General features: G+C 46.9%; 2 protein-coding genes across 9 annotated transcripts; one reads left to right on the plus strand and one right to left on the minus strand.

The window, feature by feature from the left end:
* The first annotated feature begins 43832 nt into the window (after window positions 1–43832).
* Window positions 43833–102222, plus strand: LOC123145867 (uncharacterized). The gene is made up of 11 exons (XM_044565379.1): window positions 43833–44062; window positions 45099–45273; window positions 64048–64303; window positions 64397–64628; window positions 74557–74707; window positions 74815–75021; window positions 85450–85667; window positions 85765–85867; window positions 86228–86307; window positions 101308–101804; window positions 101926–102222. Exons 2-11 carry the CDS (start codon window positions 45121–45123, stop codon window positions 102033–102035), a joined length of 2007 nt encoding a protein of 668 aa, XP_044421314.1. The 5' UTR covers window positions 43833–44062; window positions 45099–45120; the 3' UTR covers window positions 102036–102222.
* Window positions 93471–98773, minus strand: LOC123145872 (uncharacterized). 8 transcript variants are annotated; one of them, XR_006472525.1, is made up of 7 exons: window positions 98122–98773; window positions 97921–98007; window positions 95957–96176; window positions 95725–95872; window positions 94897–94964; window positions 94569–94647; window positions 93471–93933 (listed from the first exon to the last, which is right to left on the minus strand). XR_006472525.1 is itself a non-coding variant. In XM_044565385.1 (4 exons), the coding sequence occupies exons 1-3, from the start codon at window positions 98251–98253 to the stop codon at window positions 96029–96031; spliced, it is 357 nt and encodes a 118-aa protein (XP_044421320.1). In that variant the 5' UTR covers window positions 98254–98773; the 3' UTR covers window positions 93471–94964; window positions 95725–96028. The 8 variants fall into 8 exon arrangements, 1 of the variants encoding a protein (XP_044421320.1); XR_006472515.1 differs by having other exon boundaries at window positions 93471–94647; XR_006472521.1 differs by having other exon boundaries at window positions 94569–94964.
* Window positions 102223–144179: the final 41957 nt, after the last annotated feature.

The raw sequence follows: 144179 nt of genomic DNA on the forward strand, positions 1-144179 counted from the left end.
CATTACATACTAAACAACAACATAGCAAGCACCCCGGGCACATCAGCAGCCAGGAACAGCGTCCGCAAACCATGGCGCAACAAATATAAGCGTCCCAAGTTAAAGAATGACGCCCAGGACACGGCAGTCAACACAGGAGCTCGTAGTCCTCAACCCGTTCAGCGGGAGAAGAGAACTCAAAATCATAATTCAGGCCCCTCCAGCCTGAACCGCATACTTGACCGCCCATGTCAAATTCATGGTACCCCAGGAGCGGCAGCCAATCATACCAATAGAGAATTATGGGTCTTTAAACAGATCGGCAGGCCGACGTCGGAAACTGCATGAAGGGGTCCCAGGGCAAGAAGCCCAGATCATCAAGCAACACAGGGCAAAAGAAATTTCTTCCGTCAACCAAAACAGTGAACACGACAAGCACCATCCACATGGGAGCGGACGTACACTCTTCGGGACGTCAACACAACAAATCAAGTTTCCCCGTCGTACAAAAACACGACAGATCATCTTCAATCGACTCGACTGTTTGGCCAATATCAACCAGAGGTATTCCCCTACTGGCGGAGACAACAGTCCAAACTTGCTGCACCAGGTCGCGGCGCGCCGGATAGAGATTGATCACTCGAAGATGAGACCCACTAAAAAACTCATTTTAGAGTGTCATAACCAGGCGCAAAGGCCATTTAGGCCCCGCCACTCTGGAGATAGTCTTCGGATCGCTAAAAAGTTGCCATACCGAAGAACTAAACTTCGACATTACACCTCTGGGCAGTAGCTATTCAGCACCGCCAGGATAAACTGTGACTCAACGCATCATCACACAAGACCAACGTGATATAGTCACAAATGCGGGAAAGACCGAGCTTCGCCTCGACGCCGAAGAGTATTCGGCCACTTTATTAACAGAAGCAGTGAGTCACGGCTTTTTCAATCGAACCTTGATTCGACAGCCGAACTCCCGGACACCGATAAAGGAGTCTGAACTACTTCACGATATCCCAGCCTGATCATGGCTCAAACAGATCCTCCGGCATAAGCTGGACGGGCCAAATCCCACGGCTCAGCCGCTGCTCACACACGCCTTTAGCATTATTTGCAGGTTCGCCTTTGCGCATAACTGGACCAGTGTTGGGGATATTACTACTGGGCGTAAACCGGCCTATCTGGGCCGGGTTAACTTCATCAGTAGTTCAACGGTGTAAAAGCCCAAGAGGCATGAAAGTAAGGGCCCAAGGCCTGTAGTCGGTTTAGAACTTGTAGCCGTAAACCGGCCTGATATGTAAACTTGTATTGTAAGTTAGAAATAGAGAGAGACCAGCCCGGATACGAGTATGAACTGGAGATTGGGACTCTCTGAACTGACGGGCGTCACCCGTGTATATAAGGAGACGACCCGGGGCAGTTCAAGGACAGATAACAACAACTCCAGGCCTAGGCAAAGCTTATTTGCTCCCTAGTCATCGAGACCGCATCGAAGGGGCCGAACTAGTATAACTCTTGTGTCCTTGCGTCCGCTTTAACCCCTTCAAGCTAACCCGTAGCGATGGCTCCATGACTAAGTCCTTTCATGAGGACATCTGCCGTGACAAAACCACGACAGTTGGCACCCACCGTGGGGCTATCGCACGATGGTTTGATGATCTTGGAGGGCAAGTTTGAAGGACTCGAAGGCTACGCTGTGGGCCGGATGACCAAGAGTCGTCGCGGCAAGCTTTTCATCGACGATGCAGGCTGGGGCCCCGAGGCCGGCTCGATTGAGTATGGGTACCGGGTCCCCTTTGGTGGCATACACGTTTTCGTCGGCAAGATCGGTGAGCCAGGGCCTGAGCCGGACATCTGCACCGACCTCGTTGAGACGGCTCAGCATACGAGATCTGCGCAGGTTAAACCGGCCGTGAAGCGTGCCTTTGTGGGAGTCATCCATGGAGGAAGTTATGAGGACGGATCAGAGTCTGGTGGCGAGACCGTCGTCTACTCCGACGACGAGTCGTCGACCGGAGGAACTGAATCTCTCTATCAGCTACAAGATGGCCGGATTGGGGGATGTTCCGACGGTGACAGTATTCTGGACCCCTCTGATCTGCCCAACCGGGTTGGAATATTCATGGCCGGTACACAAGCAATGCTTCACTCTTCGACCGCTGCAGCAATGGTTGCCGGTTCAACAACGGCGACGGCTACAGGGGCAGGAGGCCCTGCGCGCCCGCCGGCTCAAGTTTTATCAGACCTATTCGATGCGTTGGCTGTGCTCATGGCAGAGATCAACCCGGCGGATCAGGAAGCTCATAACGCGGAGATTGCGAAGGTGAAGGAACAGATCACTTAGGCTAAAGCGGATCTAGCAGCTGCAGACGCCAGGATGACGGCAGAGCGGGCCGCTTTAGATGCGCAGGCTTATAGGCTCATGTTGGATCAGAACGCGTCACATGAAGTCATGAAGAGGAAATACAGATCCCGGTTGCCTTCAGCTTTCGAAGGACGAGACCTCTTCAACACCCCCAGAGCGGGAACCAGTAAGCCGCCGGTAGTAAACCGGGTGGAAGCACCTGGGACGGGCGCGCCGGTCCAGCCCCGCTTGATAGATCTACCTCGCCATAACGCCGGTGCGCCTCAGGCTGTGCAAACACCTCCGGGTCGCTACTCCAATCCGATGGATAACCTTGTTGCAGCTGCGGCACGGCTGGAGGCTATTCCAATTGAAGGTGATTCACCATAGGCAGTAGAGACGCGCCGGGTCAAGGAGCTCCTTAGGACAGCTTTGGTCCAACAGGAAGCGTATTCGTACAGCCGCGACCGGATCCACTCTACCCCCCGCCCAAGCAGGAGCTATAGCAGGCACGTGGATGAACCGGCCGTGTCAAGTAATGCACGGCGTGGTGCGCCCCGTGGCAACAACCCGGCAGGTGGCGTCGATAACGCCCAGAAGGTGGTGGACCGGGCCCGAGCGCGCAGGGAGGCCGAGTTAGCAGCACAGCATCAGGCTTATCCGCTTACGCCGGTTCGTCCGACCATCTCGGTCGAGCTTGGGGTTACCTCTAGCTCTTTGGGGGTGCCTTGCCTCGTCCCCGCTTTACGCAATGTGCGCTTGCCCAAGGATTTCAAGGGTCCGCGCAAGGTGCCAAATTACACCGCCGATTTGGCTCCAGAAGAATGGATAGAAAGTTATGAGATGGCCATGGAGATGCTGGATGTGGATGAGGCCGCGTGTGCAAAGTACTTCACCATGATGCTCGAAGGCACGGCCCGTACTTGGTTGAAGAGCTTGCCACCCAATTCTATCAATTCATGGGCCCAGTTGCGAACCCGGTTTATCCAGAATTTCAAAGATACCTGTAAGCAGCCCATGTCCGTGGTGGACTTGGCGGCTTGTGTCCAGGGTGAAGGGGAGTCAACAACTCATTGGGTACGCCGCGTTTCGAAAATCTTGCACTCGTCAGACCGGATCAACGCTGACTCTGCGATCTTAACCCTGGAGGGCAACTGCCGATTTAAGCCTTTGAAGTTGAAGTTGGGGCGCATGAAGCGGTTTTGTAATGACATGGGCACTCTCATGGGCACTTTAGTGAAGTATGCTGATTCTGATAGTACCAAGGATCCCGAGTCTAATGATGACGAGACAGGGAAGGGAAGGAAGAACAGCAACTCCAAGGGCCAGCAACATCACTCGGCAGATAATGGTGGGGGCAAGCGCAAAGCGAACGGCAACATGGACTTCGTAGCTAACACCAACGCGCAGGACAAGGGCCAGCAGCGCAAAGGCAAACAGCCAAATCGAAGTGGAGCGCCTAATCCCAATCCGGACCGCTTGAACTATCTGTTGAATCAACCCTGTCCGAAGCATCGGATGAAGGAGACTCCAGCAAACCACCTCTGGAAGGATTGCTACATTATGCAGGAGTTCAAGAGTTCTAATGCTTTCCGGTATGATCAAGGTTCTGGCGGCGGTTCAGGATCCGGGCCGGGTTACGGTGGAGGAAATTCCGGTTCAGGATTTAATGGTAATCCGGGCGGACATAACAATCAGAATAACCAAGGTGGTTACAACCAGCAGCAGCAACAGTCGGGTTATCAGAGCAACCCAAAGCAGTTGAATAGTGGGCAGTACCATGTCTTCACCACCAGCTTAGACAAGCGAGACCGGAAGCTTCAGAAGCGGGCAGTCAACGCTGTTGAACCGGCCGTGCCTCATTACCTACGCTGGTCAGAGCAGCCCATTGTATGGAGTAGAGAGGATCATCCTCCCCGGGTTGACAATCCGGGTCAGCTAGCCCTGGTGGTGGCACCTCAGGTGGGAGGTTATAAGTTCACCAAGGTGCTCATGGATGGAGGGAGCAGCATTAACATCCTGTACTATGAGACCTTCCGTCGTATGGGGTTAACAGATAAACATCTCAAACCGTCCAATACAGTGTTTCATGGTGTGGTGCCTGGCAAGTCAGCATATCCGGTTGGTAAAATAGCTCTGGAAGTGGCCTTTGGAGATGAATATGACTCCAGGTCGAAAACATTGACGTTTGAAGTGGTGAAAATCCAAAGTCCATATCACGCCCTGTTTGGGCGGCCGGCTTATGCCAAGTTCATGGCACGGCCTTGTTATATCTATTTGCATCTCAAGATGCCGGGTCACAAGGGGACAATAACGGTTCATGGGAGCCGCAAGATCGCTTTGGAATGTGAGGAAGGTGATGCGGCTTACGCAGAGTCGGTTTGTGCCACCGAGGAGCTGAAGTATTATAAGGACAATGTTGATCCGGCGGACATGACTCCATTGAAGAAGCCAACTACAGAGCATGATCCGGCCCTGAAATTCAAATCGGCAGCTGAGACTAAGCTTGTTGACTTCGTGCCTGGCAATTCGTCCAAGCAGTTCAGCATCAGTGCCAACTTGGATCCGAAATAGGAAAGCGCGCTCATCGAGTTCATCCATGAGAATCGGGACATTTTTGCATGGAAGCCTTCTGACATGCCAGGTGTACCGAGGCAACTCACTGAGCACACTCTTAATGTTTATCCCAAGTACAAACCGGTGAAGCAGTTTCTCCGTCGGTTTAACGAAGAAAGGCGTAAGGCCATTGGAGAGGAGGTGGCCAGGCTCTTAGCAGCTGGTTTTATCGTTGAAGTTTTCCATCCAGAGTGGCTTGCTAATCCGGTGCTGGTTCTTAAGAAAAACGGCACTTGGCGCATGTGTGTGGATTACACAGATCTTAACAAGGCTTGCCCAGCAGATACTTTTGCCCTCCCCCGCATTGACCAGATTATTGATGCCACTGCGGGTTGTGAGCGTCTGAGCTTTTTGGATGTGTATTCTGGGTATCATCAGATCAAGATGGCAGTTAAGGACCAGGAGGAGACGGTGTTTATCACTCCCTTTGGAGCCTTCTGCTATGTGTCTATGCCTTTTGGGCTCAAGAGCGCCCAAGCAACTTATCAACGCTGTGTACAGAATTGCCTGCATAAACAGATCGGCTGTAATGTGCACGCCTATGTTGATAATATTGGGGTTAAATCCAGGGAGAAGGAGACACTGATTGACGATTTGCAGGAAACCTTTGACAACCTGCGCGTCTACAATATGATGCTCAACCCGGCCAAATGTGTCTTTGGTGTTCCGGCAGGCAAATTATTGGGTTTTCTCGTGTCTAACAGGGGAATTGAAGCTAATCCGGAGAAGATTACGGCTATTACCTCCCTGGCTAAACCGAAGTGTATTAATGATGTCCAGCGTTTGGCAGGCCGGATTGCCGCGCTGAGCCGGTTTATCAGCCACCTCGGAGAGAAGGCCATCCCTTTGTATCAGATGCTGAAAAAGACAGATCAGTTTGTCTGGAGTGTAGCCGCCGATGAGGCATTAGAGGACTTAAAGCGGCAATTGGCCAACCCGCCTGTGCTCGCCGCTCCCATTGACAAGGAGCCGCTTTTACTATATGTTGCTGCTAATGCCAGGGCGGTCAGCGTGGCCATTGTGGTGGAGTGGAAGGAGGCAGGGAAGGAGCATCCGGTTCAACGTCGCCGCTCCCATTGACAAGGAGCCGCTTTTACTATATGTTGCTGCTAATGCCAGGGCGGTCAGCGTGGCCATTGTGGTGGAGTGGAAGGAGGCAGGGAAGGAGCATCCGGTTCAACGTCCGGTTTACTATATCAACGAGGTACTTATTGAATCTAAGCAAAGGTATCCGCATTGGCAGAAGCTGGTATATGGAGTTTTTATGGCAAGCCGGAAGCTGAAGCAGTATTTCCAAGGGCACCCCATCACGGTGGTCAATTCTGCTCCCTTAGGTGATATCATACAGAACCGGGAAGCGACTGGCCGGATTGCTAAGTGGGCTATAGAGCTTGGGCCGCACGGTCTGAAGTACGTGCCTCGGACGGCGGTGAAGTCTCAAGCACTTGTGGATTTCATTAATGATTGGACAGAGTTGCAAGCGCCTGAAGAAAAGCCGGATCACACATATTGGACCATCCATTTTGACGGATCCAGGCAATTGGAGGGCTCGGGGGCTGGAGTCGTGTTAACTTCCCCACGATGTGACAAGTTCTGTTGTCACAGCCCTAGAGCTTGCTTGTAACTAGTGGCAATGCATCCATGCATCATGTTTAATTTTCATGAAATTTGAAATGGGGATGACAAACCCTAGCACTAAATGAAATGCATTTAGGATCAAAATAAAAATATTCTCAATGAACCCAGAATGCCCTTCACAAAAGTTCATCATTTTTGAATTAGTCTAGAACCTCTCCCAAAAAAATGGTGCACATTTTCCTAGGCCACCCTGGATTTTTGAATTAAATCATATCATATTTGAATTTGGGCTTTTAAACACTATAAATAATTTAAATGCTCAAATAATGCTGAATTTAAATGTGGGCCACTGGAATAATCCATAGAGCGTCTACAAATTATTGCAGCATTTTACAAAATGCTTTAGTATTTTTACTAAAGCCAAAACAGTAGCAGAAAAATAGAAAACAGAAGAAAAATAGAAAAGGGACCTCACCTAGCCTCACCTATCGCAGCCCAGCCGGCCAGCCCACCTGGCCGGCCCAGCCCAGCGCCGCTGCCAGTCGTCCCCTACCTCTGCCAGTAGGCAGAGGCAGGACAGCGAGAGCACGCGCCGAGCGGCCACCTCCTGCTTTGCGCTGTCAACGCCTCCTGCGTCCTCGTCTTGCGTCGTGGAAACGCCTGGACGCCCTGGACTTTCTCCCTCTTCCTCTGCTCACTTTTTCCCCTCTCTCCCGCAAGAACACGAGCTCGACCGAGCGAGCTCGCCGACGCCGATCGCCGTACCCGCGGCCACAGCCACCCCCTCGCCCCCTCTATGCATCCCTGAGCTCCGCCCTGACCCCGTGGAGCTACCCACCCGATGCACGCGACCAGAGGAGGCCCCAATCGACCGGAGTGTCGTCGTCCCCATCTCCGGTGCCTGGAGATCGCCGTCGTCAATTCGCCGTCGCAGAAGCTTCCCCGAGCCACCGAGATCCTCTCCCGACCCCTTGTGACCTCCGCCTTCTTCTCCCCTGTTCCCCGTGCCCGTACGCACCCTCTAGCCGCCCTAATCACCGGAGCCGATTGCTCCTTGCCGCCGGCCATGGCGTAGCCGTGGCCACAACCGCGCAAGCTCGCTTCCGAGCACACCACCGCCCTCACCGCACTCGCAGGAGCGCAAAATGCCACCCCACGCGCCTCGCCGTGCTCCCTAGCGCCGTGTTCGACCTCGGCCAAACTCCGGCGGCCGCCTAGGTCGTCGCCGGCGGCGATTCCGGCTGCCCCGAGCCCAACCAATGCCACCAAGAGTTGCGGGATGCTCCCTTCTACACTTAGACGCCCTCCACGGCTCATTTGGTCGCCGGAGCGGCCAAACCCACTCTCACCGCCGCGTTCGGCCTCGCCGGCGGCTAAACGCCGGCGAGTTGACCCCGCTAACCCCTCGTTTGACCATGGGTGGGCCCTGGTTGACTCTGTTGAGTCTATGACAGGTGGGGCCCAGCCCTGCTAACTATTTAGGATTAGTTTTAATTAGTTTTTAGTTAAACTAATTACACTGACACTGGGCCCACACGTCAGGTTGACTTTGCTCACGTGGTCATTGACCGGACCCACCTGTCATTGACCCTGGGCAGCACCGTGTCACTGACCAGTGGTCCCCACTGGTCAGGTTGGACCTGGCGACGCTTGTTGACCTGCTGAGGTCAGCATGATGCAATGCTGACGCAGTAATTGATTTTCTGGATTTATTATAATTCAGGAAATTTCAAAAATACCCCAAACTTCTAAAATTCATAGAAATTCAACCGTAACTCCAATGGAAATAAGTTATATATGAAAAATGATCAGAAAAATATGAAGAATCTGTTTATGCCATGATCATGCATGTTTGAACAAGTTAACCTCACTGAATAGGATGAATCATAATTAGGGTAATTTATGAACTAGCATTTGGAGTTGGAGTTTAACCTTGTTTGAATTCCACTTCAATTAACTTGGCTTACTGCTGCATTAGGTCAATTCAGTTCCTTAACATGACATGTCATTCATTTGAATGTGCATTGCATTGATTGTGTTCTTCCTTGTTTGCCGGTGATTGTCCCCTCTCGATAGACGTGGTTCCGATGATTGTTCGATGACACTGATGAAGAACTATATTATCTTCAGAAGTGCCAGGTAAGCAAAACCCCCTTGTTCATTCCGATATAATCCCACTCTCTCACTCCTGCTCTATTTTACTGCATTAGGACAACAACGACTCATGTGTTACTTGCTGCGGTAGCTGAACCCCTTTATCCTCTGCATGACCTGTCATTCCACAGTAATTAGATGAAACCCACTAGCATGAGTAGGAGTTGCTTGAGCCATGTTGTGCCTACTCATTCATGCTTGTTTGTCATGCCTGCTACTGCTTAGAGTTGAGTCAGGTCTGATTCATCGGGGATGAATCGGAGGTGTGTGAACATGTCCTACTGTGTGTGAGCTAAGTGTGTGAACACGATTCGGTAAAGGTAGCGGTGAGAGGCCATGTAGGAGTACATGGTGGGTTGTCTCATTGCAGCCGTCCTCAGGAACTGAGTTCTGTGTTTGTGATCCATGAAACAGTTACTACCACGCATTGGGCCCGAAACCAATGGACCCTCTCAGCTTCTTAACCACCCTTGTTCTCTGTCCAGGAGTTGCAACTAGTTTCTGGTGTTTGTAGGATATGTGTTGGAGGCCGTGCGTAGCGCTGACCCTAGGGGTGGGCTATGATGCGGTAGATACACCGTGGCCCGGTGTACCGAGTGCCCATTTGGTATCTCGGGAACCCTGCACACATCGTTCGGGGTTGTATGGGAAACCTCGATCGGACTCCCTGCGGATGGAACCTGAATAGGCGATAAACCTAGACTAGGGACTCGAGTGTTTAGGTAGGCTGTGGCCGACACCCACGTTGGGCTTCCACTTGAAGGTTGCCGAGTACATGTCGTGTAAACGGCGGTAAGTGGTGAGAGCGTGTGTGAAGAAGTACACCCCTGCAGGGTTAATATGATCTATTCGAATAGCCGTGTCCACGGAGAAGGACTTCTGGGTTGCCTATAACAGTTCATAGACAAGTGAAAGTGGATACTCTAAAATGCGCAAGATAAGCGTGAGTGCTATGGATGGCATTCTCGTAGGGAGACGGGAGCGGTTCCATAGTGGTGTATTGATATGGTGAATATGTGGACTCGTGTGCGCCACCTCAAAAGAGTTACTTGCAGTCGTAGTTCAGGATAGCCACCGAATCAAAGCTGGCTTGCTGCAGTCAAACTCCACCACCCCCTTTGTTGATAATGATGCATATGTAGATAGTTCTGATGTAAGTCTTGCTGAGTACGTTTGTACTCAGGTTTGCTTATTTTATGTTTTGCAGAGAGACGTCAGTCTCGCTAGTAGTTCCACGTGGACTTCGACGTTTAGCATGTTACCTCAGCTACGATCTTGTGCCCTCGGCAGGATCTGGTAGATAGTCAGGCTTTCCAGCCTTTTCCACTTGTAGATGTCTGTACTCAGACATGTTTAGCTTCCGCTTGTGCTTTGACTTGTATGCTCTGATTGTTGGGTCATGAGACCCATGTTTGTAATATCTTGCTCCTCGGAGCCTAATGAATAAATATTTGAGTCGTAGAGTTATGTTGTGATGCCATGTTGTATTTACACATATTGAGCATATTGTGTGTATGTTTGAAATGCTTGGTATGTGTGGGATCCGACAATCTAGTTGTTTATCCTTGGCAGCCTCTCATATGGGGAAATGTAGTCTCGTGCTTCTGAGCGATAGTAGTCCGCTACAGCCTGGTTCACCGGAGTCCTGCTAGCCCAACACTACTGCTTGGACACTTGACTGGCCGGCATGTGTTTCACTTCGTTCCTATGTCTGTCCCTTCGGGGAAATGTCACGCGGTGATATTCGGAGTCCTGCCTAGCCTGCTACAGCCCGGGATACCAGAGTCCTGTTAGCCCAGTGCTACAGCCCGAATTCATACGTTGATGACCGACATGCTCGATGTGATTCATGTATGCCTGTCCCCATGGGTTAGTGCCGCTTTGGGTTCACGACTAGCCATGTCGGCCCGGGTTCTCTGTCATATGGATGCTAGCGACACTATCATATACGTGAGCCAAAAGGCGCAAACGGTCCCGGGCCATGGTAAGGCGACACCCGTGGGAATACCGTGCGTGAGGTCGCAAAGTGATATGAGGTGTTACCGGCTAGGTCGATGTGACGTGGAATCGGGGTCCTGACAGCGTTGAGCCTGACTGCCTGTAGGATTACCAAGCCAAACTGGTCGAAGTTGTGTCTAGAAATGCTTTAGTTATGTAAGGGAATTGATTGTGGGAGGGAACGTAAGGCTCTTTTTACTCCTTATATCTCATGGCCTTCTGATCTGAGTCATCCTCTTCTCTTCTACGGGGTTTAAGAACTAGGCTTCTCATCTATCTATCAGGATGACGTGTTACTAATCCATAGACCTTTAAGATTGTTGGTTTTAAGCCCTAGTTCAGTTCCTACTATTTCTGTATGATAATTGTTGATCTCGGAACCTTGATATGGTGATGTTGAGTGCTTATGCCACCATTTTTGCAGGATGTCTCAAATCATTTTGAGCATTTACAGCCGTTATGCTGTCCGAGTCATCCCAGGTCTCTACATAGTCTGATGCATTTGCAAATCCTTTCCTTCCATTTCCGATGTCCCTTTTGGTCAGAATAAGCACACTAATCGGTAAGTTGAGGTACTTTGTTGCCTCGGCGTAGATGTTGGAGCTATTATTATGACCCTAGGTGTTTAGGAAGTCACCTAGCAATTTAGCAATGCTTTTGTATCCCCAGTGTGATGATTCTGGCCATTATTCTTGAAAGCATCCCGTGATGTTATTAGTTAGTAGGCATTCTATTCCTGGTTCCTGGCCCAAGATTCACCCTACTTATTTCATGTTGATAGTGTTTGCTAGTCCCTTTAGGATATTAGTTACCTTGCAATAGTCCTCGAGGTCCGTGGTATTTCCTTCTTCCAAATACCATCAACTGCTTATGGCAGAAGTTCTTTTGAGCCAAAAGATCACAACCAGGGTGCTTTTGAGGAGTTATCCATTCATAATTGTGACTCTGCCAGTTCTACCTTCTCTGCATGGGTTATCCGGAAGAAATGTTGGGCTTTGCTCGACATACTAATCTATGCATCCACAACTCAGAAAATTATATGTTCCTTTGAGTTGCTCTCTTTAGTTGTATCCCGACCATCCTCTATCAGTTGATAACCAAGAGTATGTGTGCATCCGTTTATCGATGTCTATTATCCTTGTGGTCCGTCAAGCCATTCTATTTCGGAATGACTAGGAGAAACAAACTCCAGTACCTCATCCATTTCTAGGATTGTGTCAAAGTAGTTGTATCCCGCAGATCAAAATGCCAATTCGGCTTTTGATTCTGTTCTACCCTGAAGTATTGCCATCTTATGTCAAGAATGTCATGGGAATTTCAAAACCTCTTAGGAATTCTTGATGTAGTGATACTTCTCGCCATCATCGTTCATTCCTCGGTCCCGTGTTGTTGCAACCGGAATACCGACAAATGAATTGTGATGTGTGAAATCAATACTCCTAGCAACCTCGTTGCTTGGTAGTTAAAGGACAATAATTTCATTCTTAGCGTATTGGTTCTTGAATCATCCTTCTAAGACTGATCGTGCTACCTAGTCCTTATTTCGGTGCACCCTTCGATTGATGAGTTAGGATCTTGTCAAGTCCTCACTCATTTGACCATATCGTCTTGCCCTCAAGCAAGATTGTTCTCGAGCTTAGAGACATATCGGTGGTTCGTGACTTTCCAAATATCTTCTTGGAAGTGTTACAGGGTTGTTTCCTGGCTGTTATGTTGAGCTCGTGATCAAGTTGGTTTCTTGTAAATCACCCCTTCTCCAAGAATCCGTGTTGGATACCCCTGAGCTAGTTGGTTAAGCTGAACAACAACTTGGAGAGTTGGAAGATGAAAGCTTGCCTGACCTAGTTCATCACTAAGGGATATCTTTGTGTGTGTAGTGTGTGTTGAAGAAAGATGATATCTTCATCGATTGGTCCCTGTGATCAGTTGCTGGACCTATTGTCTTAACAATCCTTTGATTTGAGTATGGGCTATCATCAAGTCAAATCAAAACCAACGATATTCGTGATGTTGTCTTACTCGTGGTTGATCCTCGAGCATACACCATTACATCTTTGGTCTGACCAATGCTATCACTGTGTTCACATGATGGTGGAAGTCCAGTGATATGGAAACTCCGATGAGTTGCTGTTGAGCCCATCAGTAGCATTTTGTCTCCCCCGTGATTCATCTTGAACATCAACCTAGTGTTGAAAACTTTGTAAGCAATGCCTTTGTGTCCTGTTCATGAAGCCTATGCTTGGATGGAAGAAGTGAATTCCTCGAATTCATGTGCTTTAGGTGTAAGTTGCCGCCATGAATTTGAGAAAGGTTTGTTTCATTTCCTCTGGAATCGTCCCAAGTTAGTCATGCACGTGCGAAGTGCCCTATGGTTTGATAGGTTGGCCGCCTCCACTCCATATGTGTTTCCTAGCACACCAAGCCACTGATTGATTTGTTCAAGGAGAAGAAGTTCCTTCTTAAGACCGCGGCTTATACAAGGACTTCGTTATCCTCGATGATGGTTCCCCACCTGAACTTGGTAGTGTTTAATATAAGACTACTACGTGACCATGCTTGTCTGGGACAACGTGTTCACCCGTTTGTAGCAGAACCCGCTCATGTTTTGGAGCTTTCTACCATAGTCCATCTCCCGAGAATCTCGCAACATCGTCTCGTCGATTTGTGTTGCAACCTTTCCTTTTCAGATATGCTGAGTCTGAAGTATCCTATCACCAATCGGATCTGAATCTCAGGCAGATATGATGATTGGAACCTTCCCAACATTTGCATATTGTTCCCAGCTTGCACCTCATTGTGCCAATTTTTCCATAGGATGTCTCTCTCAGTAATTGATGTCTAGGATCATTTTCAAAAGTGGACTTACCATGGGTCCCATCCATTTCTGGTGATAAGCAAAAATCATCCATTGTGTTGTCTTCAACAAGGTAGTCCACATCATCCATTCTAGTCTGGGTATGCCATTCCTTTGCACTCCACCAAACGATCGTTTGTGATTGCCTTAGGCTGGTATAAAGAGTTTCAATGATCTCTGAATCAAAAGTAATTCTTTTTGCCACTTAAGGGAGTAGTTCTTCGAGTCACCTTTCCTAAGGTGTTCCGTTATGAAATCATGGCAATCATCTCCTTGTTACTTTGAAACCATGCACCATTTTACTTAAAGCGTGGAATGGTTGCCTACCAATTTGAACCTTCATCATCCATTTCCTTACCATCGTTCCTAATGTGTGTTTGGTGTCTCAACTCAAGAGATGTTCATACGTCTCACTCCATGAACTGATCTTGAGTTGCTCGATCTTCAAAAAGATTAAATCCTATAGGGTTTCCCCCTCTTTCTGTTGTCGTGTCGAGTGAAGATCTCGAAAGCAAAGACGTCAAGAGCAAGATGATGGAATGAATCAACATCCTCGAGAAAGACATCTGGATCGTGAAGTTTGGGCTAGCTTGTGTCCCCTCTGCCTTCTTACCTCACGTCTTGAATCTCGGGACGAGATTCTTGTTTAGTGGGGGTGAGTTGTCATAGCCCTAGAGCTTGCTTGTAACTAGTGGCAATGCATCCATGCATCATGTTTAATTTTCATGAAATTTGAAATGGGGATGACAAACCCTAGCACTAAATGAAATGCATTTAGGATCAAAATAAAAATATTCTCAATGAACCCAGAATGCCCTTCACAAAAGTTCATCATTTTTGAATTGGTCTAGAACCGCTCCCAAAAAAAATGGTGCACATTTTCCTAGGCCACCCTGGATTTTTGAATTAAATCATATCATATTTGAATTTGGGCTTTTAAACACTATAAATAATTTAAATGCTCAAATAATGCTGAATTTAAATGTGGGCCACTGGAATAATCCATAGAGCGTCCACAAATTATTGCAGCATTTTACAAAATGCTTTAGTATTTTTACTAAAGCCAAAACAGTAGCAGAAAAATAGAAAACAGAAGAAAAATAGAAAAGGGACCTCACCTAGCCTCACCTGTCGCAGCCCAGCCGGCCAGCCCACCTGGCCGGCCCAGCCCAGCGCCGCTGCCAGTCGTCCCCTACCTCTGCCAGTAGGCAGAGGCAGGATAGCGAGCGCACGCGCCGAGCGGCCACCTCCTGCTTCGCGCTGTCAACGCCTCCTGCATCCTCGTCTTGCGTCGTGGAAATGCCTGGACGCCCTGGACTTTCTCCCTCTTCCTCTGCTCACTTTTTCCCCTCTCTCCCGCAAGAACACGAGCTCGACCGAGCGAGCTCGCCGACGCCAATCGCCGTACCCGCGGCCACAGCCACCCCCTTGCCCCCTCTATGCATCCCTGAGCTCCGCCCTGACCCCGTGGAGCTACCCACCCGACGCATGCGACCAGAGGAGGCCCCAATCGACCGGAGCATCGTCGTCCCCATCTCCGGTGCCCGGAGATCGCCGTCGTCAATTCGCCGTCGCAGAAGCTTCCCCGAGCCACCGAGATCCTCTCCCGACCCCTTGTGAGCTCCGCCTTCTTCTCCCCTGTTCCCCGTGCCCGTACGCACCCTCTAGCCGCCCTACTCACCGGAGCCGATTGCTCCTCGCCGCCGGCCATGGTGTAGCCGTGGCCACAACCGTGCAAGCTCGCTTCCGAGCACACCACCGCCCTCACCGCACTCGCAGGAGCGCAAAACGCCACCCCACGCGCCTCGCCGTGCTCCCTAGCGCCGTGTTCGACCTCGGCCGAACTCCAGCGGCCGCCTAGGTCGTCGCCGGCGCCGATTCCGGCCGCCCCGAGCCCAACCAATGCCACCAAGAGCTGCGGGATGCTCCCTGCTACACTTAGACGCCCTCCGCGGCTCATTTGGTCGCCGGAGCGGCCAAACACACTCTCACCGCCGCGTTCGGCCTCGCCGGCGGCTAAACGCCGGCGAGTTGACCCCGCTAACCCCTCGTTTGACCACGGGTGGGCCCTGGTTGACTCTGTTGAGTCTATGACAGGTGGGGCCCAGCCCTGCTAACTATTTAGGATTAGTTTTAATTAGTTTTTAGTTAAACTAAGTACACTGATACTGGGCCCACATGTCAGGTTGACTTTGCTCACGTGGTCATTGACCGGACCCACCTGTCATTGACCCTGGGCAGCACCGTGTCACTGACCAGTGGTCCCCACTGGTCAGGTTTGACCTGGACGGTGCCTGTTGACCTGCTGAGGTCAGCATGATGCAATGCTGACGCAGTAATTGATTTTCTGGATTTATTATAATTCAGGAAATTTTAAAAATACCCCAAACTTCTAAAATTCATAGAAATTCAACCGTAACTCCAATGGAAATAAGTTATATATGAAAAATGATCAGAAAAATATGAAGAATCTGTTTATGCCATGATCATGCATGTTTGAACAAGTTAATCTCACTGAATAGGATGAATCATAATTAGGGTAATTTATGAACTAGGATTTGGAGTTGGAGTTTAACCTTGTTTGAATTCCACTTCAATTAACTTGGCTTACTGCTGCATTAGGTCAATTCAGTTCCTTAACATGACATGTCATTCATTTGAATGTGCATTGCATTGATTGTGTTCTTCCTTGTTTGCCGGTGATTGTCCCCTCTTGATAGACGTGGTTCCGACGATTGTTCAATGACACCGATGAAGAACTATATTATCTTCAGAAGTGCCAGGCAAGCAAAACCCCCTTGTTCATTCCGATATAATCCCACTCTCTCACTCCTGCTCTATTTTACTGCATTAGGACAACAACGACTCATGTGTTACTTGCTGCGGTAGCTGAACCCCTTTATCCTCTGCATGACCTGTCATTCCACAGTAATTAGATGAAACCCACTAGCATGAGTAGGAGTTGCTTGAGCCATGTTGTGCCTACTCATTCATGCTTGTTTGTCATGCCTGCTACTGCTTAGAGTTGAGTCAGGTCTGATTCATCGGGGATGAATCGGATGTGTGTGAACATGTCCTACTGTGTGTGAGCTAAGTGTGTGAACACGATTCGGTAAAGGTAGCGGTGAGAGGCCATGTAGGAGTACAAGGTGGGTTGTCTCATTGCAGCCGTCCTTAGGAACTGAGTTCTGTGTTTGTGATCCATGAAACAGTTACTACCATGCATTGGGCCCGAAACCAATGGACCCTCTCGGCTTCTTAACCATCGTTGTTCTCTGTCCAGGAGTTGCAACTAGTTTCTGGTGTTTGTAGGATATGTGTTGGAGGCCGTGCGTAGCGCTGACCCTAGGGGTGGGCTATGATCCGGTAGATACACCGTGGCCCGGTGTACCGAGTGCCCGTTTGGTATCTCGGGAACCCTGCACACATCGTTCGGGGCTGTATGGGAAACCTCGGCCAGACTCCCTGCGGATGGAACCTGAATAGGCGATAAACCTGGACTAGGGACTCGAGTGTTTAGGTAGGCTATGGCCGACACCCACGTTGGGCTTCCGCTTGAAGGTTGCCGAGTACATGTCGTGTAAACGGCGGTAAGTGGTGAGAGCTGTGTGAAGAAGTACACCCCTGCAGGGTTAATATGATCTATTCGAATAGCCGTGTCCACGGAGAAGGACTTCTGGGTTGCCTATAACAGTTCATAGACAAGTGAAAGTGGATACTCTAAAATGCGCAAGATAAGCGTGAGTGCTATGGATTGCGTTCTCGTAGGGAGACGGGAGCGGGTCCATAGTGGTGTATTGATATGGTGAATATGTGGACTCGTGTGCGCCACCTCAAAAGAGTTACTTGCAGTCGTAGTTCAGGATAGCCACCGAGTCAAGGCTGGCTTGCTGCAGTCAAACTCCACCACCCCCTTTGTTTATAATGATGCATATGTAGATAGTTCTGATGTAAGTCTTGCTGAGTACGTTTGTACTCAAGTTTGCTTATTTTATGTTTTGTAGAGAGACGTCAGTCTCGCTAGTAGTTCGTGGTGGACTTCGACGTTTAGCTTGTTACCTCAGCTACAATCTTGTGCCCTCGGCAGGATCTGGTAGATAGTCAGGCTTTCCAGCCTTTTCCATTTGTAGATGTCTGTACTCAGACATGTTTAGCTTCCGCTTGTGCTTTGACTTGTATGCTCTGATTGTTGGGTCATGAGACCCATGTTTGTAATATCTCGCTCCTCGGAGCCTAATGAATAAATATTTGAGTCGTAGAGTTATGTTGTGATGCCATGTTGTATTTACACATATTGAGCATATTGTGTGTATGTTTGAAATGCTTGGTATGTGTGGGATCCGACAATCTAGTTGTTTATCCTTGGCAGCCTCTCATATGGGGAAATGTAGTCTCGTGCTTCTGAGCGATAGTAGTCTGCTACAGCCCAGTTCACCGGAGTCCTGCTAGCCTAGCACTACTGCTTGGACACTTGACTGGCCGGCATGTGTTTCACTTCGTTCCTATGTCTGTCCCTTCGGGGAAATGTCACGCGGTGATATTCGGAGTCCTGCCTAGCCTGCTACAGCCCGGGATACCGGAGTCCTGTTAGCCCAGTGCTACAGCCCGAATTCATACGTTGATGACCGACATGCTCGATGTGATTCATGTATGCCTGTCCCCATGGGTTAGTGCCGCTTTGGGTTCACGACTAGCCATGTCGGCCCGGGTTCTCTGTCATATGGATGCTAGCGACACTATCATATACGTGAGCCAAAAGGCGCAAACGGTCCCGGGCCATGGTAAGGCGACACCCGTGGGAATACCGTGCGTGAGGTCGCAAAGTGATATGAGGTGTTACCGGCTAGGTCGATGTGACGTGGAATCGGGGTCCTGACATCTGTTACGTTCTCCGCTTAATGCTCCCTTGTACTAACAATGCAGCTGAGTATGAAGCCTTGCTCCATGGTCTCCGGATGGCTAAGGAGATGAATCTAAGCCGGGTTAAGTGCTTCGGTGACTCGGACCTGGTGGCTCAGCAGGTGTCTGGCACTTGGGATTCAAAGGACCCACTCATGGCTGCATATCGTCGTGAGGTGGACATTGTCGCAGGTCACTTCAAGGCCTATCAGGTGGACCACGTGGATCGTCGGAAGAATGAGGCGGCGGACGCTTTAAGCCGGTTGGGCTCCCAACGCAAACCGGTCCCGCCCAATGTTTTTCTGGACGTGCTACACAACCCGTCGGTGTAGCTCCCTGGTGAAGCGGATTTGGCTATTCCTGATCCGGAGGCTCAATTGGTGGCGGCTCTTCACGTCACTCCGGATTGGACGCTTCCTTATCTTGCGTACATGAACCGGGGCGAGTTACCAGAAGATGAGACGTTGGCCCGGCAGATAGTCTGGCGATCTAAGTCTATGACCATTGTTAATGGCGAATTGCATCATTGCAGCGTGTCAGGGGCGTTTCAACGTTGTGTGTCCCCGGAGGAAGGCTGTGAAATATTGCGTGAGATCCACGAAGGAGATTGTGGTCACCACGCCGGTTCAAAATCCTTGGTGGCTAAAGCGTTCCGCCACGGTTTCTATTGGTTGACTGCCCATGCTGATGCGGAAGATCTGGTCAGACGATGTGATGGTTGCCAAAAGTTTTCCAGACGTGCTCATGTACCGGCCCAAGAATTGAGGAAGATTCCAATTTCTTGGCCGTTTGCAACTTGGGGGCTGGATATGGTTGGACCTTTTAAGAGGTCCAAGGACAAAAAGACCCACCTCCTGGTGGCGGTTGACAAATTTACAAAGTGGGTGGAGGCAGAACCTGTTAGCAAGTGTGACGCAGCTACGGCGGTTCAGTTCATCAAAAAGGTGATTTTTCGGTTTGGCTTTCCACACAGTATCATCACAGATAATGGTACCAATTTGTCCAAAGGTGCCATGAAAGAGTTCTGCAAACGTGAGCACATCCGGCTTGACGTTTCTTCAGTAGCCCACCCACAGTCCAATGGTCAAGAGGAAAGGGCTAATCAAGAGATCTTGAGAGGCATGAAGCCCCGGCTTATGGTCCCTTTGCAGAGGACACTGGGTTGCTGGGTAGAAGAGCTACTGTCTGTGTTATGGAGTATCAACACTACGCCTAACAGATCCACGGGATACACACCGTTCTTTATGGTCTATGGAGCGGAGGTGGTTCTCCCCAGTGACAACCGTCATGACTCACCTCGTGTGGCAGCTTATGTTGAAGCGGACAACGAGAAGGCACGGCAGGACGCTTTGGATTGGTTGGATGAAGAGCGTGATATAGCAGCTGCCCGCTCGGCGATTTACCAACAGGATCTTCGTCGTTACCATAGTCGCCGGGTCAGAACCAGAACTTTTCAAGAAGGAGATTTGGTGCTTCAGCTCATCTAAGACTAGACTGATATGCACAAGCTATCCCCACCTTGGGAGGGACCTTTCGTGGTCAGCAAGAATCTGCACAACGGGTCGTACTATCTGATCGATATTCGAGAGCATAAAGACTCATGCACGTCAGAGGAGGAGACCAACAGGCCGTGGAACATAGCTCATCTTTGGCCTTATTATACCTAAGCCATCGACTCTACTTCTGTACATATTATGACAGTGTATATATTATGAATAAAGTAATAAACCGGAGCCTCAGCTAAAGCATGGTATCTGTTCTGTTACATCATGTGTGGTTACATGGAGTTGTTCTGTCTTAAAGCGGCCTCTGGTTTACCCCCTGAGTTTGCTTTTCAAAAGCTTTGTGATATCACTTGGGGGCTTGGTCATGTCCGAACCAATGCAACACCTTTTGAGAGGCGAAAGCCACCAGATCACTTGGGGACATGGTCAAGTCTGAACCAGTCACGCCTCTTGATCGGCCTAAGGCCATAGAGTCCCTTGGGGGCTTGGTCGAACCCGAACCATTGCCACGCCACTTGATCGGCATAATGCCACGGTTTCCGTTGGGGACCTGGCTGACTTGAACCATGGCTACACCTTATAGGGAGCTTGGTCGTGTCCGACCATGGTAACACCATCTGATCGGCTCAGTAAGGCCTTCTTTTTTGCAAACGGTTTATCATTGCCTTTGCTTCCATGTTTTTTTCATAACTATTATTTGATTTTTGTTGCGTTTCTTAAACCGACAACATTTTTAGACCGGTTCAAGCTGTCAATTGATGGAATTCGGTCCATTTTTTAATCTGGAGAGAATTTCACCGGTTTGACTTTTTCTGTTAACATCCCATTATGGAGTAACAGGGGGCTTGTCATGACCCGACACGGTTTACATGGTAAACCGGCATTGTAAATACAGGAGTTGTTTTCTCCTTTGATGGTAAGGGTTTATACAACCTCCGCTTCAAGATTGGCTAAGCCAACTTTATGCCCAGCGATGGCAGGTATTTTGTATCACAAATTTTGATTATATACCTCAATATTTCATTTCATATTTATATGAACGTCACAATCTGGCTGGTGGCACAAACCGCCGTGGCGGTTTAAGATTTTGTGACTGCACGCGATATAGATTGAAAGTTTCGATCATTCAAGCAAAAGTATCAGCACCTATGCACGAAGGCTTATTCAAAGCAAGAGTGTTGGCTATCCTATTACAAGTCAACATGGTGCCAAAATAAAGATCATTGTTTTTGGCGGAATATAATGAAGCAGCTATTCAAATCGGCTTCCGGTTCATAATTGCTTGCCGCCCCGGTCTGATGGTTGTGGGTCGCCCTGCGCCGCTTCAGCCTCTTCATCTCTACCCAGCAGCTGGAAATCAATAGTGGTCCAGTCAATTCCAATTAAAGCTTGAAAGACAGCCTCCTCATGGATCAGGGAAGATGGTTCAATATCAGGAGCGTAAGTATGCTTACGGATCGGAGGGATCAGGTTCTCCGCTTCAGGAATAGGTGCAGCTACTCGCTTGTTCTGATCGTCATATTGAGCTTGGTAATGCGACAAGTTTGCCTCTTCGGCCAATTGGCAAGCCAGAGGGCGCACCGCCCGGTTTATCACTCTCAGGTCATCTTCGTTGAACTCTGAACCGTCTTCCTTCAAACTGGGATAGCCTTGAGCTGCTTCAACAGGATCGAAATCTGGCACCCATGCTTTGGCCCGGATTAAGGCGTTAATGGCGCCGGTTCGAGCAGCAGATTTCTTCAGCTCTTCAATCCGGGCGGGAAGCATTGACAACCTCCTAAGAGTACCTTGAATTAAGGAGGGTGCTGGATTGTTATGTGATGCAGTGGAGATGATCCACTGTGCTCCAGTGTACAGATGCTCTATTAAAGTGTAGGTAGCTTTCAATTTCTTCCGAACATCTGACTTATCATAAGAAGGCCAAGATTATCACAGAAGCCAAAGGAAGCTTACCAAAGATGGCAGCAGTCATGGAATGCACTTGCCGCTTCACGTTGGTCAGCTCATCTACCACCGATTTAAGGGCAGCTTAAGCATTTTCAACCTTTTTGGTTAAAGCGGCCTTTTCAGTATCCCAGTCGGCCCGCTCAGACTTGAACCACTCCTTGAGCTGCTCCATGGTAGTCTAGGCGGTTTTCAGCTCATCCTTGGCCTTGGAGGTTTCTGCTTGTTGAGACTTCAGATTTTCTTGAAGATCATTGATTTGTGAGGCTTGTTGGCGTATCTCATTCTGCAACAAAAAGGGAGCATGTTAATATCTTCATTACAAGTCCCAAATGCATAACCAGTCATACACATGGCACTTGGGGGATAATGTATATTTGATCTTTGTCTATCAATAAAATCACAAAGTCCCAAGCTCAATACAGGTATTCAACTTGGCACTTGGGGGCTAATGGCTATTTGCTCAAACATGTTCTGATGCGGCGATATCAATTACAGTCCCGGTTTAACTATACTAAGTTGAACCGGCCCTTGGGGGCTACATCAGTGGATTCTGAAGCATTAAGTTTATGTTAAGTCCCGGTTTAACTATACTAAGTTGAACCGGCCCTTGGGGGCTAGGAGAGTTAACAAAAATCGAAATATCCAAGCGGGAAAAGAACATGGAGGTTACCTCGAATTTTTATTTCATCAGCTTCACCAGACTAGCTTCATAATCGCGGCTAGTATACAGCCGGTTCAAGTAGCCAGAATGAAGGTCTTGGGGGTTCAGAGCGACATAAGTTTCCAGATCAACATCCCACTTGCCCTTGCTCATAGTGGCAAACTCTTCTTTGGCAGAATGTTTGGATAAAGCGACCGGATTACCCGGTTCGCTGTGGCCAAAGCCAGTAATCACAACGTCATCATCCTTGGTATCACCGGTTTGACCAGGGGCAGTCAGTTTGACAGCAGGCCGGATTGGACTGGTGGATTTTTCAATCCGGGTTGGGCTTCTGGGCTGGTCAGCAGGAAGGGAGGTGTCGACAGGCCTTTCTTCAGCAACCAAATCGTCATCTTGAAGTGGCGGATCATTGGGAGTATCTTCACAGATAGCCGCTTCAAGATTTGGGGCGCTGTCCGGTTCAGGGGCAGTCTCTTCGTCGGCCGGTTTATCCAGACGAGCCTTTTTGCTCGGCCTAGGCTTGGCCCTGAAAAGGCACAATAACAGTCAAATACGGCATATACTACATAATGATGCAGCAGAAAGAATATGAAAGGTATAACTTACCCAAGCACCATTTTAAGTGGTCGCAGCTGAGTGGCTGATGACTCTCCAGATGAGGAATGGGAAGTGACCTGATAATCGGAGTCATACGGATTAAGGGGTTGACGAAAACAGCCTGCTTTAGGATAAGCACTGACAAGCAAATTAGAGACCTCTGAACGACGTTTCCGAATCGGACTGTTCGGTAAACCGGTGGAGGTAACTACCTGGCCGCTGTGCCGAGTTGTGCGGCGAGCTTCATGTTGTTGAGTCTTCATAAGAAATTTGGGATCCAAGTAAGCAAGGGGATGAGAAAATTTAATTTTCCGGTTTGCCTGACGGATTTTTAGTGAAGGCAAAGGATTTGAGTCAGAGGAGAGAATAGTTACCTCTACAACATCAGCATTACTGGTTTCAGCATCATCCTGACAAACATCATCATTAATTAGGCATGTGCAAAGTAAGCCAAGTGAATCAAGTTCTACCTCAAGGTCCGGATTACCCACATCATCATCCACAGCCGGATCAGAAGATGCAGTGGTTTTCCTCTTATGAGCAGTCTTCTTGACAGCTTTGGTTTTTTGCCGGATTGGTTTTTCCGGTTTGTCTGGCTTCTCTGGTTTCTCTTGTGGACGTTTCTTGCTCTAGAATGGATCATCACCCTAATTAAGCAGCAGTTGATGTTAAAAATGATGTCAGAAATAGCAGTAATATATTCAGTAAAAAATAGTCAGAAGTCTTACAGATGGTGGTTTGTTGGTAGCATAGAAGGGGAGCAGACCGGTTCGGGCACAGAGGTGTTCCGGTTCATTTAACATTTTCTTCACAGCCTCGGTGACCTCATCATCGGTGAGCTGGATATTAACGTGTCGGAGGGGGTCGTCGACACTACCAGTGTACTCACACATTAAACCGGAGCGCTGGGAGAGGGGCAGTATGCTCCATGATATCCAACAGCGTGCAAGGTCAATTCCGGTTAAACCATTGGCCATGAAGGCTCTGAGCTTGGAGAGCTGAGGAGCATATTTACTTCTCTCATTGGCGGTCAATCTTTGCGGAAAGGGATGTGTGTTACTGAGTCGCTTCGGACGAAAACCGGGCAAAGGATTCTCATTGGCAGGTGAAGTGTCTCTGCAATAAAACCATGTTTGATTCCATTCCTTGGGGTGGTTGTGCAGTTTGACATGAGGATAAGTGACCTCCTTTCTTTTTTGAATTGCCACACCACCCAATTCTATGTTGGGCCCGTCAGTAAATTCTGTGCGGCGGTTTAGATGGAAGCAATCCCTAAACAGTTCAACTATGGGTTCTTCTTGAAAGTATGCCTCACAGAGCACTTGGAAGTGACAAATATTGGTAACAGAATTGGGGCCTGTATCTTGTGGACGGAGTTGAAAATTGGCTAACACATCCCGGTAAAATTTTGAGTCGGGCGGGTTGAAACCCCGGGCTAGGTGATCTGCGAAAACTACAACCTCTCCTTCTTGAGGTGTGGGTGGACATTCTTTGCCAGGAACCCTCCAATGGATAGTATTTTTACTGCCTAAAGCGCCAGTCAGGACCAGATTGTTTAATTGAGTTTCGGTGACACGGGAAGGAGCCCAGTTGCACTCATATACTTGTTTGGCCATCTACAAAAAATATAAATCTGGTTTAAGAAATATGTTGGGACAAAGAGAGAACCGGTGTATAATGCTAAATCGGAGACAAATACATCTAAACCGGAGTTCTATGAAGTGACAGTGTCTGGTTAAGGAGTTCTGGCGGTTCAACAAGGGGACTAATGGTGTATACCGGTCTATTTAATTTTTTTCTATGTTAAGTTAAACCGCCTGGTTTAAATATTGAAAACAATTGAGGTTGCGAACGGCTAAGTGTGCAGAAACAGGTTTCGCAAGATTTCTCTACAACGAAGGATCTGAAGCCAGATCAGAAAAGAAGAAAAATATCTAAAAAAGAATAAAGCAGAGCAGTATTGATGCCATGAGCAGGAGATAATGTGCGAGATCTATGAACGTGAGCACAAGACTACAGGCGGATGCTAAAAGCTACTACTAGTCAGAGCAAAGGTGTCACAGATCTATCTAGGAGTCTGGTATGAGCATGAAAAGTTCATGGAGCATTGCAAGAACAAGAAACCCTAGAACGGATCTAGGTCGAGGGGAACCAAGGACCTACCTGAGTTGAGGAGATGTGGAAGAACGCTGCGTTTCTCTGGTGCGTTCAGGTTGATGCAGCGGCTCAAGACGGTGCAGAGGTCGACGGCGGCGGTGGAGCTCTGAGGCTAGTGACGCGAGGAAGACGAAGAGAAAGGGGACGGAGAAGAGAAACGGAATGACCCTTCGGTCCTATTTATAAGGCAAGATACCTGTGTCAGGCGCGTGAATCAAGGAACCACAAATCTAGGAAGCAGAGTTGTCGCCTCGATTATTGCGGATCTGTTAAACAAAGAAGATATCATGAATGCTATCTTTATGGGGACGTCATGCCGGTTTACAGCAACCGGAGAAGGTGACATCATGGCGGTTCAACGATTTCAAGAAGGTATTGAAGATGAAGGTTTTTATCAAGGATTGACATGAACCTGTTCAAATCAATCTGGGGCCTAATGTTGGGGATATTACTACTGGGCGTAAACCGGCCTGTCTGGGCCAGGTTAACTTCATCAGTAGTTCAATGGTGTAAAAGCCCAAGAGGCATGAAAGTAAGGGCCCAAGGCCTGTAGTCGGTTTAGAACTTGTAGCCGTAAACCGGCCTGATATGTAAACTTGTATTGTAAGTTAGAAATAGAGAGAGACCAACCCGGATACGAGTATGAAGTGGAGATTGGGACTCTCTGAACTGACGGGCGTCACCCGTGTATATAAGGGAATGACCCGGGGCGGTTCAAGGACAGACAACAACAACTCGAGGCCTAGGCAAAGTGTCGGTGTCAAAACCGGCGGATCTCGGGTAGGGGGTCCCGAACTGTGCGTCTAGGAGGATGGTAACAGGAGACGAGGGACACGATGTTTTACCCAGGTTCGGGCCCTCTTGATGGAGGTAAAACCCTACGTCCTACTAGATTAATATTGATGATGTGTGTTACAAGAGTGGATCTACCGCGAGATCAAAGAGGCTAAACCCTAGAAGCTAGCTTATGGTATGATTGTTGTTCGTCCTACGGACTAAAACCCTCCGGTTTATATAGACACCGGATAGGGTTAGGGTTACATAGAGTCGGTTACAATGGTAGGAGATCTACATATCCGTATCGCCAAGCTTGCCTTCCACGCCAAGGAAAGTCCCATCCGGACACGGGACGAAGTCTTCAATCTTGTATCTTCATAGTCTTGGAGTCCGGCCAATGATGATAGTTCGGCTATACGGACACCCCCTAGTCCGGAACTCCCTCAGTAGCCCCTGAACCAGGCTTCAATGACGATGAGTCCGGCGCGCATGTTGTCTTCGGCATTGCAAGGCGGGTTCTTCTTCCGAATAATTCATAGAACATTGTGAACACCAGGATAGTGTCCGGCTCTGCAAAAATAAATTCCACATACCACCGTAGAGAGAATAATATTACACCAGATCAATCTGCTGACGTATTTTGTGGCGTGACATCGCACCACTACCAAGCCTTTATTCAAATTGTTTTTACTGTTCCACCTTAGCGCGTATAGCGAAGCGGTTTCCTTGGCACGTCTTGTCGAGGCAGAGATCGTGTTCCCCTTATTCCGGGATTCCCATCAATACGGACGTGAGTAACCCAACCGCGCCATTGATTGTGGCGCTTGGGAGATAAGCGAGTTTTACCAGGCCGATGGGGACACATGTTTTTGTCCGCCCATATAAGGGGATAAGGATCCAACCCTTTTACCTGCGCCTTCTTCCTCCTTGGCTTCTCCATCTCCGCGAACTCGAGCTCCAGCGCCAAAGTCCGCACTTCTCACCTCAACCTTCTCCAACTATGACCGGAGCGGGAGGCAAGTGGATAGCCTCCTCCATCACGGAGGGGCACATCACAAGACTATGGGAGGCCGGATACTTGTCCGGCGATATCGCGCACAGGCTGCCCGACGCGGGGCAGCTTATGCCAACCCCCAGTCCCCATGAGAGGGTGGTATGTCTCCCCCACTTCCTCCGCGGACTAGGTTTTCCACTTCACCCATTTGTCCGGGGGCTCATGTTCTACTACGGCCTGGACTTCCACGACCTGGCCCCGAATTTCATCCTCAACATCTCGGTGTTTATCGTCGTGTGCACGGCCTTCCTCTGCATGCAGCCCCACTTCGGCTTGTGGCTCAAGACCTTCAGTGTCAAGCCGAAGGTTGTGAAGGGCAGCCAAGCGGAGTGCGGAGGTGCCATGGTCGGCAAGATGGCCAAAGTCCTATGGCTCGAGGGCTCCTTTGTGGAGACAATAAAGGGGTGGCAATCGGGGTGGTTCTACATCACCGAGCCACGCGACCCTGAATGGGTGGCGGCCCCCGAATTCAGATCTGGATTCCCCACACGGCTCTCGTCATGGAAAGAGATGGGCCTGAAGTGGGGGATTCGGACGAGCTACCCGGACTCCAAACACGTGTCCGGAACCTGGTGGACAAGAATCGCAGGCTTGTCGACGTAATCCAGGTGATGCTCATCCGCTGGATTCTCCCATGCCAACAATGGGACTTCAATTTGTGGGAGTTTGATCCGGCACAGCACCGAACCTTGAGCCGGCTCTTCGATACCACGTACGAAGATGCCTGGAAGGTGCTGTTCAAGGGCGCCGAAGCCCCCGCATCCGCTAACAAAGATCGCGGATACAGCTCATGGCGTCAAGCCAGCTAGGTAAGTTATTTTACCCTTTATGGGACTCCTTTTCCATAGATTGACTCTACGTGGGATCTGAAAACTCCCTATTCTTCGACAGGTCTGGCTGAAGATGTCCGGACAGATTAACTATCCGGCTCCTTTGCCAGAAGACCCAGCGGACGCCCGATTGACGGGGCTGCTGGCTCCGGCATCCCATGTGGTGCCGGAGAACAAGGCCAAGAAGGAGGCCACGGGAACTCGAAGGAGCACCCGAAGTCAGGTGCTGTCGGATTCTGAAGCAGAATCTTCTCCTGAAGACGAGGAGGAAGAAGAAGAAGCTTCTCCCCCAGCGGGGGAGGAGAGGAAAAGGAAGGCCGCCCAAACTGGGGAGGCCGGAGGGTCCAAGAAGGGAAGAACCCTTCCTCCGGACTTCTCCACCAACGTCGACGATGATGAGGGGGATCGGCCTACGAGGGCCAAGCCCCTGGCGAGATCGTAAGTGTCCAGATACCTGTGGCTTTTTATTATCGCAAAGTGTTCTCTAATGTCGAACAATCATGCAGCCCGCCCAAAGGCGAGTTTGTCGATTCATCGAGCGGGTCCCTGGGCTCGTTGGAAATGGAGAGTACTTCGCTTCCGACCGCCTCCTCGCCTCATGCTGCGGACAACGCCGCGGCGGGGCTCCAAAGGGGGCTTTGTCACAAGGAGGTGGCGCAGGAGGTGCCACAAGGCAACCTCCCGGACTCCAGGCGCGTGGGGGGCAAGACCCCCGGGGGCTCTAAGCCCGACCCTTGTCCGGGCTTCATGCCGGAACCTTCAGTGGTTCCGGAGTCCGGTAAGCGATCCCTTCGCAAGAAGGGTAAGACGCCGGTGTCCTTCATCCAACCGCAGGCACCGGATAGCTTACTGGAGGCGCTCAACGGTGCCTCCATCGAGGAGGAGCACCGCACTGTTATGAGTGCGGTGATCCGGACAGTTCAGTCCGCCAAGAGCGGGCTGACCGAAGCCTGTACCAGTCTTCTATCAGGCTTTGAGGTAAGAAATTTCAATATATGTAAAATGGTACCGCATAGACAGTAGCCCCTGATGCTCGGTTCGGTGTTCGGAAAGAAAAGCCGGACTGAGGATCTTTAGAAAGATAAACACAGGAGTCATAAAAATATGTCAATATGGGATTGCAGGCTGTGCTGATGACCTCCGCCGTACTGACTGCGGAGGTCAATACTTTGAAGGAAAACCTCGAGCGGTCCGAGAACGAGCTCGGCCATGCCAAGAAGCAGCTCGAGGAAAAAGAAGGTGAGTAATACCTTATGAAAATTGTACCTTATAGAAAAGGATTAGGTTGCAAGAAAAATGACAAGAATAACGTGGGTATTGTAGGGGCCGCTAACGAGGTGGCGACCTTGAAGGAGGCGGTGTCCGCGGCCGAACGTAATGCGGCCGCGGAACACACCGAGCGAGAGAAGCAGGAGGCGCGGGTGGCGGAGGTACAGCAAGAGCTCCAGGATCTCGTGAAAAAACATGAGAACTTGGACCGTGACTCGAAGACTCGAGAGTCTGAGCTTGCAACGGCTCTTGAGAGTGCCAAAACCGCTAAGGCCGAAGCCTACAAGGCCCTCCAGGAGATTGAGGCGGTTAAGAAAATAGTAGCAGGTAAGGCATTTTTCATGCAGAGTAAGCATGTGAGTGTTAATTACATGTTGCTTACCCGAATTTGGAGCTCTCCAGGGGCGTTCACAGATCTTCCTCGCAGCGTGTCCGATGCTGCCGCATTCTACCGGGCCGAGGAGGGGAGCTCAACGGAGAAGGTCTTCTGGTCTCAGTATGCTGAGGCCGGACATCCGGTGCCCCTTAGCGACCAGCTAAAGCAGCTGGTCGAGCTCCACAAGGCGGCCGAACAGGCCGTGAAGGGCCTCATAGTTCGGCTATGGCCTAAGGAGGCCATGCCTGGGAGCTACTTCGGCCTGGTGCGGCGGCTGGTGGATGCGTGCCCGTGGGTTGAAGTTATCAAGCATTTCGCTTGTATCGAGGGTTCCCGTCGGGCCCTTGCCCGCGCAAAGGTGCACTGGGACAAGATGGATGCCCAGAAGCTCGTGACGGACCCGCCACCAGAGGGCAAGGAGCATCGCACGCCCGAGATGTATTATAAGAGTGTGCTGAAGGGCGCCCGCATTATTGCGGGTGAGTGCTCCAAAGATGTAATATTTTAGTAGACTCGCATTTTGTTATCTTGTGCGCTGAAGACTTAGTTCATATGCGCTAAGCAACGCTTGTTAATTTAAAATATTACCTTCTGTGCGGCTGTTTATCAAATCTGAGAGATGGCAAGTCGTCGGCTTCAGCCCCCATGCCACGAGTGCTGGGGTGTTCGGGATAAACTTGAGCGCTCTTGTTCCCATTTTTGGGTCCATCTAGGGAGGCGCTCAACACAGCGAACAAGGCAACCAGACTTATAATGCTTGAACACTCTCACTTAGCCATAGAATTCTATAATTTTAAATTTCGGCGAAGCCCCTAGTCTTCGGAAGGTCGAATTTGGGGCGCTATCCACGCCTTGGCCGGACAGTATCCGGCTCCTCGCTCTAAGCGGCATAAGTCTTTAAGGACTCACAGAAAACCTCTCAGACAGCGACCGGTCTCTCGCCTCATCATGACGGTCAGTTTTAGCTTTCTCCACTGAGGCGTTAACCCAGCTGAATTGGGGCGGAATCACAGTGGTTCTCCCGGTGCTACCTTAGCCGATATAACGGAACGTAAGGTACCAAAACATGGGAGCCGGGAAAACCCAACTATTGACCCAAGACATGATTCGGAGCCGATGCATATAGTGCTATAAGTTCGGGGTGCCGCACTTGTGAAAGTGTTCGGACTCATCACACCATAACACGGGAAACATAAGCCCCTGGTGTATATTAGCCGTACCAAAGTGTACGGATGCAACATGTCGTGAATGAACATATGTATGAAAAAGAAATGCAATTATAAGCAAAAAGGTGCTGCATTGTTTTATTCAATAAGTGCTGCTACGAATGCAGAACGATACAAATAGTGCGATAAGCAAGGTAGGAGACTGTTAAACATGTTCCCCTCCAGGGGTAGGCTGCAGATTGGTGTATGAAAATGCTCGTAATGGAGACCACCTGTATATTCGTTGTAGCCTTTATCCTTCCCTGGCTGTTGCATCGTGAGTTCGGCAGGTCTGCTGCCGGACAGGGCTTCTGACAAAGGGAGTCATGTGGTTAAAAAGTAAAAGGTAAAAAGAAAACAAAAAGGAACGACACACTTGAGAGCCCCTTGTGTGGTTGAGCCGCAGTCTGGGTGTATTGTGGTCGTGCCCCCCTCCCCATGCCCATGGTATCTTCAGAGCGTAATGGTGTACGCGAAGGACCTGCTTTGACGTTTCGCAGGAGCTGGGGTTGGGGCCGCACTGCTACACATGCTCGGAACGTGCCAGGTGGTCTTGTTGTAAGTTACTCCGGGCGCGCTTGGCTGTGTCCGGCCGCTTAACGGCCGGACTCAATAATTGCCTTAAGAGGCTGCATTGCACTTCTGCCGCGAGAGCCGCTATATGTTCCTCCGTGCGGAGAGAACGTTCAGTGTTTCCGTTGACCGTAATGACTCCTCGAGGGCCTGGCATCTTGAGCTTGAGGTATGCGTAGTGCGGCACCGCGTTGAACTTTGCAAACGTGGTACGTTCGAGCAAGGCATGATAGCCGCTGCGGAACGGGACTATGTCGAAGATTAACTCCTCGCTTCGGAAGTTATCCGGGGATCCGAAGACCACTTCCAGTGTAATTGAGCCTGTACAATTGGCTTCTACACCTGGTATGACGCCTTTAAAGGTTGTTTTGGTAGGTTTAATCCTTAAGGGGTCTATGCCCATTTTGCACACTGTATCCTGGTAAAGCAGGTTCAGGCTGCTGCCGCCGTCCATCAGGACTCTGGTTAGGTGAAATCCATCGACGATTGGGTCTAAGACCAGTGCGGCGAATCCGCCGTGGCGGATGCTGGTGGGGTGGTCCCTTCAGTCAAAAGTGATCGGGCAGGAGGACCATGGATTGAACTTCGGGGCAACTGGCTCCATCGCGTAGACATCCCTGAGTGCACGCTTCCGCTCCCTTTTGGGTATGTGCGTTGCGTATATCATGTTCACCGTCCGCAGCTGTGGGGGGAAACCCTTCTGTCCTCTGTTGTTCGGCGGTTGGGTCTCGTCCTCGTCATCGCTATGCAGCCCCTTGTCATTGTTTTCTGCAATTAACTTGCCTGCCTGCTTGAATACCCAACAGTCCCTGTTGGTGTGGTTAGCTGGCTTTTCGGGGGTGCCGTGTATCTGGCACAAGCGGTCGAGTATTCGGTCCAAATTGGACGGACCCGGAGTAGTTCGTTTGAATGGCTTTTTCCGCTGACCGGGTTTAGAGCCTTTGAATCTGGCATTGACTGCCATATCCTCAATATTGTCGCCGTTAATGCGGCGTTTGTTTTTGTTACGACGCGGCCTGCCATTTTGGTCCTTGAAGTCCGGACTGCCAGAATTTTTGCTGAGGTTGTTGTTGCGGGCTAGCCAGCTGTCCTCACCCGCGCAGAAGCGGGTCATGAGTGATGTGAGGGCTGCCGTGGATTTCGGCTTTTCCTGTCCTAGGTGCCGAGCAAGCCACTCATCGCGGATGTTATGCTTGAAGGCTGCAAGGGCCTCCGCATCCGGACAGTCAACGATTTGGTTTTTCTTGGTTAAGAACCGTGTCCAGAATTGTCTGGCCGATTCGTCTGGCTGCTGAATTATGTGGCTTAGGTCATCAGCGTCTGGTGGTCGCACATAAGTGCCCTGGAAGTTATCGAGGAATGCGGATTCCAGGTCCTCCCATCTCCCAATTGACTCTGCTGGCAAGCTGTTGAGCCAATGCCGGGCTGGTCCTTTAAGCTTGAGGGGGAGGTATTTGATGGCGTGAAGATCGTCACCGCGGGCCATGTGGATGTGAAGGAGATAGTCTTCGATCCAAACCGCGGGGTCTGTTGTGCCATCATAGGATTCAATATTGACGGGTTTAAACCCTTCGGGGATTTGATGATCCATTACTTTGTCTGTGAAGCATAGTGGGTGTGCGGCGCCTCTGTACTGGGCGATATCACGACGGAGCTCAAAAGAGCTTGGTCTGTTTTGTTCGGCCCGGCCGGACTTACAGTGTCCGGCGCGATGGTTATCGTCACGTACCGTGGGGCGCCCACACGATCCATAGATCGATCTTGATTGTCTTGCCTTGTCCTCCAATATATCTCGCAAGTCCGGAGCGTTCCCCTTTGGCCGTGTGCTTTTTGAGCGATGCCGGGGTACGGTTCTAGTAAAGGGCCTAGAGGCCTCTCTGTCGCGACCACGGGGTGGTTGGTCAGCCGTATTGTCTCCTGGTGATGCGGGTTCGTAAGCCTCCTCCTCTAATTGGGGGAGCAGCTTGCATTTAGGGTAGCTTTTGGAGGGGCGTTCGAGCTCATGCTCTTCGGACGCGAGGACTTCGGTCCATCTGTCGGCTAGCAGATCCTGATCAGCTCTAAGCTGTTGCTACTTTTTCTATAGGCTGTTCGCCGTGGCCATAAGCCTGCGTCTAAAACACTCTTGTTCGACGGGATTCTCATGCACGACGAATTCATTGTCGTCGAGGCTTGCTTCGTCTTCGGAGGGAGGCATATAATCCTCTACCTCTTCTGCTACCGCTCTCTCTTGAGGGCTGGCGTCTCCATCCTCCTGCGCTAGATCTTGCTGAAGTGGATTGTCTTCGGCGCTGTCCGGTGTATTGTTATCTCCGGTGCCGGAATCTTCATTCTTGCTGCAGCGGGATTTAGAGCAGCGCCGCTGACGCCGGCGCTTGGGCTGCTTCTTGGAGGGGTCATCCTCCGTTGTTCCATCGCCGTTCCCATCTTTTGGGATGTCCACCATGTATATGTCGTATGACAAGGTGGCCTTCCAGTGCCCTGTAGGCGCTGGGTCTTGGTCGTCTCCGGCATCGTCGTCCATACCGTCGATATCTTCGGAGTCGTAGTCTAGCATGTCGGTTAGATCGTCGACAGCGGCTACCAAGTGGGTGGTGGGTGGGCGTTGAATTTCTTCGTCGACCGCATCCCAACCTTCCTGAGCGTAGTCCGGCCAGGGCTCTCCTGATAAAGAGAGAGACTTTAGTGAATTCAGGATGTCACCAAAAGGCGAGTGCTGAAAGATGTCCGCGGCCGTGAACTCCATAACGGGCGCCCAATCGGATTCGATCGGCAAGGGCGCGGAGGGTTCGGAGTCCGGATAGGAGTCCGCCGCCCTGGAGTCGGAGTCTTCGCAAAGGACAGGGATGGAGTTCGGCTCGATCGCCGTAGAGATTGTAGCCCCCAAGGCGGTGTCCAACCACTCGTCCTCGGTCGGGGAATCCAGCTCCGGATTAAGGGTCGGAGCGGATACTGGTGCGGCCTCCAGGGCACTGTTCGGCTGCAGAGCTAGATCATGCCCATCGAGACAGTGCGGCACGCTGGGCTGCGGCTCGAATCCGTCGAAGATCAAGTCTTCACGGATATCGGCCATATAGTTTAAACTTCCAAATCTGACTTGATGGCCAGGGGCGTAGCTTTCGATCTGCTCCAGATGGCCAAGCGAATTGGCCCGTAGTGCAAAGCCGCCGAACACAAAGATCTGTCCGGGGAGAAAAGTCTCACCCTGGACCGTGTCGTTGTTGATGATCGGAGGAGCCATCGGGCCTATCGGTGACGACACAGAGGAACTCTCAATGAAAGCACCAATGTTGGTGTCAAAACCGGCGGATCTCGGGTAGGGGGTCCCGAACTGTGCGTCTAGGCGGATGGTAACAGGAGACGAGGGACACGATGTTTTACCCAGGTTCGGGCCCTCTTGATGGAGGTAAAACCCTACGTCCTGCTAGATTAATATTGATGATGTGTGTTACAAGAGTGGATCTATCGCGAGATCAAAGAGGCTAAACCCTAGAAGCTAGCCTATGGTATGATTGTTGTTCGTCCTACGGACTAAAACCCTCCGGTTTATATAGACACCGGATAGGGTTAGGGTTACACAGAGTCGGTTACAATGGTAGGAGATCTACATATCCGTATCGCCAAGCTTGCCTTCCACGCCAAGGAAAGTCCCATCCGGACACGGGACGAAGTCTTCAATCTTGTATCTTCATAGTCTTGAAGTCCGGCCGATGATGATAGTTCGTCTATCCGGACACCCCCTAGTCCGGAACTCCCTCACAAATCTTATTTGCTCCCTAGTCATCGAGACCGCATCAATCCCTTCACAACTAGACGTAGGCTTTTACCTTCATCGAAGGGGCCGAACTAGTATAACTCTTGTGTCCTTGCGTCCTCTTTAACCCCTTCAAGTTAACCCGTAGCGATGGCTCCACGACTAAGTCCTTTCATGAGGACATCTTCCGTGACAAAACCACGACAACCGGCGACATAGAATCAGCTCGGGCACACAAAGGGGGAATCTTCACCCCACCCGAATACAATTCAGATATTACTTCGGATCCGTGCATAGCTCCCCACCGCCCGGTCCCAACAGGTTCTGCCATCATGCCTCTCTTTTATAACATGCAATGTACTCATACACATAGTCGTATTACTTGAATACAACATGTAGAGTCATTTGACGCCTATCTGCTATTATTTCTCAACGACATTTTGTCATAACGGCATCCGAATATCGTGTTATGCCTTAAAACGCCAGAGGCTTCATTGCGCCCGCACTATGGCAACAAAGTCCGACCACCTTCTCGGTCGTTCGGCACCCCGAACTTATAGCATTATATGCATCAGCTCCGAATCATGTCTTGGGTCATTAGTTGGGTTTGCCCGACTCCCATGGTTTGGTACCTCACGTTCCGCAATATCGGCTAAGGTAGCGCTGGGAGAACTACTGCGATTGTGTCATGGTTCTTCCGGACGAACACCTCAGTAGAGAAAGCCGAAAACTGACTGTCATGATAAGGCAAGAGCTGGTCAGCTGTTCGAGAGGTTGTAAAATCTTTAAGGATTTATTCCGCATAATGCCATAATAAAATGCAGAGTGCGAAGGACCGGTCCACCGATCAGGCTCTATTAGAGCCCCTCGTGCGGTCTTCCGAACACCAGGGGCTGCGCCTCCCATACTCGAATTCCTATGGCTAAGTGAGAGTAATAAAGCCCTATAGTCTGATTGCCTGATTCGATGTGCTGAACACCTCCTTTATGGACCCAAGAATGGGGTAAAGAGTGCTCAGGTGTATCTCGAACACCCCCGTACTTCCTACGTGGGGGCAGAAGCCAACGACTGGCCAACTCTCAATACAAATACATAAAAGTGAGTTTGTTCCGCCTTACAAAGGACGGCATGACTGCCTTTAGGGAAAAATAATGTCTTTCGCACATTGCTCTGCCACAAGGCAGGCCCCTTTCAGGACTCCATCATAATACAATTCGGGCTTGCGGTGCTCCTTCCCCTCTGGCGGCCCCTCGGTCATCAGCTTCTCAGCATCTAGCTTCCCCCAGTGCACTTTCGCATGGGCAAATGCCATTCGCGCACCTTCTATACAAACCGACCTCTTAACGATGTCAAGCCGAGGGCAGGCACTCACAATTTGCTTCACGAGCCCAAAGAAACTGCTCGGAATGGGCTCGGCGGGCCATAGCCGGATAACCAAATCCTTCATGGCTAGTTCGGCCGCCTGGTGTAGTTCGACCAGCTGCTTCAGCTGGTCGACAAACGGCATCGGATAATTCGGCGCCAAATACTGCGACCAGAAGAGCTTCTCCGCAGTCTCCTTCTCCTCGGCTCGGTAGAATTGGGCAGCATCAGATATGCTCCGTGACAGATCCGCGAATGCCCCTGGAGAAATCAGGATTCAATGGGTCACCCTAAATCTTTCCTGCTACCGCATATAAATCGCTTTGAATAAGAAAAAGCCTTACCAGCCGCAATCTTCCGCGCCTCCTGAATATCCTTCAGAGCGGCCTGGGCTTCCTCTCGAGCGTCATTTGCAGCTTGGAGAGCTTGGATGAGTTCGGATTCTTTCAATGATAGACTCTGCTCCAAAGTCTCGCTTTTCTTCATGGCCTCCTGAAGCTCTCGTTCAGCTTCAATGACCCTGGCCTCGTGCTTCCCGCGGAGAGCCTGCTCCGCGGCTGCCTTCTTTTCGGCCAAGGCAACAACCTTCTTGAGCGCCTCAATTTCGGCATTCACCCCTAGAGTGCGCGATATAAATGCTCTAATTAGACACAACTACTTACTTGTGCTAAAAACTTACTAACATATTCAACATACCTTGTTTATCCTCCAGCTGCTTCTTTACTCGGCCGAGTTCCTCTTCGGCCCGCTCCGGACTCTGCTTGAGTCCGGACACCTCCGCAGTATGAGAGGAGGCAGTCACTGCAGACACCTGATTAGAGAAATAGATATATGTCATTAGCTGAGTCTCCTGTGGACGGAAATTTGATCCCCTGTCCGGTTCCTGTCCTCACCAAACAGTGTATCAGGGGCTACTATCTATACTATGACAGTCTTCTAAAAACTCCTAAAACATACCTCCAAGCCTTTTATAAGGCTGATGCAGGATTCATTCAGTCCGCTCTCGGTGGCTTGAATCTTTTCTATCACCACGTCCATAAGGGCGTGATGTTCATCAATGATGGAAGCGCTCTCCAGCGCTGTCGATAGGCCACCCGGCACCTTTGTTTGGACAGAGGTCGCAGGTGGAGCAGGATCGCCCCCTCCAGTCAAGATGGGCTGCCTGCCTGATCCCGGAGCCTCAAGGGTCTCCGGGACTGTGTCCGGCTGTGGGCCGAATCCAAGATCGCCCCCGTCGTTGACGTTCATGGGAACCACCGCTCCCGCGTGTCCGGCCCTCGAGGTACTCCCCCCCTGGTTCAAGTCCTTTTGGGACGACACCTTGGTGTCACAACCAGGCTTTGGGGAAGGGGTCCTTGGAGGTGTCTCGCTCTCCAAGGCATCGGAACTCAGTGAATCCTCCGATGAGGACTATTTGGCAGGAGACTTCGCCGGACTGTAAGAAGTACGGTGCAAATCGAAATATTACACTTTAGTAATCTCGGATGCATGGACATGTTCGGATTTTATGCACTTACGAGTTTACGAGGGGCTGGGCCCTGGGATCCCACTCCGGGCTGCTGTCGGTAGCCGTGATGGACGCCTCCGGGATGAGTGTTCTTCCCCTCTTAGGCGAATCTGCCTCTAAGGAGGAGGAGGTTGTCCTTTTCTTCCCTCCCCCCGTAGGGGACTCGTCCTCTTCCTCCTCCTCGTCCTCTTCCTCCTCCTCGTCCTCTTCGGAGGAGGATGGTCACTGAAGTCTTCGGACTTCGTGTATGAGGCACTGCGACGACTGAGGCCGCTCCTGGTCTCCTTGGCCTTTTTGTTGGCCTCTTTCTTGGGTGCCTCGTAAGGCGTCGGGACCAGCATCTTCGTTAGAAGGGGTCCCGCCGGTTCTTCCGGCAGCGGGGCCGGACAATGAATCCACTCCGCCTTCTTCGTCCATCTCTGAGGTAATCATGGAAAGCACGTTAAAAAACATCTCCCTCGGGACATACCAATGAAACATATGGATGGCCAAGACATAATGACGACTTACCGGACTTGCGGGGTGGGACAGTTGATACCCTCGGTCCGCGGCGGAATCCGGCCACGGTTTGCCGGACTTAAAGAGCACCTTCCAGATGTCCTTGTGCGAGGAGCCGAAAATCTCCCGCATGGTCTGGTGCTCGGCCGGGTCGTACTCCCACAAATTGCAGCTTCTGTGCTGACAGGGAAGGATCAGGCGTACCAGCATCACCTGGACTACGTCAACAAGTTTGATGGCCCTGTCTTCCATACCTTTGACGCACGCCTGGATTACCGATAGTTTGTCGGACGACGACCAGCTCAAACCCTTCTTGGGCCAGGATGTAAGCCGCAAAGGGGCTCCAGCTCGGAACTCAGGAGCAGCGGCCCATTTTTTGCCACGCGGCTCGGTGATGTAGAACCACTGCTGCTACCACTCCTTGATGGAGTCATTGAAAGTACCCGTCGGCCATGTGACCTTGGGCATTCTGCTCACCATGGCGCCTCCTCACTCGGCGTGCTCACCGTTCACCACCTTGGGCTTCACATTGAATATCTTGAGCCACAGTTCGAAGTGTGGTGAGATACGGAGGAAGGCCTCACACACGACGATAAACATCGAGATGTTGAGGAAAGAATTGGGGGATAGATCGTGAAAGTCGATCCCGTAGTAATACATGATACCACGAACAAAAGGGTGAAGGGGAAACCCAAGCCCGCAGACGAAATGGGGGAGGAAAACAACCCTATCATGGGGCTCCGGAGTAGGGACAATCTGTCCCGCCATCGGAAGACGGTGGCCGATTTTGTTGGCCAGATACCCGGCCACCCGAAGTTTTTTAACATCCTTCTGCTGGACGGAGGAGGCCATCCACTTGCCTCCTGCTCTGGATACGGACATTTTTGGAGAACCTTTGTTGGTGGGGAAGATGAACGCTTGGGCGCTAGGGCTCGGGCGAAAGGAAAGGGACAAGCAGAAGGAGAAGAAGGCGTGGGTAGAAAGGAAGAGGCCTTTCCCCTTTATAGAGGCGATGAAACTTTGTGCCTCCCCGCTTGCCTGATGGAAACTGCTCGTTCCCCACTCACCATGATTGGTGGTACGGTTGGGTTACCCATGCCCGTATTGAAGAGAATCCTGCGTTAAGGGGGCACGATCTATGCTTTGATAAGACGTGCCAAGGAAACCGCCTTGCAATATGAGCGGGAGCTGGTTGTGAAAAACGGTTCGCAGAATGACCGGACCATGGCGTGCTGTCATGCTATAAAGAGTTGTCAGCGGATTGGATTTGTGAAATATTGTTCTCTCTACGGTGGTATGTGAAATTTATCTTGCAGAGCCGGACACGACTTAGGTGTTCGAAAATTCCTTTGGAATATTCGGAGATGGAACCAGCCTTGCAATGCCGAAGACAATCTGCGCGCCGGACTCATCGTCATTGAAGCCTGGTTCAGGGGCTACTGAGGGAGTCCTAGATAAGGGCGTATCTGGACAACCGGACTATACACTTTGGCCGGACTGTTGGACTATGAAGATACAAGATTGAAGACTTCGACCCGTGTCCGGATGGGACTCTCCTTTGCGTGGAAGGCAAGCTTGGCGATCCGGATGATAGATCTCCTTCTCTGTAACCAACTCTGTGTAACCCTAGCCTCCTCCGGTATCTATATAAACCGGAGGATTTTAGTCTGTAGGACAACACAATGATAATCATAGGCTAGCTTCTAGGGTTTAGCCTCTACGATCTCGTGGTAGATCAACTCTTGTAATACTCATATCATCAAGATCAATCAAGCAGGAAGTAGGGTATTACTCCATCGAGAGGGCCCGAACCTGGGTAAACATCATGTCCTCAGTCTCCTGTTACCATTAGCCTTAGACGCACAGTTCGGGACCCCCTACCCGAGATCCGCCGGTTTTGACACCGACAGGTGCCATGGGAGGCTTGTCTTCGAGTGAATCCTTCCTCCCTTCGCCGTCATCCTCTTTGGGGGTGTCCACCATGTACACGTCATATGTGGAAGTAGCTGTCCAGCGTCCGATAAGCAGCGGTTCTGGCTTTGCTCTTCTTCGGCATCGCCATCCATGCCGTCAACGGAAGCATAATCAAGCATGTCAGTTAAGTCCTCGACAGTGGCTATGAAGTGGGTGGTGGGTGGGATGTAAAATTCCCCGCTCTCAGCCCCTAGTGCAGGCTGGGCATAGTTCGGCAGCGACCCTTCTATAGTGGCGAGAGATTGCATTAAGTCCAGAGCCTCGTTTAAGGGTGAGGTTTGGACAGGGAAACGAGAATCCGTGGAGCAGGGCGGGACAGGAGTTCCTTGGCCGATCTCGTATAACACAGACCCCGAGAGTTGGTAGCTGGTGTACGGAGGTGAGTCCGGCTCGATGAGGATAGAGGGAGCCTGGAGTGAGTCTGGGCCGGGCGGTGAAACGATCCCCTCCATATCTTCGGTGTTGAGCTCTATGGCTGTGGAGAGTCCGGCAGGCTCTAAACTCCCGTCTTCGGACTTGGGGAGGAGTTCCAGATCTGTGGCCGGAGTTGCGGTTGAGGCCGTGAACCCTTGGAAGACCAAGTCTCCTCGGATATCAGTGACGTAGTTTAGGTTTCCGAAACTGATCTGATGACCAGGGGTGTAGCTGTCAATCCGCTCCAGATGGCCAATCGAATTGGCACGCAATACGAAGCCGCCGAATACGAAGATTTGGCCGGGAAAAAGTCTCCTTCATGGCGGTATTATTGTAGATGATCGATGTAGCCATCGAGACTTCTAGCGACGACACAATGGAACTCTCAATGAAAGCACCAATGTCGGCGTCAAAACCGGCAGATCTCGGGTAGGGGGTCTCGAACTGTGCATCTAAGGATCGAAGGTATCAAGGAGGCAGGGGACACGATGTTTACCCAGGTTCGGGCCCTCTTAATGGAGGTAATACCCTGCTTCCTACTTGATTGACTTTGATGAGTATAGGGGTTACAAGAGTTGATCTACCTCGAGATCGTAATGGCTAAACCCTAGATGTCTAGCCTGTATGATTGTGATCGCCTCTATGGACTAAACCCAATGGTTTATATAAACACCGGAGGGGTCTAGGGTTGTACAGAGTGGGTTACAAAGAAAGGAAGATACGTGATCCGAACGCCAAGCTTGCCATCCACACAAAGGAGAGTCCCATCCGGACACGGGGGAGGTCCTTCTATCTCGTATCTTCACGGCTCATCAGTCCGACCCATGTCACATAGGTCAGCTTCCCGAGGAACCCATAGTACAGGACTCCCTCAACGATCAAAGACATTTTTTCGCATCCGAAAGCAGCGACAAAAATTGTCAGCGGATGGGGCATAGGGGGTAAATTAGCTAGTCATCCATTAGCGTCAATGGCCGCGTGCCCTGTTGTGATTGAGTTAGCAGCAACCCTTGATCGATCCATTGAAATTGAGAACATGCTCTTCCGTGTGCTTCGTGTCTGCAAGGACCGCCTGCATCGTCGCCGTCGTCGTCGTCTCGTTCGTGTAGTCCTCGTCGAACGAGCCAGTGGATGACTCAATATAGTGCTCATATATGTACTCATATCCGAATCCATTGCTTTAAAAAAGAAGCGACAACAAAATTTAGCACGGGCATTACACTGAACACTTGCGTAGCATTGTGAGTACCGTGGGGGCGGATGGTACCTGTGCGACGGGCGGAGGAGAGGCATGGATCGGCAACGGGGGAGAAGCGCGTGCATCCTGGGTGCAGTGTTAGAGGTGACAGAGTCGTCGAGTTCTGGTAAGGGTGTGGCGGGGCGGCTAGGGTGACGGAGCGACTATGAAGGCAAGAGATAAAAACGGAAGGAGAGAAAGGTGGAAGGATGGATGCACGGGATTCGGGAGGGGTTTTGGTAGGATGGCAGTGTCGGAGTCCTATATGGATGGTGTTTGGTCCCCTGCAAAACCCCCTAATTTGTCTCGTGTTTTCGGAACAAAATGCGTTCGAACCGATCGGCGAACAATTACATACCCGCATTGCGCATTGGATGACTATAAACATGTTTAAACTGTGTAGTCCGGAAGTTAGCGATTCGAGGTTCCGCTTTGAAGATGCCCTTACTAATTCACCCGACCTGAGTTCTCATCCATTGGAAGCACTTTTGTATTTCCCAAATGATAGCGCCCACACATGTGGCAGTTTTGCAACTCGCCACATGCTTGGATCACCGTCTAGTCGAGTTTGCATGAATCTTGACACATTGAGGTAGAATTTGCGTGCCACGTAGGACGGGGCTGGTGTGTGGGCGTTGGAGAGTTTGCCCATACGCCCCGCAGCATGCGGTTTGCCAGCTGCACTGTGTGGGCGAACTAGTTTCTGCCCACACAGCCACCACCTAGTCAACATGCGTGTGGGCGAACTGCTTTTCGCCCACACGACACTCGTACATTGTTGGATGGCAACTGCAGTTACGCGTACGTAGCAACTAGGTAAACACACATGGCTACTGTGATTCGTTGTTAGACGGCAACTATCATTGCGCGTACGTGGCAACCAGATAAACACACATGGCAACTGCGTTTAACCAACATGGCAACTATGGTTGGACCATGCGTGGCAACTAGGTAAACACACATGGCAACTATTGTTTGACCATATGTGGCAAGTAGTTAATCACACGCGGGAACTATGGTTTGATTAAACGCGGCAACTACCATAAATTAGACATGGCAACTATAGTTAATCAAAACAGATAGAGTTGCCATGCCTTTACAACTACATTTGCCATCCCGGATAACTGCATCTGCCATCCCGGATGGCAATTAAATTGTCATTCCGCGGGTATCTAACGTAGCTACGCCAGGACGTATGGGCATTTTTGCTTGTGCCACACGCGCAGGATGAATATGTGCAGTATTTGTTAGGCGTGTGGCATGAAGTAGCTGCAGCCACACGCGTGGGCAATTTTAATGTTCGCCCACACACAGCCCGTGCGGGCTACCTCATGCTCACACCGCACCCTGTGTGTGAACGGATGACTAGTATGCCACACATGTGGGCAGGACCTTTTTATTTTTCTTAGATTCGATCGGGAGCAAGCAAAAATAAAAATTAGGTGGGATGTAAACGTCTGATCAGGAGCACGATAAATAAACGGTGAGACGTATACTAGCCACACGAGAAAAACTGAGACTATTCGCAAAAAAAACTACCTATGGACAGGGGTTAGTGTCTTAGTGAGGGGACCGCTAAAAGTCTTCGGTTAGCCATCTAAGCTTGTCGTTTATAGTTCCCTTAAAAAAAGTTTGTCGTTTAATTAATCTTCTCGCCTCTTTTTTTTTTCTGGAGAAATCTTCTTGCTTCTTGACCGTCAAAAAATAATAATATTGTCGCGTATTGCGGTATCTTAATCTCTGATCTGGCCCTGATGCTTCTCCCATCGATAAAGAGCCAAGCTACTCATTCTTGCTTCTCTCTCAAAAAAGGTTACTCACTCTTCCGTCTGGTTCCCGGTAGTTTCTTCATCTACACAAACCGTACAGCGGTGCTGCTGGTGGCCTTGGTGTTCTCTTTGTTGTCCAGGGCGGTGTCCTTTTTACTACTGCTCTGTTTCCAGGTGCGATTTACCAGCTTCTTGCATACGTTTCAGCGTTTCTTTTAATTAGCACAAATCTTCATCAGCGGCTATGAGCAAAATTCTTATGTATGATGAAATATCTAATATCAACTCACCAGGATGTTAATTCTATGTAATTAAGTACTTGATCTAGTATCAGAGAGGCGAAAAGGGAGCGGCCGGCTCGATCCCCAAATCCCGCCGGTGAGGGCGCGGATCCCTGCCTCCTCCGCTCGCTTCGGCGGCGGGAGGAGGCGGGGATCCCGTTTCCCTGCCTCCGGCGTGTAGATAGGGTAGGTGTAGTCCCCGGCGGCGTCGAGTTGGTGGTTGGTTCGCCGTCGCTTGCGTTGAATAAATCCGCCGTCTTCCCTCCCCCTCCCCCTTGCCGGCGCTGGACGTGTCGGCATGTAGGCGGCGTGCTTTTCTCGCCGTTCTGCGGATCGGCTGGTGGCTGGGATCCCTCCTTCGTTGGTGGCATCAACGGATCGGAGGGATATTTTGTTCCTCGTGGGTCTCCGGGCCGCACGAGTTCTTGCCTCCTCGGGCTGGACGGCGATGCGACGTTGCCGTCTTCGCCATGTGAGTACTCTCCTACCCCTCCTCTTCGTCGACGCGCCGGCGTCTTCCCCATCGACGGCGCGGGGGTGGGGTGCTGCTGTGCTTGTAGGGGTGGATCTCAGGTTTATGGAGTGGATTCGACAGCGATGGCTGATCTCCCGGGGTGCTGGTCCTTTGCGGCCGAAGATTGGAGACTTCCCGTTCGTCACGGTCGTCTTAAAAAGGGTGCTTGCTCCGGCGATGGAGCGGCGAGGACGACGGCGCGCCACCAACTCGTGGACTTCAGTTCTCGTTGTGTGGTCTGAGGACCTGTTTGTAATTTTATTTGCTTTCGGGGTCCTTTGTACTGCTCCAGATTTTGCAATATAAGCCTGTGATCTTTTTCGCAAAAAAAAAAGAAGTATTTGATCTAAACGCTTTTATATTTTTTATGGAGGGGGTACCTTGTATATGACGATAACTTGTTTTGTGCGTGTAGTTGCAAAAGCTCGACAGGACGAATGGCAGAGATCAGGAGCGGTAGCATGGTGAACAAGAGAGACCTCGAAAGTGATCAGCCCTGCAAGCTGTCGCACCAATTTATAAGACATATTACAAAGGATTTCGACGAAACACTGGTAATTGGAAGTGGTGCATTCGGGACAGTTTACAAGGTATGACTATGAACACAACATTTTTGCCTTAAATGCGGAAACAATAATAGTACGGAAACACTAACGCCTACACGTGTGGGCGTTCTCTAACTCGCCCACACACTTAGATCGTCGTTCATTGTCTTTTGTACGAATCTTGACATGAAAAGGTAGATTTCGTGTGCCACGTAGAACAGGGCTGGTGTGTGGCGTTGGAGAGTTTGCCTACACGCTCGCACCATTGTGTTTGCCAGCTGCGCTGTGTGGGTGAACTAGTTTCTACCCACACAGACAGCCACCTACTTCGTGCGCGTGTGGGCAAACTGCTTTTCGCCCACACGACACTCCTATGATGTGGATGGCAACTGCAGTTAGGCGAACGTGGCAACTAGGTAAACACGCATGACAACTGTGATATTTTGTTAGATGACTACTGCAGTTACGCGTACGTGGCAACCAGATAAACACACATGGCAACTGTGATTAACAATACATGACAATTATGATTGAACCACACGTGGCAACTAGGTAAACACACATGGCAACTACTGTTTGACCATATGTGGCAAGTAGTTAATCCAAATGACAACTACAGTTTGATTACACGCGGCAACTACCATAAATTAGACATGTCAACTATAATTAACCAAAACAGATAGAGTTGCCATACTTTTACAACTACACTTGCCATCCCGCATAACTACATCTGCCAACCAGATTGACAACTAAATCGTCATCCCGCGGTGTTCCTAACGTAGCCGCGTCAGGAAATGTGGGCATTTTTGCTTCGTGCCACACAAACGGGGTGAAGATGAGTAGTATTTATTGGTGTGTGGCACGAAGCAGCCGCGCCCACACGTGTGGACAATTCTAATGTTCGCCCACACACAACCCGTGTGGGCTGCCTCCTACTCACACCACACATGATGTGTGGACACATGTCGAATATACCACACGTGTGGCAGTTATCGGCGTCCTAATAGTATACGTTGTGTAGTTATTAAGTGTGGACCGTGAGACAAATTTTGGATGAGCACCAGAGAATATTAGGGAGGTTATTAGGCGAAGAAACAAACCAGAACGAAGCGGATCCGACGCCGAGAAAGACGCTGGCCGCCGCTTAATGAAGCCCAGCAACGCACTGGTCTTGCCGGAGCCTCCTCCCCACGAGACGACACCTCAAAACGCCATAAAGAACGCAGGCAAACTACAAACTACAGCTATGAAGAAGAAAGGGATGGGTCCCTCGCTCTACTCGCCGCCGGCCGAGCCGGATAGGAGAGGGGAGGGGCCAGGGGAGAGAGATCGGCGGAGGGCTGGAAGGGGAGGAAACGAGGAGAGCAGGAAGAAGATCGTACCGATGAAGACGGATGGCTTTTTTTCAACACACTACAAGACGGATGGCTGATTCGTCACTGCCTGCTATGCGTTCTATCGGGAGTTCTCAAATCGGCTGATTGTTGTGTCGTAGTTCTTTTTCTTTTAGTATATAAAAATCCCTGCTACGTCTGGTTTTGCTCTCCGGTTGATTCCCCACAAAATCTTCTCCGGAGAGCGTTTTTGTGCTTCATCTCCATCCACGGTTCTGTCCAAGCGGGTGGGTGTAGATGGAATACGTGTTTCATCTACCACGCAGCAGTCCCCGTGATGCTCCCCGCGAGTGTCCCAGGCGCACCCCAAATCAACGCCGCCGGCCACCTACTACCCCTCGCCGCCGCCGGAGGGCGCCTCCGGCAAAGCCCGCGCGGCAATGGCAGTGGCGGGGCCCTCCTCCCTCTCGCAAGGCGCGCGTGCGGCGCGGGGGCGCTAGGCGGGAGGTGCAGCGGATGACTGGAGCCTGGAGGTGGCCATGGGCACGCGGGCGGGGGCGTGCTAAGGGGTTCGGCGCGGATCTGGCGCTCCGGTAGGTGCGATGGCAGGGGGTTGGCTGCTGCTCGGGCGGCAGCCCGAGGTGGCCCGGTGGAGCCGCTTCGTTGTGAAGGAGCAGGGGCGCGCCTGAGGCTGCTGGATCTTCTGCATTCTCTAGCGGGCGTGGTGCGCGTGCGAGCTTGGTCGCGGCCAGGAACCGAGGTGGTTCATGGCCTCGGGCAGCATATCTCTTGTCCCGTCGGCGTGCTGCTCGGCATGGACAGGAGATTCGTGTTGCGTCCGGTGACTCAGCTTTCGGTCAATGGTTGGCGGTTCAACGATGGGCTTCTTCGACTATGAGCTGGCTCGGTGGTAGTGCAAGGTGGGTGCCGTTGTGAGATGATATGCAGATGAGGTGGTGTCGGGAGCTTGGGTGAAAACCATGTCTTGGTTGTGGCCGTGACCTTCTTGGAGGCATCGCTCTACTACTGTCGCACCCCCCCAGGGCGGATCACTGCAGCTCCGGGGAAACCCTTTGATCTTGTTTGATCAGACGATGGCATCGCCTTGGTGTCGTTCTCTCTCCTGGGGGCTTTGTCTTTGGAGTTGGATGTTGGCGAGCGGGACCAGTGGAAGACGGTGGTGTTGGCGTCGAGACTTCTGTGGCAACGATGATGGGGCGAGTAGTGTCGGAGATGTGGTTATGGTTGAGGTAGTCGGCTCTTCTCCGACATGTCCGCAGGATTGCCTCGGCTAGTTTGTTACTGTGAAGTTCAAGCTGCAGTGGCGGGGCCCGTTGGTATACGATGACAAGCAGCAGGTGGTTCGTTCAATGATCTTCTGCGGCGCCAGCCGTGCCTAGTTCTCCTTCGTGGTCGGAGCTGCGATGTAGGGTCGCAGGTGGTTGGGTTTGGCGCGGATCTTCATGCGTCTTCACATGGCCTCTTCAGTGTGGGTTGGGTCGATGATCGCCTACGCTGAAGTCGAAGTCGTTTGCTCAGGGTTTAGGGATAGCGATGATGCCTTTAGGGGAAGAATGATGACGATGACATCTGTGTGCTGACTCGTGAGACCCTCTCTAGAGTGGTGTGTGGGGAACCTTGTGTGCCGCTTTACGGTTGTGATTGTTTTGCCCGGTTCCAGTGGCGAAGCCAGCTCGACCGGTTGAGCCGGGGCAAAGTCCAGGACGCTCCTGCTTGCCGGTTGTTTGCCCCTGCAAAATGATGCTTGGCTCTCCATTAACTAGCAAAATGATGCTTGGCTCTCCATTAACTACTAGTGGTCAAAGGAGAATGCATGGCACAGCCCGGTTCTCCATAATCAACTGAACAATCTGGTTTTCACTCGGTTTTTTCTAAATAACCGGCAACTCCTTTTTTTAATGAATGCAGGATAACTGCCATTTTGAAAATAAAAGGAATACATGTTTCTCCTGCTACCTTTGGTATTCCTTCATCTTCTCGGTGATGTTTTTCCTTTCAATTGCTTGCACGCCGGAGACTTGGCTGCTTGCCCCTTTCAACCTGGAGGCCTGCCCAACGGTCTATGGGGACACCGTTCTCTTAGGCCTAATTTGGTTGCAATGGGGAGGTAACCCAGGGCCCTAATCTCCCACGGGGGCATTTCCATGGACGCCGGGGATCCTCTCCTCCCACCACGGAGATATCAGCACGTCAGTTTGGACGGCAGGGGAGAGGGGAGAAGATCACGTCCCCAAAAAATGCTAGAAAAGTTTCAGGTTGAGGGAGTTGGTTGGATGATGACCTGGTCTGTCGCCTTCGCCGCCGCCGCCGGTGCCGGAGGAGCTGCGCGTGGAGGCGGTTGTTGAGCGAGGCCGTGGGGGTGTCGCTTTCCAATCATCGGACGAGGAAGCACGGAGGCTGGAGGCGGACGCCATTGGCTCTCGGTCCCTCGGTTGCGAGGAGAGAGTCGCAAGCGAAGGAGACAAGGGTTTTCTCCCTGACTTGTCGACGCTGGGAGATCAGACCCGGGGACGGGTCGTGGTAAGGCCAGGGATCTTCTCCCCTCGCATCCTACCAAATGGGTCTGTTTACTTACCCGGGCCCAACTTACCCTGTGGTTTGCCCACCCGTGGAAAAGGCTGGGATCCCCTCGGGATCCTTTTGAACCAAATGGGGCCTTAGAGCATCTCCAACAGGCGCCCAATGCGCGGCGCGCTAAAATCTGGTTTGCGACGCGCGCAACGCCGGGTTTGGTGCGTCGCGCAACGCTTGCTCCTGCAGTAGCGCTAAAATGCAGCGCGCGCGAGCAGCCGACGCACATATTTGTTCTTACTTTGGGAACAAATTTCACACTTCAACACAAAACACATGACATATATTGAATCACAAACATCATTCCAACCAAGTTCGTGCCCAAAAGTTCATGCACACAAGTTCAAATTCATGCCCACAACATAATAATTAAACCAAGTTCAACATGCAAACCAAGTTTATGATGACACAAACGAAAGACACAAGAATCAAGCCTCTCCTCGTCTTCATCTTCATCTCTTCCTCCGAAGACGATTCTTCCTCCTCCTCTTCATTGTTGCACGTCGTATCATCATCACGTGAAGCTCAGAAGGTGTTGTCAAGATCTTGAATGGCATCTTCATGCGAAGGTGGCAAACCGGCGTCCGGAGGGGCACCCATGCCCCCAATGAGAGACGCAAAACTCATGCCACCCATGCCACCCATGCTTTCCAAGCCGCCCGGAGGTGCTCCAAAGCCACCCATGCCTCTCATTGTCTCCATGGTAGCTCCAAAGCCACCCATGAAACCCATGCCGCCCAAGATAGCTCCAAAGCCACCCACGGAACCCATGCCGCCAAAGCCATCGGCATCCATGCCGCCACCGCCACCAATACCGCCAAGGCCACCGCCACCCATGCGCCAATCATGGTTCTTTTTTGGATCAAGACTTCTTCACGGGCAAGGTTGACATACTTCTTTTGCGCATCATTGCACAAAGATGTGTCCAAGAAGAACAAGTGCTTCTCTCATTCCAACAACTTAGCTCGCTCCTCCATCGCCATCTTCCTCTCCTCCAATGCCACTTTCCTCTCCTCGGCCGCCAACCTCCTCTCCTCGGCCGCGGCATCTTGGTTCCTTGTCATTTTCCTCACCTTGTTGGCTTCTCTTCTTGCGTTGACAATTGCTTCTATAGCATTTTTTTATCTCATCATCTCCTTTCCTCTTCTTCTTTTCTTTGTCCTTCTTCGTGCCATCCGGTCGTTTTGGCTTCGAGTATGAAACCGAGTTTGGGGTGGGGCTTCTCTTGCCATCTTCACTTGATGCATCATCCTCATCATCATCTTCCAAATTAATTGTTTGCTTGTGTTTTTTTGCTCAAATCCAAATCATCAATATCCTCACGCTTCTTCCATTTCTCATCATCCTTCAATACTTCATAGCAATGAGGCAAGGAAAATGGCCTTCCTTTCTTGATCTTCCCCTTCTTGGTCCTCTTCTCCTCTCCTTTGAACAAGTTTTTTGCAATGTTTAACTACATGAAAACAAAACAAGTTAGCACAAGAAACACCAACAACAAGCATGATGTGAACATGAGGAATGATAAAACCACACTTACCCTATCATCATCATTGGTGCCACTTGGGTTCAACTTGTCAACCGCTTTTTGTGCGGCCAACCATTGTTGACAATCCCTATTGATGGTCGACCAAGGTGATTGTGCGGAGCGGTCAATTCCACTCATGTTGCAAAGATCAAAGTGTTCTTTCATCCGGAGCCAATAAGCATCTCTACTTTGATCACCTCCAATGGATGGATCCCTCGACACTTGCAACCAAGTATTGCATAGTAAGATGTCTTCGGCATTGGTGTTTGCCCGCTCTTCCTTTCAGTGCGTCGACAATGCCCTCACCATCCTCGTCCACCTCGAATTCATGGTCTTCAAAATGCATGTCATTGGTTTGAGACCAATGCGAATTGTTCGAGCCAACACCCATAGTTGACATGTATGCATCATCGTTCACACTACAAAGTATATAGAACAATGCAATAAGCTATCTATATGTATGCATTCAAAAAATAAAGAAGGAAAAGGAGTTCGGGATTTTTTTACCTTTGGGGCATATCGTCGAACACATGGTGCGCGTCGGTCGCCGGCTCAACAAGTGCGATCGCCAGCGCTTCGGTAGCCGCCGCGCTCGTCACACGCCCTGCAAGCTTCTTCCTCGGCGCCTTCGAGGTGCCGGAGCCGTCCGTCGTCTTCTTCTTCTTCGCGGATGTCTTGCCCTTCTTCGGCCGCGGCGCATTTGGGAACTTCGAGGTGCCGGAGTCGTCCGTCGCCTTGTTCTTCATCACGGCGGGCGCCGGCACGACGCCACCAGCCGCCGAGGTCATTCGCAGCGGCATGAAGAGGGGGCGCGCGAGGCCGATGCTCGAAGGAGCTCCTGCGAAGGTGTGGCCGACGCTCCCAGCGCTAGGGTTTGCGGCGGCGGTGGCGGCGGCGCTGGAGGGTTCGCGGCTGTAGGATGGGGTGAGGGGAGTGCCGGCGCGTGGGTCCATTGGGTCAGCTCGCCGGCGCCGGTGTGTGCGGCGTGAAGGTGGCGCGGGGGAGAGAGTGCGGCGCGAGCGCTTTTGTGTGCCGCGCGCGGAAGCCAGCTCCCCAAATACGCAGCGCACGATAGCGATTCGGACCGCGCGCCCAACTCTATATGCCGCGCGCGCGATTATTGCACGCCCGCTAGAGACACACTAGCGATTACGCGCGCGCTAAAATGGATTGCGATGCGATGCTTGTTTTGCGCGCCTGTTGGAGATGCTCTTAGTGAGGCTGGTGCCGTTGCTTGGACAACTTCTGGTGACATCAGCTCCGATCAGAGACATCATTCCGCTGCCGGATATAAGGCTGCTCTGTGTATTATGGATTCGCTGAAGCGGTTCCTGGTTCCTTAACGTCGTCGAAGCATGTACTCCTTCTGTTCCTTAATATAAGTCGTTTTAGACATTTCAAATGGACTACAACATACGGATGTATATAGACATATTTTAGAGTGTAGATTCATCTATTTTGCTTCTTATATAGTCATTTGTTGAAATCTCTAAAAAACTTATATTTAGGAACGGAGGGAGTACATCAGCATTATCCATGCCATCGGCGATATTTCTTCTCCAGTCTCGATGGCGGTAGCGGTGCTGGATCAGTAGGCAGCCTCTTAGTCTCTTTCTTCGGCTTCAACCTTGCCGAGGCCGTTGTTACATAGGACGCGAGCCGGGAGAGACTGTTAGGGACTTCGCAAATCCGGTCTCCCACCTACCCACGAAACGCGACCGGACGCGTCCGTGGACACTAATCAAGCAGACCTCATATTTAATGTTATGCATTTGAGTATCTCATATTTCATCTTTTATTAAATCTATACTCTTTTTGAAAAGAGGGGACATCCCTCGGCCTCTGCATCGAGTGATACACACAATCATTTATTTATCATATGAAAGTTCATCATCCGACCATAACAAAGTTCAACCAATAAATTGTCCCACATGACTGCCCCAAGGGCAAATTGAAAAATAAAGAATCATAGGAAAATGAGCTTCATGCATCACAAATCCTACTAGTAGGCCGCCAACCAAATTGGTTGAACAAACCCCAAAAGACCATCTTCTATTGGTTGCACCCAAAGACCGTGGGCGCCCGATCCTCCTTGCGTAGTAATGACCATGTATCATGTAAATCATGTAAAAGAAATTCATATGTACTATGCATCACGCTAGCCTACATACGTTTCATCATCGAAGATGTCCACGACATCATTGCTGGGCGCCGGGTAGATGGGCGTGTAGGAGGGCTCCGGCTCCTCATCCATATACGCGAGCATCTCGTCGACGTCCGCGGCATGCTCCTCCTCCGCCTCCTGTAGACGACGACGCTTGGCCTCCGCCGCCGATTTTGACCGGAGAAAAACAAGGATCGCCTGCTGCTCCGCCTGTAGATGCGCGTCCCCAGCGTCCCACATGACCTCCTCGTCCTCCTGCCGCTCTGCGTCCTCATGATCCTCCTCCACCTCCACCACCTCCTCCTCCTTCAAGTCCTCTGGATCCACCGTGTCTGGAGGTAGCCCCGCGGCAATCTGGGCTTCGTGCCTTGCTCGGATCTGCTCAAGGAGTTGCAGCCGGTGCTCCGACGTTAGATATGGGTAGCTCTTTACCGGCGGCGTGGGGGTATGGCTATTAGTGGTGGTGGACGACGAGTGGAAAGTGGCAGCGGCGGCGGCGGCCGGAAGGAGGGAAATGTGGATGGGTAGGGTTTTGGTGCCGGCGGCCGGCTTAAATAGCCAGGCTAGGGCACTATGCGACACGCCGAAGCGGCGCTGCGCGGTGACGAAAGAGACAGGCTTCGGACCGTCGGGTTTTGGAGTGTGCTCCTGAGGGACCCGGCCATCAGTCTGACGTGGCTCTCTTCATATATGCCTTATATTTGGGCTGGATATGAGAGGGTGCCGGTCAGTCCGGGCATTTGAATATGTTTGAAGCACCCGTCTGGGTCGGTTTTTTAACCGGTTAATGATCAGTCGTCCGCCCCAACATATAAGGATGGTTTAGGGTGCCCCTGCTCTCAGTGTGCGCTGCAAGTCATTGGTGGCAGCCGAAGCGGCATATTGTCTTCGATAAGTCTTCTCATGTCATCTATGCCCACATGGAAGCCGTTCTAGCTACATAATTCATCACACAACACACCGGAGTTCATCGACGACAACGACATTCGTAGTGTAGTTATGGTTGAGCTAGCCGTGCGAAGTATGTCGTGGTCGATGTCGAGTCGGGGTAGACGGTGTTGAGGAAGTCACCATGGAGCCGTGGGCGCAAGGAGGCGTCGAGTTGGTCATGGGCACAATGGTGTCGAAGTAGTGAAGGGAATCATCGTAGCAATTTCCAAAGGTGGAAGTGATAAGTATGGAGTGTCAAACCCACAAGGAGCTAAAGGTAAGATCAATATTCGCTCAAGCCCTATCTGCCACTGATACGACTCTACGTACACCGAACGTTTGCTTCCAACTAGAAACGAGAAATAAAACTACATTGTGGGTATGAAGAGGATAACTTTGCATGATATCGGACAGCTAAAATATAAAAGTAGATGTTGTTATCATAAAGTTGGAATATATTATTAAATATTATAAATAGCGAGTGTGCAATAATAATGGATGAGTGTGCGATATTATCCTAGGCAATTGTTAATAAGACCGGTAGTCGTCATTGCAATTTCATATGAGGAGAGGCATAAGCTAACCTACTTTCTCTTCTTGGATCATATGCACTTACGATTGAAACTCTAGCAAGCATCTGCAACTACTAAAGATCATTAAGGTAAAACCCAACCATAACATTAAAGCATCAAGTCCCCTTTGTTCTATACGCAACAACCTCCTTACTCGGGTTTATGCTTCTGTCACTCAAGCAACAGACTATAAGCGAATTATAAACTTATTGCAACATCCTACAGCGGGAATCCCTCACGCTTGCGCGACACGGAGGGCACAATAAAATAGCACCAAAATAAAACATACAACTCATACCAATCTATATCTTCAATCAACCCAAAGACAAAGGATATCTACTCAAAATATCAAAGGATGGCAACACATCATTGGATCATAATATATGGCATAAAGCACCATGTTCAAGTAGGGATTACAGCGAGGTGCGGGATAGTGAACCGCGTAAAAAAGATGAGGGTGGTGATGATAATGGTGATGTTGATGAAGACAATCACCGCGGCGATGATTACCCTCCCGATGGCACTCCGATGCCATCGAGGGAGAGAAGGAGAGGTTCCCTCTCTGGTCCTTGGCCTTCATGGTGATGATGGCCCCTTCGAGATCCTCTCCCATGGCCTCCGGTGATGATGGCCCCCTCTGGCAGGGTGCCAGAGAGGGCCTAGATTGATTTCTCGTGGCTATAGAGGCTTACGGCGGCGGAACTCCCGGTCTAGGTTTCTTTTGGGGGGTTTCTATATTTATAAGAATTTTTAACGTCGGTTTCACGTCAGGGGGGTCTCCGAGTCGTCAACGAGATAGGGGGGAGCGCCCAGGGGGTAGGGTGCACCCTCCACCCTCGTGGATGGCTCGGGACTCTTCTGGTCCATCTCCGATGCTCCGTGGGCTTATTCTGGTTCATAAAAGATCGTCAAAAATTGGCACGTCAGTTGGACTCCGTTTGGTATTTCTTTTCTGTAAAACTCAAAACAAGGAAAAAACCCGAAATTGGCACTGGCCTCTAGGTTAATAGGTTAGTCCCAAAAATCATATAAAATAGTATATAAATGCATATAAAACATCTAAGATGGATAATATAATAGCATGTATACTTCATAAATTATAGATACGTTGGAGACGTATCAGCATCCCCAAACTTAATTCCTGCTCGTCCTCGAGTAGTTAAATGATAAAAGAAATAATTTATGAAGTGTGAATGCTAGCAGGTGCACAAGTTTGATCAATGATAATTTCAATCAAATTTTCTAGCATCATTATATAACATAGCAGTAGCTCAACTCATAAAACTTCTCATGATCAAGTAACAAGCTATTCACACATTAAAGTATAGATCATAAACATTCTTGAAACTAACAAACCATACTCTTAGTCAAACAACTGCAATTCATCTTATTTTCGGGAAGGGTCTATGTAAGAGCTTTGATTCAGCAAACTCCACGTATATTTAGTCATTCACAATTGCTAATATTCATGTGATATTTAGGGTTTAAAGTTTTAATCGGACATAGAGAAAAATAGGGGCTTATAGTTTCGCCTCCCAGCCTTTTACCTCAAGGGTAATGTCAACCACAATAATTTATGAAAACCTATATCCAAGTGGGTATATATATTCGGATCGCTCCAACACAAAATGTTTGCCAAAAGAAAAAGTGTAAAAAAAGGAAAGGTGATGATCATCATGACTCTTGTATAAGGGTAGAAGATAAAAGTAAATGATAGGCACTTCGTAGAGGGAAGCAGGGGTTGTCATGCGCTTTTATGGTTGGACACACAAAATCTTAATGCAAAAGAACGTCACTTCATATTGCCGCTTGTGATAAATACCTTTATTATGCAGTCCGTCACTTTTATTTCTTCTCTATCACAAGTTTATATAAAGCTTATTTTCTTCTTCGCACTAATAGATCATACATATTTAAGAAGCAAGTTTTATTGCATGCACGATGACAACTTACTTGAAGATCTTACTCAATTCATAGGTCGGTATGGTGGACTCTCATGGCAAAACTGGTTTAAGAGATTTTGAAAGCACAAGTAGTATGTCTATTTGGTGCAAAGAATTTGGCTAGCATGAGAGGGAAAGGCAAGCTCAACATGTTGAATCCAAGACAATATAACGTTTAGGATATAGGAAAACATAATCCATTAAGTTGCCTTCCTTGTACAACATTAACCCTTTAGCATGTCATATTTTAATGAGTGCTCGCAATTACAAAAAATGTTCAAGATAGTATATTTATATGTGAAATCTCTCTTCCTTTAATATTTTTTCATGAATTGTTCAAGTGATCAATGTTGTGTTTGCTAAGTTTCAATAAGTTTACTACCTATATTTATTATGTGTGAAGTCATTACTCCTCATGTTATAAGCATATGAAACATATATAAATTTAGATTTATGATATTCAATTCATTCAACCATTTACTCATAGGATATACGTAAAACACATGATTAAATGACAAACTACTCTAAAAAAAATATAAGTGAAGAATACTGAGCAGCCAAATAATTAACTAGCCATGTGAGAATTCTTTTTCATTCAAGATTTCAGATTCAATGGTTTTATTCAAACAACAAGTAAAATTAAAAATACGCTCCATGCAAAACATATATCATGTGACGAATAAAAATATAGCTCCGAGTAAAGTATACCGATAGTTTTAAAGACGGAAGAGGGGATGTCTTCCAGGGCATCCCCGAGCTTAGGTGCTTGATTATTCCTTAAATATTACTTTGAGGTGCCTTGGACATCCCCAAGCTTAGCATCTTTCCACTCCTTATTTTCCTCATATCGATATCTCAGCCAAAGCTTGAAAACTTCAATCACACAAAACTTAACGGAACTTCGTGAGATAGGTTAGTATGATAAAGAGTAAACCATTCACTTTAGTACTGTCAAAGACAAGGTTCATAATTGTTCTCACACAATGCCTACTGTATCATATCATTTCTACAATTTATATTGATAAACATAAGCCATAGAAATTATAAAATAAGCAAACTATGCAATGAAAACAGAATCTGTCAGAAACAGAATAGTCTATATTGATCTGAACAACAACCATACTTCTGTTACTCCAAAAATTATGAAATAAATTGATGGACGTGAGGAATTTGTCTATTAATCTTCTGCAAAAATAATCAACTAAAAATCATTCTTCTGTAAAAAAATGACAGCTAATCTCGTGAGTGCAAAGTTTCTGGTTTTACAGAAAGATCACATTAACTTTCACCCAAGTCTTCCCAAAGGTCTTACTTGGCACTTTATTGAAACAAAAACTATAAAACATGATTACTACAGTAGCTTAATCATGTAAACACACAAAAACAGTAAAGGCAAATATTGGATTGTCTCCCGACAAGCGCTTTTCTTTAATGCCTTTTAGCTAGGCATGATGATTTCAATGATGCTCACATAAAAGATAAGAATTGAAACATAAAGAGAGCATCATGAAAAATATGACTAGCACATTTAAATCTAACCCACTTCCTATGCCTAGGGATTTTATGAGCACACAATTTATAAGAACAAGAATCAACTAGCATAGAAAGGTAAAACAAGTATAACTTCAAAACTTCAAGCAAATAGAGAGAAAACTTGATATTATTGCAACTCCTACAAGCATGTATTCCTCCCTCATAATAATTTTCAGTAGCATCATGAATGAGTTCAACAATATAACCATCACATAAAGCATTTTTTTCATGATCTACAAGCATAGAAATTTTACTACTCTCCATATAAGCAAAATTCTTCTCATTCAGAATAGTGGGGGCACTAATTCCTAAAGTTGACACTCTTCCAAACCCACTTTAGATGATAGTATTATTCATACTCCAAAAGATATAAGTGAAGTTCATGGAGCATTCTACAATTAATATAGACTAACCAATATCCAAGCTCAAAATATATAAGTGAAGCACATGAAGTATTCTATAAAACCATACTCAAAAGATTTAAGTGAAGCACAAAGAGTAATTTTATAAGATCATACATAAAAGATATAAGTAAAGCACATGGAGTATTCTATAAATCAATGAAGGGATATCTCATACTAGCATGGTTCTTAAAGAAAAAAACACAAAGAACACAAATCATGTGAACAAAACAAAAACCGAGGTATACTGATATTTGTTGAAGAAGAAAGATGGGATGCCAACCGGGGCATCCACAAGCTTAGATGCTTGAGTATCCTTTGTATGCTTTGAAATATTTACTTGGGGTGCCTTAGGCATACCCAAAATTGAACTCTTGCCTCTCTTTATTCTTCTCACATCGGTAACTCCTCATTCTTCGAACACTTCATCCACACAAAACTTAACAAAAACTTTGTCAGACCCGTTAGTATAATAAAGCAAATCACTATCTTTAGGTACTGTTGCAAACTTATTATAATTTAATATTAGCACTTTATCTACTGTATTCCAACTTCACCATGGTTCATACCCCCCGATACTACCATGGATATCAAAATAAGCAAACAACACGCGAAAAACAGAATCTGTCAAAAACAGGACAGTCTGTAGTAATCTAGAAGTTTAGTAAACTTCTGTAAATCCAAAAATTATGAAATAAATATGAAAATTTGAAAATTTTATACATAAGTAATGTGCAAAAAGTTTCAGACCCATTTGACCTTCCAGTAAAAAATGTAAAATCACGCACTACAACCAAATTTTTTGTTTGTTTTCTGCACATAGTAAACAAGTAATCTAATCATCCTAAAACCAAAGCTTGGCACATTATTTTTATAATACAATGGATATATACAAGAGGATAATTTTTTACAGAGAAACTTCCATGAAAAATTCTATATTGTTTCCATGAGTATGAACACAAGTGCTCAAGGTCGATCCTCACTTCTTCAATGCATAACTTTCCAATCACTTCTCTTTTTGAAAAACTTTTTAGGCATGAGAGGCAAGTAAATTTTTTGTATTTTCATTATTTTAAAAAAATTGTATGTTTCACCCACAACTAAACAGAAACAAAAAGTAAAAACAAAATCTACTTAGTGAAGAAAGCAAACAAGCACACACGAGAATATCAACCCCACACTATTGCTCCCTGGCAACGACGCCAGACAAGAGCTTGATAATCCCCAAGTACAGGGAATCATCGTAGCAATTTCCAAAGGTGGAAGTGATAAATATGGAGTGTCGAACCCACAAGGAGATAAAGGTAAGATCAATATTCACTCAAGCCCTATCTGCCACTTATACGACTCTACGCTCAAGCCCTATTCGCTCAAGAAATAAAACTACTTGTGGGTATGAAGAGGATAACTTTGCATGATATCGAAGAGCTAAAATATAAAAGTAGGTGTTGTTATCATAAAGTTAGAATATATTACTAAATATTATAAATAGCGAGTGTGGAATAATGATGGATCGGTGTGCGGAATTATCCTAGGCAATTGTTAACAAGACCGGTAGTCGTCATTGCAATTTCATATGAGGGAGAGGCATAAGCTAACATAATTTCTCTTCTTGGATCATATGCACTTATGATTGAAACTCTAGCAAGCATCCGCAACTACTAAAGATCATTAAGGTAAAATCCAACCATAGCATTAAAGCATCAAGTCCCCTTTATACCATACGCAACAACCCCCTTACTCGGGTTTATGCTTCTGTCACTCAAGCAACCCACTATAAGCGAATCATAAACGTATTGCAACACCATACAGCGGGAATCCCTCACGCTTGCGCGACACGGATGGCACAATATGACAACACCAAAATAAAACATACAACTCGTACCAATCTATATCATCAATCAACCCAAAGACAAATGATATCTACTCAAAACATCAAAGGATGGCGACACATCATTGGATCATAATATGTGGCATAAAGCGCCATGTTCAAGTAGGGATTACAGCGGGGTGCGGGAGAGTGGACCACGTAAAAGAGATGAGGGTGATGATGATGATGGTGATGTTGATGAAGACGATCACTGCGGCGATGATTCCCCTCTCGATGGCACTCCGACGCCACTGAGAGAGAGGAGAGGTTCTCCCCCTTGTGCTTCCTCCTCCATGGCCTCGTTCCCCCTCTGGTCCTTGGCCTTCATGGCGATGATGGCCCTTCCGAGATCCTCCCCCATGGCCTCCGGTGATGATGGGCCCCTCCGGCAGGGTGCCAGAGAGGGCATAAATTGATTTCTCGTGGCTACAGAGGCTTGCGGCGGCGGAACTCCCGATCTAGGTTTCTTTCTGGGGGTTTTTGTATTTATAGGAATTTTTGGCGCCGGTTTCACGTCAGGGGGGTCTCCGAGTTGTCCACGAGATAGGGGGCGCGCCTAGGGGGGTATGGCGCGCCCTCCACCCTCGTGGACGGCTCGGGACTCTTCTGGCCCATCTCCGATGCTCCGCGGGCTTCTTCTGGTCCATAAACAATCGTCAAAAATTGGCACGTCAATTGGACTCCGTTTGGTATTCCTTTTCTGTAAAACTCAAAAACAAGGAAAAAAACAGAAACTAAAACTGGGCTATAGGTTAATAGGTTAGTCCCAAAAATCATATAAAATAGCATATAAATGCATGTAGAACATCTAAGATGGATAATATAATAGCATGAATACTTCATAAATTATGGATACGTTGGAGACGTATCATGGTGCGTCAGCAAGAAGACGATGCTGACGAAGCGTCGCATCGGGTTTGCCAAACCCGGGGACAATTCATCGACGAAGGAACACATCGATGTTGCCAACACCGTACATGCGTAGACGAAGGAAGAAGAAGTTGACGAAGCGTCGCACCAGGCTTGCCAGGCCCGGGGACACATCGTGGACAAAGGCACACATCGGTGTTGCTAGCACGAGCATGCGTAAATGGGGACCTGCATGCGTTGTATGCCATGTCGAGGAGTCGGAAGGGCCAGCAGAGAAGGACTCAATGACGGTTGCGGCGCCAATCGACATGGGGTCGATGTCGCCAACGGTGGTTGGAGTAGATGAAGTGGTCGGGGAAGATGTCAACGACGTTGGCGATGAGCTGGTGCTGGACAAAGAACAAGGGGGATGGACGGGCGGCGCGGCTCGGGTGAGTAAGCGGCAACAACTCCAAAGAAGAGCGGCGGTGGCAGTGGCTGGGTTAGGAGTGCGGCGGCGATGCTCGAAGGAGGCGGGGAAGAATCCGACAACATGACGAAGACCTGCGCGGACGGTGGTGTTCCCGTGCCGAGGGAGGCGGCGCGGCGCATACCACGGGAAGTCAACGTGCAGGGACGGCGGAGTGGACTATGGGCTGCGGCGCTACGGCCCAAAAGGGCGACACAGCGGCAGCGGGCAAGTTAGGGCGACGGTGGAAAAACCTCAGGGCGGCAGCATGGACCAAGAGCCGCAGCGCTATGGCCCGAAGGGGCGATGCAGCGGTGGAGCGGGTCAGTGCAACCGCAGGGACGGCCTCGGGGCGGCGACGTGGACCGTGTGGCACGACACTATGGCCTGAAGGGGCGACACAGCGGCAATGCGTGAGTCGCTGCCGCCGCAGGGAGAACCACGGGGCGACGGCGCTGCGGCCCGATGGGGCGATGCAGCGGCAGCCCATTGCTTGATCGGTGGAGGGGCGTGCTGTACTCGGGGACATCCTTCACGGGATCTGCAGAGGCGTGTGCAACCGACTGATAAGGTCAGTCTCAGGGCGCGGATGGAGCGGATCGCGGTGGGCGGGTGATCAATCCGACCGCACACGAGGTCAGGGGCGTTACTCGGTGAGGGTGCCGATGAGCCCGAGGCAGCCGGCGAGCCGTCCAGTCGGCAGCCGACGGCAGAGATGGTGGGTGATGCAGGGATCCTGTTCGGAGCGGGGCGGCAACAGCCAGCGTAGGACGACAGCCAGGCAGACGTGAAGACAACGGCTGTGACGGGTTGTCGCGTCACGCGAAATCTCCTTGTCAAAGAAGAGGCCGGGTGGTCACGCGATGTCGGAGTAGAGATGTGGGGTCGATGATGGCGGCGGGCAACGCAACCCGATCTTAGATCAGAAAACCAAAAAGTAAACGCCGATCAAAGCGATCGATGAGAGAGAGAAAAATCTAGATCAAGAGATCGGAAAGAAGACTCTCGACAGCTGGTCAACACAACCGGTAGACGAACCCTAGATACGGGCGGCGTGGCCCCCGATGGCGGCCTTGGAGGCCGACCACCCCGTGTAGGGTGAATGCGACGAGGGGCGGCTAGAGTTTAGATCGGTTAGGCGGATACCATGTTAGAAGAGAATAGAGAGGAAGATTGATGGAATATGATGGATATATTATTGAGCCTCGAGGGCGAGTATATTTTGAATACAAGAATTAAAGGGCAAGACGCCTTTCCTAGAGATAAGATAGAAGACGAATTACAAATCCTAAACTATCAAACACATGTAACCCAAATATATCTCCAACAAACATGAAGGGATAGTTAACATGGTGCGATTGTTTTAGGAATCTGATGGAACTCCAACGTTAGGTACGAGTACATGGCAAATCGAACATTTTTGGCCGCAAGTTTAATAGTGTGAGGATGACAACTTTAGTCGGTAAGCATGGCAAATTCATACTTTTGTTTATTTTTTGACAACAAATCCTGAATTGTCATAAAAAACATTCAATTTGTTGCATGCTCATATCTGACGTGAGGTACTTATCATCTCTATTGTTTTACTTTTCAACAACGTGATGGTATTAATTACACGCGTGCAGCCTCCTAGAAAGCGAGTCTGTGGCCAATGAAACGTGGGGAAGCATTCTAAATTTCTAATGACGCTGAAAGCCTGAAAAATACACGCATGTATGAGCATGGCTTCGACATTCAGGCCAGTTGGTTCTGAGCGTTAGGTAGATATCTCTTTTTCAGAGTCTTCAACTTTTACACTGTCCCAGATATTTCTGATGGAAGTAGAACGTACGTTAATCGAGCTCTTTTTTTAAGAGAAATCGGTAAAAGCATTGTCTTTTCATTTTAGATGAAAAAAGCTTTATGTAGAGGAGCCAAGTTTTCTGGCAAAATCTATCTATAAAGGACCAACCGAAATGGTACCACGTGACCAATACCGGGCGTAGTCAGAATTATCAACCATTGGGTTCAGCTATAGTAAACAGTGGATTCAGTTCTTTGCTCTAGTATAAATCTATAAGAGACATGCCAAATTTCATTGGGTTCACTTGAACCCAATGCTAATGAGCTGTGGCTCCGCCCACCGGCCACAACTTGGAACCGGCCAAAAGGCAGGTCCCTTTGCTTGATGTCTTCGAAGGCCAGAGCCGCCACCTCCGGGTGGGTGAGGCGAGTCCTATTGAAAATGCGATGGTTGTGCTTCATCCAGATATTTTTTCAATTAGAAAGAAGCGATGAACATGTCGTACCAATCCGAGATTCCCATGGGAGGTGGGAGTGATGGCGTGGTCCCGGGTGCCTCACCTGTCCAGAATCTGAACGTGGGACCAGACGGCCACGCCAAAAAGGCTGTCCTTGCTAAGGTGAGCCGCCGTATCAGCAAAGCAAAACGCATTGCCAAAACTTACACGCGTGGGTTCCAAGTAAATCATTGAGAAGGCCCAAAATTAGGAGAAATTGCCTACCTTAGCAAGTTTAAGTTGTATCTAGATAAATCTAAGATAAGTAATTTGGAACGGAAGGAGTATACAATATCACCATTACTCACAAAAGAACAATAATAAAACCGAGTATATATTAATGAAAGATGTTGAACAGGGTGTTTGTGAAAGCGGAGAAGAGATGGCTGTGAAGAAACTACATAACATGTCATTTGATAGCAAGGAATTTCAAAAGGAGTTTGAAAACCTTAGGAGGCTCAAGCATCAAAATGTCGTTCTGCTAAAGGGTTTCTGCAACGAATCAGAGGAAGTAGTTGTTGAATATCAAATGAGGCAAGTTCTTGCTGAAAAGAGGCATACGGCACTCTGCTTCGAGTTTGTACGCAATGGTAGCCTTTCCAAGCATATTTCTGGTAATTAAGTTTATGCACTTGCATTTTTCATATTTTCCATATGCAATTCGACATGCTTCTTTTTTTTTTTGATTTTTTTTTGTTTCATCACAGCTGATGGATACTCTGGACTTAATTGGCATACACAATACAAAATAATTAAAGGCATCTGTGATGGGTTACAATATCTTCGACATGGATTGGAGTTTTCAGTATGGCACTTGGATTTAAAACCTGGTAATATATTGCTAGATGAAAATATGATTCCCAAAATTGCTGATTTTGGTTTATCAAGAATCTTAGGTGATGAGAACACAAAAAGGACAATAAATAAGAATGGTACATGGTAAGCTACCTCACCCCAAAATATTATATCCGTATTACTTTGAGATATTGCAGAAGTGAGCAAGACTTTGATTAAAATAAAATTAAACATTAAACTCATTACGTTGACATTTGTAAATATAGTACTGTACTTCTTAGCTGTACATGTAGTTGTTGCCTGAGGTAGAAAAAATACACCAAAAATATGAAGCTACCACTACAAGATATCTATTAGTCTGTATATAGGTCTTTATTTGGAGTGCCGCATTCTGTAGACCAGGCTCCAGGGAGCATCGTATTTCAGATTTCGAAAAATGTTATTTGTAAGTTTTATCTTTTTGTTTGCATGGATATATATAGGTGTTCTTCACATCTATATCTATACCAATATAAAAAGACCCAAAGGGGCAGATCCAAACCATCTCGGCCGTCAAATCATGATATCTAGCGGTTTAAATCGCTCCAATGTTAGGCACCAAACACGTTTAACGCTCTAATTACCCATCACTGCCATTGGTTATAAACACATTTTGACTCAAGGTTATCCCATAAAATCTGTTATGTAATTAATATCCTACCCTTTCCGCGACAAAAATAAATGATATCTTACCAAATAGCAACGTGCAACAAATATATCCTACCTAATATAAACATGCATTGCACGTACATTATTACCAGTGTCTATAAAGTCTCAATGAATAATAAGTTGATTTGTAGCTTACGCCAAAAAAGACAAAATCCTGGTCCAACAACAACATAAAGGCCCATTTAATATACATATATACATTTCTTCTGTACATCATACATGAAAATATATTTTCATGAAACTTCATACGTACGAACTATACGTGTATATGTATAAGCACACTTTTTCGGATGTGGAGTTTCTACACCCAGGAGCAAATGCTACTGGTGTGAACAGTAGAATAATTTTTTTTTAATGTCAAAAAATTCTGAATTTTTTTTGTGGCATACTTATACAAATGTTTGTTGTGCACGTAAAATTTCGTCGTGAAATCACATTGGTGGAAGGTGTGGTAAAAAAACAAAATCGATGCTCTGAAAATGTTACTTACAAAAGCATTTTGCATCTCTGATTTTGTTTTTTCGGCACCACTTCTACGAATGTGATTTCGTGATGAAAATTTTCATGCACAAGAAACACTTGTGAAAGTATGTCACCAAAAAATTTCAGAATTTTTTGAAATTTTTTTCTATTTTTTTGATTTTACTGTTCACACCAGGAGCATTTGCTCCTGGGTGTAGAATGGTACTTTCGCACTGTTTCAGATTTCTTTGTGAAGTAGAAATATAGTTTTCAGAAAATGAAAATAAAATAACGGGCTCCTTGGAGGCCGGCCTCCAGAGCACATTATCGAGGTCGAACATGCATGATTGAAGGATCAGCGCTTGTAGTTGGTTTTTAAATCAATAAATTGGTCGTGAGCAGAAAAGTGCATGGTACACTACTAGGGAAAACCTTAGGAGTAGCGCGCGTTTTACCGTTATCAGTAGCGCGGGTTGTCGCGCTACTAATAAGGCGCTACAATTAACAGATAGTAATAGCGCTCTATGTACATGCGCTACTAGTATTGACTATATCAGTAGCGGTTTTCCAGCAAGCACTGCTAATAAGTAGCTGTAGCGCTTTTCTTTGCCCGCGCTACTGCTGTATCTTTCAACATTTTTTCCCTGCTTCCTATTGATCTAAAACAGTACCCCGTTTCAATAAACTGCAATTTCACATATATCACATAACAATATCATTAACCACAATACCATATAGTCATACAGTAGTCATACAATATCATTAAACATTATAGGTACTCATATATAGTCAATATGCATCCTCACACACATATATAGTTCATACAGGAACATACTCCCTCCGTTCCAGAATATAAGGTGTATTGGTTTCCGTGCAAGTCAACCATTTGAATGTTTGACCAAGATCATAGGATAAAATAACAACATTTAGAATACCTAGTAGATAAAATATAAAACTACTTTTCATGATGGATCAAATGGTATAAATTTTGAATTGTGAATGTTGATATATTTTTCTAAAAACTCGGTCAAACTTGCACTCGTTTGACTTTTCAAAAAACAAATACACCTTATATAAAGGACCGTAGGGAGTATATGATAAGCAGTATTAGGTAGTCATACAATGGCGTAGACCCGCGTCGTCCTCCCCCTAGGGCGACTCGGGCGGCCAGAAACCTAGCCGCCGCCGCCAACTCCCTCCTCCTCTCCCTCCGCCGCCGTCGGAAGACGCCGCTGGGCTAAGCACGGGGGCCGACGGCGGTGGCCGGGGATCTCCTCTCTCGCGCGTCTCCGGGGTGGGGCGGACCCCAAGGCGTGTGGTGGCGCGACCGATCTGGGATCTGCGCGTGGCGGATGGTTGTAGGCGGCGGGAGGCTGGCCCGTCCTCGGACTGCGACGGCTTGGCGCGGCGGAAGCCAGGGGTTCGGGCGCTGCGGATGGCCCTTCGGGCGGTGGCGGCGGCTGCGGGCGGCGACGGCCGGCTTGGCTGCTGTGGCGTGCATGCTGCCTTCAGATCGGCGATGGCGGCGTGGAGGGCCTGGTGGTTTCGTCGGCGGCACCTCCGTTCAGATTTGTTCTGACCGATGCAGCCGGCGGTGGTGGTCATCTCTTCCGTCAGAGGTGGTCGGCCTGAGGCTGGGTGTTCGGATCTCGGGATCCGTCATCTGGCACCAGCTGCGAGTCGGGAAGACGTAGTTACTGGTGAAAACCGAGCCGACGGCGGGCGATAGCGGCGTTCCACGTCGTTACCTTGATGAAGGCATCATCATGTGACTACCGTCAACACACTCGTATTGCTCCGAGGGAAACCCTAGGATCCGTGTTCCTGACCGGACAATGGCGGCACTGCGGTGTCGTTTCTCTCTTGAGAGCATCGTTTTGTGGAGCAGCGCTGGAAGTCAAAGGCAGGAGGTGGAGCGGCTTCGTCTTGCACGAAGCTTCGATGGAGATGTCAAGTCATGCCTGACCGACAGGTGCTACGCTTGGTCATGCCTGGTCGGCAGGTGCTACGCACGACAGATCCTCCAAGGGCTTCAAGCTGTGTCGGCTGGTGGTACTTGGCAGCATGGCGCTGAGGTGTATCAGTGGCGACCGCGATGTGTTCAGCTGTTTGCGCGCAGGGAGGAGGTGCCGTTGGGCGCCATGGTGGCGTCAACGACAGCTGGACCGAGCAAGGTTGATGCATCAGTACAGTTCTGAAGATGGAGCGGTGGCAGTTGGCGGCGGCGGCCTCTGAGAGCACGTCGGACCAGTGTGTGCCCCTGACCCGGCAAGTGGCTAGGTTGGGGTCTCAGGTCTTAGATGTTAGGCTTGGTTGTGATGTCTGTTTGGTATTAGGCCCAGGCTATCTGCGCTCCTTCATCAACTAGATAGGTGTAGCGACAGTTTGTTGCTTAAATGGCGGCTTTAGTCTTACTGTTGTATGACTTTGTAAGGTCTTGTGAGAATAATTAATAAAATGGCCGTATGCATCGTCCAGATGCAGAGGCCGGGGTCATCCTCCTTTTCTAAAAAAAGGTAGTCATACAACATATAGCAGTCTACTAGGGGTAGTCATACAACCACATACATATATAGTTCTAGATGATATCGACAATGACCATCATCCTCAAGCCATGGCGGTGGGTGTTTTTGATAGTAATTAGGATGGCCTGTCCAACACGAAGATTCTTGCCAACGAGGAAGTTCTTCCACCCAACCGAGCTAAAGTATGTGCAACCGTTCGTGTCCATGCTGTACGCACAGGTTGGTGACGGAGCCCCTTGTGGTAAGGCGTATTCCAGCAGAGCCTTCTTCATCAGGCTCGATACCACAACTCATAGATAGGCTCTTTGGCAACTTCTGAATAAAAAACCATATCAATTAATAAGTAGCCTCGCACATACTCTTGCAAATATATTTCTACTAAGTATAGGTTTCTACACTATCAAAAACAATACTACATTTCTACTAAGCTTGAATTCTACTAAGTAAGCATGTAATTGGATTGTACACTAAGTATAAGATACCATAACATGCCGATCAACCATGGTAGTTGTCAGGCGGGTCACCAATGGCACCCCGAAAAAGTCAGCACGTGGCGGAATTATGTCCCATAGGTTGCACACCTCGTCCTCGCTCAGCATTATTCTTCGAGTATAGATGGCTTCATCAAATGGGTCCTCATCATCTTCATCCGTGTTGAGATAAATGACGGCCAGCTTGGGCCTTTCTGCTCTGAAGGAGAAGTTGATCAACTCACCACCAGTGATACCCATGTGAAAGATGAAACAGTTCCATCCATATCCTCCAATCTGTGACATGTTTCGTCCTTTCTTGACCTCCATAGTGTAGGGGCCCCCAGGAACCTCAAAGGTCACAGTGTCTCCAGTCAGCTTGTTGAATTCCAACCTCACATTGCATGGGACGATCTGTGTATACACAATGATATATACACAGTGCGTTAATGCCAATAACACTAAAAACAAAATAATTGTTACAAGTTTTATATATTTTATTAGCGCTGCATATAGAACACTCGGCTGGAAGTAGATGCCGAACAACGTGCGAGTTGCAAGACTGCTGGCGCATCTTGACTTGGACAGTCAACATGGTGGTGCTGCTGGTTGGTGGTGTCGCCATTTTCCTAAAGCAATATTAGAAAATAATTAATGGTCCGCTTTAGAGGAAAAATCCGGCATGACCTTTGCTAAAAAAGAACATATCGAGCGCCTGAAATTTGCCGGAACGGAAAATAGTCAACACTCCAGCAAAACATAGGCCACTCGAAGCTGTTACTTGCAAACATGGTCACTTGGGCAAACACATATCCTATTTGAGCAACACTAGATATACATGTTCATATCTACATCATATGAGCAATTCTTGAGCAACACTATATAAACTAGTTGTACTAAAAAAATCTACATCATCATCTATTCAAAATATTCTATACCTAAAACATCTACATCATCATCATCCATTATTACTATTTCTTTTACTAAACCCTAAAAATATGCCCTAAGTTCACAATATAACAAGTACATAATATTTTTTTCAAATTCTACCAACTAAAAATTTCCATTACTAAAATTTCTAATCAAAAGACCTAAAATTTCCTATTCTATTCAAAACACCTAAAATAGGCTAAAAAATTACTACTGTGAGGAACACAAAAACCCTAGAAACTATCCTATATCAAAGTGTTATATATGACCAAAGGCTTATATCAACTAAACACTATCAACTATGTCCAAATTTTTACTAATCAGTTAATCATATCAACTAAAAACTATCATCTCTCTCTCTCTCTCTCTAATTGTTGCATATCAACTGGCCTACTAAATCAACTAAATCAAAATATTCTAAATCAACTAAATCAACTAGCCTACTAAATCAACCCTACTAAATCAACTAAATGTTCTAAATGTAGCAGGGAGGAGGGGTTGTGGATGGAGGACGGAGGAGGAAGGCGGAGCGAGGAGGGGCCGGCCGGCGGCGAATGGAGGAGTGGAGGGAGGACGAATCTAGGAGGAGGGGCGGGGAGGAGGGCCGCCGACAAAGGATTACTGAGTCCAGAGAGGAGGAGGTGACGGCAGCGCAAAGGGAGGAGGGATAGGCGACGACGGCCGGCGGGGGCGAGGGTGGGCACGGGGTGATTGAGGGGGGAGATCCAGTGAGTGTGACTGTGAGTGGAGAGAGGAGAGTGAGGGACGGCCGTTTGGTGAAGATAAAATGGCTTAGCAGTAGCGGGTTTACCTAATAGTAGCGTGTTTAGGCCAAAAAGCACTACTGCTATGTGTAAACATGTAAAAATATACGTCAAAAATATATTGACCATCAATGATCTTTTGTGTACAATCTGAATTGTAAATATGAGTCCTCACCGGTTCCTTACCGGTTTAGAAACCAGAGAAGACTCATATTGTGGCCACAAATTCTACACATAAAGTTCAATGAACACCAAGTAAATGTGATAGTTTGTGAAGTAACATATTTAAGATGGTAAAAACCCTGTTCACGGAGCGAGGTGGGACTAAATTTTTATAGTAAACTTAGTAGTAGCGGGTATTGAGAGAAGGCGCTACTGCTATGATCTGTGTCAGTAGCGCTCTTTGTATTAACGCGTCGCTGCTATAACTAGTTTGGTGGCAGGGTCATGAAAATTATAGCAGTAGCGCGTCTTATTGGGGCAGTGCTACTACTAAATTTGTTTCAACGGCGCGTCTTGTTGGGGCGCGCTACTGCTAAGTAGCAGCAGCGCCTTTTTTATAGCGCGCTGCTGGTAAGATTCTGTATATAGGCTTTTCCCTAGTAGTGGTAAATAGCGTGTTTTATGCATGTAAATTGAAATGAATACATGGAATCATTAACAGCCGGTAAGTGTATACCACTATGTGGTGTAGGAATAACTTCAAATAGCAACCTTTGGATGAACCTGATCCAATGGTGGACGGCTGGCAAATCCAGACGTTGCTGACTGTTGTATCTCCTCTCTTACTACACCAGATTCCGGCATGTGTAATAGCTAGAAGATTCTCTTGTTGGGCTTAAGACTCAAAACACACTTCGATTTTATTCTAAACAATTCCTTATTTATTCATACTTAGACTCTCCCAACTTCTCTTACTAATAGAACTATTTGTGTTCAAGGATATAGATGTACCTTCATAAACCAAACTTATCTTTGACGCGGCACTACTATTATTGTTATTTTCTACCTATTAAAAATCGCACTAGGAGATACTTAACATCTCGTGGGACAAAAAATGTTTGATTTTGTTTTTACCGAATTTAGCATCTTATCCTTCATGCATGTGTCTCAAAATTTTCATTTACCTATTATGAAATACTGTAAGAGTATGCGGGTTTTTGGTTATAGTTTGATTATCCAAGCTCTCACATGCAATGCACATATAATTTACCACTTCTGCTTCGGTACACTCCCCCTAAACACAAAAACGGCTCAGATTAGCCCATACCTCTTCATAAGTAAGGGCATGATAGTCATATTTTATAAACTCTTTGTCTACCATATACGTACGCGCGCTGGGCTGGCCTATTCAGCCCATTCATCCCCTTTTTTTTGGAAACCGCAAAAAAAGTTGCTTGCTACACAATTCGAACCCAGGTCCCTCACGTATTATCACAGCCGCACTGTCCAACTGGACAATCAGACCTCAGGTGTTAAGAACGTTTTGTTAGACTTAAAATAGAACACTGGAAAAGCGCAATATTTTCTGTTAGCTTTTCCTTTTCTTTTTTGTTTCCTTTTTCTTTCTTAAATGCGTGAACTTTTTAACTTTCATGATTTATTTTTTCAAAAAGATGACAAAATTTAAATTTGAATTTTTTCCAAATTGGTGAACTCCTTTTTTTCAAAATTGTTCCTGTTTTCACAAATTTGTGAATTATTTCAAAAATAGGCGATTTTTTGAAAATTAAATTTATATAAATGATGAACTTTGTTTCTAAGTCAATGAACTTTTTTCAAATCTGTGAACCTTTTTTCCAAATCAATGAGCTTTTCTTCTAAATCGATGAACTCTTTTAAATTTTTTGATGAGCTTTTTTCAAAATCAATAGAAGAAACAGAAACAGAAACAAGAAAACAAAAGCAAAAACAAAATTATAGAAAAACCCACGTAAAAACCAAAGAAAAAACCAGCCCGATTGAAAAGGAAAACCAGAGTCTTTCTTTTTAGCGTTATATCTGACGCACTACAAAAGATGGAAAAAGAAAAACTTAGACCATGATCAATTTGAAAAATCTAGAAAATGCAGAAATTGTTGAAAACCAAATCAATTTGGCATGGTGTCTGGAATTGGTCATCAAAGGCCATGGAAAAAATTGAGACCATTTCAAGGATGTTGAAAAACAATATGCCCTCAAACGAACCTTCTCACCTTACTCGAACAATCTTTGTTGAACATGAATTTTTGTGGACATCCTTGAAATGACCCAAACTTTTGCATGCAGATGGGCATGCCCATGCTAGGTATTCATGCTAAGCTTGAGCCATTGTCTACAGTGTATGTAAGTTGTCACACGTTCGACCATTTATCGCCCTATTTTGAGGGATTTCAAGAAACAACATGCTCTCAAACTGAACTTTTTCGCCTACCAGACATCGTACATTGAACATGATATTTTTGGACATTCTTGAAATGATTCCAACTTTTGCTAGCCAGTGGGCATTGCCCATCATAGACATCCATGGTATGTTTGAAGGAAAAAAGTATTTAAAATAATAATTTGAATAGGTACTTAAAATTGTTATTTTGAATTGTAAACATAAAATAAATACAAAGGGATAAACTGAAAACAGTATGTTCTCGGATTTGGGAATCTCCGCTTCCCAGCCATTTTTTTCCTGGCTTTGGGAACCTTCTCAGAGGTCGTGAACCACGTTATTTCTGTTTCTTCTTTTCTATTTCGTTTTCTTTGACTTTTCATTTTTGTTTATTATTTCTATTTCTTATAAATTCAAATTTTCCAGAATTCAAATTTTGTTCGTGTTTTCTGATTTTTTTAATTCCAAATTTGTTACTGTTTTTTTAATACGTGTTTCAAAATTTTGTTCGCTCATTTTAAAAAATGTGTGTTTTTTGAAATTCTGAGCAAGTTTGAAAGACATGAATATTTTTTCAAAATTTCTGTGCAATTTTATAAAATTCGAATATTTGTATTTTATGAACAAAAAAGAAAACTAAAAAACCGTGAAGAAAATAAATAAAACAAAGTAAAACCAAAGAGTTGGTGCATATTTTCCTTAGCGTTATCTGTCTCGGACAAGAAGTTTAAAACAAGGTTAAGTAGCACATCACATTATCTATCCCAGCTGGTTAGCGCACTCACGCATGGTGCATGAGGTCTGCAGTTTGAATCGCACGTATGATATCTAATTTTTTGAAGCTTAAAACCAAAAAAAGCTAAACGCGCTGAGCCCATGAGGGAGTGTTGTGCGACGGGAATTGTACGAACCATACACCGTGTGTTGTGCGACGGGAATTGTACGAACCATACACCGTATACGTTCTACTAGTACATATGAAAATGCGTACAATTTATGAAAGGTCCATATTACCCTTTATACGTTTTGTAGGGGGTGTACCGAAGCGCTTCTCATAATTTACTAGTATAATTAGTAGGTCGTGACTAAAGCAATGATTATGAAAAGTCAAATCTTGGTGCACAAACATTGGATGGAAAGTTATGCAATCAAATATATGATATTGGACAGCGCGACCTGAAACTATCCTATCTAACTCATGTTTTTTTACATCCGTATAGATGTCAAAGATGTTATGTTTGTGATAGACTTTTTTGTGTGCTGCCATAGTTCATTAACTATAATAAAGACTCTAATCAATTGTACTATTTATTTGTTTGTTGTGTTAAACTTGCCTGAATTTTCGTATTTTGAGCCTTCACTTCCTAGGGTGTCTCGAGCCCGCTTGTTAGGCACATATTGTAACATCGATGCCGCAAAAATGTTAACAGATTTCTTTTCTTGGAAACAATCGTATCAATTCATTTTAACTTTGAACTGAGTGATACTTCCTAGAAAATCTATAAAAGTATGATGCAATTGCAAGCATGACAATCCGTACATATAGCTAACATGCCTCACAGGGCCCACCTCCTTAGCTTTGTCATTCATATGAATACATCTCTAATTATATCTACTCCCTCCGTTCCTAAATAATTGTCTTTCTAGAGATTTCAACAAGTGACTACATACGGAGCAAAATGAATGAATCTATACTTTAAAACATGTCTACATACATCCGTATGTTGTAGTCCATTTGAGATGGCTAAAAAGACAAATATTTGGGAACGGAGGGAGTATATCATTGTATGCCGAACATATTATGTTTCTTTAATCAACGGAATAAGAACTTTTATGTATGATGAAATGCAGTGGTTACATGCCACCAGAGTATATAGAGCATGGGTTAGTTACAAAGGAGTTTGACATATTTAGCTTGGGAGTCATAATTGTGAAGTTAATGGCTGGACGTGAAGGCTACTCCAAAATTGATGAAATGACCGAGAACAGATTTGTTAAAATGGTAAGAATAAAAAATTATCTGCATATCAGTATCCACCGTCACGTTTGAGAAGAACATAATGGTTGGCCTTTGTGTTATGCAATTATAATGTCATGTCCCAATGTTAGGTACATGCCAATTGGAGGAAAAGGTTACGTGAAATATTGGGGCCTAGACCTCTTGAAGTATATTGCGAACAAGTCAAGATGTGCATTCAGATAGCTCTAAAATGCATGAAGCGCAACCGCCAAGAAAGGCCGACTATACAGTTCATTGTCTCCAATTTGATAGACACAGAAATATTGATAGGGAAACTAGGGCTACAGACGGAACTGGTAAAATCACTCCTGACACAATTCACACTTACTTTTGTCATAATTTATATATTTAGCACTACTATATTTGATATCACTTTCAAGCTACATACCCTCACTTCAATGCTTACACACATGAGACAATGTTCATAGTAATTCTTTTTCCAAATATGCATATAGACAGGTGAAGCAATCTTGTTATTCCCTCCGTCCTCAAATAAGTGAATGTTTAGCATTCAAATAATTATCCACAAAAGAGTATATTCTATCTTTCAGATGCATTTTAAAGTAGAAAAATGCTTCTCTCTTATCACATGGGAATCAAGACCAACAACATTCAACACATGGTCTCCTCACTTTCTACATGCACTTGGCTCATTGGAGGTGGGGTAATTAGAAAGGAGAGAGATTATGGCTTGCATCTTCCCAAAGAATTTTCTGCCCGCTCTATTAAAATTAATATTAAAAAAATTGTCTTAAAATTTCTATATGGACACTTATTTGAGGACGGATGAAGTACCTTTTTTTTCGGGAATACGCATTGTTGCATATCATTGCATTGATAGGGTAGAAGAGTAACAAGTGGGTACAATAGAGAAGGGTGGGGAGCAACTCATCGTGGCGTACACAGGCTGGCGGCTCGAAGAGTGCGAGATGAGCATGCTAGATGGTGCTCAGCCTCGCCTACTAAGATCAGGTTACAGGGATAAAATTCTGTAGACCTTTGGCACCAGCACGAGCCCAAAGCTTCGCCTCGTCCTTGATCACCCGCATCAGCTCCGCATTAGGCGGCCGCTGCCCATCGAAGACGGCGACGTCGTGGTATTTCCAGGTTTCTCAGGCGACGAGCGCAACGAGGAAGTTGAAACCTTTCCGCGAGCTGGCCGGTCAAGTGCCGGCTGTGGCCTCCCACCATTGGAAGAATCGTGCGGTGTCACTGGGTAGGGAGATTGGCAGCCGTCCAACAACAGTCGAGGGCCTCGAGCCATAGAAAAAACTTGGCGTTCGTGGGCGCCCAAGTTTTCCAGACAAGGCGCCAGAAGAAGGAGAAGAGGGCGTTGTGGGCCGAGGTAGCCGTGTAGGATCCACTGGTCGTCCTTTTCCAGGCGATCGTGTCAGGGCCCTCCGAAAGCTGGATGCGCTGCCACAGGCGAAAGTAGTAGATTGTGGCCGCTGGTCCGAGGAAGCCGTGGATGTTGCAGATCGAGGATTGCTGATGGGGCCTGTCGCAGACCAGGAGTTGGGGCCGCCTACGCCAAGGAACAACAGCAATGATAGCCGGTGCAATCTCAGCTATGGATATTGACCATCCAGCCAGTGGTCGCACCAAAAGCGGCACGTGTTGCCGTCCCCAATGCGCCAGGCCGTGGAGGCCCAAAATCATCGCCAAGGTGTTGTGTGTTCGTCTTGCCTCATTCATGAATAACCTGGTCTCCAACGCGCAAAGTGCTTTCATAAAAAAGAAGCATCCATGACAACTTTATGTACGTCAAAAACCTTGCACGATGACTGCACCGAAACAAGACACCATTCTTGCTTTTCAAGTTGGACATTTGGAAGGCCTTCGATTCGGTGCGATGGGAATATATCTTGGACCTGCTTTGTCGCTTGGGCTTTTCGGACCGCTTTCGGGATTGGATTGCTTCCCTTTTCTGCACCTCATCGTCACGCGTCTTCTCAACGGTATTGCCGGTCCCCCGATCCTCCATGGTTGTGGACTTAGGCAAGGAGACCCTCTCTCTCCCCTGCTTTTCGTCATCACAATCGACTCGCTGCAGCAGATCCTCGATGTCGCGACGAACCACAACCTCCTACACAAGCTTCGAGGGAGGGGATCACATGTTTGTACCTCCCTCTATGCTGATGATGCAGCGATTTTCATCTCGCCGACGCGGGAGGACGTCCATAACCTTGCTGCCCTCCCTAGATCTTTCGGCGAGGTCAACGGGTTGTCAACCAATTTTCAAAAGAGCTCTGTAGTTGCTATTCAGTGCGGTCACATGAACCTGGATGACATTCTGGGCAGCCTTCCTGCTATGCGGATGTCCTTTTCGATGAAGTACCTGGGCCTTCCACTTTCGATCTGGCAGCTCAAAAGGGTTGACTTTCAACACATTGAGGATAAGGTTGCGGCAAGGTTGCCCCCCTGGCAGGAGTGGAACATTACCACGATCGGGCGGGCGGCCTTGGTGAAATCAGTCCTCACCTCACAAGTTATGTACCACATCCCCCCTGGTGTGCTGCAAAGTATCAACAAGATTGAGCGGGCATATCTGTGGTCAGCTAGCGACACAACTACAGGAGCAAAATGCAAGGTCAAGTAGGAGACAGTCTGTCGCCCCACACAGCTCGGTGGGCTTGGCATACTCAACTTGGGGAAATTTGTGAGAGTTCTGAGGCTGAGATGGCCCTGGGTGGCATGGAAGGACCCGTCTAAGTTGTGGGTTGGTCTGGGCAACCCATGCTCCGAGGTGGATATGAATCTTTTCTACGCATCCACAGTCATCACCTTGGGTAACAAAGGGAAGCCACCTTTCAGGGAAGCGCCCTGGTTAGGAGGGAAAAGGCCAAAGGATATTGCCCCACTCATTTTTGCAGCGAGAGTAATTCGTTTGCATCTTAGTATCATCATGCCGCGAGAGTAATTCGTTTGCATCTTATGTTGATGGGCTATGTTGTAAAGCCGGTTTTTATGTACTCAAAACTCTCCTTCTAAATTAATGAATGAGACAAGTGTTTTGCCTATGTTTCAAAAAAGAAGAAGAATTGGTTCACTTCCTCGTCATTGGGAAGGTGCAGTTGGTTCCAGGATCGGTCCGGGTCCGTCGTTTGCGGCCAAAGCCAGCGCACGTGAAGAGCGATACCCCGTACGGTGCAGGTTGCGGATGGCGAGCCCATCTAGCTCCAGGGGTCGACATTTCTTCGACTAACTCACAAGGCAACAGCCCGCCTTGGCGTCTTTGCGGCCGTGGCAGAGGAATTACTTAAGTATGGTAACCTATGAGTCCCAAATAAATAAAAACAACTATCTTCTTTATAGAAAAGTATGAACCAAAACAACTTGCAACTATAAAGCTTCACGAACATTTTATTTATCCTCCTTACTTCATTTTACCATTGCTTACTGTAGCAAGATTAACCCGCAAGTGCCACTCTATTGTTAAACTAACTAGATGATGCCCCGCACGTTGCCGTGGGAACTATGTTAAAACAAATGCATAAAAATAGGTACTTAAGAACAACTAAAACCAATAGTAAAACAAATGTAAGAGTATGATCTATTTTTATTTGAAAAATAATAAAACATATGAAGTATGTCACAAAATGATGTATAGAAAGAGAAAAAACATTTGAATTGAACTTAACATGATGCCATCTATAGGGCCGGATATCGACCAAAGGGGGGATAGGAGATTCTACCATCTCTTCGAAACAACGAGTACTTCCAAGAAAAATAAGTTCTAAACAATGTCTTTGCAATAATCACAAAGGAGGTAGACAGGGGAAATGCTTCACAATATATGATGATAATTACAAACAATGAATTTTCACCCAATTCAATGGCACAACTCTACATCTAGTTTGATGTGATGCGATTTAACTCAGAAGACAATGCTCGTCATCACCCTATTCACACCCAATCACTCGTGTTAGATCACAGAGGCGATCTCCATACCTTCACCGACATGTGCTTCGCTAGTCCACAATTACTCTTGGATGATCTAGAACAGACACCTAAATATCTAGACGATGCACGGTCCTCAAGAGTAAAAAGGTTAAGTTTAGCTTCGATAAAGTTCTTCAGTGATGCTCGACAACTTAGTAATTTTAAGGATCTGAGTTTTTTCTCACTTAGAATTCTCTCAATCTCATCACGATGATGGGTTTCTTTGAAAAACTCTTGTCAAAAACAAACCGATGCCGCCACTAGGCCCGTCCCTATTGACGGCAAAGCAACTTGAAAAACCTAAAGAAGTTTTTCTCTTCCACTCGCTTGATTTTGGTTTCCATTACAAACAGAAAGACGGGACCTTCTTGCTTCACTACTTTGCGAAGCTCTCAAATTGACCAAGGGTTCGCCAAGCCCTCGGCAGTTCCAATTTAGCGTACATTCACTCGGGTAGGGCTGACTCGTAGCCAATGCTAAGAGTAGTCACAATGAAGAGTAACATACACTAGTAACATATACATATCCCTAGACTATGTTACTATCTTCATAGTGGGTAGTAACATACGTGTGGTGTCATGCAAAGCTTCATTTATTAGGTTATAGACTCATATTGCATTGGGACGTGTGATGTTACAGTAACTAGCTAAATTACTCAAACTATCTCTTTCCTCATTAACTCATTGCCACATAAGCAAATTTGCTAAGTTGGACTTGATGTTACTGCTGAAGTTACTCCCATTGTGGCTAGTCTAAAGATTCAGAAGTGGATGGGGTAGGTTTCTTCTTCTTGGGATCTCTTTCCGTGTGTACATCAGTGGGATCATCAACCTTGCCACCGGCCGAGAAGACCATCCCCTCCATATTTTCTGTTTACCATCCTCCCCCGACCCTGTATTGCCAAAGGAGCAATATGGGCCACTGGTTTCTAGACCTGATTCTGCCGTGGTCATCCCTTTCTCTTATTCGAGACATTGTTCTTTCTCGGAAAGATTACTTCAGTCCCCTTTCTCTATTGCGTGCTCGACGAACAAGATTCCATGCTGCTCTTTTGTGCTTCCTGTTTCTCCTTCGTCATGCTGTCACCAGAACTTTGCTTTCTTCCGATCCTCCGACGCCCTAAAAGTAGGCTTGAGCGGTAGGTCACCGTCCTCGTCTCTCATTCCCAGTGTAGGGCGGAAGAGGTCAGAGTGCCCTAGCCGGCCGCAAGAGAAGCAAAAGTGTGGAACCTATTCATACCCAATCGTTGTACCAATCCACCTTCTTCCTCTTCGCTGAATCAATCACGACCCATCTACACAGGGGTTTCTTCACCTCAATTGTCACTCTGGCACACAGGAGTAAATAGCATAAAACTACTACTTTACAGGTTAAGGTTTCAAAAAACTACTGAATTTATTTTTTTCGCTGATAACTACCAAGTCAGGGGTTGGCTGTTTCAAGAAACCCCAAATCCTCTTTGTTATAAAAATTATACATGTTTATGACAGGTCAGGCCCGCCACTAAACACACCGTTTGGTTACCGTTTGTTTGACCGTTAACTGACTTGTGGGGACCATATGTCAGCGCCTCATCCACAGATTTTTTACAGATTAGCCACTACAAATATTTAAAAAAAGCAATCGGTCCCTGGAATCTTTGACGACGATGCTGCGGACGCGCCCGGCACGACCAGCTCCAACCTGACGCTGCTGTACATCGTCATGGCTGTCCTCGTCGGCGTCGTGCTGTACCCGGCCGTCCGCATCTTGTTGAAAACACAAAAATGGTATAATCGCGCGCCGTTGGTGCTAGTGACGGCGACCTGGACATGATCCTCTCCTTCGGTTCGCTCCGGTGACACGCCGCACCGACGCAACTGCGGCAGCGGCGTCGACAGGGCCGCATCGTCCGACCGCGCGCTCCCCGGCTCCGCGCAGCACACCGGGCAAGACGAGTGCGCGCGCAGCCAGGTGTCGATGCAGCTGCTGTGGAAGAAGTGCCTGCACGCCGGCAGCACGCGCACCACGTCGCCGTCCTCCAGGTCCTGCAGGCACACCACGCACGCGACCGACGTCGCCCTCCCCTTGCTGCCGCTCCTCCTCTTACCGCCTCCGCTCGTGCAGCCGCCCCAGCTGCCCTGGGGCGACGGCGCCGGCGTCGCTCGCGCTCTGTAGGTGAAGGTGGGGAGCGCGGCGATGTCCTCCAAGCTCAGCCCGGGGTGGAATGCGGAGGAGCGGCCGGGGTTGATCTCCGGTGATCACCGGTGGCGGGCGGCGGGCGGCTCGCCGGCCAGAGGAGGCGACATCGCGAGCTCCGGGCAGACCTGCGTCAATGGCTGCCGTGATGTGGCAGGGACCCGATTGCTTTTTTTACAAACTTACAGGGACCTGATTGCTTTTTTAAGTTTGTGTGTAGGCTCACCCCTAACAGTCAAACAAACGGTCAAAGTAACGTTTGGTTTAGGTGTGGGTCCGACCTGTCATAATCACGGCCAATAGATAAGCACTCGGCGATGTGGGTTTTTTGAAACAGCCGACCACCTATTTGGTAGTTATTTGAAAAAAATTAAAAACTGATAGTTTTTTGAAACCCTAGCCTGTAAAGTAATAGTTTTATGCTATTTACTCGGCACACAGGAACCCCCCACCGGGTCAATCTGAACAACTGATGCATCTTTGCCAATCTGTTAAGAAATAGCAAGGCCCCATGTACCGTTCCTCAAATTATAGGGCAAATTCACTAATCTTGCCCACATCCACCGTTGAGATAAACCCGGACTATCTCGCTCGGACACTCGCTTGAACATAGATGAAAAAAAAGGGACACAAATATTTCCGACGCACAAACGCCCCGCCATACGAGCGGCGCCTCGGCCGCATGAACAACCTTATTTTATTGGGCACATACCCTGCTATACCCCTGCTCGGCTCGTACCATCACCGAGACTCGGCAACACACCGAAGCAATACATTAATACACATCGGGTTTTTTTATACCCAGATGCACACACACACACAGCCACCCCACCGGCCACTAACTCCACGCACTAAGCTAGCTAAGAGCATCTCCAGCCGTTGGCTCTCCAGGAGGGGCTAAAAATCGCCCCCTGGGGCCGCACCGGCGCTAACCCGCGCGCTGGGGGCGTGATGCCCCCCAGTCGCGGCGCCCATTTTATTTTGAAAATTTTAAACACGGCACAAACACGGCGCAAATTCATTGTAAACTTCGGCGAGTTCGTTCAAACTTAAACATATTTTATAAAAAAAAGAAAGAAAAAAACTACTAGGGGCCGCCACTCGCCGTCTCCATCGCCGCTCCTCGCCGTCTGCCTCGCTGCTCCCCGCCACCCGCCCTCGCAGTTCTACATGCCGAGGAGGCTGTAGAATCGCGTGTAGTCGCCGTCGTCGTCGTCGTCGTCGCCGCCTCCGCCACCGCCGTCCCTGCTACATCCCTCTCCCGGTTGGCGCGCCGGGTTGGACGGTCCGGGGGCGTCCTCCTCATCGTCGCTGTCGAGGATGACGACGCCGTGCTCGTCCTCGCGCCCGCGCTTGCGGGCTTCGATATCCTCCAGGGCCCGGCGCTGCCGGACCATCTCGTCGCGTAGGTAGTCGTCCCGCGCCCACTACAGGGCGTCCTCGTCGGAGAAGCCGCGCCGGGCTATCTCCTCGTACTCCGCGGGGAGGCTGGGCTCCGGCTTGGGCTCGACGAGGACGAAGCGGCCGGATGGGGGGGGTGGAGTCGCCGATGCGGACGCCAGAGGAGCTGCGGGTGCGCCGCTGACCGGCGTGTCCTGGGGCTCCGGCTTGACAGGGCGAAGGCAGGGAGAGCCCGACGAGCGGCCGGACGAGGAGGAGGACGCGCCGGGCCGCTCCATACGCCTCGGCGTCCAGGAGCTCCCACGGCGGCGTGAGAAGGTCGGGGAAGCGGGGTACTCGAGGCGCGGCGTGTTGCCACCCTCGATGTACTCGAGGACGGCCTCCAACGTGCGGCCGGGTACGCCCCACCATCGGCGCCGGCCCTCGGAGTTGAGCCTGCCGGAGGGCACGACGCCGTTCGTCGCCTCGAGCTGCTCGGTGTGTCGGCGACGGAAATAGGGCTCCCAGAGCGGGTTGTCGGGGGTGTACCGCGGGCCTTCCCTCGCCGCCTGTGACAGGGACGCGCGGATGCGTGCGATCTCCGCACGGCGCACCGCCCCGGTGGGTGGTGGTGGCACCGGCACGCCGCCGGCGCTGATCCTCCATGACCCGGTCACCCGCATGTCCGGCGGGGGTACTCGGCCTCGTAGAGAAGGCGAGCCTCGTCCTCGTGAAGGTGGCGGCGCCCGAAACCATTCGCCGCCGCGCCGTCGCATGGGAAGCGCTCGGCCATCCTTCTGAGATGGAGACGGCGAGAGGAGGAAGAGGGAGAAGTGGGCGCATCGGCGGTGTAGTGTGTGTGCGTATCTCCGGCGCGCTGGTTCTCGGCTTATATAGGCCGAGGCGCCGCGCGGTAGGCTTGGCCGGCACGTTACGCGTGGCGGGCGAGGGGACGCGCGTCGCCCGGACTTCACTGCGCTGCCCGTGAGGCATCAATGGAGGCTGACCGGCGCGGCAGCGCGCGCAGCTTTGCATTGATTCGCCGCAGGAAACGAGGCGATGAGGACGACGAAGCGGCGAGAAGCGAGTCGAGTCACTGACGCGGCTGGCCCACGGTGCTTTCGCGCCAAAAAATATTCGCCCGACGCTCCCGAGCGCCCCCCAGCGCGCCGGGTTCAGGTTGGGTTCATCGGCGCCAATTTTGGCCCGAGCCGGCGAAAAATGGGCCCTTTGGACGCGACTGGACTTTTTTTGGCGCCGGTGACCGGAAAGTCGCCCGGGGCCTTATTGAGGGCGCGGCTGGAGATGCTCTAACTAACCTCATCTAGCTGACAACTCATGCATGCAGCTCCCCGATATGGCCGATTCTGAAGCCGCTGGACGTAGTGTCCACACGAGCCTCCGCGGCGCATAGCGGCCGCGCACACGACGTGTTCCAGTGCGTACGTTGCGGCTGACTCAACTGATCGCCGCGACCACAACTCCTGACGCCTCATGATCATACGTCTGACCACAAACCGGCTTGATTCGGACACGACCGACACTTACACACATGCTGATCACCATCTTGCCGTGTCTTATTCCTAACATTCTCCCCTTAAGCCACGACCTCGTCGTCGACAGGGCTGTTGCAACTTGCCGTTGTTGGCTTTGCCTTGGACGCCTCCGCCCGTCACTGTTACGTGTCGCCTGCCCACCGTCGCCGGAGTTGACGCTGCTGCTCCCATCATCGTCGTCATCACGACTGCGGACTCGACCTAGCACACAGACGCCGGTCGCCACCGCCAGGGACTCAACCTGTCGCGCTGATGCCGGTCACCATTGTGCCTGCAGCGCACGTCCATGTTCGCCGTGCTCGTCGCGGATTCACCGCGTTCCGCCTCCGCGTCTGCCATGACAGCCGCAGCGTCGCGCGCCTCCATAGGCCGACACACGGCCCGGGAGCTCCATCGTGCAGCCACCAGCGGACGCCGCCATCGCTGGCACGCCTCCGGCACGGCAAATCACACCCAAGACAACCAAGCTCATGATACCAATCGTTGGTCAAACCCGGACTACCTCACTCTCACACTCGCTCGAACGTAGGTGAAAGAAGAAGGACACAAATATTTCCGGTGCACAAATGCCTCGCCACACGAATGGCGCCTCGGCCGCACGAACGGTTTTACTTTACTAGGCACATACCCGGACTTGGCTCATTCCGTCATTGTGGCTCGGCAACACACCGATGCAATGCATCAATACACAACGGGTTTTTTTATACCCAGATGCACACACACGCGCACACCGCCACCACACCGGCCACTAACTCCACGCACTAAGCCGCCAACTAATCTCATTCAGCTGACAACTCATGCATGCATGCAGCTCGCCGATATGGCCGATTCTAAAGCTGCTGGACGTAGCGCCCACGTGAGCCTCCGCGGCGCATGCACGCCTAGCGGCTCGCTCGCCCAGGCCGCGCACACGACGCATTCCAGCGTGTACGTTGCGGCTGGCTCAACTGATCGCCGTGACCACAACTCCTGACGCCTCACGATCATACGCCTGGCCACAAACCGGCTTGATTCGGACTCGACCGACATGCACACACACATACTAGTCATCATCGTGCCATGGCTTATTCCTAACATCCACAACCGATCAAACTTAAGTTCAGAGGCTGCATGTGCGATTCAAATTCCTCCAAGATCAATGCATGCTTGCTGATATGCCATAGAGAGCCCTCCCAAACGCGATCACTATCATGCTTGGTCCCAAATTCGGTCATAAACATGTTCTCACCTAGCGGACGAAACACCAAACCCCTCGGGTTACCCCAAGCTGGACGCAGGGCATTGGGGATTGTCTGGATGTGGAATAGTTGCCAATGCAGCACACTGCCCACCAGCAGCCACTTCGGTGTTACATCACCTTCTAGATTGTTAATCACCAGAGTAGTCGACTCCTCCTCGGATATGTCCAATTTCCCCAGCGCCTCCTCCATCTGTGCCCTTGGAGAACGCGGGGACAGGCGCGGTCGTTGTGATTCCCTCCTCGAGTCGACGATGTAGCCATCGTCATTCCGGTCACCGGTGCGCCCCGCCAATTTCTTAATCGCCTGAGCGGGGGTTTAGGGTTTGCGACTTAGTACAAGGTCCGTGTGCAAAAACACCGTCTCCGGGTCTGCCCCTAGCCAGGCAGACTTGACTATTAATTGCATATGTTTGTGGTACTGCGTGCAGATGTGGACGTACGAGGCGGGGCCGATGGTCGGATACGCGTACGAGCGACTGACGCGGACGCTGCGGTCGAGCGCGCGATCGGTGAGGATAGTCAAGGTGGCCGTGCACCATCACCCGGCGACTCTGCTGTCACTACAATTCTCCAAGCCGGCGGGGTTCAGATACAAGAGCGGACAATACATTTTCGTCAAATGCCCTGTTGTATCACCATTCGGGTGGTAATTACTGCAACGAGCATCTCCCGGCCGGCTCACTTAACTAGTGTAGTAATTAGCTTAGCTATCAATCTGATGAGTGAAATGGACGAACGTACAGGCGCCCATTCTTCATCACATCGGGGCCGGAGGACGACTACGTCAGCGTCCACATCAAGACGCTCGGCGACTGGACCAACAAGCTCAGGAACACCTTCTTAAAGGTACCACATTGATCTCGTCATTAATCCCTAATGCTCCAAAATGAATTTCCGTCTTATATGCGATACTACCTCCGTCCTGGTTTATTGGTCTTCTTTGTAATTTATGTCAAATTTTGATCAAATATTTAACTAACAAAATGGTAATGCATGTCAAAAAAAATTATATTGTTGGATTCGTATTTAAACATAGTTTTCAATGATATAATTTTTTTGTCACATGCACGAACATTTTGTTAGTTAAATTTATGCTCAAAATTTGGCATAAAATACAATAAAAACTAATAAACTAGGATGGAGGTAGTAATCAGCATTTTTGATGCAATGATGCTCGTGCGTTTACATGCCGTGTTTGAATCATAGGTTTGCCGGCAGCCGACGGGTGGGAAGACCGAGATGCTCCACACAGAGTACGACATGCCCAACCTGAACGACGGACATAAGTAAGTTACTATTCCCCGCACTCGTGACAATTTTCCTTTTTCTAGGCCTCCTTGATTTGCAAGATTTTTGAAATGTAATAAGAATTAAAAAAAACATAGCAATAGAATGTTAAGTTCTTTTGCGTCCTATATAATTACAAAACTTAGAGGAATTTGGATGGGAAAATGTTTGATGACACAGAAAGAACAACGGAATTCTAGGAAGAGGTTGGAGTGCATGAAATTTTTCCTCCAAAATATAGTACATATGAATCATGAACTTTGCTTCGGTACACCCCTTAGAAAAGTGTACAGATTTTGATGTAGACTAAAAGTGGAGATTAGAAGTCCTCCCTTCAATCAAAAAGGGTAATATAGTCTTTGTTTCCAAATCAATCTATTCAATATGTTTGAAGTGAACACTAATATGATGATAGCCTTAGTAACTTTTATGATTCATGTAAACTTTTGTACATAGCAAAATTCACTAATCATATGGAAAAAAATAAGCATGACCGGGACAGCCCAGTGCATGTAGCTCCCGCTTGCGCAGGGTCCGGGGAAGGGTCCGACCACTTTGGGTTTATAGTACGCAGCCTTTTCCTACATTTATGTAGGAGGCTGTTTCCAGGACTTGAACCCGTGACCTCATGGTCACAAGGCAGCAGCTTTACCACTGCGCCAAGGCTCCCCTTTGAAAAAAAAAAGCATGACCACCATAAGAAAAATGCCTAAGGATTCTAATTCTCCAAATATCCTATTGAAATCCTTTGAATCAAATGAGCCATTTGCCTTCAAATTCTGTCATGGTTTCTCATTTCATATGTGGTTTTCGGGTCGAAATTGATTGGAATCGCCGTCTCCTCGCCTAGTCCAACCAAATTGTCCTAGTGTTACAGTGAGTAGTCCAACATCCACTCTTACAATACTCCCTATGTTTTTCTAAATTGTATGTAAATTTTGTCTCAAGTCAAACTTCTTAAAGTTTGACGAATTTTATAGGAATTTCTTTCAATATTCATAATATCAAATCAATATCATTAAATTCAGTATGGAATTAATTTTATTATGATATATTCTTAGTATTGTAGATGTTGATACTTTTTTGATATAATTTTAGTCAAAGATTATGAAGTTTGACTAAAGATAAATATTATACACTGAGTAGAAAAACAGAGGAAGTACTAAAATAATTTTCTTGCATTCATCATAGAATATATTTCAACAATCTTATCTGTCCCCCGTGAAAAAAAACAATCTTATCTGGTAAATGTTCCTGATGCCGTAGATCCAGATAGGCTAAAACAATGTGGGGATGGGGATTCGGATCCTAGTTGTTGGAAACAGACCAAAGCACCTGCACTAGTCCAATAACCAACTCATCAGTACCCGTTTTCTGTCAAGGGAAAGAAAGAACTTGGTATTTGATCATTTGACTCTCCTATATTAGTATAAAGGAATGTCTTTAGTTATTAAAACTACCCATCAAACTGAGAATCTCCAGTCTTCGTCCTATAACTCGCTAAACTTTGGAAGAGAAGAAAATGACCAATCGTCCCACTTGATGGCCATCACCGTGTATCAATTTATTGTTGGCTGGTTGATGTCTAGTCGGCAAGGAGAATGACACATTGGTGGGTTGGACCCACTTGAGGAAGCTATGGTGGCGGGGAAGAGAAGTTGAGGGAAAGATGCGGTACCCACCATTGGTGGGAGTGTGGCTCACCGTAGTAGGAGAATCCATCAACCATGACTACCAATATGGTATATATGTAGTTACCCGAATGCATAAGCTATCATTACCTATGTGAAATTATGTAGTTACCAGTTGCCTGTGCTATAGTTATAACATGGTTATCATGTAGTCACCTTGTTGTCAATACAACAGTTACCAACATGGCACAAATAAAGTTATCAATTGTTGTGTTATAGATACCAACATGAGACAACTATAGCTACAATTTGCATACCCTACCATCATCAACACGGCACAACTATATTTATCAATGTGGTCATTATGTAGTTACTGAGCTACTTATGACATAGTTACCAGTAATTATTAGGTAGTTACCCAGTTATCATACTACATTTACCAACATGACGCAACTATACTTATCTGGTTATTCATGTTATAGTTACTGACATGACGCAGTATCATACTTATGAGGTTGTGCATGTTATAGTTACCAACATGGTTATTATGTAGTTAATGTGGTTGCATATACTATAGTTATCAACATGGTTAATATGTAGTTATTGAGCTACATATGCTATAGTTACCAACATGACAAAACTATAGTTATCATCTGCTCATGGTACAACCATCAACATGAACCCACCATAATTACCAGGTTTCCAATGTTATAGCTAACAACAAGACCCAACTATAGTTACTTGGTTGTGCATACTATAGTTATCATCATGACAAAATGCAACTTCTCCATGGTGCTAGGTTGTAGTCACCATTATACTAACGATGTAGTTACGTAGGTGGTTGCAATGAGATCTAATTTTGGAATCCATAACTACCCCTGAGTTTGGCAATTACGTCGTGTAGTGTGGCACCTTTTAATCCCCCAAAAGTCATCAGAATATACCAACATGCGATCTAGTTTTGAAGACCTCGTCATGACGGATTCAATGGTGAAAATGAATTTGAATTTTGACGAAAGATTTGTGCTACAAAACATTTTAAATTTCAAAATAAGATGTGATGTGGACTGACGACATTAGTTTTGTCTTATCTGCATGCATGTATCTCCTGAGAGAGATGGAGAGAGTGCACATGCATGTATCTAGTAGAGAGATGAAGAGAGCCCACGTGCACATCCCAATATATTTTTGCACTATATATTTTTAATTTTGTCGATATTACAACATAGTTTTTTTTGCGGGAGAATATTATAACATAGTTATCTATATATCTAGTTAAATAAATTGAAGTTTCCTGTCAAAAATGTATTGTCGAGGATGTTGCTAGCTCTCATCTAAATAATAATAAATTAAGTCTCATATAGGTGACAAGAGCATTTTTTTTATTTTGTTTCTTGATATTTTTATTATATTTCATTTTTAAAAACGTAAGTAAACATGCGTGCAATTTAAGAATAGGATCTGCTACTGGATGTACGCTGGATCAATAAACAACAAGTTTCACACATTCGGTGGGCTTGCAGCTTAGGAATAGGAATAATTTTGTCGTCCGGAAACAATCCCCATTCTTGCTGCATCCTTGCGTGATAAATTCTATGTGCTATCTGTATAATTTTCTCACAAGATTGGTGTCTTGGTCATGTGAATTTATCTTGGTTGATTAATATTTTCGACCGAGGGCGAGCCATAATATCGCATCAAGAGAATACAAGCATCATGAATACACACCTTACCTTTGCATGATTAACATGTACACAACTCATCAACGCGCACACATAAAAAATGGCAACCTCTAAAAGTCAACTTGAAGTGAACGCGAGCATAAAACAAAACATTAAGGTCAACCACTACCGGTGACAACACGCGGACTGTGGGTAAAGCGCTTCAAGAACAAATGACACCTCCAAGCAGGAAATGACACGTAAGCGCCGCCACAGCTAGATCCATCCTTGGAAGCTAGATCTTGAGTTTTCACCATAAGAATAAGCTGTACAAACTCTTGACAATGCCACCAACAAGAGTATGACATAGAACATCACCATTGCCATGTTTAACTAGTATATGTCATACCTAAAGCTTACACCGCGGAGAGCTCAGAGCATCTATAGCTGGACGACTCAAACCATCCCTCATACGCCCGTAGACGCGCCCGGCCAGTGACCGAACAAGAGAGAGAGAAGGAAAAAACATGACCTAACCGGACCCCTCATATCATCCCTATACACCCGGGCTGTCCGCCGAACCCTCATGTTCATCTCAAATATGGGGAGGGTATGAGGGCTTGCGAACGCGCCCGGGTGCATCCGGGCATTCCGCCACATAGGACACGCCTCCATCCCGGACCACCTTTTTATTTCTTTGTTCATTCTTTTATTTCTCTCTCTTCATCTCCACCAATCATGTGCAACTGATCGGAAATATGAGAAAAAAATGAAGGATGTGGCTTCACGGATGAATAAGTAGGGGCTTAAAACGTACACGCCTGATCACTGACCGGGCGCGTCCGCGGGTGTTTAAGGTTTCATATTTGCCATCATCATACTTAAATCACCTTGTACTGTCGCCCCCACTTTTCAATAAAAAATCACTATTGTAAACTAGGCCGTCAAACCTTGATAGTCGTAGATGCTCAAAGCCTGACGTGCACACGCTTCCGGACATACCGCGTATACGAGATCACCGTGCACAAGAAAAGCGATCGTGGAGGTGATCGCATGTGAGGTCAACTCCACCGGCCGCCGCGGGTCCCTGCCTCTTCTGTTTGTTTGGCCACTCCGGCCACGAGAGGATGTGGGGACCACGGCGCTTCGACGTCGGCCTGTAGTTAGGGTTTGTCTAGTGTCTTCTTAGGGCGCCGTTGGGATGGTGGGAGCGACGCCCGGGTAAATAAATCTGCCTCAACTTCACTCCCACACCGGCGACGACCTTCACGGTGGCGTCTCGGAGTTGATGGTAACGTATGTTGTTCGGTCCTGTAGATCGGCAGCTTGGTCTTCTCGTCGTTTTTCAGACCTGGCGATGAATAAAAGTATTTCAGTTTCTTCTCCGATACAGTGTTCTACACTGTGGTCGGTGAGGGATCTGGACGGAAGTGTGTCCAAGTGGGGATGGTGTGGCGGCGGCATCTTTCAAGTGGTGGACTTGTGTTCTGGGGCTTCGTCGTTGCGACGACGTTTTCTCCAACGTCGGAGTGGAGCCCGGGAGGTCGTCTAAGAGTACGCGCAGACTGCTGTTTGCGCATGTCACAGCTGGAAGATGGTGTATCCTGTGCTAGTTTTGTGGTTGGAGGCTGACAGTTCTGGTTTCTTCCTCCGACGTTGTAGTCGTGCGGGAATGTCAGTTCTGAAGCTTGATGGCGTGTCCGGGGACATGTTGCCCCGGTCTGATTCGTTCAACGGCAATGGTTTTGCTTCTGGCAAACGACTTTGGAGGTCCGTAAAGCTGTTGATCAGTGATGGAGCCGCGTCGAGCTCGGGTGTAGAGGTGATCTGTCTTCCGTCCCCTTTGGTGGTCGCTTCGGTGGTGTCGAAGGAAGGAGATAGGCGCTGGTTTTTTGCATAGGTTTATCCTATCTTTTTAGGCCTGTAAGGTCGGTGTGTACGTACCTTATAACTTGATTTCATCTTATAAATAAGACACGTATTACCATAAAAAAAAGCAACAAGATCATCGATACCATCAAGAGCCCACCTAAGGGATCAACCGGAAGCCCTAAGTCATCGTCGGTGATTGGATGCAACCTACAGACATCAAGTCGCCGGTGTCACCAAAAACCCACGTTGGGCCATCTGGCCGCCCTGCCACGTGTTCATCAAAGTCAGCCGGCTACGGTTAGGACGACACGTCAAGCATTTTGGTAGGCAGAACGGGTAAAGGTCTTCGCAAAGTGTTTTTTTACCTGTGCCGGGATGTACCGATGCTCAGGGAGCTCCTAGTCAGGGCTGTAGGCGCCCTAACATGGAAATGGCGCCTACGGCGCGCCCTCTGTGGGCTTTTTAAGCACGTCCCAAGAAGAGATACTCTGGCGAAAAAACCAAAAAACCCATCCCAAAAATATGCGACCTGGGGAATCGATCTCTAACCCCGTGACCCTGCAACCACTTAGCTTAACCACTAGACTATCAAACTACTAAAGCAACGCGAATTATATTAGAACTAATGCAGCCACACTGTTTATTATTCAACCATTTACTATACCACTTAGATTTTTTAGTGAAATGAAAACAATTTGGAAAATGTTTATTTTCTTTAACGAAAACAGTTCGTTAAATTTCGAAAATAGTTCATGAATTTTAAAAAAGTTCATCAATTTTGCAAAAAAGTTCATCGATTTGAAGAAAGTTCACTGGTTTTGAAGAAAAGTTCATCGAATTTGAAATAAGTTCACCAATTTTGAAAAAAGTTCACACAATTTGAAAAGGTTCATTGAATTTGAAAAAAAAGTTCATCGGTTTTGAAAAAATAAATCATCATTTCGGAAAAAGTTCATTCAATTTGAAAAGGTTCATTGATTTTGAAAAAAAGTTCATCAGATTTGAAAAAAGTTCATCGATTTCAAAGAAAAGTTCATCAAATTTGAAAAAAATTCATTCAATTAGAACAAGTTTATCAATTTTGAAAAAAGTTCATCGAATTTTTAAAAAAATCATCAGATTTGAAAAAAGTTCATCGCATTTGAAAAGAAAAGTTCATCGGTTTGGAAGAAAAAGTTCACGAACTTAGAAACCGCGCATTTTAGGAAGAAAATAAAATAAAAAGGAAAAGAAGTAGGAAAAAAGAAAAAGAAGAAGAAGAAATCGAATGGACGCACAAATAAATACAGAAACGAAGAAAGATTACACAACGTTGTTAGTGGTCTGGTGGTTGTCGCGTCTCCTTTGGAACAATTGGGTCGCGAGTTCGATCCCATGTCCGCATCTTTTTTTTTCAAATTTATCGAAACACAAGCGGTGCAGGTTGCGCTGCGAACAAATACTAATGGGCCGAGCCCAGCTAACGCGCTGCAGCTGCCGGTTTGCAGAAACAGCTGTAACCGGCGCCTGTGGCGCCAAATAGCAAATTCCATGCTGCCAGCTCAAAAGGTGTACATTTCTATTCCCCTCTTTTATCTACTAGATCGGCAACGCGCCTTGGCGCGAGGGTGCCGGTCCAACCGATATGTCCAAACAGCTATAGACCAAACCGCATGACGAATTAGTAGGAAGGCAAGTTTAGCATATGTAACAGGACAACAACCTGCAGGGGTGCGGCAAAACGCGTGTTGCATTAGTGAGGGGGTTGTCAGTGAGAGATGTGGATAGAAAAAATACGGATTGTCCTATGACTGTGCAGTGAACTAATCATGCAAATTGTATTATGAATGTGTCTAACAGTCAAGTGACTTTGTGCACAAAATACAGATCAAACAATATAAACAATGCAGATATGCTTTTACAACAGGCGAATAAACTTCTAATATATAACAAAACAACATAATCAAAGAGAGGCCATGCAAGACAGAAATCAGTGCATATTTGATAGACCGGTTCATCTGTTACTGGAACTGTAGAGTATTTAGATGATTGCTAATAATAGTATGTCGCTGCAGAAGGACATCAAGGTCACTCACAGCAGCAGGGCCATCAACACAACCAACAGGCACTGTAGGCCAAACCAACGTCGCAGCTAAAAAGATAAAAGAACTGCAGAGCGAGCAAGCTACCTGTAAATTGACATACACTCATAATTATAGTCCTACATTACAAGCCCATACAAACTCTGTAAAAAGAAAAAGCGTAGAAAGCGTCCTTCTTGTAAAGCGAGAAAGAATCTACACCGTCTTGAGCCCAAAAAACCTCCTCATAGTCAGAGAATCGCTTCCAGGCACATCAATTTCGAGTTCGACTCCTCCGAGCACGACCCCATCATCCATGATCACTCTCAAGTACAAATGGAACGACAACACCGGGAGGCAACCACATCCAACATATGTATATAGGAACCACAGCAAACATCCTGCCACCCACAAAATATAACCCGGAATAAGCCCACTCACTGAACTGAACAAATGCTTTGAGAGAACGACAACATTTCATGATCTTTTTAACTGATCTAAGCAACCTGACAGTTCATCAGAACTAATTTCAGTCAACCAAGATTATGTCATAACTAAAATCACAAGTGCACCTCAAAATCAAAGTATCCATGTGCAATCAGAGAGAAGCAACAGACTGCTCTTTTATCTTATATTTCTCATATGACAATCTGACATGCTGATGCTGTTTTTGTAATCAGCACAATATCGCATATCAATGAACATGAAAATAAAAAATATGGGCGATGGGCGTAGATAATATGCACAAACAACAATGGGATTCTGGGAATCAAATCAAAAGAAATGGGGGAGGGATTAAATCAGCATGATAGTTTGTCATGCTAATGTTGTTTTTGTATTCGGTAAAATATCGCATATCAATATATGTTTTTATGTCCCTAAAAAATTGTCAGATGAACTACACAGCAGAAGCAGTTTTAGCTAACATAAGAATACACCATCATTAGCTATACAGGTGTACAACCTCGATAATTAAAACATCACCATCTTTCTCTAGTTTACAACATAATTATATTACTGAGTATGATTTACTCACCTGATATAGATCACAATTGAGTCCAATATACTCGAGAAATATTTTGAGATGAGCACAGAAAATTGGATCGAATCGATCGCTGAGTCGTTGCATGGAGCCAAGACGGAAATCAGTACTTGCAATCAGCTTGGGAATCAGTTGCTCATGCTCAAGAAATTATTCTTTTTTTCTAAGCCAAAAAGGTGCACAATCCGAACCATGGTAATAAAGTATTTTTTCTAACCAATTATGAATGAGACTGAGAGCATCAAAATAGATCTACATATACTCTTCCTAATTTTATTTTCTTCTACTAAATCAACATAGAATAGCAATAGGAGGAGCTTACCCATCTTGTTCTTCCCAACAGCTCTAGAGGACTGCATCTCTGCCCCTAGGGACCCGATCCCCCCAACCCTGCAAATGAACATATCATATCATATCCGACCCCCATTTGTATAAAAAAAATAGTAGTATATTTGAGAAAAGAACACAAGATAAAACATCATTTGAAACCCATGTATAAGCAGGAGGTCAGCCATTTTCACTGTCTCTCCGGCGGTTAAAGACTGAAAGGGAAGCAGCTCATCCACTGTTTTGCTGGCATTGGAGCAACCAGACGCAAGAACTACCAAAGGCACTGCTACCATCAGGATAAAACTGTAGAACTTGAAAGATGCCGTTATGGCTGCAGATATATAGGATATTTGCAATGTGATTATGTTACGGGCAATATTTAATTAGATTGTATGTCTCTTAACTTATTTCGTGTTACCTTCTTGTAATTAGAAATTGCCACTGTAGCCTCAACTATTGTGTCCTGGGCATATTAACAGCAAATTTGAACACACACACACACAAGAGAGAGAGAGAGAGAGAGAGAGAGAGAGAGGGAGGGAGGGAGGGAGGCTACACTGGCACACAGGAAAGGCAACAGTCATATGCATCCGCATGTTTTTTACACAAGCAAGCAATCAAACCACTTGCCCCGAATAAATTTTTTCTGTTCTTCTAGCTGTAGTACGCTAATCAAGCATATGTTTGGGGGAATAATTCTATGGACTATTGACTCACTTTCCTAGCATTGCTCGTCAGATTCAGAGGCATTTAAATTACAACAATGGAAATCTGAACTTAATAATAATCAAAAGGATTGAGAGAGAAGGGAGCATCTTACCAGTTGAAAGATATGCAAGAGTATGGCTTTGCCCAGGCCGTATTCTTCCACAACACCACCTCCTCCTGTGGTTGTGTGCAGCTACCCGCCAGAGAACGTGTCTAGCGAAATCTGCCCGTCATGTGATTCTTTTGACAGTACAAACCAACTGTTGCAAAATCCAAGCAAAAAGAAGTCTCAAATCGGGTGAAAATAGAGGAAGGCACTAACCGTGAAAGGATCCGTGATGAACCTGGGATACACGAGCACATTGCCGTTGACGGCCTCGAGGTACTTAAGCCCGGCGTCGAACACGGTGCCGCCCTCATCCCCTGCCGCCCCGTCTGGCATCAAACCCGGCGCTGCCCTTGTCGCCCTCGCCCCGCGTCGCCACGACGGAGATGGGGAAGATGAAGACCCGGGGCGAGGAGACCGAGATGAGCGCGTCGAGGCCCCGTCCAAACTGAAACAAGCTATCAAGCAGAAAGTAAAAACCAAGAAATAAAACAAGGCAAACCAATAAACAGAACATGGCATATACAAAAGCAACCTGCAATGTGGTGATTCTACTTCAAACCTGAAAATGGCAACAAAACCTAGAATGGCAAATATCCTTGAGATTGCTAGATTTTACTCAGCTCTGATTAGACATGATTTTAAAATTTTAGAATTGATAAATGATGACACGCAAAATATATGTGATACCAAATCTGATCCTCGGCGACTTCGAGGATATCAAAAAATATACCATTTCATGATTTAGATTGATTTTAGCTATTTGCCATGGCTCAACGTGGTGATCACTTCTTTGTATGGACCAATTTTTCAATTTTGTAATGAGAGGGGGAGGTTCAAGGAGAGGGTGAAGTTTCTGTTCATGTTGGGATAGAGCAGAAGCACCCTATGCATAGCAGGTGGCTTACAAAATTTTGTTTCATTCTGCAGCACAACAATTCTCTATCATTACTTGCAAACAAAGTTGCAACAGAAAGATTCACTTTCTGCTTAGCATGTCTGCATGGAATTTCCTACATAATTTTCCTGGACTCAGGCAATGACATGTAATAATTAAGTAGACAATTTAAGTGGACTAATTTTAGTAGCCCAGATACGAAAACAATTAAATAACAAGCAATAGGAAACAATTAAAAGCCTGATCCAGAACTACAGCTAAACTGGAGCGAGCAGTAGATTTCTTAGTCTGGCAAAATCTGATTTGGTAGTGCTTATACATCAAAAAATGTTTATCGAGAGAAAAACTATGTGATGCAGTATTTACACAATCCAATATTTTCATATAGGGTCAGCACCAAAGAAACAATTCTGATGCACTGAGATAAACAATTCCAATGTACTTGTTCATATGAATGTTTGGGTGTTTCCACGAGCATGTTTGGGTGTTCTTACAATGCTGAAATTCTATTATTAAGACCAGTGCAATAAGCCATTAACCGACAATTTTATTTATTATTCTATCATAATGGCTCTACTATCCAAGAGCTATCACTCCCCTAATTTTCTGTCTCGGAGAAGATGCACATTGGTCCATCAAAATAAAACACTAAAGCCTGGAGCTCGTTAGGAGGCAGTGATATATATAAGCCCAACATGCAGCTAGCCGAAGACCACCTAAAGAAGGGACCATAGTACCATATAGTTGGAGTTGAATCATTGAGTTACATGCCTGGGATTTGAATGGGACTCTAGATAATTCCCTGGGTTCAGAACAAGGCGCCTATACCTCCCCTCTTGTAGAAATTTACTCTTTATAATTCACTTCATCAAGTTCTAGCTATCTCTCTCCCAAATTGAGGGATGGGGCAGCAAATATTCATATGCTCTTGGCAAACCATCAAGTTTAGTAATAATAAGTAATACAAAGCAGGCAACATTTAGTAAACAAAATCCTTAAAAGCAGCGCTCACTGAAGCATATTACTGCATAACCAGTGGGCTGGGTTGGGATTGTAGTACGCCGTAGTCAAGATAGTCAGCGGATTTGACGAAGTCCAACTATCTAATTAGTAGGCATGGAAGGGCCACACTAATTTGTAATTTCCCCAACCGTAGACATGTATGCGACTTCTAACAAGGAATCATGGGAGCCAAATATAGGATTGTACACCGACTCCTATGGCTCAAACATTTAGAAATTGAAAAGCAAATCTCAAGATCCCTTGTACGAACAAAAGATAGCAACAAGGAGAAGAGAGACAACCTGAGTTAACTTATAGGAGCAGCACACACTCCTGAAACCAGATTGAACAATCCTTGAAATCTCTAACACCACCAGTAGAGAACCCACCTGCAACATGAGCATAGGAATCAAGAATGAGACGAAATTGGGGAGCAACAAAAGGGAAAAGGAAAACGGAACGGCACCAATCCTTCCCACTCTCGCCGGCCTCCTTCCTCTCACCTGCAGGTCCACTCCACCACGACGGCACCGCTCTAGCCTCGCTGCTCCTTCCTCCCACCGTGGTTCTTCCCTTCTCCTCGGCCTTGGCCGTGAAGACCTCACCGGCGGGGCCCTGATCTGCGGGGAGAGCATGGGAGGAGGGCGCGGGCCCGGCCTTCCCAGCCTCTCGGCCGCCCGCACAGACGCAAGCTCTGTTCCACCGCCACGGACTCTCCTCCACCATGGCGAGCTCCCGCCACCGCGTCCCCTCCTCCTCCACGGCCTCCCTTGGCCACGTTCTCTCCTCCTCCACGAGCCCCGCTCCTCCTCTGCATCCCCTCCGCCGTAGCCTCTCCACCGTGAGTGAGGGGACTTGGACGGTGGCAGCCAGCGGGTGGAGGACACGCACCGCTTCCCGCTGTCCACCCCTGCTCTCCATGGAGACGACCTGCCCTAGCCGCGGGGAGGGGTCGCGCGCGAGCGCTCGCGGCCGTGAGGAGCGGATCTGGCCGGAGTGCAGTGGTGCCGGCGAGCTCGGCGGCTGGAGAGGAACGGGGAGGTGAGGAGGGTAGCGAGGCGGCGGCCGCAGGGCCTGCTAGGTAGCGGCGGCTAGGGTTGGGAGGGGAAGGAGAGGGAGCTGCGCGAGGAAGAGGATCGGGATGCTGCGCGAGTGCGGGAGGAGCTGTCCACGGGAGGTGTTGGTTTTTATATGCCATGTGTGAAATGACGCAAATGCCCTTGGCGGGGCATGGGAATTACACGCGGTGGCACGAGATTAAAAATATCCGACGGTTCGGGTTGCTCCATGAAATATCTGACGGCTTGTGTCACTCGTGATCGAGATCGAACGGCTTAAACCTCATCAAGGAAACGATCGGACGGCCGAGAGTCGCTAATCGCTGAGGAGCCTTGTGCATCCACTCGTCTCTTATTTCTGGATTTATAGGTCATCGTTAGACCAGGCCCACCATGCACATGCAAAGGACGCATGCATGGTTCTGTTTTTCTCTTTCTATTGCTCATGATACATACTATAACATGCATGTCTCTCACATTATCTCTCCTCTTTCCATCTCTAAATCCATCACTTTTAATTCTCTTTTCACTATTTTGATTGTTCATATCTTCAAAACAAAAATTTTGTTTTTGAAACTTTATATATATTTGAACTCCTGTAGCCAATACCTTCAGAACAAGATCAATCTTGAATACATTCAAACAAGTTTAAATTTCAACGTTGGAAATGAGTGAAATCAGCTTTCTAAAAATAGTGGAAATATGATCTTTGAATTGGATGAGACCATTTTTAAAAAATGACTGAAATATGTTTTTATACACATTACACATTTCTGGGTGTGAAATACGTGAAACTTGTTATTTCAGAATTTTTAAACTAGTCATGTAAAACATGTGAAACTAATTATATCAAACTTTTTTTAAACGAGTGAAATATGATTTACGAAACAAGTGATTTTTTTTTGAATTTAGTCAAATATGTTTTTTGAAATATTCGAAATCAGTTATTTGCTTTGAGTGAAATCAGCTTTCTAAAAAAAAGTGAAATATGAGCTTTGAATTGGGCGAGACCAATTCTTTAATATGAGCGAAATATGTTTTTCATACACATGACACATTTTGGGTGTCAAATACATGAAACTTGTTATTTAAGAATTTTGAAACTAGTCATGTAAAACATGTCAAACTAATTATTTCAAACTTTTTTTGAATGAGTGAAATATGGCTTACCAAACAAGTGAAATTGTTTTTTAAATTGAATCAAATAAGTTTTTTGAAATATTTTAAATCAGTTATTTGCTTTGAGTGAAATCAACTTTCTAAAATTAGTTAAATATGATCTTTGAATTGGGTGAGAGCAATTTCTTAAAATGAGTGAAATATGTTTTTCATACACATGACACAATTTTGGGTGTGAAATACGTGAAACTTGTTATTTCAAAATTTCTAAACGAGTGAAATCAGTTTTTCACACTGACTGATATCCATTTTGAACTGAAATATGGAAATGAGTGAAATCTGTTTTCTCAATTTGGTGAAATTATTTTTCTAAAACGAACGACGCCCGTTTTTTCATATGAGTGACATCATTTTTTTAACATAGTGAAATGAGTGAAATCATTTTTTGAAATTAGTGTAGCCAGTTCTTTGAAACAAATGAAATATGTGTTTTCAAATATGTGAAATTGGTGTTTAAATTTGGTTAAATTTATTTTTTTACACGACCCTAATACGTTTTCTGAAATGAATAATATTGTTTCTGTAAATGAGTGAAATATGTGTTTCGGAATAACTGAGACCAGTGTTTCAAAATGAGTGAATATAGTTTTTTGAAATGAGTGAAATCACCTTTTCAAAATGAGTGAAACCAATTCTTTGAAATGACTTAAATATGTGTTTTGATACAAGTGAAATCAGTGTTTTAAAATGAATAAAATTAGTTTTCTAAAATGAGTTAAATCTGTATTTTTGAATGACTCAAATTTGTTTTGTTAATTGTGAAACCAGTTTTTTTTAATTAAGTAAAACAAGTTTTTTGATTTTTTTTTTATAGAAAAGGAGCAGGACCCCCAGCCTCTGCATCTGGACGATGCATGCAGCCACAAGTTTTTTGAAATGAGTTACATCTATTTTTTTGAAATGTCAAAGCGAATGAAACGGTAAAATTCAAACTACGCTAAGATATATTGAAATTGGTCTTGTTTTAAAGAACATGTCTTTAGGAGTTCAAATATGTAAAAATATTAAAAAATAAAACATTTATTAAAAAGATATCAATCATTTAATAGCTAACAAGAAAGTAAAATATTGGTACTATAGGTTGAGTGGTCTGGGAGTGCACATGCATGACTAAATGGAAAGGTTGTGGGGCATGTTCACGTATTGATCAAGTGGTGTCAGACTAGAGATGTATTTCACCTCACAAAAGATTCCTTAGTTTATTAATGTACATTTTGATGTTGACATGGACGGTTCGCCGGTACATCCCGGTTCCGTAAATTTACGTATTCGTAGAGGTCTCGTCATGCCCGATCATCCGCTGTTCACCGTCATGTGCGACACTCAGCGTCATCCAACCGCTGTCGTATGCCTCGTATCTGCCGCCCTCCCTCGTCCGCAAAGCAGATCTTGGTCAGTTAATTACTGAAAGTAACTATAATGAGAAAAATGTGCTTTTTTTTTGTGCTGCAGCTTGCCGAAGGTGCTCATCGACGGGCCTTACGGTGCGCCGGCGCGGGACTACAAGCAGTACGACACCTTGCTACTGGTGGGACACGGCATCCGTGCCACGCCCATGATCTCGATCGTTAAGGATGTCATCACCAACGCTAAGCGGCTCGGTGGGGAAGCTGAGTCCGACAACGGCCACCCCGGCGACTCGAGCGCGTTCCGGACTCGTCGAGCCTACTTCTACTGGGTCTCTCGGGAGCTGGAGTGGTTCCGTGGAGTCATGGACGAGGTGGCTGAGGCGGACGAGAAGCGTATCATCGAGCTCCACAACTATTGCACCACCGTCTACGATGAAGGCGACGCCCGGCAGGCGCTCATCGCTATGCTCGAGTCCCTCAACTATGCCAAGAACGGCGTCGACGTCGTCTCCGACTGCCGCGTCATGACCCACTTCGGCCGCCCAGACTGGCGCCAAATCTACGCGCACATCGCCCTCGAGAACGGGGGAAAACGCGTCGGTCAGTACTAACTACTACTCTACATCTGTTTTGCAATACTACTACGGCCACTTCAGAAATTTTGGGCAGAGTCAAATCTATATATAATTGACAATAACTTTGTGTTTCGTGGATATCACAGGAGTGTTCTACTGCGGCAAGCCGGTGCTGACAAATACGTTGCGTGATCTTGCGAAGGATTTCTCGAGAGATACAAGTACAAAATTTGAGTTCCACAAGAAAAACTTCTAGTTTTGTGAGGCTGGTCATAGTGGGGAGTAACTTAGAGTAGTAACATGCATACGTTACTACTCTATGTTACTATCCTTATAGTGGGAAGCGTTATATATGTAGTAACATACACACGTTTATTTATTGTTTTGTAGACTCATTTTGCATTGGAAAGCGTTATGTGATGGTAACATATTAGGTTACTCTATTTGCCTCTCTCCTCATTAACTACTTGCCATATCAACATTTTTGCTTATGTGGCATTTATGTTACTACCTATATCACTCCCACTATGATCAGCCTCAGGCATATCCACCCGCAGGAAGTTTCCCTTTTTGCTGAAATCATGTTAAATTAATGCATACCAAGTACTCCCTCGTCCCATTCTAAAAAAAGAAAGTACTCCCTCGTTCACTATTATAAGAAGTTCTGGCATTTTTTCTGAATCGGATGTTATAAATGTGTTTAATTGTGTTCGTCCAGTCGTATCAACTCGTATGTAGTGTATATTTAAATATCCAAAATGTCTTATAACAATAAACAGAGAGAGCGCCAAATTACCATGGTATATATTTTTTACTAGTAAAAGGAAAGTTGGTCCTAAATTTTTGTTGAGCGTTGCTGTACACACGGCACTGTTCAGCCGATCCTTGGATCATCCTATCCAACCGTGCATGCATGGGACAAAGTGTGTTGGAAATATGAGAAATTTATCATATGATTTAATCCATAGAAATACTAAACAAAACATGACTTATAGCAGAGATGAAACATGTTATGTAATTTATAGAGAGAAGGCAAATAGCATCTAAACATGTGAACTAGAACAGAACATATATCGAACAAATACTAGAAGAAGGAACTCTACCAGGATCTCGAACAAAAAGAATCCAAACACGTACCGAGCTACGGTAGTAGCAGTGGTGTTGGCGTTGATATTGTCGCCCATGTCATCGAAGAGGTTGTCAACATCAGGGAAGAAATCATCGTTAGGGAAGTGGTCGTCGGCGTCCGTGATGAACATGTCAGTAGTCGCGCAGAGCGCTCCCCCAAAACCTTATCACCCTTCTCCCGTATAGGACTCAAAGAGGTGGGTTTTCGGAGGCTTACTGTCCCGATCCGCGGCTCACGCCTGTGACGCCCCCGGTTATAAGCATGCACTAATCATACACGCATCATGCATGATCACGAATAGTGGCTCACATCAATACCACAACACAATTCTATGACACAAATTTAAACATAAAACTTTATATTACAAGCCAGGGCCACGAGGACCCATAATACACAAGTCACCAAAGCAAATATTATCTGAGTAGAGACATAGTTAGGCAAGTTTTGCCTTAAGAAGGTTGAGCCAAAACAACGCCTCTACATCGAAAGGTGAAGCCTCCTGCCTCGGACTTCCGGACTACTCCTGGTCATGGACCTCCACGTAGTATGCACCACCAGGATAACCTACATTCGAGGTGCTACTAGCTGTTGCAGCAACCCGGTTGGATGAAAAAGAGTAGCAAAGCAACTATTTGTACTCATCGAAAGTATCGACAAGACTTACATCGGATCTATACTAGATATGCATCAATATCAAAGGAAATGCGTAGTATATGTGGACTAAACTGCAGAAATGCTAGAATAAAGGGGAGAAGTTCATCCTATCAAAGACTACATCTTTGAGCAGTAGAAGAGAGGAGCGTGTATAGTATCAACTTCCACAAACATAAAGCAATAACCTGCCCAGAGATTCTCTCCTCGTCATCCTGTGAGCAAGCGATCTCCGGGGGTATCTGCCTGTTGTCTGTGTGTGTTTAATTAAGTATCCGATTTTAGTTGTTAGAGGTCGGGATACAACTCCAAGTCGTCCTGTTACCATGGACATGGCTAGTCGAATAGATTACTTCCCTACATGGGTGCACCACATTACCCGATACACTCGATTACCTCTGGTCGGACACACTTTTCTGGGTCATGCCCGACCTCGGGCAATCGACATGCCATAGTCCTAGCTAGGCTTTCTAGAGAGGTCACACACCGGTCTAAATCCTAAGCGCAAAGGGGTCATTGGACAATCTGAAGGAAATATGCCCTAGAGGCAATAATAAAGTTATTATTTATTTCCTTATTTCATGATAAATGTTTATTATGTTGGGGAACGTAGTAATTTCAAAAAATTTCCTACGCACACGCAAGATCATGGTGATGGCATAGCAACGAGAGGGGAGAGTATTGTCCACGTACCCTCGTAGATCGTAAGCGGAAGCGTTATGACAACGCGGTTGATGTAGTCGTACGTCTTCACGATCCGACCGATCCAAGTACCGAACGTACGGCACCTCCGAGTTCAGCACACGTTCAGCTCGATGACGATCCCCGGACTCCAATCCAGCAAAGTGTCGGGGATGAGTTCCGTCAGCACGACGGCGTGGTGACGATGATGATGTTCTACCGGCGCAGGGCTTCGCCTAAACTCCGCGACGATATGACCGAGGTGGAATATGGTGGAGGGGGGCACCGCACACGGCTAAGGAACGATCCGTAGATCAACTTGTGTGTTGTTGTGTCTAGAGGTGCCCCCCTGCCCCCGTATATAAAGGAGCAAGGGGGAGGGGGCGGCCAGCCTAGGAGGGGGCGCGCCAAGTGTGGAGTCCTACTAGGACTCCCTAGTCCTAGTAGGATTCCACCTCCCTTGTTGGAGTAGGAGAAGGGGAAAGAGGGGGAGAGGAATAAGGAAAAGGGGGCTGCGCCCCTTGTCCAATTCGGACCAGAGGGGGGGTGCAGGCCTCCTTCCTTTTGGCCTCTCTCCTCTATTCCCGTATGGCCCAATAAGGCCCATATACTCCCCGGCGAATTCCCGTAACTCTCCGGAACTCTGAAAAATACCCGAATCACTTGGAACCTTTCTGAACTCCGAATATAGTCGTCCAATATATCGATCTTTACGTCTCGACCATTTCGAGACTCCTCGTCATGTCCCCGATCTCATCCGGGACTCCGAACTCCTTCGGTACATCAAAACTCATAAACTCATAATATAACTGTCATCGAAACCTTAAGTGTGCGGACCCTACGGGTTCGAGAACAATGTAGACATGACCTAGAACTATTCTCGGTCAATAACCAATAGCGGAACCTGGATGCTCATATTGACTCCCACATATTCTACGAAGATCTTTATCGGTCAAACCGCATAACAACATACGTTGTTCCCTTTGTCATCGGTATGTTACTTGCCCGAGATTCGATCGTCGGTATCCAATACCTAGTTCAATCTCGTTACCGGCAAGTCTCTTTACTCGTTACGTAATGCATCATTCCGTAACTAACTCATTAGCTACATTGCTTGCAAGGCTTATAGTGATGTGCATTACCGAGAGGGCCCAGAGATACCTCTCCGACAATCGAAGTGACAAAACCTAATCTCGAAATACGCCAACCCAACATGTACCTTTGGAGACACCTGTAGTACTCCTTTATAATCACCCAATTACGTTGTGACGTTTGGTAGCACCCAAAGTGTTCCTCCGGTAAACGGGAGTTGCATAATCTCATAGTTACAGGAACATGTATAAGTCATGAAGAAAGCAATAGCAACATACTAAACGATCAAGTGCTAGGCTAACGGAATGGGTCATGTCAATCACATCATTCTCCTAATGATGTGATCCCATTAATCAAATAACAACACATGTCTATGGTTAGGAAACATAACCATCTTTGATTAATGAGCCAGTCAAGTAGAGGCATACTAGTGACTATATGTTTGTCTATGTATTCACACATGTATCATGTTTCCGGTTAATACAATTCTAGCATGAATAATAAACATTTATCATGAAATAAGGAAATAAATAATAACTTTATTATTGCCTCTAGGGCATATTTCCTTCAGTCTCCCACTTGCACTAGAGTCAATAATCTAGTTCATATCATCATGTGATTCAACACTAATATTCACATCTGTATGTGATTAACACCCATAGTTCACATCGTCATGTGACCAATACCCAAAGGGTTTACTAGAGTCAATAATCTAGTTCACATCGCTATGTGATTAACACCCAAAGAGTACTAAGGTATGATCATGTTTTGCTCGTGAGAGAAGCTTAGTCAACGGGTCTGTCACATTTAGAGCCGTATGTATTTTGCAAATATTCTATGTCTACAATGCTCTGCACGGAGCTACTCTAGCTAATTGCTCCCACTTTCAATATGTATCCAGATTGAGACTTAGAGTCATCTGGATCAGTGTAAAAAGCTTGCATCGATGTAACTCTTTACGACGGGCTCTTTTATCACCTCCATAATCGAGAAATATTTCCTTAGTCCTCACTAAGGATGTTCTTGACCAATGTCCAGTGATCTACTCCTAGATCACTATTGTACTCCCTTGCCAAATTCAGAGCAAGGTATACAATAGGTCTGGTACATAGCATAGCATACTTTATAGAACCTATGACTGAGGCATAGAGAATGACTTTTCATTCTTCTTTCTATTTTCTGCCGTGGTCGGGCTTTGAGTCTTACTCAATTTCACACCTTGTAACACAGGCAAGAAACCTTTTCTTTGACTGTTCCATTTTGAACTACTCCAAAATCTTGTGAAGGTATGTACTCATTGAAAAACTTATCAAGTGTCTTGATCTATCTCTATAGATCTTGATGCTCAATATGTAAGTAGCTTCACTGAGGTCTTTCTTTTAAAGAACTCCTTTCAAATACTCCTTTATGCTTTCCAGAAAAATTCTACATCATTTCTGATCAACAATATGTTATTCACATATACTTATCAGAAATGTTGTAGTGCTCCCACTCACTTTCTTGTAAATACAGGCTTCTCCAAAAGTCTGTATAAAACCATATGCTTTGATCAAACTATCAAAGCGTTTATTCCAACTCCGAGATGCTTGCACCAGTCCATAGATGGATCGCTGGAGCTTGCACATTTTGTTAGCTCCTTTAGGATTGAGAAAACCTTCTGGTTGCATCATATGCAACTCTTCTTTAATAAATCCATTAAGGAATGCAGTTTTGACATCCATTTGCCAGATTTCATAAAATGTGGCAATTGCTAACATGATTCGGACAGACTTAAGCATCGCTACAGTTGAGAAAATCTCATTGTAGTCAACACCTTGAACTTGTCGAAAACCTTTTTTGTGACAAGTCGAGCTTTGTAGATAGTAACACTACTATCAGTGTCCGTCTTCCTATTGAAGATCCATTTATTTAACATGGCTTGCTGATCATCGAGCAAGTCAATCAAAGTCCATACTTTGTTCTCATACATGGATCCTATCTCAGATTTCATGGCCTCAAGCCATTTCGCGGAATCTGGGCTCATCATCGCTTCATCATAGTTCGTAGGTTCATCATGGTCTAGTAACATGACTTCCAGAACATGATTACCGTACCACTCTGGTGCGGATCTTACTCGGGAAGACCTACGAGGTTTGGTAGCAACTTGATCTAAAGTTTCATGATCATCATTATTAAGTTCCTCACTAATTGGTGTAGGAATCACTGGAACTGATTTCTGTGATGAACTACTTTCCAATAAGGGAGAAGGTACAATTACCTCATCAAGTTCTACTTTCCTCCCACTCACTTCTTTCGAGAGAAACTCCTTCTCTAGAAAGGATCCATTTTAGCAACGAATAACTTGCCTTCGGATCTGTGATAGAAGGTGTACCCAATAGTTTCCTTTAGGTATTCTATGAAGATGCACTTCTCCGATTTGGGTTCGAGCTTATCAGGTTTGAAAAAAACTTTTCCATATAAGCATCGCAACTCCAAACTTTAAGAAACGACAGTTTAGGTTTACTGCTAAACCATAGTTCATACGGTGTCGTCTCAACGGATTTAGATGGTGCCCTATTTAAATGTGAATGCAGCTGTCTCTAATGCATAACCCCAAAACGATAGTGGTAAACCGATAAGAGACATCATAGATCGCACCATATCTAGTAAAGTACGATTACGACGTTTGGACACACCATTACATTGTGGTGTTCCAGGTGGCGTGAGTTGCGAAACTATTTCACATTGTTTCAAATGAAGACCAAACTCATAACTCAAATATTTGTCTCCACGATCAGATCATAGAAACTTTATTTTCTTGTTACGATGATTTTTCCACTTCACTCTGAAATTCTTTGAACTTTTCAACTATTTCAAACTTATGTTTCATCAAGAAGATATACGCATATCTGCTCAAATCATCTGTGAAGGTCAGAAAATAATGATACTTGCCACGAGCATCAACACTCGTTGGATCGCATACATCGGTATGTATTATTTCCAACAAGTCAGTAGCTCGTTCCATTGTTCCGGAGAACGGAGTTTTAGTCATCTTGCCCAAAAAGCACGGTTCGCAAGCATCAAATGATTCATAATCAAGTGATTCCAAAAGCCCATCAGTATGGAGTTTCTTCATGCGCTTTACACCAATATGACCTAAACTGCAGTGCCACAAATAAGTTTCACTATCATTATTAACTTTACATCTTTTGGTTTCAATATTATGAATATGTGTATCACACGATCGAGATCCAACAAACCATTTTCATTGGGTGTATGACCATAGAAGGTTTTATTCATGTAAACAGAACAATAATTATTCTCTAAATTACATGAATAACTGTATTGCAATAAACATGATCAAATCATATTCATGCTCAACACAAACGCTAAATAACATTTATTTAGTTTTAACACTAATCTCGAAAATATAGGGAGTGTGTGATGATGATCATATCAATCTTGGAACTACTTTCAACACTCATCGTCACTTCCCCTTTAACTAGTTTCTGTTTATTCTGTAACTCCTGTTTCGAGTTACTAATCTTAGCAACTGAACAAGTATCAAATACTCAGGGCTACTATAAACACTAGTAAGGTACACATCAATAACCTGTATATCAAATATACCCTTGTTCACTTTGCCATCCTTCTTATCCACCAAATATTCAGGGTATTTCCGTTTCCAGTGACCATTTCCTTTGCAGTGTAAGCACTCAGTTTCAGGCTTTGGTTTCGCTTTGGGCTTCTTCGTGGGAGTGACAACTTGCTTGTCATTCTACTTGAAGTTCCCTTTCTTTCCCTTTGCCCTTTTCTTGAAACTAGTGATCTTGTCAACCATCAACACTTGATGCTCTTTCTTGATTTCTACCTTCGTCGATTTCAACATCACGAAGAGCTCGGGGATCGTTTTCATCATCCCTTGTATACTATAGTTCATCACGAAGTTCTAGTAACTTAGTGATGGTGACTAGAGAATTCTGTCAATCATTATCTTATCTGGAAGATTAACTCCCACTTGATTCAAGCGATTGAAGTACCCAGACAATCTGAGCACATGCTCACTAGTTGAGCGATTCTCCTCCATCTTTTAGCTATAGAACTTGTTGGATACTTCATATCTCTCAACTCGGGTATTTGCTTGAAATATTAACTTCAACTCCTGGAACATCTCATATGGTCCATGACGTTCAAAAATGTCTTTGAAGTCCCGATTCTAAGCCGTTAAGTATGGTGCACTAAACTATCAAGTAGTCATCATATTGAGCTAGCCAAACGTTCATAACGTCTGCATTTGCTCCTGCAATAGGTCTGTCACCTAGCGGTGCATTAAGGACATAATTCTTCTGTGCAGCAATGAGGATAAACCTCAGATCACGGATCCAATCCGCATCATTGCTACTAACATTTTTCAATACAATTTTCTCTAGGAACACATATAAAAACATAGGGAAGCAAAAACATAGGGAAGCAACAACGCGAGCTATTGATCTACAACATAATTTGCAAAATACTACCAGGACTAAGTTCATGATAAATTAAAGTTCAATTAATCATATTACTTAAGAACTCCCACTTAGATAGATATCCCTCTAATCTTCTAAGTGATTACGTGATCCATATTAACTACACCATGTCCGATCGTCACGTGAGATGGAGTAGTTTCAACGGTGAACATCACTATGTTGATCATATCTACTATATGATTCACGCTCGACCTTTTGGTCTCCGTGTTCCAAGGCCATATCTGTTATATGCTAGGCTCATCAAGTTTAACCTGAGTATTCCGCGTGCGCAACTGTTTTGCACCCGTTGTATATGAACGTAGAGCTTATCACACCCGATCATCACGTGGTGTCTGGGCACGACGAACTTTGGCAACGGTGCATACTCAGGGAGAACACTTCTTGATAATTTTTAGTGAGAGATCATCTTAAAATGCTACCGTCAATCAAAGCAAGATAAGATGCATAAAGGATAAACATCACATGCAATCAATATATGTGATATGATATGGCCATCATCATCTTGTGCTTGTGATCTCCATCTCCGAAGCACCGTCGTGATCACCATCGTCACCGGCGTGACACCTTGATCTCCATCGTAGCATCGTTGTCGTCTCGCCAACTATTGCTTCTACGACTATCGCTACCGCTTAGTGTAAAGTAAAGCAATTACATGGCGTTTGCATTTCATACAGTAAAGCGACAACCATATGGCTCCTGCCAGTTGCCGATAACTCGGTTACAAAACATGATCATCTCATACAATAAAATATAGCATCACGTCTTGACCATATCACATCACAACATGCCCTGCAAAAACAAGTTAGACGTCCTCTACTTTGTTGTTGCAAGTTTTACGTGGCTGCTACGGGCTGAGCAAGAACCGTTCTTACCTACGCATCAAAACCACAATGATAGTTTGTCAAGTTGGTGCTGTTTTAACCTTCACAAGGACTGGGCGTAGCCACACTCGGTTCAACTAAAGTGAGAGAGACAGACACCCGCCAGTCACCTTTAAGCAACGAGTGCTCGCAGCGGTGAAACCAGTCTCGCGTAAGCGTACGTGTAATGTCGGTCCGGGCCGCTTCATCTCACAATACCGCCGAACCAAAGTATGACATGCTGGTAAGCAGTATGACTTGTATCGCCCACAACTCACTTGTGTTCTACTCGTGCATATAACATCAATGCATAAAACCAGGCTCGGATGCCACTGTTGGGGAACGTAGTAATTTCAAAAAAATTCCTACGCACACGCAAGATCATGGTGATGGCATAGCAACGAGAGGGGAGAGTATTGTCCACGTACCCTCGTAAACCGTAAGCGGAAGCGTTATGACAACACAGTTGATGTAGTCGTACGTCTTCACGATCCGACCGATCCAAGTACCGAACGTACGGCACCTCCGAGTTCAGCACACGTTCAGCTCGATGACGATCCCCAGACTTCGATCCAGCAAAGTGTCGGGGATGAGTTCCGTCAGCACGACGGCGTGGTGACGATGATGATGTTCTACCGGCGCAGGGCTTCGCCTAAACTCCGCGACGATATGACCGAGGTGGAATATGGTGGAGGGGGGCACCGCACACGGCTAAGGAACGATCCGTAGATCAACTTGTGTGTTGTTGTGTCTAGAGGTGCCCCCTGCCCCCGTATATAAAGGAGCAAGGGGGAGGGGGCGGCCGGCCTAGGAGGGGGCGCGCCAAGTGTGGAGTCCTACTAGGACTCCCTTGTCCTAGTAGGATTCCACCTCCCTTGTTGGAGTAGGAGAAGGGGAAAGAGCGGGAGAGGAATAAGGAAAAGGGGGCTGCGCCCCTTGTCCAATTCGGACCAGAGGGGGGGCGCAGGCCTCCTTCCTTTTGGCCTCTCTCCTCTATTCCCGTATGGCCCAATAAGGCCCATATACTCCCCGGCGAATTCCCGTAACTCTCCGGAACTCCGAAAAATACCCGAATCACTCGGAACCTTTCCGAACTCCGAATATAGTCGTCCAATATATCGATCTTTACGTCTCGACCATTTCGAGACTCCTCGTCATGTCCCCGATCTCATCCGGGACTCCGAACTCCTTCGGTACATCAAAACTGTCATTGAAACCTTAAGCGTGCGGACCCTACGGGTTCGAGAACTATGTAGACATGACCTAGAACTATTCTTGGTCAATAACCAATAGCGGAACCTGGATGCTCATATTGGCTCCTACATATTCTACGAAGATCTTTATCGGTCAAACCTCATAACAACATACGTTGTTCCCTTTGTCATCGGTATGTTACTTGCCCGAGATTCGATCGTCGGTATCCAATACCTAGTTCAATCTCGTTACCGGCAAGTCTCTTTACTTGTTACGTAATGCATCATTCCGTAACTAACTCATTAGCTACATTGCTTGCAAGGCTTATAGTGATGTGCATTACCGAGAGGGCCCAGAGATACCTCTCCGACAATCGGAGTGACAAAACCTAATCTCGAAATACGCCAACCCAACATGTACCTTTGGAGACACCTGTAGTACTCCTTTATAATCACCCAGTTATGTTGTGATGTTTGGTAGCACCCAAAGTGTTCCTCCAGTAAACGGGAGTTGCATAATCTCATAGTTACAGGAACATGTATAAGTCATGAAGAAAGCAATAGCAACATACTAAACGATCAAGTGCTAGGCTAACGGAATGGGTCATGTCAATCACATCATTCTCCTAATGATGTGATCCCATTAATCAAATAACAACACATGTCTATGGTTAGGAAACATAACCATCTTTGATTAATGAGCTAGTCAAGTAGAGGCATACTAGTGACTATATGTTTGTCTATGTATTCACACATGTATCATGTTTCCGGTTAATACAATTCTAGCATGAATAATAAACATTTATCATGAAATAAGGAAATAAATAATAACTTTATTATTGCCTCTAGGGCATATTTCCTTCATATTATTCATGCTAGAATTGCATTAACTGGAAACTTAGTACATGTGTGAATACATAGACAAAACATATTGTCCCTAGTATGCCTCTACTTGACTAGCTCGTTTATCAAAGATGGTTATGTTTCCTAACCACAAACATGTGTTGTCATTTGATGAACGAGATCACATCATTAGGAGAATGATGTGATGGACATGACCCATCCGTTAGCTTAGCATTATGATTGTGACAGTTTCATTGCTACTGCTTTTCTTCATGACTTATACATGTTCCTCAGACTATGAGATTATGCAACTCCCGAATATCGGAGGAACACTTTGTGTGCTACCAAACGTCACAACGTAAATGGGTGATTATAAAGGTGCTCTATAGGTGTCTCCAAAGGTGTTTGTTGGGTTAGCATAGATCAAGATTAGGATTTATCACTCCGTGTTTCGGAGAGGTATCTCTGGGCCCTCTCGGTAATGCTCATCACTATAAGCCTTGCAAGCATTGTAACTAATGAGTTAGTTGCAGGGTGAAGTATTGCGGAACGAGTAAAGAGACTTGCCGGTAACGAGATTAAACTAGGTATGATGATACCGACGACCGAATCTCGGGCAAGTAACATACCGATGACAAAGGGAACAACGTATGTTGTTATGCGGTTTGACCGATAAAGATCTTCGTAGAATATGTAGGAACCAATATGAGCATCCAGGTTCCACTATATTGACCGGAGATGTGTCTCGGTCATGTCTACATAGTTCTCGAACCCGTAGGGTCCGCACGCTTAACGTTCGATGACGATTTGTATTATGACTTATGTGATTTGATGACCGAAGTTTGTTCGGAGTACCAGATAAGATCACGGACGTGACGAGGAGTCTCGAAATAGTCGAGACATAAAGATCGATATATTGGAAGGCTATATTCAGACATCGGAAAGGTTCCGAGTATTTCGGGTATTTTCCGGAGTATCGAAGAGTTACCGGAATTCGTCAGGGAAGTAATGGGCCTTAATGGGCCATACAGGAAAGGAGAGAAAGGCCTCAAGGGGTGGCCGCGCGCCCCCCCTTGGGCTGGTTCGAATTGGACTAGGAGGGGGTGGCGCCCCTCTCCTTCCTTCTCCCCTCTCCCTCCTTCCCTCCTTCTCCTACTAGGAATAGGAAAGAGGAGGGGAATCCTACTTGGAGTGGGGAGTCCTAGTAGGTTTCCCCACACCTGGCGCACCCCGTTGGGCCGGCCACCTCTTCCCTTCCCTCCTTTATATACGTGGCCAGGGGGCACCCCATAGAGACAAGTTTCTCTTAACCGTGTGCGGTGCCCCTCTCCATAGTTACACACCTCGATCATACTATCGTAGTGCTTAGGCGAAGCCCTGTGCCGGTAGCATCATCATCACCTTCACCACGCCGTCGTGCTTACGGAACTCACCCTAGCCCTCAACTGGATCAAGAGCACGAGAGATGTCATCGAGCTGAATGTGTGTTGAACACGGAGGTGCCGTACGTTCGGTACTTGATCGGTTGGATCGCGAAGAAGTTGGACTACATCAACCGCGTTATTGAAATGCTTCCGCTTTTGGTCTACAAGGGTACGTGGACACACTCTCCCCTCTCATTGCTATGCATCACATTGATAGATCTTGCATGATAGTAGGAAAATTTTGAAATTACGGCGTTCCCCAACGGTGGCCTCTGAGTCAGGTCTATGCGTAGATGTTATATGCACGAGTAGAACACAAAGATTTGTGGGCGATAATAGTCATACTGCTTACCAGCATGCCATACTTTGATTCAGCGGTATTGTTGGATGAAGCAGCTCAGACCGACATTACGTGTACGCTTACGCGAAATTGGTTCTACCGACGTGCTTTGCACACAGGTGGCTAGTGAGTATCTGTTTCTCCAACTTTAGTTGAATCGAGTGTGGCTACGCCCGGTCCTTGTTGAAGGTTAAAACAACACACTTGATGAAAAATCGTTGTGGTTTTGATGCGTAGGTAAGAACGGTTCTTGCTAGAAGCCCATAGCAGCCACGTAAAAATTGCAACAACAAAGTAGATGATGTCTAACTTGTTTTTGCAGGGCTTGCTATGATGTGATATGGTCAAGGTATGATGTGATATAAATTGTTGTATGATATGATCATGTTTTGTAACAAAGTTATTGGCAACTGGTAGGATCTATATGGTTGTCGCTTTATTGTATGCAATGCAATCGCCATGTAATTGTTTTACTTTATCACTAAGCGGTAGCGATAGTCGTAGTAACAATAGTTGGCAAGACGGCAACGATGATCAAGGTGTCACGCCGGTGACGATGGAGATCATGACGATGCTTCGATGATGGAGATCATGAGCACAAGATGATGATGGCCATATCATGTCACATATTTTGATTGCATGTGATGTTTATATTTTATGCATCTTATTTTGCTTAGTACGGCGGTAGCATTATAAGATGGCCCCTCACTAAATTTCAAGGTATAAGTGTTCTCCCTGAGTATGCACCGCTGCAACAGTTCTTCGTGCTGAGACACCTTGTGATGATCGAGTGTGATAAGCTCTATGTTCACATACAATGGGTGCAAGCCAGTTTTGCACATGCAGAATACTCGGGTTAAACTTGACGAGCCTAGCATATGCAGATATGGCCTCGGAACACCGGAGACCGAAAGGTCGAGCGTGAATCATATAGTAGATATGATCAACATAGTGATGTTCACCATTGAAAACTACTCCATCTCACGTGATGATCGTACATGGTTTAGTTGATTTGGATCACATGATCATTTAGATGACTAGAGGGATGTCTATCTAAGTGGGAGTTCTTAAGTAATATGATTAATTGAACTTTAATTTATCATGAACTTAGTCCCGATAGTATTTTGCAAATTATGTTGTAGATCAATAGCTCGCGTTATAGATTCCCTATGTTATTTATATGTTCCTAGAGAAAACTAAGTTGAAAGATGATAGTAGCAATGATGCAGACTGGGTCCGTGATCTGAGGTGTATCCTCAGTGCTACACAGAAGAATTATGTCCCTGATGCACTGCTAGGTGACAGACCTATTGCAGGAGCAGATGCAGACATTATGAACGTTTGGCTAGCTCAATATGATGACTACTTGATAGTTTAGTGCACCATTCTTTATGGCTTAGAACCAGGACTTCAAAAATGTTTTCGAAACATCACGGATCATATGAGATGTTCCAAGAGCTTAAATTGGTATTTCAAACTCATGCCCATGTCAAGATGTATGAGACCTCTGACAAGTACTTTGCCTAAAAGATGGAGGAGAATTGCTCAACTAGTGAGCATGTGCTCAGAATGTCTGGGTACTACAATCACTTGAATCAAGTGAGAGTTAATCTTCCAGATAAGACAGTGATTGACAGAGTTCTCTAGTCACCATCACCAAGTTACTGGAACTTCGTGATGAACTATAGTATGCAAGGGATGACGAAAACAATTCATGAGCTCTTCGTGATGCTGAAATCGATGAAGGTAGAAATCAAGAAAGAGCATCAAGTGTTGATGATTAAACAAGACCACTAGTTTCAAGAAAAGGGCAAAGGGAAAGAAAGGGAACTTCAAGAAGAATGGTAAGTAAGTTGCCACTCCCGTGAAGAAGCCCAAAGCTAGAACTAAGCCTGAAACTGAGTGCTTCTACTGCAAAGGAAATGGTCACTGGAAGGGGAACTGCCCCAAATATTTTGCAGATAAGAAGGATGGCAAAGTGAACAATGGTATATTTGATATACATATTATTGATGTGTACCTTACTAGTACTCGTAGTAATCCCTGGGTATCTGACACTTGTTCGGTTGCTAAGATTAGTAACTCGAAATAGGAGTTGCAGAATAAATAGAGACTAGTTGAGGATGAAGTGACGATGTGTGTTGGAAGTGGTTCCAAGATTGATATGATCATCATCGAGCACTACCTATACTTTCGGGATTAGTGTTGAACCTAAATAAATGTTATTTGGTGTTTGCGTTGAGCATGAATATGATTAGATCATGTTAATTGCAATATGGTTATTCATTTAAGGCAAAGAATAATTGTTATTCTATTTACATGAATAAAACCTTCTATGGTCATACACCCAATATTGATGGTTTATTGAATCTCGATCGTGGTAATACACATATTCATAGTATTGAGACCAAAAGATGCAAATTTTATAATGATAGTGTAACTTATTTGTGGCACTGCCGTTTGGGTCATATCGGTGTAAAGCGCATAAAGAAACTCCATAAAGATGGACTTTTGGAATCACTTGATTATGAATTATTTGATGCTTGCGAACCATGCCTTATGGGCAAGATGACTAAAACTCCGTTCTCCGGAGCAATGGAATGAGCTAGTGACTTATTGGAAATAATACATACCGATGTATGCGGTCCAATGAGTGTTGATGCTCATGGCGGGTATCGTTATTTTATGACCTTCACAGACGATTTGACCAGATATGGGTATATCTACTTAATGAAACACAAGTCTGAAACATTTGAAAAGTTCAAAGAATTTCAGAGTGAAGTGGAGAATCATCGTAACAAGAAAATAAAGTTTCTACGATCTGATCGTGGAGGAGAATATTTGAGTTACGAGTTTGGCCTTCATTTAAAACAATGTGGAATAGTTTCACAGCTCACGCCACCTGGAACACCACAACGTAATGGTCTGTCCCAAAACCATAACCACACTTTATTGAATATGGTGCGATCTATGTTGTCTCTTACCGATTTACCACTATCGTTTTGGGGTTATGCATTAGAGACGGCTACATTCACGCTAAATAGGGCACCATCAAAATCCGTTGAGACGACACCTTATGAACTGTGGTTTGGCAAGAAACCAAAGTTGTCGTTTCATAGAGTTTGGGGCTGCAATGCTTAGGTGAAAAAGCTTCAAACCTGATAAGCTTGAACCAAAATCGGAGAAGTGCATCTTCATAGGATACCCAAAGGAAACTGTTGGGTACACCTTCTATGACAGATCCGAAGGCAAGATATTCGTTTCTAAGAATGGATCCTTTCTAGAGAAGGAGTTTCTCTCGAAAGAAGTGAGTGGGAGGAAAGTAGAACTTGACGAGGTAATTGTACCTTCTCCCGAATTGGAAAGTGGTTCATCACAGAAATCAGTTCCAGTGATTCCTACACCAATTAGTGAGGAAGCTAATGATGATGATCATGAAACTTCAGATCAAATTACTACAGAACCTCGTAGGTCTTGCAGAGTACGGTCCGCACCAAAGTGGTATGGTAATCCTATTAAGGAACTAATGTTACTAGACCATGATGAACCTATGAACTATGAGGAAGCGATGATGAGTCCAGATTCCGCAAAATGGCTCGAGGCCATGGAATCTGAGATGGGATCCATGTATGAGAACAAAGTGTGGACTTTGGTGTACTTGCTCGATGATCAGCAATCCATAGAAAATAAATGGACCTTCAAGAGTAAGATGAACACTGATAGTAGTGTTACTATCTACGAAGCTCGACTTGTCAAAAAAGGTTTTCAACAAGTTCAAGGTGTTGACTACAATGAGATTTTGTCAACTATAGTGATGCTTAAATCCGTCTGAATCATGTTAGCAGTTGCCATATTTTATGAAATCAGGCAGATGGATGTCAAAACTGCATTCCTGAATGGATTTCTAGAAGAAAGAGTTGTATATGATACAACCAGAAGGTTTTGTCGATCCAAAGGGTGCTAACAAAGTGTGCAAGCTCCATCGATCCATTTATGGACTGGTGCAAGCCTCTCGGAGTTGGAATAAGCGCTTTGATAGTGTGATCAAAGCATATGGTTTTATACAGACTTGCGGTGAAGCCTGTATTTACAAGAAAGTGAGTGGGAGCACTACATCCTTTTTGATAAGTATATGTGAATGACATATTTTTGATCAGAAATGATGTAGAATTTTCTGGAAAGCATAAAGGAGAGTTCGAAAGGAGATTTTCAAAGAAAGACCTCGGTGAAGCTGCTTACATATTGGGCATCAAGATCTATAGAGATAGATCAAGACGCTTGATAAGATTTTTCAATGAGTATATAGCTTGACAAGTTTTTGAAAGAGTTCAAAATGGATCAGTCAAAGAAAGAGTTCTTGTCTGTATTACAAGGTGTAAAGTTGAGTAAGACTCAAAGCCCGACCACAGCAGAAGATAGAAAGAGAATGAAAGTCATTCCCTATGCCTCAGTTATAGGTTCTATAAAGTATGCTATGCTGTGTACCAGACCTATTTGTGTACCTAGCCATGAGTTTGGCAACGGGGTACAATAGTAATCTAGGAGTAGATCACTGGACATCAGTCAAAATTATCCTCAGTAAGGACTAAGGAAATGTTTCTCGGTTATGGGGGTGATAAAGAGTTAACGTAAAGAGTTACGTTGATGCAAGCTTTTACATCGATCCAGATGACTCTAAGTCTCAATCTGGATACATATTGAAAGTGGGAGCAATTAGCTAGAGTAGCTCCATGCAGAGCAATGTAGACATAGAATATTTGCAAAATACATACGGTTTTGAATATGACAGACCCGTTGACTAAACTTCTCTCATGAGAAAAACATGATCACACCTTAGTGCTCTTTGGGTGTTAATCACATAGCAATGTGAACTAGATTATTGACTCTAGTAAACCCTTTGGGTGTTGGTCCATGTAAACTATGGGTGTTAATGACATACAGATGCGAACTATTGGTGTTAAATCACATAGCGATGTGAACTAGATTGTTGACTCTAGTGCAAGTGGGAAACTGAAGGAAATATGCCCTAGAGGCAATAATAAAGTTATTATTTATTCCTTTATTTCATGATAAATGTTTATTATTCATGCTAGAATTGTATTAACTGGAAACTTAGTACATGTGTGAATACATAGACACAACATATTGTCCCTAGTATGCCTCTACTTGACTAGCTCGTTTATCAAAGATGGTTATGTTTCCTAACCATAGACATGTGTTGTCATTTGATGAACGGGATCACATCATTAGGAGAATGATGTGACGGACATGACCCATCCGTTAGCTTAGCATTATGATCGTGACAATTTCATTGCTAGTGCTTTCTTCATGACTTATACATGTTCCTCACACTATGAGATTATGCAACTCCCGAATACCGGAGGAACACTTTGTGTGATACCAAACGTCACAACGTAAATGGGTGATTATAAAGGTGCTCTACAGGTGTCTCCGAAGGTGTTTGTTGGGTTGGCATAGATCAAGATTAGGATTTGTCACTCTGTGTTTCGGAGAGGTATCTTTGGGCTCTGTCGGTAATGCTCATCACTATAAGCCTTGCAAGCATTACAACTAATGAGTTAGTTGCGGGATGAAGTATTGTGGAACGAGTAAAGACACTTGCTGGTAACGAGATTGAACTAGGTAGGATGATAGCAACGACCGAATCTCGGGCAAGTAACATGCCGATGACAAAGGGAACCGCGTATGTTGTTATGCGGTTTGACCGGTAAAGATCTTCGTAGAATATGTAAACCAATATGAGCATCCAGGTTCCGCTATTGGTTATTGACCGGAGATGTGTCTCGGTCATGTCTACATAGTTCTCGAACCCGTAGGGTCTGCACGCTTAACATTCGATGACGATTTGTATTATGAGTTATGTGACTTGATGACCGAAGTTTGTTCAGAGTCCCGGATGAGATCAAGGACGTGACGAGGAGTCTCGAAATGGTCGAGACATAAAGGTCGATATATTGAAAGGCTATATTCAGACATTGGAAAGGTTCCGAGTGAATCGGGTATTATTTGGAGTACCGGAGAGTTACGGGAATTCGCCGGGGAAGTACTGGGCCTTAATTGGCCATACGGGAAAGGAGAGAAGGGCCTCAAGGGGTGGCCGCACGCCCCTCCCCATGGGCTGGTCCAAATTGGACTAGGAGGGGGCGACATCCCCCTCCTTCCTTCTCCCCTCTTCCTCCTTCCCTCCTTCTCCTACTAGGAATAGGAAAGAGGAGGGGAATCATACTTGGGCTGGAGAGTCCTAGTAGGACTCCCCACACCTGGCGCACCCCCCTTGGGTCGGCCACCTCTTTCCTCCCCTCCTTTATATACGTGGCCAGGGGCCACCCCATAGACACAAGTTTCTCTTAACCGTGTGTGGTGCCCCCCTCCATAGTTACACACCTCGATCATACCATCGTAGTGCTTAGGTGAAGCCCTACAATGGTAGCATCATCATCACCATCGCCACGCCGTCGTGCTTACGGAACTCACCCTCGTCCTCAACTAGATCAAGAGCACGAGGGACGTCATTGAGCTGAACGTGTGCTGAACGCGGAAGTGCCGTACGTTCGGTACTTGATCTGTTGGATCGCGAAGAAGTTCGACTGCATCAACTGCGTTATTGAAACACTTCCACTTTTGGTCTACGAGGGTACGTGGACACACTCTCCTCTCTCGTTGCTATGCATCACATAGATAGATCTTGCGCGATCGTAGGAATTTTTTGAAATTACGGCGTTCCCTAACACAATCACCTTAAGCACTCGTGTGCATTGCAAGACTGGCCGGGGATTAGGCCCACCTATTTATGCAAAAATGGAGGTTATAGTCCACACCAACAATCAACTCACTATATGACGTCTAATAGAGCTTTCAGGGGAATCTTACGACGCCGAGGGCCCCATATACCATTATCCCGTGTGGCAGTTAGTGTGTTATGCCAATGGCAGTTTCAGATCAGATACACCAAACTCATTAAGCGTATTATTATGAAATACCCTCAGACACTAACCAGGGACCAGGCTTACCTCTCATCTAGGTGGTCTCTACCTGCCTTGTCGTTCCGCCATAGAGAATCACCCGTGGGTGCTCTCTGAGCCGACCTGACTTTGATGCATCATGTAACATTGTATAGTGTATATGATATAAAGCAGTAATAGTCTTCGCCTTCATCGACATCTCGTTGCAGTCTATCTTGCTGCATGTCTTAGGCCACCGAAGTCCGAGCTCCACCGAAGTAACATATATAGTATGTAGTATAAGGCATATCCGTGATCATTACCCGAAGGGATCATAGTACGACAGTATAGCATGGCAGGCGGACAAGGATGTAGGGCCATTGATGAAACTCTAGCATATTTATACTAAGCATGTAGGATAATAGGTTCATTATCAACAATAGTAGCAATGATAAGCTATGCAACAGTATATGATCTACCGATTAAGCAGTAACAGTATCAAAACTCTAATGCAAGCAATAGGGAGAAGGAATAGGCAATATTGGAATGATCAAGGGGTTTTGCTTGCCTGGAAGCTCTGCCGAGAAGGAAGGGTCATCATCGACATAGTCGTATCCGGAGGTAGAGGCAGTCTTGTAGTCTGCCAAAAGAAATAGAGGAGATGGGGGGGGGGCAGATAAATAACGGAGCAATCAAATGAAACACAATGCATGCCATGACAATATGTTGTGTTGATGTGACCTAATGCAATACTATGCAATTTAAAAGAAGAGGGGAAATATCTCCAGGTTTTTTTTGGTATATTGATACAGGGGCAAAATGTCGTTGTTCATTATGTTATAGGGGTGTGGTGAAGGAAATATGCCCTAGAGGCAATAATAAAGTTGTTATTTTATATTTCCTTATTTCATGATAAATGTTTATTATTCATGCTAGAATTGTATTAACCGGAAACTTGATACATGTGTGGATACATAGACAAAACACCGTGTCCCTAGTAAGCCTCTACTAGACTAGCTCGTTAATCAAAGATGGTTAAGTTTCCTAGCCATAGACATGTGTTGTCATTTGATGAACGGGATCACATCATTAGGAGAATGATGTGATGGACATGACCCATCCGCTAGCTTAGCATCATGATTGTTTAGTTTTATTACTATTGCTTTCTTCATGTTAAATACATATTCCTTTGACTATGAGATTATGCAACTCCCAGATACAGGAGGAATGCCTTGTGTGCTATCAAACGTCACAACATAATTGGGTGATTATAAAGATGCTCTATAGGTATCTCCGAAGGTGTTTGTTGGATTGGCCTAGATCAAGATTAGGATTTGTCACTCCAAGTATCGGAGAGGTATCTCTAGGCCCTCTCGGTAATACACATCATGGGAAGCCTTGCAAGCAAAGTGACTAATGAGTTAGTTGCAGGATGATGTATTATGGAACGAGTAAACAGACTTGCCACTAGCAAGATTGAACTAGGTATGAAGATACCGATGATCGAATATCCGGCAAGTAACATACCAATGACAAAGGGAATAACGTATGTTGTCATAACGGTTCGACCGATAGATATCTTCATAGAATATGTGGGAGCCAATATGAGCATCTAGGTTTCGCTATTGGTTATTGACCAGAGAGGTGTCTCCGTCATGTCTACATAGTTCTCTAACCTATAGGGTCCGCACGCTTGCCGTTCGATGACGATATTGAAGTCCCAGATGTGATAACATACATGATGAGGAGTCTTGAAATGGTTGAGTGGTAAAGATCGATATATAGGATGATGGTATTCGGACACCGGAAGTCTTCCGGAGGGTACCAGGTACTTATCGGGTCATCGGAAAGGAGTTTCGGGCACCTAGTTATGTAATTTGGTGACCGAATTTGAAGTCCCAGATGTGATAACATACATGACGAGGAGTCTTGAAATGGTTGAGTGGTAAAGATCGATATATAGGATGATGGTATTCGGACACCAGAAGTCTTTCGGAGGGTACCAGGTACTTATCGGGTCATCGGAAAGGAGTTTCGGGCACCCCTGGCAAAGATATGAGCCTTATGGGCCAAGAGAGGGAACACACCAGCCCACAAGGGGCTGGTGCGCCCCTATGTAGGCCAGCCCTATGAGGAGGTGAAGGAAAGAGGGGAGGGCAAGGAAAGTGTGGAGTAGGACCCCCCCTTCCTTCCCTCTCCCCCTTCTTTCCTTCCCCCTTGTTTATACAAGGTAGGGGGCGGGGCACCTCTTGGGAAACCCCAAGTAGGATTCGGATCCTACTTGGGGCGACCCTTGGTTGCCTCTCCTCCCCTCCCAACTATATATATGTGGGGAGGGGGCGCCTAGATGACACAACATCAATTGTTAGCAGCGTGCGGTGGCCCCCTCCATAGTTTACGCCTCCGGTCATATTCTCGTAGTGCTTAGGCGAAGCCCTGCGCGGATCACTTCACCATCATCGTCACCACACCATCATGCTGATGGAACTCATCTACTTCCTCGACACTCTGCTAGATCAAGAGTTCGAGGGACATCATTGAGGTGAACATGTGCAGAACTCGGAGGTGCCGTACGTTCCGTGCTTGATCGGTCGAAACGATAAGAAGTTCGACTACATCAACCGTGCTGTCAAACGCTTTTGCTTTCGGTCTACGAGGGTACGTAGACACACTCTCCCCCTCTCGTTTCTATGCATCTCCTAGATAGATCTTGCGTGAGTGTAGGAATTTTTTTGAAATTGCATGCTACGTTTCCCAACAGTGGCATCCACACAGGTCTATGCGTAGATGATATGCACGAATAGAACACAAAGAGTTGTGGGCGGTGATCGTCATACTGCTTACCACCAATGTCTTATTTTGATTCAGCGGTATTGTTGGATGAAGCGGCCTGGACCAACCTGACATGATCATGTTCACGAGACCAGTTCCACCGACAGACATGCAACTAGTTTTGCCTAAAGGTGGCTGGAGGGTGTCCGCTTCTCCTACTTTAGTTGAATCGAATTTGACTGCGGCCGGTCCTTGTTGAAGGTTAAAACAGAAAACTTGATAAATCACTGTTGTGGTTTTGATGCGCAGGTAAGAACGGTTCTTGCTAGAAGCCCGTAGCATCCACGTATAACTTGCAACAACAAAGTAGAGGACGTCTAACTTGTTTTTGCAGGACATGTTGTGATGTCATATGGTCAAGACATGATGTGATATACGTTGTTGTATGAGATGATCATGTTTTGTAAAAGTTATCGGCAATTGGTAGGAGCCTTATGGTTGTCGCTTTATTGTATGAAATGGAAACACCATGTAATTGCTTTACTTTATCACTAAGCGGTAGAGATAGTTGTAGAAGCAATAATTGGCGAGACGACCACGACATTACGATGGAGATCAAGGTGTCAAGCCGATGACGATGGAGATCATGACGTTACTTTGGTGATGGAGATCAAAAGCACAAGATGACGATGGCCATATCATGTCACATATTTTGATTGCATGTGATGTTTATCTTTATGCATCTTATTTTGCTTAGTACGACGGTAGCATTGTAAGATGGTCCCTTAACTAAAATTTCAAGGTATAAGTGTTCTCCCTTAGTATGCACCGTTGCGACAGTTCATCGTGTTGAGACACCACGTGATGATCGGGTGTGATAGGCTCTACGTTCACAAACAACGGGTGCAAGACAGTTTTGCACATGCGGAATACTGAGGTTAAACTTGATGAGCCTAGCATGTGCAGACATGGCCTCAGAACACTGGAGACCGAAAGGTCGAACGTGAATCTTATAGTAGATATGATCAACATAGAGATGTTCACCATTGATGACTACTCCATCTTACGTGATGATCAGACATGGTTTAGTTGATTTGGATCACGTATCATGTAGATGAATTGAGCGAGGTCTATCTAAGTGGGAGTTCTTAAGTAATTTGATTAATTGAACTTAATTTAGCATGAACTTAGTCCAGATAGTATTTGCAAATTATGTTGTATATCAATACCTCGCGTTGTAGCTCCCCTATTTTTGATATGTTCCTAGGGAAAACTAAGTTGAGAGATGATAGTAGCAATGATGCGGACTGGGTCCGTAATCTGAGGATTATCCTCATTGCTACACAGAAGAATTATGTCCTTGATGCACCGCTAGGTGACAGACCTATTGCAGGAGCAAATGCAGACGTTATGAACATTTGGCAAGCTCGATATGATGACTACTTGATAGTTTAGTTCTCCATGCTTTACGGCTTAGAATCGGGGCTTCAAAGATGTTTTGGACGCCACGGAGCATATGAGATGTTCCAAGAGATGAAATTGGTATTTCAGATTCATGCCCGTGTCGAGAGGTATGAGACCTTTGGCAAGTATTTTGCCTAAAAGATGGAGGAGAATAGCTCAGCTAGTGAGCATGTGCTCAGAATGTCTAGGCACTACAATTGCTTGAATCAAGTGGGAGTTAATCTTCTAGATAAGTTCTCTCGTCACTATCACCAAGCTACTAGAGCTTCATGATGAACTATAATATGCAAGGGATGAATAAAATGATTCCCGAGCTTTTTGCGATGCTGAAATCGGTAAAGGTAGAAATCAAGAAAGAGCATCAAGTGTTGATGGTTAACAAGACCACTAGCTTTAAGAAAAAAGGCAAGGGAAAGAAAGGGAACTTCAAGAAGAATAGCAAGCAAGTTTTCACTCCCGTGAAGAATCCCAAAGCTGGACCTAAGCCTGAAACTGAGTGCTTCTTGATAACCCACAAGTATAGGGGATCACAACAATTTTCGAGGGTAGATTATTCAACCCAAATTTATAGATTCGACACAAGGGGAGCCAAAGAATATTTGAAGGTATTAGCAGCTAAGTTGTCAATTCAACCACACCTGGAGATTAATTATCTGCAGCAAGGTGATTAGTAGCACAATAATATGATAGTTTTGATGATAGCAACAATAGCAATAGTAACGGTAGCAGTGATAGGAGTGTTATTGTAGCAGTAACGATAGCAGTAGCAATAGTAGTAACTTAGCAAGAACAATATCAGATTAACTCCTAGGCATTGGATTGGTGACTCATTGGATGATATTCATCATGAGATAGTTATAACCTAGGGCGATACGGTACTAGCTCAAGTTCATAAATATAATGTAGGAATGTATTCCGTAAATAGTCATATGTGCTTATGGAAAGAACTTGCATGGCATCTTTTGTCCTACCCTCCCGTGGCAGCAGGGTCCTATTGGAAACTAAGGGATATTAAGGCCTCCTTTTAATAGAGAACTGGAACAAAGCATTAACACACAATGAATACATGAACTCCTCAAACTACGGTCATCATCGGGAGTGGTCCCGACTATTGTCACTCCAGGGTTGCCGGATCATAACACGTAGTAGGTGACTATAACTTGGAAGATCAGATCTAGAACATGGATATAATGGTGATAACATAAACGGTTCAGATCTGAAATCATGGCACCTGGGCGAAGTGACAAGCATTAAGCATGGCAAAGTCATAATAACATCAATTTCAGAACATAGTGGATACTAGGGATCATGCCCTAACAAAACTAACTTGATTACATGATGGATCTCATCCAACTTGTCACCGACCAGCGATCCTATGAAGAAATTACTCACTCCCGGTCGGGAGCATCATGGAATTGGTGATGTATATGTGTTGGTGATGACGAGGATCGAAGATTCCCCTCTCCGGAGCCCCAAACGGACTCCTGATCTGGCCTCCCAATGAAGAACATGAGACGGCGGCGGCTTCGTCTCGTGAAACGTGATAATTCTTTCTCCCTAATATTTTTCTGGAATAATGGGATTTTAAAGCGTTAGTTTCAGGGTCAGCGGGGCCACCAGGTGGGCAGCACCCACCTGGGCGCGCCTGGGGGGGGGGGGGGGGGGGGTGGAGCAGGCACACCCTGGTGGGCTGTGCCCACCCAGGTGCCCCCTCAGGTACCCCCTGACTCCAGAAATTCTCTTATTTGATATAAAAAATCCTCGCAGTTTTGTTCCATTCCGAGAACTTTTATTTCTGTACAAAAACAAAACCATGGTAGTTCTGCTGAAAACAGCATCAGTCCGGGGTTAATTTCATTGAAATCATGCAAATTAGAGTCCAAAAAGAGAGGAAAAGCATTAGCAAAGGTAGATACTTTGGAGACGTATCAACTCCCTCAAGCTTAAACCTTTGCTTGTCCTCAAGTTATTCAGTTGATAAACTAAAAGTGAAAATAAAACCTTTTACGAACTCTTTTGCTCTTGTTTTGTAAATAAGCTTAAACAACACCGATGTTTTTAGCAAAGATTATAACTAACCATGTCGACAATAACTCTTAAAAATTATATTAACTCATATCAATGACATAATCAACTAGAGAGCAATAATAAGATATCTCAAATAGCAACACGTTGTCAAAACAATCGTGCTACAATATGACAATAGTGGTATCTCGCTAGCCCTTTCTGAGACAGCAAAACATAAATGCAGAGCACCCCCAAAGTTCAAGCAACGGCTAAACATTGTAATTCATGGTAGAAAAGATCCAGTCATGATGCACCCAACATTAGCTACACACAATGCATCAGCATGGGAGCAGTGCTCAGGTTCTGGCGTTTATTTGAGAAGGTGATGACACAACATAAAAGTAAATAGATAGTCCCTCCGCACAGGGAAGCAATGATTTGCAGAGGTGCCAGAGCTCAAATTTTTTAAAACAGAGGTAAATGATATTTTAAGCATGCACCCTTCTCATTTACTTCACGACCATCAGTTATCAATATCTTCCATGCTAAACACGCTAGTGGCGGTTCCCAAGCGGAAATGTAAAGGTTATGACTCCATTGGGAGTTTTTGTTTGATTATTTGTAAGCTCTTTTCTTTTTGCAGTTCGGGACTGGGCATCCCTATTACCACCCTTTTCTCGTGCGATGGCGAATGAATAAACACTCGACCTGAGAATCACCCGCTTAGCATGGAAGATACCGACTACCTCTTGTCGTTCCTTGAACAATCCAGGCACACAAAAGGGATATTTATTTGAAGTTTATAGAGGTGGCACAAGCAAATTTACTTAGAACGGCAGGGTAATACCGCATATAGGTAGGTATGGTGGACTCATCTGGAATAACTTGGGTTTAGGGTTTTTGGATGACAAGCAGAGTTCCCACTTAGTACAGGCGAAGGCTAGCAAATAGGTTGAGAAGCGGCCAACTAGAGATCAACACCGGTCATGAACATGCATTATGCATAAGTAACATTGTATACTAGCATGAGTAGGATATGAACACCATGAACGTAAATATCATAGAGGCTATGTTGGTTTTGATTCAACTACATGCATGAACATGTGCCAAGTCAAGCCACTAGAACATTCAGAGGAGGATACCATATGGTCATACTACATCACAATCATTTTAATGCAATGTTGATATCCAAGATAAGTCATTATTAACTCCTAGCTAGTTATGCATGGCATGAGAAACTATAATCTGTAATTGCCATTGCAAACATGTTTTATGACAATAGGCCGAATCATGGATACTAGGTTAAACATATTTACAAAAACAGAACAAGTCGAGTTCATACCTGTTTCTCTCTGCCACGGCCAGTTCATCTAATATCGTCATTATTGCCTTTCACTTGCACGACCGAACGATTTGAAAATAATAATAGTGCAAGAGTGCCGTGGACTAAGCTAGAATCTTCAAACATCTTACTCAAGAGGAGAAGACAAGGTAATATGGGCTCTTTGTTAGATCAATAATAATGCAAATGAGAGCCACTCAACATTTTCATCATGGTCTTCTCCTCTGTATGACTCGATAAAAGAAAAAAGAAGTTCCGAGAAACACACTGAAATATTTTTGGAGTTTTTGGTTTCTCGAAAGCAAGTAAACAAAAAAGGGAAAAGCAAAAACGAGAAAAACTATTTACACGGGAAAGCTCCCAACAAGTAAAAGAAGAACAAGGAAATCTTTTTGGGTTTTCGTTTTAGTGCTTCAATAATTTAAACTAGGAAGAAAAATAAAAAAGAAGCAAGAAACATTTTTTTGGATTTTCTCTAAGTTTTCCAAACACACAAGAAGAAAGGGAGAAAAGAAAAATAATTTAAGCATTGATGATACAATGAAAAAGTATGGACACCGACAACTGGATTGAAATGTGCGAACATGAATGTAATGTCGATGGGAATATGTACTCCCCCAAGCTTAGGCTTTTGGCCTAACTTGGTAATCACCAGTCCGTAGAAGCCATGAGGTCCAATGTTGAAGTGCTGGGGAGCAGGCACCATAGGGTCCCACTACCAAGGCTCGACCGGTGCCGCTGCCAGGTTGTTCCGGTAAGAGACAATGTCCCCAGGCATAATCGTGTGCCCGTTCCTGGCAACAAAATCAAACAAAGCAGGTGCATGCAAGGGAATAATATCACGTGTTTTCTCACTGAAAACTAAATTATAAGGCAAGTCAATATTAGGGTAATCAGCAGCAAGAAACTGATGGTCCTTCATAGCTGCTCTGTCTAGATAAACCTTGGTCAAGGAGTGATCATGTTGGCGTATCTGCACATTGAAGTGAGTCGCCAAGCGAGTAGCGTAAATGCCCCCATGTATTTTACCCTTGAATTTGTTAAGGTGAAGGCGACGTGCCACAATAGCTCCCAAGCTATAAGTGTTGTTGCCATAAAGTGTGCGACACAAAACAACAAAGTCTGGGGCGCTAAGTGAACCCACTTTCTCTCTCGCTAGCAAGCACTTTGCAATAAATAAGGCGAAATAATGCACGACAGGAAACTGTAAGCTAAAGGCGGTGGTGCCCGATACTCCTCTCTCATCCCCCACTATCAGAGTATGGTAAAAACCATCAAACTCTGAGGGCATTGGCTCTACCAAACCCCCATCAGAAGAAAGCATGCATATGTCACAAAATTCAGTAAGTGGGATCTGGCGATGTTTAGCATATAAATTAAATGACACCTCAGGGGATTATTCCTAGGATGAAAATGGAAGTTTTGCACAAAGGAGTTTGTGAGGAGATGATACTGTTCGCATTCAGCTGCGATGAAGTCGGTGAGGCCGGCATTAGCAGCATATTGGTTGAACTCTTGGAGGATTCTAGCCTCTTCCATGAACTCATTATGCAGCGACTCGCACGTCCTTAGCTCCGCCAACCCCGGGGTATGGAGATCATTGTCATATGACTGCCCAGTAACCCCCTTGGAGTTCTTCTTGGAAGCAAACTTCCTAAAGAAACTCATCTTTTTCCTATGAAAAAAATTCTGAAATTTTTAGTCCACAAAAAGTTTCTCAACAGAACTTACAAAACTGATAGCAACTACTCATAGGGATGTATAGAGGCCATAGCAAGCATTCAAACTACTTAGAACTCTAAGAATTCAACATGAAAGCTCATCTACAGCAGCACCAAGAGTAGCTAATTATTCCAAATATAAACCACTAAAACAAAAACTAATTGGACACATGGAGGAGTCACATACCGAACAACAAATCCCCGAAACAGTTTCAGAAATGGAGCTTCGAGCAAAGAGATCGAAATCCGCGGTTATGTAGCAAGAACACGAGAGAGAGAGTGGTAGTGATTTTTTCTGGGTGAATGGAGTGATGTGGGAAGAAGAAGTAAATGAGGGGGCCCACCAGGTGGGCAGCACCCACCAGGGCACACTTGGGGGTCCTGGCGCGCCCAAGTGGGTTGTGCTCACGTGGTGCACCTCCCTCTGATATTATTTGCACCAGAAATTCAGAAATATTCAGAAAAAATCGTGTAAAATTTTCAGGGCATTCTGAGAACTTTTATTTTTGGGTCATTTTTTATTGCATGGAAAATTCAGAATACAGACAAAGCATGGCATTTTATTTTATTTAACTAAGAAAAACAGAAAACAAAAGGTAGGGACAGAAGGTAGTGCTCACTAGATTCATCAACTTCATACCTCTAAAAAATGATCGATTAATAAGGTTGATCAAGTCTTATTAAAAACCACTGTCAATTAGCATGAAACCGAAGAAATTTCATAAATCATTAAGTTACCTCAATGGGGATATGAATGTCCCCAACAATAAGCATTTCATATATCTTCTTGACAGTAGGTAGAGTTAGTTGAAAACTTCCAATAGTGATTGTCGGAGATTTTTCAATAACATTAATACCATTCACTTGGAATTGTTTCTTCGGAAAGTGCACCATATGCTCATTACCATTGATATGAAACGTGACCTTGCTTTTATTGCAATCAATAACAGCCCCTGCAGTATTGAAGAAGGGTCTACCAAGGATAATCGACATGTTTTCATCCTCGGGCATCTCAAGTATAACAAAGTCAGTCAAAATAGTAACATTAGCAACAACAACGGGCACATCCTCACAAATACCGATAGGTATGGCAGTTGATTTATCAACCATTTGCAAAGATATTTCATTAGGTGTAAGTTTATTTAAATCAAGTCTTTTGTATAAAGAGAAAGTTATAACACTAACACCAGCTCCCAAATCACACAAAGCAGTTTTCACATAATTTCTTTTGATGGAGCAAGGTATAGTTGGTATTCCCGGATCTCCAAGTTTTTTAGGTACTCCATCTTTAAAAGTGTAATTAGCAAGCATAGTGGAGATTTCAGCTTCCGGTATTTTTCTCTTATTAGTGATAATGTATTTCATATACTTCGCATAAGGAGGCATTTTTAAGATATCAGTTAAGCTAGTTCGTAGAAAAACTGGCCTCAACATTTCAGCAAAGCATTCAAATTCTTCATCATCTTTATTTTTAGTTGACTTAGGTGGAAAGGGCATAGGATTTTGAACCCATGGTTCTCTTTCCTTTCCATGTTTTCTAACAACAAAGTCTCTTTTATCATATCTTTTATTCTTAGGTTGACATCATTGTCTGGTTCTTTATCATTTGGTTGAGTGTCTTCGTGGACCTCATCGTTATCTTTTTATTATCAGAAGGTGAGTGTTCATTACCAGATTGAGTTTCAGCATCAGAAATAGATACTTCACTATCATTATCAGGAGGTTTTTCTATTTCAAGCTCACTAGAGGCACGCAAAGTCTTATCATTTTTCTTCTTCTTTCTCTTTTTAGAAGGACTAGATGTGATGGTGTTGTTTCTTTGATAATCTTGTTCAATTCTGTTTTGGTGTCCCTCAGGATAAAGTGGTTCCCGAGTCATTTTACCTCCTCTAGTTGCTACTCTAACAACAAAGTCACTTATATTATTGTTCATTTCATCAAGTAACTCCTTTTGGGACTTAGCAACTTGTTCTCATTGAGTTTGAACCATAGAGGCATGCTTTCCTACACCTCTAACATCATTTGAGATTCTAAATAACAAGTCACATAAGCGAGCAATCATATCAGAGTTGTATTTCAATTGTTTCATAACATTTGCATTGAAGTGATCTTTCTTTCTAATGTAATTATCAAAATCATAAAGGCATTGACTATGATGTTTATTATGAGGATCATCACTATCATTGAATTTCATTAAGGATTTTACCTCTACCACCTTAGGTGGTGGTGGTGCTTCAAGCCCATGTATTTCTACGATAGGTGGTAAATTTTTAACATCCTCGGCCTTCATACCTTTTTGCTTCATAGATTTCTTTGCCTCTTGCATATCTTCAGGACTGAGATGTAAGATACCCCTCTTCTTCTGAGTGGGTTTAATAGGTGTTTCAGGAGGAGTCCAATCATCATAATTTTTCAATATGTTATTCAATAATTCCTGAGCTTGCCCAATAGTTCGTTCCCTCAATACACAACCAGCACAACTATCTAGGAAGCCCCTATAAGCATCGGTTAGTCCATTATAGAAGATATAAAGTATTTCATTTTTATTAAGAGGATGATCAGGTAAAGCATTAAGAAATTGGAGAGGCCTCCCCCAAGCTTGTGGGAGACTCTCTTCTTCAATTTGCACAAAGTTAAATATTTCCTGCAAGGCAGCTTGTTTCTTATGAGCAGGGAAATAATTTTCAGAGAAGTAATAAATCATATCCTGTGACAACCTGATTTTTGGCCCTTTTGTCGGTGTGCTAGAGTAGGGGTACCCTAGTATCCCGAACTCGTGCACGGGCAGATGTAGCACCCCGCGGCAAGGCTTGCCAGGTGATCGCCAAGATTCTCCGTGGCTCCTTTGGAGCCATTCAAGAACAAAGTGTTTTATGCCAAGGAGACAAGGCCCCGGCAAGAGGAGCTTGTCGGGAAGGACACTCAAGGCACGCAGAAGACAAGACCCCGGCAAGAGGAGCTTGCCGGAAAGGCTCGGAGAGCGACAAGCCTCCGGACGCGACAAGGATTCAGCCGCGGCAAGGCACTTGCCACGGCAGGCAACCTCTCTTCATCTCCGCTCCAGCTCATCCACCAACGTGTCGCCATGGGACCATTCCAGGCTCACGTGTCAAGGAGCTCTGCAGCCAGCAGAGAGCAGCGATAAGCGGTGCTGACAAGATAGCCATCGTGGCAAGCGGTGGCGCCCGTGACGGTCACTTTATGTACTGTTTGGGAGACTTAGACGGGCATTTATTGCCTTTGTCCCCTGCCGTCAGGGTTAGGTATGATGCACTGTACAAGTAGCTGTACCAACCACAAGTTCTTTTTCCACTTTTACCCTTGCCTATGTTGACACCTGTCGGTGACCCCTTGATCATATAAAAGGAGGCCCATGTGCAACGTTGAGGGGGGTTCAAAAAAGGTTCGGTTCAGCTCATTCGAAACCAGAGACACCCAGGCTAGGTTTTGTAGCTCTCATCGCTCCCTAGCAAGAAAACAATACAATCAGACAAGCAGCAGTAGGAGTATTATCTCTCCGGAGAGCTCCGAAGCTGGGTAAACTGCTCGTGTGCTTCGCCTCGATCTGCTCTTCGTGCGATCTCCGCCCCCACCGAACCGAAAGGGACTCGGCCCGCCGGTCCCATAGGTGTCCGTGGGTACGATCAGCCTCCCCGACATCTTTGGCGCGCCAGGTAGGGGGCGTCGAGGCTGTGTGAACCTGATCCGGCGTTCACACGAGCTGCATCTTCATCATCTTCATCAACATGCCACTGAAGAAGAAGGCTTCGGCGGCAACGGATCCGTCCGCTTCGAACCCACCACCACCGAAGCAAACGGGTGGTGGGGTAGACACCGGCAGAAGAACAGACATGGACGAGGGAGCCCACGACGCTGCCAAGTCCAAGGACAAGGCTGCGCAGACCTCGGCGTCCAGACATTCACCGCGTCCATCCCAGGAGCCGCGAGACCAACAGCGTCATGGTATTCACAATACCATACGCTCGTTGGACCAAGGCCGAACTGGTGGATCTCGCAGCGCTCAAGACCAGCATGCACGTCGACATGCTGGCGCGAGCGAGGCACGGTCGCCCGGGCAGGGGACTGCTCCTTCTAACATAGATAGAAGTCCGAGCATATCCCGTTCCTCGCACCGTTCGCCACTACCGCCCACCACTCGAGCAGAAGCTTTGGCGCGAGCTCAACTGCTCCTAGATTACCCTCCGACGTCAGGCAAGATCGACGAGTGGAGGGCCACCATCCAGAGTCTCATCAGCTTCGCCAACGGCGACACTCCACGGCAGCCGAGCACATCGCTGCCACGGCAAGATTCCCAGGCACGAGCTGGTGGTGACGAAACCCGTGGAGGTGCAACCACCATGCACTCTCCACCCCGAAGGCCAAGATCGCCGACTCGCCGGATCCACCTTGACAGCGACTCCACCGCATCATCGGATCCACGAGCTCGCCGTGATCAGTGCCAAGTTCTTCAAGAACGGCAACAAGAAGACGCTCGAACTCGCATCGAGCGTCGGAGAGAAGCGCGACGTCAGTCCGACCAGCGCGCTGGGCCCTCTGTCGATATTCATGCGCCAGGGGAACCAGGCGACTTGTTGTACGCGGTAGGTTGCCCTGCGTTCACCCGTGAGCTGCGGCAAGTCCAGTGGCCCGACAAGAAAAATTTCAAGCGATGTGCCAGAGAAGTACGATGGCAGGACGCATCCATCGGAGTTCCTCAGCATCTACACCATCGCAGTGCAGGTTGCAGGGGGACGAGACGACAAGATCCTCGCCAACTACTTCCCGCTGGTACTCAAACCCAATGTCTGATCCTGGCTCATGCACTTGCCGGACAACTCCATATCCTCTTGGGTAGATCTGTGCCATCAGTTTGTCGGCGCCTTCACAGGCGGCCACAAGCCTCATGGCCAGGAGAGTGACCTTCATCTGCTCGCCCAGAAGGAAGGAGAGTCCTTGCGCAAGTTCATTCAGAGATTCAGTCGTGTGCACTACAACATCCCAGATGTCCACCCTGCCGCGGTGATCAGCGCGTTTCATCAGAACGTGCGGAACCGCAGGATGAGGGAGGAGATGGCGATGTGCAAAGTCAAGGACGTCAGTGAGCTGTATGCCCTGGCCAACAAGTGTGCACGTGCTGAGGAAGGAAGGAGACTCCCAGGAGAGAATGCAGAAGCAGGATCCGACAGTGAGGAGACCGCTCCGGCAAGGAAAAGCCGGCGGCGGAACAACAGAAAGAAGAAGGGCAAAGATGTGCTAGTTGTCGAGCAGTCCGGCAATGGAGGTGCCGCTAATAAAGCCAAAGTTGGTAGCTCCGGCAAGGAGGTTGCCGCGGGCGCCAACGACCAGGCTGTGGCGGTCGCCGACAAGCAGGACAACTCCAACAAGCAGTATTGCAAGATCCACCGCAGCAAGGGCCATGACCTCCAGAGCTGCAAGAAGGTCGAGCAGCTTGTTGAATAGCAGAAGGCTGAATACGAGGAGCTGGAGGAAAAGGCCCAGGAAGGTGCTGGAGGAGCTGGCAAGAAGCACCCCGGCCGGGGAGGACGCCGCGGCAAGGCCAAGCAGCGGCAAGGGGACAGACCTCCCCATGGCCGCGACAAAGACGAAGACGACGACAGCGATGAAGACATGGATGATGATGAAGCCGATGAGCAGGAGTTTCAGAAAGCCACAGAGGTCCTCTGCGTTGACGGTGGTGCTTCTCTGCATACTTCGCACCACCAACTCAAGTAGTGGATGCGGGAAGTTAATGCAGCAGAACCATCCGTAGAGTCGCGCAAGCCTCTAAAATGGTCCAGCACGCCTATCATCTTTGATATTGAGGACCACCTTGATCGCATAACTGCGGTCGGGTGCTTGCCGATGTTGGTCTCACCAACTATCCGCAACCTCAAGGTCACCAAGATGCTAGTGGACGGCGGGGCCGGCTTGAACCTGATCTCCTCCGCAGTGCTCCAGAAGCTTCAGATCCCTGACAGCGAGCTCGAAGAGACTGGCACATTCCAAGGAATCAATCCGGGAAGGAGCAAGCCAAAGGGGACGATCACGTTGCCGGTAACATTTGGCAGCGAGCTAAACTTCAGGACTGAGAGGGTCACGTTCGACGTTGCTAATTTTCCATTGCCTTACAATGGGATACTTGGCCGTCCAGCACTCGCCAAGTTCATGGCAGCCTCTCATTATGCATACAACTTACTCAAGATGCCAGGCCCGATAAGTGTCATTTCTGTCCATGGCGACAAGAAGGATGCTCTTATCTGCGCCGACAAGATCTACCGGGAAGCAGCAGCCGCAGCAGATCGCGAGACACTTGCCGCTGAAGCTCCCGGGGGGAAGAAGAAGACCAAGTCCGGCAAGAGTTCTGATGCCCACTCCGGCAAGCGCACCTCTTCGGAGTGCTGCGCTACCGTCGAGGACGCACCATCGAGCTCCACCGGCAAGTGCAAGAAGAAGACGATGGCAGCTCCACCAGCAACCAAGAAGGTGTCCGCCAAGAAGGACGGCACTGGTGGTACCTTCACCATCAGTGCCACGCTTGACCCTAAATAGGAAAGTGTGCTCGTTGCTTTCCAGCGGGCGAATGTCGACGTGTTTGCATGGCAACCGTCTGACATCCCCGGTGTTCCCAGGAAAGTAATTGAGCACCGCCTAGCTGTCTGTCCTCATGCGTGACCCGTCAAGCAGAAAGTCAGGAAGCAGGCAATGGAGCGCCAAGAATTCATCGCAGAGGAAATCAAGAAGTTGGAAGCAGCAGGCCTTGTCAGAGGAGTGCTCCATCCAACGTGGTTGGCCAATCCTGTAGTCGTGCGCAAAGCAAACGGGAAATGGAGGCTTTGTATCGACTTTACCGATGTTAATAAAGCTTGTCCCAAAGACCCATTTCCCTTGCCGCGCATTGACCAGATTGTTGACTCCACAGCCGGATGTGATTTGCTTTCATTTCTTGATTCATACTCAGGATACCATCAGATCTTCATGGCAGAAGAGGATGAGGAGAAAACCGCATTCATCACTCCATGTGGGACATACTGTTTTATACGGATGCCTTTCGGATTAAAGAATGCTGGTTCAACATTTGCAAGAGTAGTCCATGAAGCCTTTGAGCCACAAATGCACAGAAATGTAGAAGCTTACATGGATGACATAGTGGTCAAGAGCAAGGACAAAGATACTCTGATTCAAGATTTAGATGAAACTTTTGCAAATCTGCGCAAGATCAACCTCAAGCTCAACCCCGAGAAGTGCGTGTTTGGAGTCCCCTCCGGCAAGCTTCTCGGGTTCTTCGTGTCTCAACGGGGAATTGAAGCCAATCCCGACAAGATCAAGGCCATTGAACAAATTGAAGCACCGAAGCGCGTCAAGGATGTACGAAGACTTGCCGGTTGTGTAGCTGCTCTCAGTAGGTTTATCTCTAGGTCTGCTGAACGCGCCCTGCCATTTTTCAAAATTTTGAAAAAGGCAGGTCCAATGAAATGGACTCCCGAAGCGGAGGCTGCGCTGCAAGACTTAAAGAGATACCTGTCCTCCACTCCAACACCTGTCGCACCTAAGCCACAAGAGAAGTTGCTGCTATATATAGCGGCAACCAATCAAGTGGTTAGTGCTGCGTTAGTGGCGGAGAGGGAGGCGGAAGATGAGCCGGCAACCAAGGCAGATACATCCAGCGACAAGCAAGGCACTTCACCGACAAGCTCTGGTCCCGACAAAGATGGATCTGTGCAGGAGTGTGAAAAAGTGTAGAAGAGAATGGTGCAGCGCCCAGTTTACTTTGTCAGTTCCCTCTTGCAAGGGGCTAGGTCAAGGTACTCTGGTGTGCAGAAATTGCTTTTCGGCCTTCTCATGGCCTCGAGAAAGCTGCGCCATTACTTCCAAGCACACGAGATCACAGTTGTCACTCGCTTTCCGCTGAAGAGGATACTGCAGAATCCAGAAGCAACAGGCAGGATTGTGGAGTGGGCACTGGAACTGTCAAGCTTTGGCCTCAAGTTTGAAAGCACTTCAACTATCCAAAGCAGAGCGTTGGCGGAGTTCATAGCAGAGTGGACGCCAACACAAGATGAAGAAATTCCAGAGACAAGCATCCCCGTCAAGGAAGCAAGCAGAGAGTGGATAATGTACTTTGATGGTGCCTTCTCGCTGCAAGGCGCCGGTGCGGGCGTGCTGCTTGTCGCACCCACCAGAGAGCACCTCAAGTACGTGGTCCAGATGCATTTTCCCAAGGAGCAAGCAACAAACAATACTGCAGAGTATGAGGGTTTGCTTGCCGGTCTCAGGATCGCGGCAGACCTTGGGATCAAGAAGCTCATTGTCAGGGGTGACTCACAGCTTGTCATCCGCCAAGTAAACAAGAGTTATCAGAGTCCGTTGATGGAAGCTTATGTTGACGAAGTGAGAAAGCTAGAAGAACACTTTGACGACTTGCAAATGGAACATGTTCCAAGAGCTCAGAATGACATTGCTGATGGCCTGTCAAAGTGCGCTGCACTTAAGTTACCTGTGGAACCAAGAACCTTCGTGCTCAAGCTAACTCAACCGATTGTAGCACCATCGACTAGACAGAGCAAGAAGAGGAAGTTGATTTCTGGCGACTATTTTCCGGCCGAGCTCCCCGAAGCCGCCGACAAGAAGGTCCCCAAGATCAACGCCAAGAGTGCTGAGGAGCAGTCTGCTCCGACAAGCCCTAGGGTTTGTTCCGTTGAAGCAAACGCTCCCGACAAGTTTTGCTCTGGCAAGCTTGCCGGGGAACGTCAAGCTCCAGCTGAGACGCAGGTTCTTGCCGTAGAAGCGGATGTTCCCGCAGCAGGAGATGTGCCTTTAATCCTTGTTGTCGAGCCACAAGCTCCAGCATGGGCACAGCAGATTGTTCATTTCCTTCAGACAGGAGAACTTCCCGAAGAGCAAGAAGAAGCGGAAAGAGTATCCCGGCAGTCAAGTATGTACCAGTTTGTCGATAGCACACTATACAGAAGAAGACTCAACGGTGTGAAATTGAAGTGTATTCACCGGGAAGACGGACAGAAGCTGTTGGCAGAGATACACGGAGGCATATGTGGTCACCACATTGGTGCAAGAGCACTTGCCGGCAAAGCGTTCCGGCAAGGTTTCTTTTGGCCGACAGCCCTCCAGGATGCAACTGCACAAGTAACCAAATGTGAAGCGTGCCAGTTCCATTCCAGGCAGATACACCAGCCAGCTCAAGCTCTCCAGACGATCCCTTTATCCTGGCCATTTTTGGTCTGGGGGCTCGACATCCTCGGCCCCTTTCCCTGAGCTGTCGGGGGCTTTGAGTACTTGTACGTCGCCATCGACAAGTTCACAAAGTGGCCGGAAGTGGAAGCAGTGAGGAAGGTGACAGCACAGTCAGCAGTCAAGTTCTTCAGGTCGATTGTTTGCCGCTTCGGGATCCCTAACAGGATCATCACCGACAACGGCACCCAATTTACGAGCCGCACCTTCATGCAGTACGTCCAAGATCTTGGCGCCAAGGTCTGCTTCGCTTCTGTTGCTCATCCAAGAAGCAACGGTCAAGCGGAGAGGGCGAATGCTGAAGTGCTGCGCGGACTCAAGACCAGGACTTTCGACAGGCTGCACAAGTGCAGAAGAAACTGGATTGAGGAGCTGCCAGTGGTTCTTTGGTCGATCAGGACGACGCCAAATCGAGCCACTGGCCAGACACCTTTTGCTCTAGTCTATGGAGCGGAGGAAGTTCTCCCCACGGAACTCGTATACGGGTCGCCTCGAGTGCTCGCTTATGATGAGCTCGAGCAAGAGCAGCTGCGACAAGATGACGCGTTGCTCCTCGAGGAAGACCGTCTTCAGGCTGCTGTACGAGCTGCTCGATACCAGCAAGCTTTGCGCCGCTACCATAGCCGCAAAGTTAATGCCAGAAGTCTCGAGGAAGGCGACCTTGTTCTTCGGCGCGTTCAGTCCGCCAAGAATTCCAACAAGTTGACGCCGAAGTGGGAAGGCCCTTACCGGGTGAAACGAGTCACTAGGCCTGGCACTGTCCGCCTGGAGACCGAAGATGGCGTTCCGGTGAGCAACTCCTGGAACATAGAGCATCTTCGTAAGTTTTACCCGTAAGGCGCGGTTGCCGGAACCTGTTCCGGCAACCACCTTTTGTACAAGTCTTGCCGATGTTGCATGTAATCCTTTGTACAAAGCCGGGCGCAGACCCCGTGCATAAGTAAAGCTTACGTGTTGCGCACATCTTGTCAATTTTATGCTTTCTCCATTATATTGCATATATTATCTGACACTTTGTGCAGCACCCACACCCGGTAAGTAATAACGAGCCACAGGGCTCCATAACTTTATTTTCTCTTCTTTCTTCTCAAAGAAAGGAAGGTTCCCTCGCACACAAGTTAACCAGGGGGGAAGGAGAAGGAGAAGGTAATGGTGTGGGCCACCAGGCGTTGCTCGAGTAAGTTTCACCTTATCGGGAAGCAAACGACAGAAAAGCTAAGTTGCCAAAAGTTTGAGCAATCAGTTTTTAAAATTTTAAGTTATCTTCCTTAAACGATAAGTACTTTGTATGGAAAACCTGTGCGCGGAGGAGCCAACTCGTAGCTAGTCGCGCCCTTACTTTGTTTCGAGTCCGCTCAACAACTTAAGAGAGCTGCAACTAGTTGCGACAAGGTTGCTTGTCGGAAGCGGCACCGCCAGCAGGCTGCTGACGTTCCGCACTCAGCGCTCGCGGCAAAGGTGCCTGCGCCGACAAGTTCCCTAAAAGCGTAGGGCAAAAACATACAAAGGAAGGAATCAAGTAAAGGAAGTAACATTGCAATCATTGCCCAAGATAAAGTTATATTACAAAAATAACTTGTCACAGATCTAATAAATTGTTTTCCTAAACATGATCAGCAGCGGCAAGGGAAAGATAAAATGGGCGGCCTAATCTACACGGTCGCCTTCAACTCTCTTGATCCCGCTCACCCTGTCCACGATGGGGGCGACAAGGGCCTTGAGCGCCTCTACATCAGCATACGGCAGCAAGGACTTGAGGATGTTGGTGAGGTTGAGGCCTGGATTGCGGATGGCCACCTTCATCAGCACCTTCTGGAGGGCTCCCGCGCAGATCTGGCGCGACTCCTCGGCCAGCCGCTTTGGGATCACTACCCGGAGTCGCCGGAGAGCCGTCTCCACGCCCTTGAAGAATAAGCTGAGCTTGGCGCTGGGCTGGAGATGCTCGTCGGAGGAGTATCCAAGATCCTCCATCCCCAGCTCCGTCAGCTCCCTGTCGATGGCGGCGGCAATGTCCACAAGACCCTCGGTCCAGTGCTCCACGTTATCCCTGAAGGTATTCTGGGTAACGGCAGCACTCGCTATCAGCGCCTCATCGACCTTGATCTCCTCCCTGGCCTCGTCCAGCATCTTGGTCAGGGTGGTCAGCTTCAGCTCGAGATCCGCGTTGGAGTCCTTGACGGCGCTGAGTTCCTTGCTCCTCTCGGCGAGACGGCCCTGCAGCTCGCCAAGAGTGTAGGCGTCCTTCTCGCGCTCATGCTTGAGTGCAGCAAGCTCCTCGCCGCTCTTCGTCAGATTGGCCTCCAGCTGCATAACTCTTGTCTCCAGCTCCTTCTTGGCGGCCTCAGCAGCTGCGGCAGCATCCTTTGCTTCCTTGAGGGAATCGCCAAACGTTCGCTCGCGCGCAGCAAGCTCCTCCTCGTGGCTGTCCAGATTGACCTTCCGCTGCACCAGCTCGCCTTCTTGCGCGGACAGCTTCTCGCCGACAAGCCTTTGTTGCTCTTCAGCCTCGGCCTTCTCGAGGATGAAGGCTTTGCGCTCCTCGGCAAATCGCTCCCGCTCCTCTGCCAAGGCCCGGAGAGCCTCCTGATTTATGCTCCGGAGCTCCTCCGCGCGCTTCTCTATGTCCACACCCGCCTGCGCGACAAGCGCTTCTCGGGAGGCCAGCTTGGCTTGCCGGGCGCGGTAAAGCAACAGCAGCTTCTGCAGTAGCTGCTCCTCCTCAGGCTCGCCACTGCTACTGCTTGGCGCGTCAACCAGCGTCAGCCTGGCAGAGGCGTGCAGCTCTTCGTCGAAGGTTTCCCCTTCAACCGGCGTCCTAGAGCTCGAAGCCCAGGGGAGTTTGATGAAGATGCCCTCGCCGGCCTTCAGATAGGCGCCGGACTGGGGCTCTTCGGAGCCCGACGCTGTGGTAGTGGCGGAGGGATCGGCGGTCGGTGTACTGCCTGTCGCTCCTGCGGCCCCAGGGCCGTCAGTGCGATCGCCAGACCCCTCGCCAGCTTCTGCGGCAGCAGCCTCGGCGGCCTCTCCGCCGGCGGATTCATCAACACCGGCCCCTTCTCCGGCGACCTCGGTCTCCATCGGCTCCATCGCAGATGGACCTGAAGACCGGAAGAAGGAACAAGAGTCAAGCAAATATTCAATAAGAAGATCAGAAGAAGCCAAGGGAAATTTTCAGACAAGAAGAATACCTGTGCTGGGATCGACAATCTCCCTTGTCGGAGAGCGGTCCCTTGCCGGAGATGTCTCCCTTGTCGGGGAATCCACCCTTCACGGAGTAGTTGAAGCAGAAGGCTTCTCGGGAGCGGCTTCCGGGCCCTCTTGGTGAGGCTGCTCTGCTCCTACACAAGTCAACAGACAGATATCAGCAAAGAAGAAACACCCAAGCACGTTTAACAGCAGAAAGTAAATTCAACACTTACGCTGGGGGCTGTGCTGGGGGCTGCTCTGAGGAAAGGTTGCCGGGTCCGGCAAGGTGGTCTCGGGCGCATCCTCTGCGGTCACGACGGGATCATCCTCGATGACAACCACCGGAGTCTTGGCCCTTTTCGATGCTCTCTGGGCCAGCGTCCTGAAAAGGAAATGGTTCAGAATGAAGCAAGTCAGATACAAGACACAGCGGCAAGAATTGAAGAAATTTAAACTTAGCCAAGATTCTTACTCCTCTTCCTCCTCGTCAGAGCTGAGCGCCGAGAAGTCGAAGTCTGGCCCGCCCCCGGCGCGACGGGGCGGAGGAGTAGGATCCCTTGGACGCTTGGCGGAAGCAGAAGGCCCCGCTCCGGTTGCTGCAGCAATGCGAGGTGCTCCCGCAACAACCGTGCTTGCCGCGGTGGAGCTCGTCGCGCGGCGCGGCGGCTGCTGCCTCGTCTGCCGCTCCGCTGCATCCCCGTCCCTGCGGAGACGTCTTCTTGGCGGAGCTGGAGGCTCCGCTTGCGACGAACTGCCGGAAGGTGCGAGAGTGGAGGGGTCCGTCCTCGTCGTTTCGCCCGCGCCCTCGGCGGGCTCGCTCGGCTCGGCTTGAAGATCGGCGTGCTCTTCCTCACCGGCAGGCTCTTCCTCGTCGCCGAACTCTCCACGCTCGGCAAGGCTTGCCGCCTCTGCTGCCTCCGCCTCCTCCTCGGTGAACCCGAATTCGCCAGCGGCAGCAGCTGCTGCCGCCTCCTCCAACCTG

This window comes from Triticum aestivum, chromosome 1B (assembly GCF_018294505.1).
Source record: "Triticum aestivum cultivar Chinese Spring chromosome 1B, IWGSC CS RefSeq v2.1, whole genome shotgun sequence".
NCBI lineage: Eukaryota > Viridiplantae > Streptophyta > Magnoliopsida > Poales > Poaceae > Triticum > Triticum aestivum.

What these genes read in the sequence shown, in the direction of transcription:
- LOC123145872 (XM_044565385.1), bottom strand. Translation starts at nt 98,253, where the DNA reads ATGCTCTCCCCGCAGATCAGGGCCCCGCCGGTGAGGTCTTCACGGCCA. An exon ending in GTGGTGGAGTGGACCTGCAG is followed by an intron (nt 98,008 to 98,121) that starts GTGAGAGGAAGG and finishes CTCATGTTGCAG; the next exon opens with GTGGGTTCTCTACTGGTGGT. An exon ending in GCTCCTATAAGTTAACTCAG is followed by an intron (nt 96,167 to 97,920) that starts GTTGTCTCTCTT and finishes AGCTTGTTTCAG; the next exon opens with TTTGGACGGGGCCTCGACGC.
- LOC123145867 (XM_044565379.1), top strand. Translation starts at nt 45,121, where the DNA reads ATGGCAGAGATCAGGAGCGGTAGCATGGTGAACAAGAGAGACCTCGAA. An exon ending in TCAGGAACACCTTCTTAAAG is followed by an intron (nt 85,868 to 86,227) that starts GTACCACATTGA and finishes TTTGAATCATAG; the next exon opens with GTTTGCCGGCAGCCGACGGG. An exon ending in AACCTGAACGACGGACATAA is followed by an intron (nt 86,308 to 101,307) that starts GTAAGTTACTAT and finishes TTTGTGCTGCAG; the next exon opens with CTTGCCGAAGGTGCTCATCG.